The sequence below is a fragment of the Saccostrea echinata genome, unplaced genomic scaffold (assembly GCF_033153115.1).
Source record: "Saccostrea echinata isolate AGI-Se365-2 ecotype Australia unplaced genomic scaffold, CSIRO_AGI_Sech_v1 ptg000004l, whole genome shotgun sequence".
Classification (NCBI taxonomy): domain Eukaryota; kingdom Metazoa; phylum Mollusca; class Bivalvia; order Ostreida; family Ostreidae; genus Saccostrea; species Saccostrea echinata.
In genome coordinates, this window is record NW_026889753.1 from 7,956,901 (window position 1) to 8,079,747 (window position 122,847).

General features: G+C 33.7%; 8 protein-coding genes and 1 long non-coding RNA gene across 14 annotated transcripts; 6 read left to right on the forward strand and 3 right to left on the reverse strand.

Moving 5' to 3' along the window:
• Window positions 1-2,729: 2,729 nt before the first annotated feature.
• Window positions 2,730-4,770, reverse strand: LOC133179103 (large subunit GTPase 1 homolog). The gene has a single exon (XM_061313841.1). The coding sequence runs from the start codon at window positions 4,719-4,721 to the stop codon at window positions 2,838-2,840; it is 1,884 nt and encodes a 627-aa protein (XP_061169825.1). The 5' UTR covers window positions 4,722-4,770; the 3' UTR covers window positions 2,730-2,837.
• Window positions 4,771-5,014: 244 nt separating this feature from the next.
• On the forward strand, window positions 5,015-7,970 carry LOC133179107 (uncharacterized). Its single transcript, XR_009720089.1, has 3 exons — window positions 5,015-5,157; window positions 7,303-7,398; window positions 7,906-7,970. It is a non-coding gene; the product is annotated as an uncharacterized LOC133179107 (long non-coding RNA).
• Window positions 7,971-10,674: 2,704 nt separating this feature from the next.
• Window positions 10,675-25,703, forward strand: LOC133179100 (hyaluronan mediated motility receptor-like). The gene is made up of 15 exons (XM_061313839.1): window positions 10,675-10,853; window positions 11,256-11,457; window positions 11,703-11,824; window positions 14,886-15,064; window positions 16,212-16,298; window positions 16,458-16,574; window positions 16,894-16,964; window positions 17,193-17,341; window positions 19,073-21,057; window positions 21,267-21,380; window positions 21,791-21,925; window positions 22,948-23,039; window positions 23,678-23,811; window positions 23,953-24,115; window positions 25,454-25,703. Exons 1-15 carry the CDS (start codon window positions 10,812-10,814, stop codon window positions 25,465-25,467), a joined length of 3,606 nt encoding a protein of 1,201 aa, XP_061169823.1. The 5' UTR covers window positions 10,675-10,811; the 3' UTR covers window positions 25,468-25,703.
• Window positions 25,704-32,471: 6,768 nt separating this feature from the next.
• Window positions 32,472-36,762, reverse strand: LOC133179099 (centromere protein J-like). The gene has a single exon (XM_061313838.1). The coding sequence runs from the start codon at window positions 36,760-36,762 to the stop codon at window positions 32,671-32,673; it is 4,092 nt and encodes a 1,363-aa protein (XP_061169822.1). The 3' UTR covers window positions 32,472-32,670.
• A 4,623-nt stretch (window positions 36,763-41,385) lies between these two features.
• Window positions 41,386-58,181, forward strand: LOC133179296 (uncharacterized). Its single transcript, XM_061314082.1, has 11 exons — window positions 41,386-41,397; window positions 41,600-41,653; window positions 43,003-43,218; window positions 43,511-43,699; window positions 43,913-44,083; window positions 49,977-50,424; window positions 50,566-50,833; window positions 54,554-54,752; window positions 56,015-56,122; window positions 56,279-56,380; window positions 57,167-58,181. The coding sequence occupies exons 1-11, from the start codon at window positions 41,386-41,388 to the stop codon at window positions 57,452-57,454; spliced, it is 2,055 nt and encodes a 684-aa protein (XP_061170066.1). The 3' UTR covers window positions 57,455-58,181.
• Window positions 58,182-63,905: 5,724 nt separating this feature from the next.
• Window positions 63,906-65,377, forward strand: LOC133179454 (neuronal acetylcholine receptor subunit alpha-3-like). Its single transcript, XM_061314209.1, has one exon. The coding sequence runs from the start codon at window positions 63,951-63,953 to the stop codon at window positions 65,361-65,363; it is 1,413 nt and encodes a 470-aa protein (XP_061170193.1). The 5' UTR covers window positions 63,906-63,950; the 3' UTR covers window positions 65,364-65,377.
• A 410-nt stretch (window positions 65,378-65,787) lies between these two features.
• LOC133179108 (uncharacterized) lies at window positions 65,788-82,233 on the reverse strand. Of its 3 annotated transcripts, XM_061313846.1 has the most exons (15): window positions 82,189-82,233; window positions 81,759-81,963; window positions 81,240-81,384; window positions 80,821-81,027; window positions 80,248-80,353; window positions 79,479-79,502; window positions 78,537-78,643; window positions 78,058-78,123; window positions 77,206-77,558; window positions 76,911-77,030; window positions 76,407-76,555; window positions 74,532-74,558; window positions 71,699-71,981; window positions 67,204-68,115; window positions 65,788-66,872 (listed from the first exon to the last, which is right to left on the reverse strand). In XM_061313846.1, exons 2-15 carry the CDS (start codon window positions 81,934-81,936, stop codon window positions 66,355-66,357), a joined length of 3,195 nt encoding a protein of 1,064 aa, XP_061169830.1. In that variant the 5' UTR covers window positions 81,937-81,963; window positions 82,189-82,233; the 3' UTR covers window positions 65,788-66,354. The 3 variants fall into 3 exon arrangements, with proteins under 3 accessions (XP_061169830.1, XP_061169831.1, XP_061169832.1); XM_061313847.1 differs by lacking the exon at window positions 79,479-79,502; XM_061313848.1 differs by lacking the exon at window positions 74,532-74,558.
• Window positions 82,234-82,356: 123 nt separating this feature from the next.
• Window positions 82,357-103,473, forward strand: LOC133179110 (endophilin-B1-like). Of its 4 annotated transcripts, XM_061313849.1 has the most exons (12): window positions 82,357-82,491; window positions 87,954-88,095; window positions 88,441-88,569; window positions 90,433-90,566; window positions 92,559-92,648; window positions 93,524-93,565; window positions 94,223-94,249; window positions 96,579-96,596; window positions 97,522-97,611; window positions 98,795-98,895; window positions 99,695-99,908; window positions 101,304-103,473. In XM_061313849.1, exons 1-12 carry the CDS (start codon window positions 82,414-82,416, stop codon window positions 101,409-101,411), a joined length of 1,173 nt encoding a protein of 390 aa, XP_061169833.1. In that variant the 5' UTR covers window positions 82,357-82,413; the 3' UTR covers window positions 101,412-103,473. The 4 variants fall into 4 exon arrangements, with proteins under 4 accessions (XP_061169833.1, XP_061169834.1, XP_061169835.1 ...); XM_061313850.1 differs by lacking the exon at window positions 94,223-94,249; XM_061313851.1 differs by lacking the exons at window positions 93,524-93,565; window positions 94,223-94,249.
• A 4,128-nt stretch (window positions 103,474-107,601) lies between these two features.
• Window positions 107,602-120,368, forward strand: LOC133179297 (fibrinolytic enzyme, isozyme C-like). Its single transcript, XM_061314083.1, has 7 exons — window positions 107,602-107,620; window positions 107,808-107,849; window positions 108,138-108,330; window positions 114,723-114,810; window positions 118,156-118,324; window positions 119,504-119,652; window positions 120,125-120,368. The coding sequence occupies exons 1-7, from the start codon at window positions 107,602-107,604 to the stop codon at window positions 120,275-120,277; spliced, it is 813 nt and encodes a 270-aa protein (XP_061170067.1). The 3' UTR covers window positions 120,278-120,368.
• The last annotated feature ends 2,479 nt before the right edge of the window (window positions 120,369-122,847 follow it).

Below are 122,847 nucleotides of genomic sequence, written 5' to 3' on the forward strand. Positions count from 1 at the left end.
AGGTATAATCAACTGTATATAACTTTTTCGTGAATAAATTAAGTTCGTAGAAGTCGTAATCTGATTTCCTAGTGAGTCATGCGATTACTTTCCGAAGAAAACATCACAAATTGAAAAAAAAAATAAGTACGGAACGCATTGTCCATTTCTTCAGATAATTTTCTTTTAACTTCTACTTGATCAGGCTCTCACTTTCAAATTCTGGTGAAAATGAATTGAGTTTCTGTTCAAATAGTTTTACTAATTGACTTACACTTATAGGTTACCCAAGTGAACAGTAACAATAAAAGAATATGAGATTTGCATGTGCGCATCCTATAGGTAGAAACATATAAAAATCAAAAGCTACTTCATTTCGGACCATACCTCTTTCATATTTCGAAAATTATACAATTATCTATCAAGTTATATATATAAAAAAATACACTGTACATGCACGTGTCACTATGACAGGTGCTTGCATGGGGATGCCCCCCCCCCCCCCCCCGTGTTCCGTACATCAAGGTACGTTGACCTTTTTTTAAATGAAATATTTTTCTATTACATATTCTCAAAGTATTACAGCTGCACGGCCATAGGAACGGGGGGGGCACGGGGGGGCGTGCCCCCCAATAATTTTGCCGATATATAGATTACTATAGTAAACATAGATACATGTACTATATGCTTGTGCCCCCTCAGTAAAAACGTCTGATGACCTTTTTTTTTTTTTTTGCTTGTCAGAAAATTTTTGGTAGTTCCCCCTCAACTGTCAACTGATAAATGTTTGGTTGTGCCCCCCCCCCAAAAAAAACTGAAATTGCTTCCTACGGGCCTGAACTGAAAAATCTAAAATATAATATCAAACTAGCCTTTTTAGCATCAGAGAGTGTGAAATTTTATAAAAGGCTAGTTTTATGTCATATATTGGATTTTTCAGTTGAAATAATTTGTGAATGTATCAGAAAAATATTTTATCAAAAGTTAAAGAACCCTAGGGATACGGAACACCGGGGGGGGGGGGGGGGTCCGTCACCAAGCACCTGTGGTCACTATCAGTTTCACCTGGGTTAATCAGTTTACCCGCTGTGGTACCCCAGGGGAGTAGGCCTGTCTTACAATTTTATTCGTCCAAGTTTAATTCCTAAGTTCCTGTGAAATATTTTATACCTGTCTGTTACGTCTGGTCTTCGGGTGATAGGGGTAAAGTGTACTTTGATGTTGTTCCTGGTTATCAAGTTACGCATTAAACACTGTCTCAATTTCTTAGAAATATAAATATAGGCATAAATTGCAATTAACACCAGTATCTGGGGAAAAGGATGAAAGTAACAAAGATATGTTCGATAAAGTTTTTTTCTCAAAATTTTTACCAAATATTAATTTACACGCAGATGTTGGCAGATGCATGTATTTAAATTACTTATAGTAATACATGGACATTAATACATGCGCGGATCTAGAGGGGGGTCGAGGGTCCGCCCCCCGGAATTTGCAGAGTTATTAAAAGTGTATACAGAAGCAAATAAAAAATATGTAAACACTGTTGAGTTCAGTGTTACAGCTCTGCAGCAAGCTCAGTCCTTTCTGAATAATTCAGAGCTCAAAGATGCTTGTATACTAACAAAGTGTGTTCTATAGAAGAACCAACAGACCCACAGGAACCAGGGAGGTGTACGTGTGTGTGCTCCTACCCTCCCAAATACATACTTTTCTGTGGAAAACAAAGTTGATTTATAGTACGTACGTCCCCTCAAAATTATTGGCGGTGTAGTTATACAAGATAACAAATCTAATTAACACTCATGCCCCCTCAAAAATAACATCTGACAACCCAAAAACTGAAATTGCTTCCTACGGGCCTTGTCAATATTCCTAATCAAGCACAAGCAGTTTGGTTTTTATATATAAAAGACCTGCTTCAAACAACTACCATATTTTGTTCAACAAATTATTGTACATTTATGACAATGGTTGTTTGACAGTTTAGTCAAGTATTTACATTTCAATCCCAGTGATACTACTACCCAAATTTAAGGCAAGTACTTCCAGGCAAGTAGGAAGAAAGAGGAATGGGGTTAACCCCCCCCCCCCAATAAAAATATATATAGAACAAAATATAATACATAGACACACCAAAATAAAATACAGCAGAAAATAAAGATAATTTATGGTCCTGCTGAAGGTCCCTCAGTATTAAAGATATATATGGTTATCCTTTTCTTTTACCCTGCAAATTAAGGAATTTCTAATTTCTGTTAGGTTACAACCCCCTCCCCCCTCCCCTACTGAAATTTTCTACAGGCCTGACTTTACAAACTAGTGAAAATCTAAATGCTTCTTTTACAAGTTATAATAACTGATAATAGGGCCAGTGCACAAAAATTCTACTAGATTTGTTTTTGTAAACCTTTATCCAAAAAAAAAACCCCTCATACTTTTGTCTGAATAAAGTGGCTGTCAGGTAAATCAGTTGGACTCTGGTTCTGAGCAAAGATGTCTCTGTCTAAAAAATAATTCAATCTCAATATCTAAGTTGTATAACCATGATAACCAAGATACAATGCAAGAGAAATGAGCATGGAAAATAGAGTAGAAGCACTAGATGGAGACTCAAATTTAGAACCCAATGATCCAATGGAACAAAAAAGCCACACTTATAGAGTACCAAATTATCAATCAGAATATAAAGTGTTTGATATTTCACTTTGCCTGTATCAAGATATACTAATCATAAACAAATAGGAGTCTTATCTTTAAATATATTTATCTCATATTTTTAATATAATATGGAATAATATTTCATAAGTTTATGCATCAAATAATAATTTTTTTCGAACACAGTCTTCCCAAACATATCACTCCCCATCTTTGTAAAGTCTGCGTAATTTCTCCCGTTTCCCCTTGTTGTTGTGCTTCTTCCATGGTTTTCCAGCCACAGACATCATGCTGCTGCTCACACTGTTCCCCCCATATGTGGCCCCACCGGACTGTTGGGCACTGACCATTCCTTTGGAATGCATACCAACACTTAACTTCTGAAAAAAGTCCTTATCAAGCTTGCTTTGGCGTGCAGGGGCCTCTTTTGGTTTCTTTTTTGACAAAATAGATTGTTGTTTTTCTCTTATGTCTTTAGGAACAATTCCTCCCAACTGGAAATTTTTTTCATCCACATCAGGTGGTGGGTGACAGTAGAGGAGGCGCCCATTCACAAAGTCCTTGAGGATGTACCTGGCTGTCCGTGGGCAGTCTGGGATACCATTTACAGACATATATCCCCTCATACTGCCATAGGTTGTCAGAAGTTCTTCTGCGGTGGGCCAGCGATTTGGGTCCTCCCCTTCTGGGGGTGGTGGGAGGTTTATTCCATACAAAGCCTCCAGTGTTTCCCTTTGGATGTAACTGCACACAAGATTCACTGGGGGCCAATGGTCCCTCATCTGGTCAATTGGTAAAATTCCATTTACAATTAATTCTGCCTTTGTTGACACAAATGATGGGAACACAAGTCCAGGACAATCACACAGCATCAAGTCACTTTCCACATACAGGGTCTGGAAGTGTTTGGTTCTCCCTGGGGTTGAAGACACTGGTACTTTCTTGGTTTTTAGGATTGCATTAATTGTTGAACTTTTCCCAACATTAGGGTATCCAATCATGCCCACTGTTGTCTGTCCATCGGTCACTTTTTTCTCCCGGTGAACGCTTCTAAAATAATCAAGTAATTCTTCTGCATTTAGTACTTTAACACTATTATTCATTCTGGCACCTCCCGAAGCCACACTCCCACTGTTAGTTTCAATATGATCAAAAGGAGACTCACTTGTTGGACAGGAAGTTTCTTCTGCTAAAATGTCTTTATGATCATCAACTTCAACTTCATCTGAACCAGGTACATTTTCCTCAAGTTTGTCACTGTAACATTCAATGTCCTCTTCCTCACTAGTGTCCTCCTCCTCACTGTTTGATAACATCTCCTCCACCTCTTCCCCCCTCTCTGCTCTTTCATGTCTCTCAGATTCCTCTAGCGCTGACCAAAATGCCACCCGTGTTCCCACTTTATCGAAATACTCTTTCCACATCTGTCTTTGACTGTAACTAAGAAAATCGGCTTTATTGATGAGTAAAATGTTAACTTTGCTTGTATCAACTTCCTTGACATATTGTTCTAAGTCATTACACTGATACAACAAGGGATTCCGAGCATCCACTACTTGGACAATGATATCACTACGTTCTATTACTCTCCACAGTTGTCGCCAAAACTCAAGATTCTTTTCATACGGAGTCATGATAATCCCCTCAATCTCTTGTAAAGCAGACAGACCTCTTCTCCACTGCAGAAAGCTTTCCCTTTCCATTTGATCTAACTGTTCAGCAGTGGTTGTCTCATCCCAGAGAGGTCGTCTTGGAATTCTTAGCAATGTCTCATGTTCTTTGTGTAACTGTTTAATGTGGTCTAGTTCCTCAGGTTTTAATCCCGTATGTTTATGGGGATCAACAAATTGAATGTTTAATTTCTCAGCTGTAAATTCGGTCCCTGCAAGTTCTGCCGTGGCCAGAAAGTCGTCTAAGTTACTCTGCTCAGTAACAGACTGCAGGTTCAACCTACCCCAGTCATAACCGTCCTGTAGTTCACTAGTGTGAAGAAACGAATCATCCCTCTTGAGAATGTTTTTCTTGCCAAAACGATCCTTTATTAGGGATTTCCCTAGATTCCCACCAGTTTTCTTTCTCCCCATTTTCAGATGATTTCACAACTTGCACATGTCAACACTGAAGATGGCTACTGCAAAGAGGAATAACTCTCATGAGATTTTTTTTATTCTTAATTCTGTTTTCGTTTGATGGTATAACAAATCAGTTTGTCTGAGCATATTGTATAAAAAAAAAAGACACAATTATTCAACAATCTGAATAACATATGCTTATGATGGACGTTTGATAATTTTATGTTGCATTTTAATTTTCCGGGAATTGTAATTCTTGGACCTTGGCTTCAGGTTTTAGGTTTTTATTTCCTGGACGCACCTGATTGGTTGGATCCTTCAAAGAAAGATAAATAGCAGGCTGCATTTGAACATTGGCGGCGAAAGGGATCAGTGGATGACAAAGTAAAGATCACAACAACAATGTCTTTTCCGAAGGCAAACATCAAAAGATTCAATGAAGTGTCGGGTAAGTAGAAAGGCCAATCCGTATTACACATTTTTATTGTTAAGATTATGCAAGAAAAATTGAAACCAGTGCACGAAATTATTCTTATTTCGTGATGCAAAAGTGAAGTTGATTAAACTAATCTGAATGTTTGAAATTTAATGCTGGACAACAGAAAATCATAAAACACTGCACAAAGTACGCGGTACCTTTAGAGAAATATTTCCCCATTATCATGATTATGCATTTAAATCACAGGCTCAGGTTTCGTATGTACAGGGCAACCCCTCCTTTCTCTTTCCACAATGCACCTAACTCAATTTCAGACACCCCCAACCCTTCCCCACAAAAAGGGGGGATTAAGCTGCTTCTTAAATCAGTGTTTGAAACTTGTCGTCATACTTGCCAACCTCCAATCTATAAAAATCAGTTCATGAGTCATGACCCTCTTTGGAAAGTAAAAAATCTGGATATAAATAGGGTTCGACTGGCCTTACTAGTGATTCTATATCTTTTTAGTCCACATGCTATTTTATGAGTCCGTCAAAAAAGGAAAGATCAATGATTTGTTACATCTTTCTTTTATGTGTCATACTAAATATGATCACTAAAACATTGTAATACATTTTACTTCATATCAATCAGTCAAAAAATTAAATGCTGAATTGACTCGAAATTGTCTAACTACCCATCAGGAAGCTAAAAATAAATGCAGGGTTTTCCAGTAAAAGATGTTAAGTATTGGACATCCGTATTTTTTTCATATTGATTTCCAGAAATTTTTTTTTCTATTTTGATTTATTTCTGTGAATTCAATTTCAGAAAAAAACTATTTCAAAACATAAAAAATATCATAAATACTAATCAAAACTATAATTACAATGTACATTCATCATATTCATATGATACTAACTGGGCAAGTTATTTTTTTTATTAAGATTGAATTCATTAACTCATTCATATTATCTTCAAGAAATAAAAAAAAAAAGGGGGGGGGGGGGACTGCATGACGATATTTGTCAGATTTATCAACTTCAGTTAGATTGGACAAGTTAAATTTTCAAACTTTATTCCTTTAAATATATATTACGATGCATTGGTGAAATATAGGTAATTCCAGGTAAATCCCAGACTGAGATCAGACTATAATTGATATCAAAACATATTTCACACCTATTGTTCTATACCTAATTATCAAATGTGTGCAAAACGGTAACACACCCATTCGGGCTAATAACCACAGAATTTTTTAGTCCCATTGAAAATGTATTAATCTGACTGAGACCAATGGACCCACGTTAGTGTCAAACCCTGTCATAAAGCATAAGGACATTCACAACATATTTACCATGGTTACATTATATTTCATATTAAATATATTTATTTAAGAAATTTTTAAACCTGTTGCTATTTTTTAAAGAATATTTTAATAAAAATTATTTGATATGGCAAATATTTGTTTACAGTAAATTATTGCCTTTTTCAAAAATTATTTTTATTCAAATGTAAAACCATATAAGTTCTTACATGGTCTACCTTGCAAGTGGCTGGCAAGTTGCAATCCTAAAAATTCATTCAAAAGATGTCTCAATCTAATTAAAATTAGATCCTTTATGCTCCTGTATTTTGTTATGTCGCTGTACAGCAACATAACAAAATACAGGAGCGTAAAGGATTTAATTTTAATTAGATTGAAAGACGTCTCAGGTCTGTTGTGACTAGGACTCAATCCCTAATATATAGACTGATGAGCTCTGCCACTTGACCTATTATGCTTCGCTACCTGTTGAGCTGGTGGATTTTAGTTAGATTTATCAATGTAAATTTTAGTTAGTGAAAATTTGAATACATCAACATGGTCCAGCTGGGCATTGATACAAGTAAATTAAATCTCCCAAACCAAAATGTATGTTTCTCGGGTGGTCAGGCGCACAGATATTTCAACATTGCTTATAGGCAGCATTCTTAGGTCAAAGTTGTGAGTTTGAGAATAATCAGTGGTTGCAGGTATTGATATTTCACTTGAGATGGAGTTGGCAAAAGTTTAGTTTTCCAAATGGCACTGGTTTTCATGTTTTCCTGATACATTAAAAATTTGGGTGAATTAAAATGTTCAGTTTTTATATTGTGTATTTGTAAATTTGGATATTTCTATTCATCTTGCAGGATGTGCTCCCCCTGTAGGAGCATATGACCCCAAACTTTCTTCCAAACAGACAGGGGGCCTTATAGATAAATCAGAGAGGTTCAAGGCTCCACTAGGTAAACACATGGTAAAAGACACAAAGAATAGAAATATAATTGTTTTGAATGAAGATCAGTATCATAAGGTATAATTTTAAATTTTAATGACCTAGTGTAATGCAGTAAGGAAAATGGTACCAGGTGCTATTCAGTACATCAAGCAAATGTAGCCTTTTGGGTTGTAATATTTATTGATATGCTTTAAAACCATAACAATCAACATGGTTTGACTCTAACTGTACATCTTTAGTCCAGGGAAAGAATCAAAAACATGATGAAAATGAACTCCAAGATCAGCTAACTTTTAAGCTACATTGCAGTTTGGGAAGAGAATGTCAATGCCTAGAAATCACTAAATTGCTTATACCTTCAATTATCTCTTAGTATTCAATCTAGTCCTGGTAACCTCTAACCAAGACTACTGATTTAGATTTTTAACTAGTTTAGTGCATCTTTAGACTCATGGTTGAACTTTGGTACACTAAATTAAATATACTTGACAATTAATTTCTTTGCCTTGACTAGATTCAGGATCAGATGTTTTGGATACACCATCAAAGAAAAGGATTCCTAATGACTCAGTATGCGGCAATACCTCAGTTGTAAGTAAATTCTAATCAGGCCCCAAGACCATAAACTCAGAACAGACTTAAGTCAAAATTTTGATTTTGAATATCTTGAGTTGTATTTAACCTACATACTTAAAATTTTGCAGGTTTGTATAATATTCCAGTATAAATATATGATGAAAATTTTGTTCTGTTATCAACATTATTTCAAAAGTTATGTGGATTTGAAATTTTGACTTAAGTCTGTTCTCAGTTTATGGTCTTGGGGCCAGGATATTGAAGTTTCGTTAAATGACTTTTAACTCCTCACAGTGAAACTGTATCATGCATTATTCTCTCCCCTCTGCTCTAGTTTGACTGCAGTGTCTTAAAACCTAAGGCAAAGAAAGCTGAACAGACTCCATCAGCTGATGCTATCAAGATAAAGGAGCTAGAAAGAGAGGTAATTTCAGAAAATTAGGAATTGTTTTCAATGATGTATTAAAATTAATTTTTTACAATTATTTTATTTAGTAGGTGACATATATAGGAATCCACTATTTTTTCAATGCTGCTTTGATAATTTGAATGTATGTAACCATTTTAATATTTTTCTTTTTCAACATGTTCAGCTAAAGCCTTTGTCACATTTTAAGCTCGATTGTTCCATATGAAAGCAAGAAAAATATCACATCCCTTTTTTAGCTCACCTGAACTAAAAGCTCAAGTGATTTTTTTCTGATCACGTTTTCTCCATCGTCTAATTACCAGTCTATCTGTAAACTTTTCACATTTTTGAATTCTTCTCAAGAACCACTGGGACAGATAAGATGAAACTTATGCAGAAGTTTCATTACAAAGTTTAAATTCTAGTTTCTTCAATTCATGACCCCCGGGGATAGGGTGGGGCCACAAGGAGTGATCAAAATTTTACATAGGAATATAAAGTAAAAATCTTTAAAAATCCACCTCTCAAGTACAGCAAAGCCATGATTAGTCATGTTTATGGAAGCAACCTCGGGAAAAGTAGATTCAGATTTGTCCAAATCATGACCCCAGGGGTAGGATGGGGCAAAATGGGTGATCAAAGTTTTTCATAGAAATATATAGGAAAAATCTTGAAAAAAAATCTGTTGAAGAACAGCAGAGCCATGATTAGTCATATTTATATGGAAGCATCCTCAGGTAGTGTAGATTCAAGTTTGTTCAAATCATGACCCCCCCCTTCCCCCACCTTCAAGGCAGTAGGGTGGGGCCACAATGGGTGATCAAAGTTAAACATAGGAATATATATGGACAATCTGGAAAAAAAAATCTTCTTCTCCAGAACAGCAAAGCCATGATTAGTCATATTTATATGCAAGCATCCTGAGAAATGTAGATTCAAGTTTGTTCAAATCATGACTTCCGGCTATAGGGTGATCAAAGTTTCACATAGAATCTTATTGGAAAAAATCTTTAAAAAGCTTCTTCTCAAATGCAGCAATGTCATGATAGAAATATTATATGGAATCATCCTCAGGTAGATTCAAGTTTGTTTGAATCATGACCCCAGAATGTAGGGTAGGGTCATAATGGGCAAGCAAAGTTTTACATAGCAAAAAAATAAGGAAAAATCAAAAAAAGCAAAACCATTATTAGTCATATTTATATTGAGCCTATTTGAGGCATCCTCAGGTTTTGTAGAATCAAGTTTGTGCAAAACTTCACCGTAGGGGCACAATATGTGATAAAAGTTTTATATTGGAATAGATAGGAAAAAACCTTTGCTGATGATGAAGTGCAGGGCCGTTAGTTAATCAGGTGAGCATTATGGCTCATGGGCCTCTTCTTTTTTTTTTTTTTTTTTTTTTTTTTTTTTTTAAATCCTAAACATACATCATGTATTTTAAGTACAATCACATGACTATTTAACAATGCTTTATCTAGACATCAACAAGGGATGTTAATCAAGCATTGAAAGTACACCCTCTGCCAACAGAAATGTAAGGAACAAGAAGAATCACAATGTCTCTCATTATCATGATTATAGATGTCAGCTTTTTGGTTTGTTTAGGCTATAATTTTTTTCTAATGGAGAAACATTAGGAACATAAACTTTGCATAAAGGTTGCTTATGACCAGAAGCTGTGTCCTAATCCTAATCCATGGTCATTTAGACAAGATAAAGATTGAAAAGTTAAAGTTGAAAATTACTTGTACAGGCTGTAAATAGGTAATGAAGAAATTACCAATTTTCCTGACACCATGGTTGCTGTGTAAAAAAGTGTACAATATTCTTCAGGGGGCTTTCATACCGTATAACATAAGGAACCTTTTAAAATCAGTTTAATATACTTGTGTGCAATATTCCTATTATATTTGTTTTTAATGTGTCTGGTAGGGATCCACCATTATGTGTGATTTGAGTGAATAAACTGAACTTTAATTTGAAATAAATTTCACAGAGAAAGGTCTAGTTTTGAGTACTGTAAATGTACTAATTTCCAGAGGCTCATATTTTTGTGGAATGACTATTCCTATTCACTGGGTAGGTAGAAAATGATGCTGATTTCTTGGATTGCCTTTGTTTGTCTTAAATGCACTTGAAGTATGCTAGGACAAATTTCTGCAGAAAATTTGTGCCAGTGTACATAGTGTAAATAAATCCCAAGCAGAAAAAAGTAAGTCTACAGTACATGTATTCGACTCTTTAACATTATATTATAAATTTATAATATTTACTGATGCTTTCAGATTCGAATTCTTTTACAAGAGAGAACAAACAGAGACAGGGTTTTAAGTCATCGAGAGGAAGAAATAACAAAATTAGAGGGTCGTTTAGTAAATGCTCAGACTGACCGAAGCTCTCTGACTGCCAAAGTTGCCACACTGGAGAAATCCATGAAAGATGCCAACAAAAGCAATGACCTTTTGAAAAACAAGGTAAAACAGATGGGCAGTTTTAGGCTTTCTTTTTCTTTCTTTCTTTTTTTTCTTTCTGTAAATCACTTCTTATTTGTGAGATCTTTATCTTGCATAATTACACAAAATCTGCTCTAGAAAATTTATTCTTGTATATATTTGTTTTATTAAAGGTTATATTAAACAATAACCAAAATATATTCTTGCTTATAAATACCAAATAACTGTTTTGCAAAAATAGGATGTTGCCAAAAATTGATATTCTACAGTAGATTCCAAACTTAGGGAAACCCTGAAATTACCCAAACTTGTTTTGTGAAATTTACAATACATTCTGTATAATTTTACTTGGCACATCCTTATAACCTCAATTTGGTGGTATTGAGAGATGATGATGATATATGTATTTTGGAAATCTTTTAGATCTCAGCAACAGAAAATGCAGGGAAGAGAAACGAAGCTGCACTGGCGGAACTTTCCAATCTGAAATATCAACTTGAATTGAAAGACAAAGAAATCCACAGACTTTGCCAGGAGTTAGATACCTTGAGAAAATCTCAACTGTCTGATTTTGAATTATTTGAATCTATTATAGTCTCTCTGGAAAACAAAGTTGATAATTTTGGTAAGCATATGGATTAAAACCTCTGATTTTGCAATATTTGAATTTTTCATATTTATTTGAAAAACAAAGTTGTCAATATCGCTAAGCATATTGTTAAAAGAAAAATATTTCATAGAATATTTTGGATGTGTTAACTTTTGCTCATTGAAACAATTTTCTTGCTGCAAGTCAACCCTGAAAAAAATGGAGTTAAAGGTTACCCGTTTCAAAGATAGATTAATACAGTAATTTCATGTATGTTGTAGCAGAAGTTGGTAAACTTTGTGGATCTCCTCAGAAAATTGAATCAATAAAAACAGACTCAAACAAAACGGGGGAACCAGTTCCAGCTAGTGGGAAACCAGGCACATCAAAGAGAAATGTTGAGGTATATTGCACTGTTGTTAACCACAAATATCGCATTCTTTAATGAAACATGGTTATAATTTTTCCAGCATTAAAAAATATCGAAAAAAATAATATGGAGGGAAAAAAAGCTTACTTTTAAGAACCTGTTCCTGATAGTTATGCTTGTTTACATGCAGATGGTATGGGTTATAAAGAAGATAAAACAGGGATAGAAAAATAAGGGGAAAAAATCCTATTAACCTTTATCTATTGGTTATAGTAATTTACAAGCTGATGACACAGGCTGTGTCACACAGCTAGAAAGAAAGGAGATCTACAGTGAGGAAACACACATAAAAGTAAAAGCTCAGACTTGTCGAAATTTTGAAATCACTGTCAGACATTTGGTCTGACAAAGTCAAATGTTCTGTCGGACCGGACGAATGTTTGTCAGACCAGATACATGTACTTGTACCTTATTTTGACGCTGAGAAAGGAAAATAAATAACAGTACCAAAATGCCCTTTATTATTTTCAACAGCCTTCAATTATCTCACAAGTATCTTTTCTTAGGATAGAGAGTCTTTAATAGGAGACATAAATAACAAATTTTATGTCTTTGCTGTAACTATTTAAATTGACCATCGTCCCCACGCGGACATCTTTCTGTGTTTGTGACCTTCAATTGCGCATCCCGATCCCGACTTTTTGAAAAAATTGCGTCACGCTCGATTTTTTCAAACGGTTATTTGGACCGACATTTTAATAAAAGTTATCAGTCCAGACAAATTTTTACCGGCCCTGCCGACAGGACCGATGGATTTCGACAAGTCTGAAGCTTTGTTTTAATATGGATACACAATGTGATAGACATAGTTAAAATGTTTTTGTTATTAAGTATAAGAGCACTATGTAGTGGCCATATTATAAACTGTCAAATTTAGTAAACAGTTTAGTTTATGAGATTTATCAGGAATGTTTGAATTTAATGCTCTTGAGATTGAAGATCATGGGGTGTATTTCTTTTGATCATTATTTCTTTCTCTATGCACAACTACAACATTGATAAAAGCTTTTTAAGTAAACAGCATAATCTTCATATTTGGCACAAACAGGGGATAAAAGAATGTGCGTGGCACAAAGTAATTAACTAAATGTCAAGTCTCATATATTTAAATCTATAAAATTATTGTCTTGTCCATAAATTTCTGAGAAACATTAGATGCTGTTTTGGGGAAATAAGTATTTAAATTATTCTGAGAATAAGACCCTTGTCCATTTGAGTGTGAAGAGTTCTTGTCCAGTCCATGATATTGTACCATAGGACTGGCGGTAAATTTAGATTTTGCTTTCATGTTGCTGTGGTGTATTTGCCAGAAGAATCACAGTTTTTTTTTAAGTCACGCCCACCTTTTGGCATCAAGCCATACTGTGTCAAGACCTTGACTAATGAATGAATGATGTCAATTTCAATACCAAGGCAATGGCTGATGAATGAATTAAGTCAACATTTTAAATTTCAAAAATACTAACATTATTTAGCTTGTCGGTGTCCGCTTCATAAATGGTTCTGTATGCTTTCTCCGTGTATCCTTAATCAGTAAATGATACGTCCTATCTCGAATTCTCATCATTTTCTTTCCCGTCTCCAAATACATATAGCAATTTCACATCAGAAGTCCCCGCATTTTTTTTACTTCCAATACCATTTCAAACTTTCATTAAAATGTCACAAATCATTTCATTTTTTTCTGTACGCCGATTGCCGTAAAGAAAAAGTTCACTGCCGATGTTTCCCATATCCATCCCCCCTTTTTTCAAAAAAAAAATCTAGAAAGACAACTTTTCTTTCAGAGTTGACGGCTTGAACATAAAAGCCTACAATCGCTACCCCTATACCTGTACCTGACAAAAATCATGTTTTCTGCGTCTTCAACATTTCAAAGGTACAATATCTTCACACGTACCAATTCCGATTTTTTTATCAACAACTTATAGTAGCAGTGCCGCAGTAAAGTATGATCCTTGCAGATGGAGACAGCTATTTATACAGACTCCGGACCGTGTCTTGACACCTCGTAGTAGGCGGTGCTATTTATCAACTCCCTTTTCTCTCATTGGTCCTCTGGTACAAGTAACTTACACAATAGATATTAATTGGTTAGCTGTAAATACACTCACAGTTTTTATTCACTCAGGGCTCCGCCCCTCGTGAATGAAAAACTGTGAGTGTATTTACAGGTAACCAATTAATATCTATAGTGTAACTATGACTTGTCCATAACATTGTAATGGAGAGTGTTAACCATTCATACTTGTTGTAACAAAGATAAAAGCTGTGATCAAAGGATGCGTCCTAAGGCCAAAAAAAAAAAAAATCTTGTTTCCTGCTACCAGCCTGAAAAAAATAGGGTAGGTAGGTAGGACAATTATTTTATTTTATATTTTTATTTTATTTTTTCCGACAACATTTTTTGGATATGAACTAATACAAGATAAAATTAAACATGTCACAGGTCAACATTGTCTTTTAAAATTGAATTTCATGTCTTTTATGCACAACTCAAGTGGTATTTTATGAAAGTCCATATTTAAAACAAGAATTTCATGAAATGCTTGTTTTGTGTTAACACGGAAACCGATTACAGTGACAGAACGATGAAATTCCAGAAATTCCCGATTTTTTTTCTTCCAAAACTTGAAAAAAAACTTTAGGGTCGGGTGCAAAAAAATAGGGTAGGTCGGGTAGCAGGAAACAAGACTATTATTTTTTTTGGCCTAACCTAAACCAGGGTAATCTGGACAAGGTTATATAGTAAAACCTCTCCCTGTTAAAACTGGTCCAAGCTTGGGGGTCATTAATGTTTAAAACACACTTCTTGTTAACATGTAATTTGTTGGGGGAAATAGATGATCATTAAAATGTGCAGTATACAATTTCAAGTTGCATGTGTCTTTGCTCTCAAGATGCAGAAAATGTACACGTATACCGGTATATTCATTTCATATTGTAGTCTTTTGTGATTTCTCTTTATGACGAGACTGGAAAGCATTGATGCATGCAAAAAAAATTATTTATGGTATTCATTTGCATATTTCAGAAACTTAAAAATAGATTTGAGAAGGCCATTCTGGTGTACAGCAGTAAGGTGGACAGTTTGAGACACTCCATGCAGGAGAAGTATAACACAGCAAGACAAGAACAGGAAAGTTTAGAAGCCACACTTAGAAAAACAGAAGAAAACATGTTACAGCAGTCTAAGGAGATACAGACAGAGAGGTGAGAATCTGTAGGGACATATAGTCAGAGAGGTGAAGGGTCACTGTGTGCCTTAAGACATACAGTTCATACAGTCCAGGTGAGATGGTCCTAAGTAAGTTATTGCAGTTGTTTAATGCCCTGTTCACACGGAGAGTTTAATTCGAATTAAACGTAAGTTACTGCGAATTAAATTTGATCCGCGTTCACACGGAGAATTTAATGCGAATTAGTTTAATTCGAATTAGTTTACTGCGCATTAAATTACTTCGCATTAGCTCCGTGTGAACGCTAAGCGAAGCTAATTCGAATTAAATTTTGACGCATGCGTAAGGGCAGAATTAAGTCACATGCCACATGTCGCTGGTCAAATATAGGTATTTGCATTATTTTTGAGTGGAAAACAAAGGAAAACTATGTTAATCACTAAAAACTGTACAGACACTATGAAATTATGCCAAATGTACATCTGCTCTGCACAGTGTGACGTGACTTGCAAATGACGTCATAATAGCCTAACTGAATAGCCTTATAGTAGAAATAAAATTTTGATTCGCATTAGCTGTCATGTGAACGCAATTTAATTCGCATTAGTTTAATTCGCATCATTTTACTTCGCATTAATTTACTGCGAATTAAACTCTCCGTGTGAACAGGGCATAAGGGTAGTTTTTAAGAGGTTATGTGTCTGTAAACACTTAAAACATGCAGTGGGAGAAACAAAGATTCATTGTCAAATAAGATGCAACTGTTTAAAAAACATACCGTGTGGGAAGTTTGAGGTCATTAGTAAGATAAAAACGGTCTAAGGACTAGAAGTCATAGAAGTGAGTTGTCATTAATCAGTTACTGCACTCTCAGGACAATCAGCCATTAGGATAATGGGTCATGTTACAAGTCTTAATGTGCACAATCCAGTGGATAAAGGGTCACTATAAGTTACAAAAGTCTGGAACATACAGTCAGAGGGGCAAGAGGTCATAAATAAGTTATAATGCTGAGAAATTTTAATGAAAAACAAAACAAGCTTTGTCACATTTTTGCATTTAATGTATTGCCAATCCAAGATGCATGTATTTAGAGTCCATGTTTTTGTTAGTATGAATAAAAAGATCAAGAATTAGAAAAAAATGTGACAGTTTAATTTTTTAAATATACATGTATTTAGAGAAAAGACAAAAGACCAGAGGAAGTTGCTGTACAGTAAGATCAGGAGCCTTACAGACAGGAACTGGACCAAGGAGGATGAAGTCAGGTAAACATAGATTCCATCTCTGACACTCAGCTCAGCTGAAGGTCATAAAACAAGGATAATTCCTTTCCTTTGCAGGGGACTCAGCTTTAGATATTTATTATATACATGTGATTAAGGAAATACAAATGAATCAGAGGCTGTTATGTTTTTGTTTTTAAGATTTCTGAAGGGAGAGGTATCGGCAGTGTCCAATCTGGCCGGGGAGATGGACCAGGAAACTTTTGAGCTGGAGGCTGAGGTTGCTGTACTGACGGAGAAGATGGATCAGTTAGAAGAGTAAAACTGAAAACATATGTTCTTCTTTATTAATATACATGTATTTAGGGCTCCGGAAGGATTTGTGGGTGCCCTATAGTAATCACTCTGTCTGTCTGTCCATCTATCATTCTTCCGTCCACAAATTTTCTGATTTTTTCTAATAACTTTTTTTTATGGTTAACCATTTAAGTCCAAATTTGGTATGTTGGTTAAATAGGCAGTAAGACATATTTTGATGTTAAGTTTAAAACAAACCAGTAGAGCTACATTCTCTTTAGATACTTCTTGTCCTTTCATTGTTTGAAATGTGAATAGCAACTTTTTTTTTGCTTTCAAGGGAGAAAAATACTTTGAATGAAAACATAAGGATTCTAATGGAAAAATTTCAGATTCTGGAGAAAAATCATGGTATGTATATGTCTATGTACAGATATGGTCTTACATCTAAATAAGCAAGTTATATTATATTAATATTGGTAAAACAATGAACTATACACTAAGGATTTGGAAACATCATTACAGATTAAATAAACTGATGTACCAAAGATGCTAACATATATTAAGTACATGTATCTGATCTCCTCTGATGTATATTTACATGTAAACCAACCATAAATTGCATTCTTATAATTGTAGGACAAGAGAGAAAGTTCAGTGGAGAGATTATAGAGAATCTGAAGTACCAGCTAGGTATTGCTCAGACAAGTCTTGCTGACATCCAGAAAGAGAAATGTTGTCTGGAGGAAAAAAATAATGAGCTTATAAGGAAAATGCATGACCAGTTGGTAAGCATATAGAACACTAAGCATATACTGTAACCAACTTTTATTCATGTGCAAGAGATATCCGCAGGTTTTTCACCTTTTTTTCATGCAAATTTTTCATCAGGAACAGTTATTTTAATTGTATATACAGTGGCACCTCGTTTATCCGGACGCCTCTGTCCCCAACGAAATCGTCCGGATAAATGAATCGTCCGGATAATTGAATCACATATCAAAAAGCACTCTCTATATAAGCATGTATATATGCACATTCTTGTTTCAAATGTGACAGCAAAGAAAAACAAACTTTTAAATTATATTTTGGTTAATTGTTTTAAGAGCAGTAATTTATTAATGAAAAAATATAGAAAAATGTAATTTACACAATAAAAAAAATGGATGGCCAATTTTATGCCGAGACCTCCTTTTTTAATTCACCTTCTCTTTGACATGTGACTTCATGGGTTGAGCAAATTTTGATCTACTGTTGTTTTATTTTGCCATATATTATAATTATTGAAACTTATATGATATGACAGAACTGTTCAGCACCATCATTGAAAATGTTCAATTATAAACTAACCCGGTATATTCCCCGTATATTCATTACACAGGGTTACTGTAAAACTAATCAAACAAAGTATTAAAAACATTCGTAAACGCAAGCCATCTTCATGATTATCAATATTATTTTTTTCTACAGACGCTAAGTTTGAATTTCGATCCTTAAAAAATACCTTGAAAAACGTAATCAACTTCTGTATGTAACGCCAGTTTTATATGTAATGGACGTTTGTAAACAGTAGTACATTAGATAGAGATATTTCTTCTATTATGTACCTTTCTATACTGTCTTGTGGGAAAAAGGTGTTTCAAATACATTTACGTTTTTTAGAAATGGAACATCGTATTTTAAACTAACGTAATCGACATGATAAAGAGCATTACGAAATCGCTCGTTATTTATTGTTCATTTTATTTACAACTCTCCAAAATTCTCCTGAATTTGCCGATGTATATACGGTTAGCAAATGAATATGATTTGGAACGGATTATTATTTAATTAATGCACAGTGTCAGCTAAATTCTTTGAGCTTCATAATAAAGATAAACGTGTGATTGAATTGGGGTAAACACACGCTAATTATAGACGCTATTGTTTGTAGGTCACAGGTAACCGCCTTCAAATTGACTGCATGGCCAATGTTTTTACAACAATTAACTCGAATGCAAGATAAGTGTGAAAATGTCGTTTTTGAAAAATAACCGTCCGGATAAACGAGTCATTTTTCAATGAACTATTATGTTTTGTAGTAGAAATTGACCGTCCGGATACGGAACGCGAATTTCCGGATTAATGAGACAAAATAACGTGGAAAAAATCGGTTCCCAAAAAATATCGTCCGGATGGTGAAGCGTCCGGATAAATGGCGTCCGGATAAACGCGGCGCCACTGTACATGTATTTACTGTGTATTTATGATTAATATTTTCTTGCAAAAATCAGAAGTCGCAGATAGATTTTAAATTTGATGAATTGTGAATAAAAGTCATCACAAATAATAGTTGGTTTACAGTAATCATAACACATAATCACCGTACCATAAAAATAATGTAAAAGTTTGCAAACATACATTTATGGTTTGAAGGATTTCACTACTGTATGAAAATAAAAGATTTTATATTGGCTTAAATTTAAAATAAAAACATTTCATCTATAAATATGATAAAGACTTTATTTTTCTGCTTGCAGGAAGAAATAGAAAATCTTGCATTTCAGCTAGAGGATAAAGAAACAAAATCTGATGAAATGGCAGAGCTTATTAAGGAGAAAGAGAACATGATAACAGACTTAGATGTACAACTGGTCGGGGCAAAGATTGCGATGGAGCACCTGCGAGAGCAAGCAGAGGTTAAGGAGAAGGAAGTGGAAATGCTGAAGGCAGAAATCCAGGAAGAAGTGGAATCATTAAGAAGGCAGTTACAGGAAGAAGAAGAGCTTCACCAGAGAACAGCCAGAGGCCATGCTGATCAAATTATTGATTTGGAAAAAAGAGAGCTAAGTTTGGTTGAAGAAAACGAGAAACGTGGAAAGGAAGTTGAAAAATTCACAGAAAGATGCACAGAGTTGGAAAATATGATAGAAAATCTGAATGCTGAAATTTCAAATCTCACAAAGCAGTCAGAGAATGAATTAAAACGCTTGTCTGATACTAAAGAAAATGAGCTAAAGACACTAGAAGCAAATTTACAGAAAGTAAGAGAAGAAAATGAAAAACTTGAACGAACCATCACCGAGAAAGAGGACAGTTTGTTGAACTATCAAGCCACAATATCAAGTCTAGAAGAAAAAATGGCAATTCTTAGAGCTGATGCTGAATCTTTGGAGAGGGAATATGAGGAATTAAAACAGAGTCACGGAAACACCGTTGAATCTATCATGAAGAAGGCAGAAGACAGAAAGGAGGAAAATGTTAAACTGAAAGAAGATTTAGAGTGTATCATCAAAGAGAAACATGAATTATTCTGTAAAGTGGCTGAATTACAAGTGAGCTTCACAGAGGCAGACTCTTCTATAGCAGAGAAACAAAAACTGATAGAAACTTTGTCAGAAAAGAATGGCAATCTGGAAGAACAAGTGAGAACCATGTCTGAAGAGAAAGAGACATTAGACATCATTGTTACAGAGCTGAATGTGAAACTGAAAGAAGCAGCAGAGGATATTGTGAGAGAAAAGAGTTTACTATTAGTGACAGAATCCACATTGAAGGCTCAGCTTGAACAGCTACAGCAGGAAGTGGAGAAAAACAAAGATGAATGTGTTAAGAAAGAGAAAGATGTCACAAGTCTGTTAGTGGAAAACAGTCAGCTTATGAAGGAGATTGACTACCTAAACGCTGTAAAAGAACAAGACCTTGACCAGATGTCTGAACAACTGGTTGGTTTTGAGGAAAGAGTGAAACAATTAATTGAGGAAAAAGCTAGTCTGTACCAAAAAGCAGCAGACATTGCAACAGAAAAAGAAAAACTGGAAGTGGAGAACCTGAGGTTGAAGAACCAGGCAGAGGAAGCTGTTGATGATTTGGAGAAAGAGAAGTTAACGTTAACGGAGAAAGAGGAGTCCATGTCAGCACGTCTGAATAAGCTTCAGGAACAAAAGCTCTCTGATGAACAAGTGATCACAACATTGCGTAGAGAGTTGAAGGAGGCAGTGGAGAAAATGAAAGATCAAGAGACCATCTGTGAACAGTTAACTAAAGAGTCCATATCTGTACTTACTGCTAAAAAAAGTCAAATTCAGGCACTGGAGTTAAAACTAAATGCTGTTACTGAGGAGAATTCATGCTTGACTGATCAAATGGGTCAAGCAGAACAAGTTAAATGTAAACTGAAAGCAGAAGTGGAAGATCTGAAAGTAAAGATCACAAATATAACAAAATCCCATGATGCTGAAGTACAAAAACATTTAGACAATATTCAAGAACTTCAGAAATCACTTTACATATCCACAAATTCCAACCAGAAGGAACTTAATCAGCTACAGAGTGAGTTGTCCAATGTTGTAAAGAAGAAGATGGAGGACAATAAACTGTTCACAGAGAAGATCAGCAAAGCTAAGTCTGAGTTACAGAGTGAGAGGCAGATAAGACAGACATTAGAGGAGGATTTTAACCTTCTGAAGAGCAAGTGTAGGGACCAGGAGACTGCTAATCTGGCTCTTACCAAGAGTGTAGACAAGTAAGTTCTGATTGCTCTCATTGCATTGGCTCCAACATATAAATGTTAAGTAAAACTAAACAGTGCAAAGCTTTAGTTATTGAGAATTGAGTCTGTTAGACATACCTAAACTTTCAGGAAATTACAGATGAACTCAGTTTGATAATTGATTTGACTGTAAAGTACTGGCATGTACAAATGTACATGTATTCTCTACATTATCTGTGTAGACTGGAGGAAGAACGAGATCTTTTGAAGTCACAGAACCAGGATCTTGGTGAACAGATTTTCCAGAAAGAGGACAAAGAGCAAGAATTGTTGACTGAAATCCAAAAACTACAGAGGTAAGAGCAGTGTTTGTATGTTACATGTACCAGTACATATGATAAATCTATTAAGGGGCCAATTATTGCCTAAATGGTGAGTCATCCATTTTTTATGTGCCATTGATTGGTAACACTGGGCATACCATTGTTTCCAAGTCACTGTTGTATGGACTGTGTGATGTAATGTTTTCTATCCAGCATCAACAATGAAATACAAAGTAGGAAATATTTGCTGATAATAAAATTAACAATGACCAGATTGACCTTTAAAAAAAAGAAACATATATGGCTTATATATGTTATTAGAGTTTTGTAGCATAACTACTGTGGACACAACAGAGATTATTAACATACAGTTACATATAGCAAATTTATCACAGAATAAATACATGCCCCATCTTAGTCATGATAATTTGGTGTTTTTACAGTGCTTTGAAAGACATTGAAGTGGAGAGTTTGGAGGAGAAAGAGAAACACAGACATGAAATTGATGCCCTTAGAGAGTCCATTCATGCTCAGACTAACCAAGAAGAACTAGATAATATGACTGCTGAAGCTGAAAAGTAATTGATTGATAATTATTTCTTAAACAGATAAAATTAAAAGATTTCTGATAGTCAAGTTTAAATAAGTGTATGATATTTACATGTATAAACAGGGTATAGAAGATTAATGTATATGACACTTTCAGTGATTCATTTTGGTGTGCTTCCTGCGTAAATTACGCACAAATTTTGCTCAGGACGCATTATTTCAATAAATGTGCATCCCACTGGACGCAATAAATTTATAGAAGGACATGTACTATTTTAAATTATTTCGGTATAATCTGATTCAAAACTTGACCGATTGCATCATATCCACATGCTAAATGTTATGCATGAACGATTTTAACAGGTATAAGGTTGCCAACAACAGGTCAGATTTCACAACTGCAGTTAAAAGCAATTATCAGAAAATATTTGAAAGTTAGATGGCATAGTTTGATTATCACTGATTAAGTCTATACCGTGGAACGTTTCTGAAGCAAATACTATACCTTTGTATTTAAGCTGTAACCTGTATCATTGTTTTTTTTCTTTTCGTTTTTTCATTACATGATAAGAAGTATAAAATTTAATCAGACATTTTTATTTCTGACTATTTGTCATTTCTTCTTAAACTTTTTTTTACTTCATTCTGCTTCTGTGCATTTTATAACTGATACAATGTGCGAGATCGTATGTACGATCTAAAAATAGAACCAACGTGCACAGTGGACAATATATTATTTTTACGACACAAAATCATGTACTCTTACTTGGACAATTAATAGTAAAAGTATAAATCACTCACAGCTACAATAAAACATTTGCACTTTCGTGCAATACCCTTTTTTTCACCAGAATTTCCTCTGTAACATCTAATATACAGTACCCTTGGATTTGGACGCATTGATTTTGGCACGGGACTCATTGTTGTCATTAAGAGGGGTCCTTTGGACCCATGATAACCATTTTCAAAATGAATCACTGCACTTTGTTAAAGGGTTATTGGCGGCTATATTTTCCAGATATTACTATAACCTATCTATATTTCATTTAAGATGGCAGAAACTATTTGAGGATCTTCAGACTAAAGTGGAACCTTTTATGGAGCAGTTGGATGCTTTTGAATTAGAAAAGCAAGCTCTTTTGGGTAGGTACTGACCTGTCAAACAGTTGTCAAGATCTGTAAGATTAATCATTCTTTGTTTACTCTGATGTTGTAAAAATCCTTAATTTATACATGTATTAGGAAAAATATACATTATATACACAAGTATTTAAGTACACAGGCTATAAGTTATGTCATACATATACAAGTATTAAAGTTATATTGTACCATTATTCACTACGATTTTCTGGGTTAAACAAAATCTTGAAATCATCAAGCAATCAGCTAGCTTTTGTATGTTCAGTATTTAGCACAATAATGGTCTCTACCCACTTTTCCTATAGATCAGTATTTTGACCAGTATTTTAACATACATGTAATAGCAGAAGAAACTTTTCAGTATGAATCTGATTAAGTTCAAACTTTGAATTCTCCCTACAAGAAGTTAATTGTGTTTTATTTTTATGAACAAATTGAAAAGTAAATAAAGGATCTGAAATAAATTAGCCCCACCCCCTCCCCATGATATTTTTTTTTTTTTTGGTTTTGTTTTTTTTTTTTGGCAAAATGTGAAATTTGCCACATTTACAGAAGTAATTTGACATTTTAATATTTTTTATTTGTCATGCACAATGTTATAAATGTAGTGGTCAAAGGAAAAAAAACATCTCTTATTGCAGGCAGGAGTAATCATGCCCAGGCTGAAATGGACAAATTATCAAGTCAGTATGCCAAACTTCTAGGACATCAAAATCAGAAACAGAAAATCCACCATGTGACCAAAATCAAGGAGGAAAATAACAGCCTGAAAAGGGTAAGCTGACGTCTCATTAATAAAATGCTTCCCAAATATGTTTTTGAAAGAGTCTTTGTATTGTAATGATGAACTTCCCAACTGCAGAACGTAAATTAATAAAGATGCTCAATTTTGGCCATGTTGGTATTTTGCCCTTAGGAGATGACTATGCTTAAAGAGCAGATAACCAAGCAAAAGAGAACCATCCAGAAACTTGAAGAAAAGGCTGGCACAACTGATGGCAAGAAAAAGTTTGACCCCAGTACGGCCTTCAAACACAGTAAAGAAAATCTGGCACCTGCATCATCACCACTCAAAGATGGTAAGTTCTAGTTAAACTCTGTTTCAGGTTGTTGTGTTATGTGTAAATGTCACCTGATTTTGGTGTTATTTATTGTTGATTCTGCTATTATCTGTAGCATGATTCTATGCTAAAATTATAAAGTTGACTCACAGGATTTGATAAAAATTCTTTCTAATTCTTAAAGACACATCATGCTGTATGTTCATAAACTTCTCCATATCATATGCAGATTTTTTACTGACTTTGCTACTTGATTGATATTTTTATAGTGTGCCTTTGGAGTTATTTTTATAGTTAAACTTATGATAAGGAACTCAGATATAACGACATCTCGGTTATTAGGAAGTTATATCTTTTCCCCATTCCTCATTTCATAACACTTTCTTATATTGATATATAAAGAAATTTGCTAATATTAAGGATTCCGAACTAAAATTCCATGTCCACAGGACTTCCTTATCAGCAAGTTTTGCTGTATATTTGATTTAATGTTTTTGTCTTGACATGTTTTACAATTATTTCAGACAACTCATGCAGCATTCAACAGCATGTTGAATCTTCAGAGACTATTTCTGTGCCCTTCAGAAAACACAAATATTGTCACTCTTGTGGCAAACGTAAATTATCAAAGGGTAAAACTAAACTGTTCAACAGCATGGTTCTTTTTGAGTCTCCTGATATCTCTACTTCTCATTTGTCATATTTGAGACACCTTTTTCTGAATCTAAGATGCAGACCAAAACAAAGGAAGTCTGTAAAATACCTGCTTTTCTTGATTTGCTTGATGGATGATGCCACTAAGTAGTGAATCACAATTTGCCTTCAAGATGCATTTTATTTCTCCTTTTCAGAGAAATCTGTGTAATGACTATCATCTGGTTTTGAACTTTGTCTATACCCCAGTTATATTCCTTTTCAAAACTCTGTTTTGAGCATGGGACTTGTATTTCCTTACAGTTTTCTCTCGATTGCATGTCTTCCTTGGTTTTATTTGGGAATAAATGGATGAATTTGAAATATTAGAGATTATAAGAGTAGAAAGTATACCGGGTATTTGAAATGAATTTTTCTCAAAGCTACTTAATTTATGTTATAAAAACTGAGTTACTACATGTACAAGTTTAGAGAGCATATATTCTTGTATCATGAAAGACAGATATGTTGTCAGCATTATATTACAACAAAGTTATGTAGATGTAGCTAACAAATAAATTATTGTTTTAACTTTACTGTAAACATGCCAGAAACTTTCATTAATATGTCATTGTAGATTCAAGTCTTTTAATTCAGTTTCTTTTTGCATCACAGATATTTAATAGTAAAATTCATCTAAATGAGTTTCTTTTGCATTTTCAGGCAACAGGAAATAAGGATTCTGGCAGAGTTAGTACAAACAGACAGGATAGGCAGCTTATAACTCAGGATATATTTTTAAAAATCCCATTTTTCTCATTTTTAATCATTTTTGCTAGCGAGTTGTATTAGATTTTAGTTAATTTTATAATAGTCACTGCTAGGTTTACAGACAGTCACTCTGTAGTTTAGTGTTGCTGATTGTCAAATTTGAACACATATCAATTATGTATTCAATAAACTATAAAAAATTGTTTTTGAGTTATTATAATTCTATGTGTACAAAGAGGGCATTTCGCTCAAGGTTAATGTTTAAGAGGTCTTTTTTAAAAGTGTAAACAGGGACAGAGACTATTAAAATATTTGTATTCTATAGAGTCCAAAATACATGTACTTTTTCAAAAAAAAACTTCTCTATGTATGCTCTTCCAGGGGTGTGTATTAGACAAGACCATAGGCTTTATTGGGTTTTTTTTCAGAATTTTTTCTCTAATCCCAAGGCCTTGAGAATGCACTTTAAGACCACACTATTGAATAACAAGGTTTACAAAGCATAAGTATGCAGTATTATTTCATTTTCAACAGTGAAATACTGTAATTTATTTATTGAAGTGATATTTTGTCACAATGTAAAAGAATATCAGAAGTGTGGCAAAATTATCGATTTTTCCTCTTCACTAAGAGTGTTGTTAAAAATACTCTCTGGCGTGTTATAAGATAGAGAGAATAATAACCACACAAAGTTTCTCCAAAAATTTTGAAATCTATGTTTACAATATTTTCAATCTCGCAGTAGCTTAGCTATGACGTCACAGGCTATGACAAATGACAGAGGCAAAGGGAAAATCAAGGAAAATGTAGAAAATCAAGGAAAATGTAACAAACAGAAAATTAAGTGTCTTATAGTTGAAGATGGTATTTATTTCACTTACCAGATAGGATTTTTTTTCTGTGAAATAAATTCTTTATTCAACTACAAAACATTGAATATCTTCTATTTATTGATGACTGTTTGAATAATAGGATAATGACAGACTGCAGGCCCGTAGGAAGCAATTTCAGTGGGGGGGGGGGGGGGGGCACAGCCATACATTTTCAGTAGGGGCACTATCAACTACCAAAAATTCCTTGACAAACAAAAAAAAAAGGTCATCTGAAGTTTTTATTGAGGGGGCACAAGCATATAGTAGCTATGTTTTCTATAGTAATCTATATGTCGGCAAAATAATTCGGGGGGGGGGGGGGGGGGGGGGGGGGGCATGCCGCCCCCACCCCCCAGTTCCTAAGCCATCGACTGCATGAAATCTGAAAGTGTATTAAACTAGAGAAGTATGGTTTTGAAAAATTGTAAAGACTTTTAAATAAAAAAAAAATCCCTTTTTTCTTTTAATATATCCTTAATATTATCTTCCCTTTCTTATGGGGGACATCTTTATTTCTATATACAGTAAAGGCCGTTTAGTGGGTATAGTTGATTTACAGATATTATTGCAAAGTTTATGGGAGGATCCCTAGCAAAATTTTCAACAAATCATTGTAAAATTTTACAGTTATAACGAACTTTGATATATAACAAAATTATAGATATAGTAAGTCATACAGGAAATATATGTTAGTGCTTTATATACTTTACTGAATTCATTATATAGATATGACGAATTATGCATATGGCAAAGTCAATTCTCGGGTCCCAGGACTTTGCTATAACAAAGTTTTACTGTAAATGAAATCCTTTGGCTCAAGGAAACTGATAATTTTGATAAAAATTGACCAAGTAGAAATATGGCCCACATTCCAAAATGTTTGGCACACCACACACAGGGCTATATAGCATTAGCCCCAGTGTCAGGGGCCCTGGAGTTAAGGCTGGACTCTACTGACAATATAGTGAAAATGCATAAATTCTTTAAATATCATCTCCCTCCCTCCCTCCCCCCCCCCCCCTTGTATATTTAGAAAGAAGATGGGTGAACAAGGCATGCAGAATGTCTATAGCTTCAGATATTAAAAAAATCATATTCAATTTGTGAATTAAGTATTTAAAGTAAAGTTCTCATGATTGAAATTTGTGAAATTATTATCAACAAAATTTTTCTGAGGAAAAAAGATCTCAGAAAAAATTTTATTGTTTTATTAAAAAAATAAAATGGTATTCGAACCTCTAACAATAAAAATCCGGAGTATCATATTGCTTTGAGACAGACTAACACGCTAACCACTATGCTACACAGCTCCTGATGAATAGTGGCATTTAAATCATGTTTTTGATATGACCCTTCACTTAATGGACTTAAGTATTTCTCGGAAAGATGCAAACATTTTGTCATAAAAGTGTACTTTTAAGGTATATTGGGTTATTGTACACCAAAAACGTATATTTTTATGCAAAGTTTTAGGATTAACTTTCAAAAAAATGGAGCAAAGACCCACTCATATCGAAAAATTTTGTTTAAGTATGAGAAAATGATCCTTTTTGTCCTCTTTAGTGTGTGTACGTATGTATTTCGTAGACAAATAATTTCAGTCTTTGTGAGATTTTTGTAAATTGTAGAGATTTTACAGAAAGTAAACTTTAATGTTAGAGGAAATATCAAAGACAATTTTGTTATAATTGAGATTTTATTTTTCACTTCATGTTTGTCACACTATAGGCACTTTGCCCGCCTTGTTCACCCATCTTCTTAACTAGGTGCATGATTATGATCAGCAAGGTTGCCTCTTCCAAAATTGAGAAATTTGTGGCCCGGGGTTCTGGTGTTAGAGTGGGCTCTATAGATCTAGTGAAAATGCAAAAATTCTTTAAAAATCTTCTTTTCTCCCCCTGTATATTTATCAGATAAAAACTAGGTGCCTGGTTATGATGAGCAAGGGTGTCTCTTTCAAAATTGTGAAACTTGTGGCCCCATAGTCAGGGGTTCTTGAGTAAGAGTGGGGCTCTAATGATCATATAGTGAAAATGCATAAATTCTTTAGAAGTCTTCTCTCCCCCTGTATATTTAGAAGATGAACCAGATGCATGGTTATGATGAGCAAGGGTGCCTCTTCCAAATTGTGAAATTTGTGGCCTGAGGGTCAGGGGTTCTTGAGTTAGGACAGGGCTCTAATAATCATAATTTATTGAGAAACTGTATAAATTCTTTGAAAATCTTCTCTGCTTCTGGGTATTTCACAAACAATCAAACTAAGTGTATAGTTATGATAAGCAAATGTGCCTCTTCCAAAATTAAGGGAATAAGAGAGACCAGTGGAAAAGGGAATGTGATTGGTATTCTGATAATGCTGAAGCACTTTTATTTAGTCAGAATGTTGATAGGTGACAAATGGGGGCAAGTATAGACAAGTAAATAGATCCGCTTTAACATTTGTTACTAAGTAGTAGACTAATTATTTTGTTGATCCCTGATCTTCTGATTTCTCTTGCTTTTGTGCACCATAGCTTTGATCATCTATCAGTTAATTTTTGTTTTATTCTATACTTCTGTGAATCCTTTACAATGTTGTATTATACTCAGGTGACCGTTAAGGCCCCTGGGTATCTTGTTTTCAATACCATTTGAAATTTTGTAATAATTGTGAATTCCTATAACTTTGATTAATATCAATACAAACATTCTTAACATTATAGCTAACAAGAGGCCCATGGTCCACAATGCTCACCTGAGTTACTAAATAACCCTTCTGTTCTTTATCTGTAGGTTTTCTCCTTAATATATATTCCTATGTAAAATTAAGATAACATATTGTGGCCCCATTCTACTCCCAGGCATCATGATTTGAACAAACTTAAATCTACACTACCTGAGAATGCCTCCATATAAATATGACTAATCATAGCTTTGCTGTTCTTAAGAAGAAGTTTTTTAGAAAAAAATTCATATGTACTCCTTTGTTTAACTTTGATTGCCCATAGTGGCCCTGCCCTACCCAAAGGTCATGATTTGTACAAACTTGAATCTACACTAACTGAGGATGCTTCCATATAAATATGACTATAAATCATGACTTTGCTATTCCTGAAAAGAAGAATTTTAAAGGTTTTTCCTATGTATTCATATGTAAAACTTTGATTGCCCATAGTGGTCCCACCCTACCCCCAGGAGTAGTGATTTGAACAAATTTGAATCTACAATACCTCAGAAAGCTTTCGCATAGGTTCCATTTTTTTTCTAGACCAGTTGTTCCTGAGAAGATTTTTAAATGACCCCACCGAATTCTCAGTAATTTTTAAAATTATCTCCCCTTGGAAGAAGACGTCGCCCATCATTTGAACAAACTTGAATCCCTTGTACCCAAGCATACTCTGTGCCAAGTTTGGTTGAAATTGGCCCAATTATTCTGGAGATGATGATCAAAATTTGAAGTTTATGAGGACAGAAAAATTTTGCTCAGAAAATCTCATTTGAGCCTTCAGCTAAAAATGACTGATATCCTATATTGAATATGAAATATATTAACTCAATATTTTGACCTTTATACAATATAATTTTCTCAAAGTGCTAAAAAAAAATTTCATTATTGTATAGAGGGTCCATAATTTAAAACTTTTTAATGATAACACACAATATTTAAATGGAAATATTTAATCAACAGAATAATTAGCAACTAAAGCATACATTTTGAATTCTTATGTGCATGAAAAATAAAATGACCAGATCTACAAAAATATGTCAATTTGTCAAACAAAATTTGAATTTACTACTTAGGGGAAATTCATCATTTGTGTAGTAAAGTTTTGCTAACCTTGTGTACATGTTGTAAGATCTATACATTACCACTACAGAAATCTTGAATCAACAGAAAATTACAGCAACCATATTTAAGTACCGGTAATTGTATATTACAGTGGCTTCCATTTTATCGGATAGCGGTTTAACGAATATTTCGGCTATTTCAATATAATATCAGAGCACAAAACCATTTCTTATATATTTATTAATAATTTCACCTGATATTCTGATGAGAAAATATTGGAATTTCGATTTATCTGATACAAAAATTGGGACTATCAAAGTGTTTTTTGACAATCAGCACCATGTTCACACCTCCAACTTCGTATGTGAAGCCTTTGTTTACACAGTTTGACACCAATTACCTTGACTGGCTTCAGTACGACAATGAGGGGATTAGTTACGGCTGGACGCACACAGGCACCTTACCTGCATCAATAGTGGGCATAGTAGATAGATATGTTTTGATTACAGTTGTGATCAGCTTGGGTTCAATGATTTTTCATTCACAAATAACAAGGGTACATTTTGGTTTCTTGGGCTCACTGACTCGTTGATGCCACATTGTGCCCATCACAATCACTCAGACGCTTTATGTATAAGTACTTCTTATGGGTAATTATAAAGCACTTTAGTGATTACAAAATTTTTCAAGAGAAAAATACAAAACATTCGGACAAAATTCAAAAACAAATATTTTCTAATCGCCATGTGGGCAACTTGATTGTAATTTTAAGTCGCCCACTGGGAACATTAGTCGCAAATTGTGAGTGGGCAACTGTTAATTTCAAACCCTGAAGTAAACTAATCAAACGAAAACGAAAGTGCAAGTTTGAAATTTGCTATGATGTATTATCAATAATGTAGCTCTGTACATCTATCTTTGGACTCGGTATGGAGCAATCGGCTAATCTAATAATCGGCTATTCTGATAAAATTAGACTGACAACTTGACTATTGGATAAAACAGGAGCCACTGTATATCGAGAAAAAAAAATAACTTAAAAGTCACACAATAATCTACTGAAAAATTTCATTTTTTCTGTCATGAATTCCACTAACTGGGCAGAACAGTTCCAAGAAAAATTTCTGTATACAAGTTCTGCTGGGAAACTAATCATTGGCTATATATATAAGATCTCCCATGGTTTGTGGTTGGATATGATTTTTATCCAACAAGTTGTGTGTTTCTATCCCTGAACCTTGGCGAGGGGATCGAAAACACGAGTTGGATAAAAATCATATCCATAAACCAATAGGAGATTCTTTTAATCATGTTTTACACATAGCTATAACATGTTTTACACTGTTTTTATATGTGAATTTACTTCACTTGACTTCATCAATTTTACACAAAAACCATTTTTTACCACTTTTGATATGAAAAAGATATCATATGAGCTATATCCACTGTATAAAAGAGTAAACATGTGATAACAGACTAGTATATAGCTATATGATTAAAGGCAAAATAAATCTCATAATGTATAGTGACTATAAACAAATCCTATATAGAGACACCTGACAAGATAGATTCATATCAACAGTATGGAGACCCACCCTCCTATGTCTGAGTTAACTCTTAGAAACTGGAAAATTATTGAAGATAATGAAACTAAAGCATTCATTCAGAAATTGAAAAACTTAGAGCACAATAAAAAAAATTTCTAACAGATAGCAATACAGAGTAAAACTTTACTGCAGGCAGAATGAATCAAATATTGTGAACATGCTTAATATACTGGCACAAATAAATTTACAGCATTCTCGGACATGAACACAAGTGTGCAATAATTATATAATGAATTGGTGCACATGGAAAACTATAAAAATTAGAGTTTAGTAAGTTTACAGTACATCAATCTAGAAAACCGTTACATATCTTAAAGTAGCACATAAATTTGATAATGCCATCAGAAAATAAGAAATACATGCTAAAAGAACAGCAAAAATAACCTGCACCTAGTGCAGTTCAATAGCTTGATGTACATCAGGAGTGCAGCAGTAATTGTTACTAAATAGAGAAATAAATTTTACCAAGCACAGAAATTCATTGGAATGTCTAATACATGTATCTTGTTTTAAAAGTCAAGTTTATTCACAGTAATCACATTATTGCTGAAAAAGCCCATGATAATACATGTAAATTTACTGAAAGGCATTCATACTATGAAGTACATAATAAATAGTTCCTAGCATTTCAACATTTAGCACTGAAATGTTCAATGCACTAATTAACTATATCGTACAATAATTAAAATAAAGTTTAACTGAATATAAATAACAGTGGAGAATTTACAAACATTTCTACAGATATATACTGCACACATAATAATCTGTCATGACTAATATTTTCTTTCTTTAAAATAACTTATTTTTATAGGAGAGATATTTTAAATTGATTACAGAATATCAACTTGGTTGTGCATAATGCATAAATTATAAAACAAGAATATCTAGTCAATAAGAGTTAAAAAAAATACAGGAAGTAAGCTATGATCTCCTATCTATAATAACATTGCCATCACGATCTTTCACTCGGATCCTGCCATTGGAATACTTGGTTTCCTGTCGTCCATCCGGATACACTGTCTTAACAGTTCCATCTGGATATTCTCTTCTCTTGTATTCCTGAGTGTGAATCTCCTTCTGTCCATTTGGAAACTCCATAGTCTTGGTCCCATCTCTGTCCACCCGAATCACTGTTCCATCAGGAAAGATGCTCTCTTCGGATCCATTCAAGAACAGGTATTTAATTGTCTGATCTGGGAATATGATTTCTTTTGTGCCTTCTGGATAGTGTTTCTCAACTTGGTTGTTTGGAAACTGTATAATTTCAAGTCCATCTGGATATGTGCTGTGTGTTGTTTGAACTTCAGCATAATAATATATAACTCTCTGATCTGCAGTTATTTGTTTCACATCACCATTACAGAAAGACACAACCACAGATTTTCCATCTGCAGAAATTTCTTTCCTTGTACCATTTGGAAACAAAATTTCACGAACTCCTGTGCTGTAGGTTTTTTCAACTTTTCCATCAGGATGTTGAATTTCTCGGAATCTTTTATCCCCTTTATCAATGACTGAGCGATCGATGGAATATTTCTGAGCAGTCTTTCTAGGAACACATTCAAGGTAAGAACCATCCATGCCACTTTCTGTATACATACTTGTGTCCTGTGGAACTGCAGAGACAACAGGATCATCTCTTGGTACGTCCTCCTTCATGGTTTGGGAGTTTTCACTCAGCCTATTTTTGGGATTTAGTGTGTTTTCTGGCTGTGCTGTGTAGAAATTCCCTGAACCTGTGACAGATCTTTGCCTTAGAGCAGCTGATCTTTCATCAAACTGTGGCCTGCTTGAATCAGACTTGTGTGAGAATTGAGAAGACATAGAACTAGCTGGTCTGTTGATGGGAACATCTCTCACAGGATCTTTCTCTTCATCAGAGTCTGTCATCTGAAAGTCAGCTGATGTTGATATACCATGTTGCCTTGCAGCAGATTTAGACACAGCACCTTTTCCTTGGGTGTTCTTTTCTTGTAAATTCTTCTCTTTCTGCAGCCACTCTAGGCGTTTTCTTTCCATTGCTTTAATTTCCTCCTTCAGTTGTGAATTCTCCTGTTCAAGCTGTTTAAGTTTTTCTTTTGTTCTGGCATCATTAGACGCCCACCTTAATTCCTTTCTTTTCAGCTCTTCCTGGAGTTCTCTCAGCTGAGTTTTCAACATCTCTATTTCCTCTCTCTCTTTTTTATCTGGGTTATTTCTTTTAGCTTTTTGTAACTGTTCAAACACCTTCTTTTCGTGTCTCAGTTTCTTCATCTCTTCTGTTTTATATTCTTGGATTCTCTTCAACTCTTCTGATTTCTCTTTTTCAAAATCAGAAACTTCCTTCTTAAGCTTTGATAAACCTTCCTCTCTTTCTTTCCTTAATTTCTGAAGATTCACATTTTCATTCCTAAATTTCTCTATCTCTTTATCTAACTCTGCCAGTTTCTCTCGTAACAACTTTGACTGAACACCTTCAGACGGCAAAACATTGTTCACATGAAAATTGCCCTGGTTCTTTGTCTCTTTAGGTTCCTCCTTTTTCAATTTTGGGAAAAGTTTGGTCATCAGTTTTGAGGTTGGTGGTGTGTCACTCTCCTCAGGTTTGGTTTTCTGACTAGAGGCCTGGGGTGAGTGGGACGTCAATGTTGTTTCTCCCCACTCCTCTTCATCATCATATTCAAGAACATTTGTTTTTCTAGCTGTTGCTTTGTCTTTATTTTCATCTTTGTTTTTCTTAATGTTTAAGTCTGAATAAGAAACCAAGCTTCCCTCACTGTCACTTTCTTCAGTGCTTCTGGTAAGCAATTTACTATGCATTTGAAAGTCTTTTTCACTATCATCAGTTTCACTTAGGTCATTACTATCGTTAATGTGGTCAGTTTTAATTTCAATAGTTTTCTCAACACCCAAACTCTTAAACAAATGGAGAACATTTCTTTCTCTTGTGAGCTGAGGAACGGGACTTGATTTATCCTTCTGTGCAATCTTTCTCTTCATTAACTTTGATGGAGACATGACTCTTTCTTCTTCAGCATTTTGATTGTTGTCCTCTTTGGCAGTGTCCTTAACGTTTTCTTGATCAAGGTCACTTTCTGCATCCTGTTCACTTGTTTCAGTGTCAGAGTCACTTGACTCGGAATCATCAGACTCTGTCTCTTCATCACTGCCTACAGTTTCACTTTCAGGTTCTTCCATGGTTGACTTAGGTAGCTCTTTGTTAGCTAACATAGGGGATTCTGATCTTGTTACTGTTGTTAAAGCTGTTGGAATTGTAACTGGTTTTGGAGCTGTCTTGTCTGTTTGCTCATTCTTCTGTACATTTGGTTTTACAGTTTGTGAGAGAGGTTTTAATGACAATGTTGTTTGTCTTTTCTTTGTCTCCTTTATCCTGTCCTCCATTCTCTGAACCATTACAGATGTGTTACTACAGTATGACATATTGTCAGCCAAATTTTCCAGCAGTTCAAATTCTTCAAGGTCACCTTTCTCAAACTCTTCCTTGATCTCTCTTTCTCTGAGTTTACCAACAAAGGATGCATCATCTGGGATGGAATCCCTTCTCTGAACATTTTTCTTCTTGATAATATTTCCCTCTTGTTTCATGCTATTTTCCTGGCTGACCTTATTAGACATTTGACTCTGGGTGTTAGAAGCTTTAATGTTTTTAGAGACATCATTTGTGTTTTTAGATGCTGTTGGTTTGGTCATAATAGGTTGAGCACCTCTGAGTATCTTTTCACCTTTTTTCTGTTCATTATGTTTTTGTATGTTTGTCTTTGAAGTTTTTGCATTTGTTTGAAGTGATCCATTCTTTGTTGCAATCTTTTCTGGTTGTTTACTGGTATTTGATTTCAAAACCAGAGTCTGTTCAGGTTGGGGTCTTGGAGGAGGTCTTATATTGCCTTTCCTCTCTTTTGCAGAACCATATCTTGCAGTACCCTCTCCTTTCTTTAAGAACTGGTGCCTTGGACTGTCCACACTTTTCTGATTTTCAGAATTCCTCTTTTCACTTTCAGCTTTTAACTGTTCTTCCAACAGCTCCTCAAATGTTTTGGTGACTAGAATTGGTCTCTCATCAGGGTCAGTTATCTCCCTTTCAGTTTCATCCTCCTCCTCCTCAAAATCTCCCTCCTCTAAATCAGAATCAGACAGATTTTCTATCTGGTCTTCATCTAACTCCTCTTCATCATCATCTACCTCCTCTGCATCATCATCATCATCTTCATGTTCATCGTCAACTTCTGGTGACTTCACTTTCCTCTGAATCATTTCCTCTCTGTAAAGTCTTTCTTCAGTCATTTCACTTGTGCGAGAATTTGTGTCACTGAACAAATCAGGATTAGTATTTATTTCATCATTATCATCATTAAATGGAACATACATCACTGGGACTGGGAGCTGCCCACTACTATGCATTGGTTCCTGTTGTGGTAAATTTTTGGAACTGTACATTTCTGCTGCTCTAGAGTTGTGTTGTATCTCCCTGGGCCTTGTGAATCTTTGGGAATGTGGTGGAGTCCTGGTAAGTGCATCATCACTTAGTGCCATTCCCCCTTTCTTAGAGTCCTTGTTTTTACTAATCACAGACTTGACTACCATCTGCTCTTTGCGTAATAGTTCTAACTGCTGTTTCTGTTGATTCATCAAGGATTCCTGCTGCTGCATCTGCCATTGCCTGAGTTCCTTGAATCGCTGTAACAGGAGCGCTTGTTCCATCACCTGTTGTCTCTCCAAAGGATTGACCTCAGAATCTTCTTCATCATTATCTTGGTCATCATTCATGACTCCTGAAGCATTACCTCTCAGACCCAGTTGATGGAAAGCTGCATCAAAATTGATAGTTTGTAAGAACATGTTAGGGAGCATTCTAGAATATTCTCCCATTGTCTGGCTTTGTAGGGTGTTTTGGAGAGACACTGGTATAGAATGGGGTCCATTTGGATTCACTGATGAGTTTTTTCCTATTGGTTTTGCTTCAAAGTCCACCAGGACTCCAGATCTTTGTGCACTTTCCTTCTGTTTAGAATTCATTTTCCTGTTTTGAAGACAACTTTATATAAATAGAATTTGTAATGACTCTGGATTCCTTATCAATGATGTGATTTGGTGACATGTTGACTCATTTTATCTGTCCAATTTCTCCATCTTAATCCCTGCAAAAGAGAAAAAAACTATACTTGAATATACAGTAAAAATTGTCTAATCCAGACACTACTGGTTCCAAAGAAAATGACCGGATTACACAACATTTCGGATTAGACAACATTTTAAACAAATAAAGTTACTGAAATGGACATAAAATTAACATCGTATTAAGCAAGATTTTGGATTACACAACATCCGGATTAGACAAGTTTCACTGTAATTTTCATACATTCACCCTATGTAAAATTGACAAACTTGCAGGGTGAGAAAAAAAACTATGTAGCAATTGCAACCACCTGCTGGTGTGGAATATGAAATCATAACTATCTATCCTTATGGTGATTTTGATCATCCTATACAGTGTTTAATTGATTAGTTTGTTAACTAGGAATGAACTCTATTATATTTCAAACACACAGAACTACAGTTGATATAAAGAAAACTCATTGTGAAGAAGAGTATTGCCTATGCTTTATATTAATAAGAGCTGAAAGTAAAACCCCATTTGATTATGGGATTCTTGACATTCTTAATAAAATGCATGCCATACACCTTTTAAAACAGGTTAATCATGCTACTGGAAGTAGTAAAGTTTATATCAGAATATAAAGGCTAATTCTGCCTGCAGATCTGTATTCACAGTTCTCAAAAAAATGGGATGGACAACCAGAGAATTACAGATCCATCCATTTATAAAATGTCAATACATTGTATTAATTGCATACAAAAAATGTGCAAGTGTCATTTCACCATATATCTAAGATGTCACCTCAGAACGTTCCTTACATAAATTCCTTTACTACATTGTAGCCTTCCTGAGCCTGAAATTCAGATGATTGAAATATCTGTCTGTTTATACTGCCATTTTTGGTGGCAAAAAAAATCAACTCATTATTGTTTCGCAAGTTGATATTCAGTTAAACTTGGACCAAATTAACTTTTTTAAAAATACAAAACATATCATTTTAATGAGCTAAATTTGTATCTAAATGAAGTAAATAAATGGAAAAATAATTTACAGCACTTACATGTATATATAAATCAATAAAATGGTAACTAATACAGTAATGTCAGCTACTGTGTACATGGTTGTCAGATTGGTGTGAGAGCTCTGTCAATGTGATCCAAGATATTTTATGTTTAAACAGCTGGTAAAAAAATATTAACGTAAAGTCAGATACATGAATTCCCGAGATGGGATTAGGTGCCTAAGAGGACTAAGTGTCCCCTGTCAAATGGTAATACGCACTGTGAGCTCTATGTATTAATCAGATAGATGGAATAATTTGTAGTCAAATTTAATTTAAACAAGCAGATTCAAAGAATTGAGGTCTTTTGCTTTTGGTGCCTTAGTGTTTCAGATTCAATTATTGATCACATACTGTAACTGTCCTCTCTGTGTGTCATGTCTTGTCTGTGTGTGTTCTGTCTTGTCTGTGTGTTCTGTCTTGTCTGTCCATCATATAAAAAAAAAGATTTAATAGGTTTTTGAATTAATATAATTCATGACCAAAATTAAATTTTCTTAAAATTGCATCAAACTTCAAGGTCATAAAGTTAAATATCATAATAAATCTGAAAGATCTTGTCAAAAGTAATGCAAAAGGTCATCTCAAAGGTAATGTACATGTGAAATATGAAAGCCCTATCTTTTCTCATTGAAAAGTTATCACCATGATGACCAAGGTTAAAGTTTGGTATAAAATATGTCACTCAAAATATGATCCAAATATAATATAAAATAAAATGCAAGCAAGTTTCATTATAATGTACAGCAAGGTTCATTATAATGGCCATAAATGCTGACATCAAACAAGACTGTTAAAATCCCCTTTAACATCAACTTATTTGTCAGTAGCCTCCCTCAGTTTAAAAATTAATCTTACTCAGAGCATATTCTTGAGTCCTGAATAAGTTGGGAGACATAAAAACCATATGCAGGTGAACATGGAGTATTACTACATATACATTATAAGAAAATTTGATGTTGGAAAAGCTGAGGTCACCTAATTTTTATACAGCTTACTTGTTAGTCTATGGTCAGTAAAATTTCCAAATACAAAAGAGATGTGGCAGACTGTGGCACCTTTTTTATTTTGAGTTCACTGAGATAAATATATTGAGTTGTATATGAATGGAAGTTACTATCTATTGTTAATTGATAAACTTAATCAACATTTGGACTGAGTGAGTTGTCAAACCATCCAAATTAGCAGTATAAAACAGGCAAAATTTTCAATCATCTCAATTTCAGGCCCAGGAAGTCTACTTACATTGGTTGTGGGGAGTGTTTCTTTTTTTGTGGAGGTAGTAAAAAAAATCTCAGGAATATATGGGACCATCTTTGTTCTCTCCTGACTCACTGACTTAAAATGGCCCAACTTCACTTTTCTTACACCTCCAGCCAGGAAACAATGGTTTTCTCCCCACCTACTTAACCATTATTTTTTATTCTGAGTAAGGAAAGGGCAAAGCAAACACATTTTAAAAGATGGTTTGGTAAATAACATTCTGAGGTGACAGCTCAAATATATATGGAGATAGAGATAGAATGTTCTATCGTTAAAATGATAAATGTCCTACAGACCCAGTTTAGAATGCATTCCATGTATTGGCAATGTAGCAAAGCAAACATGAGTGACAAATCTAACTCAGTGCATTTGCTATGAAAAGTCAAGAGAGTTCCAAATGTCAATATGGCATGTAAATTTGAAACGAGTAAAAAAAAAAATGTTGAGAAAAAGTGTTGAATTCTGCTATTATTTGGATTAAATATTTGGTTGAAAGGTATCCACAATCTCAACAAGGTTTGTTTTACATGTACATAATTTGATAGTTATTTTCCATGCAACTTCATTTTTTTTCTCCAAAACTGTTTCAGAGCAATTCGGCAATTTTCTGCTACATTGCGGGTATATGGGAGGCATTCTAACTGTGGTGAGGGCTGTCACGACACAGTTTGATTATTCTAACTAATGGAGAAATAACTCTCAAACCATGCACACTTTTTTTGTGTGTGCAATAAATATACACTTTTTTGAATAGGGGATTTGTAGCTCTCTGTTTGTTCACCCCAATTAATATATGTTTTTTTTCAAGACCACTGTCACCAGTGAGCTACAGATCCAGCTAGTATTAATTCATGCCACAATATATCAAAATATTCTTCTTCTTCTTCTTCCATACAAGTCAAACTCTACGTAGAACATTATACTCGGGTACTGCCACGCTTCAGACAAAGCTAAAAACCCAATCAGGGCACTATGTACAATAAAAAAGGTAAAACTGGCATGCTTAGGAGATATTGGTAGACAGCTGGCACCTCGTGTACGTACTAAACCAATATATTACAAGAAATCAGACCTAGCTTTCACAAAAAATTGGTTACAAATAGAATTCGTGAATTCCAGGGCCAGGAGCCTTAATATTTATTACACGGGGCCCTCAGCCCTGTCAGGACTGAATTCTTGTCATCTCTAGCCGAACCTGGTCGGTTGTTTACATAACAACACTCATCTACCAGTGTTATAAATCTCCAATCGAACGACGTTTTCTTTTCTTACAATAAAATGTATTAAATACGTACCAATAATCAAACTGTTCTTGATCACAAGGTACTAAATAAACATGAAAGCACATGAGATCAAAACTTGTTCATATCGGTTTGTTGATACCGCCATTTTTTATTGTAAGGATGTTGATCCCGATCAAATTTAGATTAAAATCAATATATTCTTTTTTAATCAAACAAAAATACAATATTACAATATTCATGATATTTGAGAATAAAATTACAAAAATAGACGTAAATAAAACATTAATATTGACAGTAAAGATGAAAAAAAAATCGGAGGGTTGTGACTTGAATGCTTGAAAACGAAAGTAGGATACGTGTAGGAGGAACTCCACGCACGGAGCTTAGAAAATGGTTAGATTTTATTATTATTCATGTGTATTGATATCTTTTGTGTTTTTTAATTTGTACAGTTTTCATTTTTTGTTGCAATCAGTTTGGTTTTCCACTTTCTATTGTACACAAGTGTCGGACGGATATCAATGGTTGAATTCTTTGTTAGCTGTTTTGAGGTTAATCATGAATTTCACATAAATCATCTAACAAACCCGTCTCTATTACATGATGACAGTGTAACATATTTTTTTTACATTCTGATGTGAAACAATATTATGGCAGTTTTGCTTTTATCACCCAATTTCATCCATTTAATACACAAAATATATATCGTAATACAATAAAACTCGGTACTCTGTTTCTAGGAACTTCATAAATCATTCGTCATCTAACAGCAAGTACTTAGAAAAAATTATGTTTAAACCAAAAGTGCCAAATTTATATTTTTTAAAAAAGTGCAAATTTAGAGATCAAGGGAGTCAGGCCAAGATAAGTATAAACTTCATTGATAAGGTATTTCTTTGTAAGGTAATATTTTTCATGTGCATGACTTTCATAAAGCTGAAATAAAGCAAAATAACTTGACACTTACAAACCACATGGGAGGAAATGTTTGTCAATATGTTGAATGGTGGTTCCAATTTTATTGTAATTATGACACACCACAGATTCCATCTAACTTCAATTTGACGAAGAATACTGATAACGCTGACTGTGATGAACTTACAAACTATAAAGTCATGCGTGCCTGCATTTTGTGGGTTACGGCACATAGTACAACATACTATATTACATTGTGCCTTTTTTTGGCAGTGTGCACAAGTGGCACATGGCACGACCCTTTCCCCAGCCCTGCTGGCTGATCAAGTATACTATATATTCAAGTTCTTCGGAGCACAACTGCTAAATTCTGAATAAAAAATATAATTCTCTTTACATATTAAAATTTATATGATTTCCTCATGATCTGGCTTTGGGGCCATAAAACTTAGACAAGATCAGTTTTGATCTCAGTGTCACTTTTACAAAAGGAACATATAGGGAAAAGTGAGACCGAGATCAAAAGTTAGCTCATCTAAGTTTTTATGGCCCCAGAGCCTGATTCCCTCACCCTCACTTAAAACAGCTGTGCAGTGGCACTGTTCTCTTCTATCATATTTAAATACAGCAAATTCTTTCTAAAATAATTCATAAAAGTTAGGCCAAATATTTTATACCCCCGATCCTAAACTTTTTTTGGCAATTTTCATATTTTTTCCGGAATTTTCCCCGATTTCCATCAATGACTCCGGTTTAAGTTTTAGTTTCAGCAATGACGGCCTCCTTGCAAAACATAGTGCAAGTGTTAAATAGTATTAAGTCCAAAGCAAGCTTGCATGTAGGTGTCCCCTACCAATATTGACTAGTATATTATCACATCATGTCTAAATGCCATTTGCAAAGCAGTGATAGGTATTATTTCGAAAAATTAAGAAAATCATTTTGTTTGAAAAAAAAAAAAAAAAAAAAAATCCCTACCTACCTACCCTAATTTTTTTGGAAGTGTAACTGGAACCACACATATTTTTTTGTTTGGCCTTACTCATTGGCAACCTTTGCTTCTCAGGTTTTAGAGTATAGACATGCATGACTGTATTTCTCTTGCTGCTGTGCTGGCCCCTTGCTAACTTTCTTGATATCTTTAGTTAGTACATGTATATGCTTGACGCAACATTAAGAATGTGATATTGGATGATTTCTGTCTACAATTAATTCACCCCTCCAAGTTTCAGGACAATGGCAAAAGGAAGGGAATGTATGGACTATTGAAAATGAAATTTTTAATAAGGAAATATTTGTAGTTGTAAAAATGATGATTTAGTTTGACTTTGAGTCCAATCCACAAGCATCTGTAATTTTTTTTTATAAATTCAAATTTAATAAATATATTCTCTTATAACAATTTTTTGTATGTATGAGAAACAATTCTGTAAAAGAATGAAAGTCCCCCCCCCCCCAAGTTCATTTGAAGAAGATAAACAAGCTTAAAAACTATGAACACGATGAATTTAAAAATCATATATTTGAATATAATTTCTTCTGGACCAGGAAAAATCATACACAGTGTTTATACATAGTAGGAGTCCATCATTGATATACTTGTAAACATGTACTGGCAAGTACAGTGTAGTTATAAATGTTAAGATATGCTCTATTGAATTCATTGAAATTTTCAGGCTTTTGCTCGATCCTTTTCTACCAATTATGAAGCTCTTGGAAGAAATAAAGCAAAATACAATGAAAGACATTCCAGGGAAAAACTCGAAAATTTTCTCAAGGAATTCAAAATAAATTGTCCTGATAATCTTCAGAAAGAGCTTGGGAAAGCATGGGAGGAATATACATGGTTACTGAGGAGTGAAAAAACTTTAGCATACAAATATCCACAACAGGTATGTCAAAAAAATTAAGCTATCATAGATGCTGAAAAATAGTGAAATAGTGAGTGAATTGGAATCTTTCGTGTATTGGCTCAACATGGACTGAATAGTTTGAGAAGTGCAATAGGTAGAAGTTACTTCTTACTAATGATAATCCGTCCAAGTTCACAAACCAGGGAGTCAAATTAATATTATTTAAATTCAAAAATGAGTGAAAATTGGTGCAAAAGCATGAGTCTTGTAGATGATTAAAGATTGCAATTGACTTTAACAGAGTCCCTATAAAAGGATTGAAATATTTCAGTTTTTTACGAGTTTAAAAAATCCCAAAAGCCGTAAAAAGTACACCACCATGAGACTGGATCAGAGTCCTCTGTCTAAACTGATATCAAGCAACAGATCGTCACAGTGGAGGGAAGGAGCACAGATACAGTTAGAGTCACTACAGGCTTCAGATCAGCTGCTGGCACAGCTTCGAAAGTCTTATGATATGGTATTTTCAGTTTTGATATCCCAAGCTAAGATTGTTGAAGTGGATAAAATGATAATTATGTGAAGTAATTATTTATCAAAACTTCTTTGAGTTCATTGTTCATTGAAAATATTACAAACAAATATGAAAGTGCCTACCGGTAATTTTTGAAAGTACATTAATTGTTGCTCAAATGATGTACTGGTAACTTTATTAATCAATAATTGATTTCAGGAATCGCCAGAAGATTCAGATATTAATCTTTACCCAGAAGGATGTGATGGAAAGCAATCAATTTTAAACCTTTTTCTTGTAACTGAGAAAGACCTCCAGGCCTGTCACAAGAAGGAATACGTAAAATTAGTGTGTAAAGAGGCAGCTCTTAAGAGGGAATTTCCAGAGAAGGTACTAAACATTTCCATTATTGTTTCTGTGTCCGTAGTCTACTGACCAGGATCATATGGTTGATGTGTATTTAGAAATTGATTTATCTGTTCATCATTACTTTCAGTTCATTCTTACTTCTTAAGTTTTTAGCTCACCTGCACTGTAATCTCAAGTGAGCTTTTCTGATCACCCATTGTCTGGTGTTTGTCTCTCTGTAAACTTTGTACATTTTGACTTCTTCCTGATAACCACAGGGTCAATTTTATCTAAAGTTGGCACAAAGCATCCTTAGGTAAAGGGGATTCAAAATTGTTCAAATGAAGGGCAAAGCCCCCTTCTTGGCCCCTTCCAAGGGGAGATAGCCAACAAAAGGCAAACATAGGGAAGGGTCATTAAAAAATCTTCTCAAGAACTGGTTGGCCAGTAAAGATGAAACTTACATGTAAGCTTCCTAACATAGTATAAATTTTAGATTCTTCAAATCATAGGGAAAGGGTCGTGCAACAATAGGGGATCAAAGTATTACATGGGAATATATAGGGGAAAAACTGAGAAAATCTTCTTCTCAAGAATCATTGGACCAGAAAAGATGAAACTTAAAAGTATAACTCTTGCTGGCTGACCAAGCATCAAACCATAACTCTTAGTAATGTCCAATGAAAAACAATGCAAACAGTGTTTTCTAATATATGTATTCTGCACAAAGTTACAATATGTCACTGGATTTCAACTTCAGTGAGTTCCTGGTACTACACACTCCCTCAGGACCAAATTGAGTAAAAAAACAATACACAATATTAAGTTACAAGTTTCTACACAAATGGTTTACCATAAATTTAGCATAGGTTTTAGCAGTACTTGCATTTATACACACTGCACTTAACCACTCTTTACACTTTATTTATGCAACACCACACATACTCAAGCAAGATACGATTATGAAACGTTACACAACTGGAACACCATACTACAAAAGCCAGCAAAAGTTTACTACTAACACAACTATTTACAGGAACACAAACTATACAAACACTACAACAATATAAACATATACAGAATATAAAACAATAAAAAGTGTGCTAGTTGAACCCAGGACCTTGAAATTATCAAATTATGAGTTAAAGAATAAATACTGTGGTTTCATCAATATTCGTTGAGCACCATTTTTCGAGGATTTCGTTGTTGAGCAGATCCGCGAAATTAAATGTTCATTGAATTAAGGAATATGTTATTCATTTGTATAGGCAATGCTTTTGTCCACGAAATTACGCATCCTCGAAAACATCTGTTTTACAAAATACACGAAAATTGATGCCAACGAAAATTGATGAATCCACAGTAAAACTTGTTCTCAGCTACAAGTTGAGTACACTTCAGTCATAAACTTTTGATTATTTTCCTCTTCTCCCCAGGAATGCCTGGACCAGTTTTAACCATTTTGATATATAGCATCTACAGGTGAGGGGAACAAAAGTTGTGGATTTTATAGACTTTGCATCCTGGGGCGTGAGGGGTGGGACGAAAACTTAGTCTATCAAAATCAATGCAATCTTCAAAAATCTTCTTTCCCTCTTAACATCTAGCAAGGAAAATGTTAGCATGATTATATTAAGCAATAAGAGCACTCATACAATTAAAATTGTGAAATTCATGTCCCCTGGGATAAAAATCAGGCTCCAGGGTGGGGGCAGTTGGTCATGTATTGAAATCTTTTTCTTTTGAATTACTCAGGGACATATGGCTGGCTAACTGTTTTAAGGTTGTAATGAGTATTCATGAAATGAATTTATGAAAATTGTGAAATTCATGGCACCCAAGTCCTAGGTCCAGGCCATGTGATGGGGCTTAGTTGGACATATTGAAAATAAATTACATAATTGAAAATCTTCTCTACTCATGGACATGTAGTTGACAAACTTTTCAGTAATTCTATTGAACTTTTTGCCCTCTACCAAAATTTTAAATTTCTTAGCTCCTGGGCCGAAGCCCCAGGGTGGGTCTAAGTTGGTCATAGATTGAAAGTACTTCTTTGAAAATCTTAATTATTCATGGGAATCCAGTGGAAAAAGTCTTTGATCATTTAGTCTTCATTGGGAAGGTCATTGCCCTCTTACTCATGGTTTAGGCCTCAAAGTGGGGCTAACTTTGATTATACAGGAAAACTCGTTTAGTACGAACATGGATATAGCGAATTTATGGATATAGCAAAGTTTTTTGCAATCCCTGGCAGAATTCTTAACAATTCCTTGTAAAATTTAACAGATATAATGAACTCGGATATAGCGAATTTACAGTTAAAAGGGAACTGATTTTGTATCCCATAGACATTAAAAATTATGCAATTTACATCTTAGTTTTATAGCAAATTTTCATAGGTTTTAGAATTTAAAATATTGAACAGACATAATTTTGTAAGTTTTTATTTTTGAAACTCAAATTAACCAAAAAAAACTTTAGAACTCCAAGGTTATTTTTATATTTTTTACTTCACTAAATACATTTGGTAGTCAAACTTAAAGGAAAAAAAATCTATATTATGAATTCGCTATATATTCTTTAAGGAATATATTATACGGATATAACGAATTATGGATATAGTGAAGTAAATTCGAAGGTCCCTAGAACTTCGCTATAACCGAGTTTTACTGTACTAGTTTTAAAACACATTAAATCTTTGAAAATCCTTCTTCATTACTCCTAGACATCTAGTAGGAAAATTGTTTGCATGATTATAATGAGCAGCTAGTATACAAAATTATAAGATTCATGTTCCCCAGGTCAAGGGATCATAATATTATTTCACACATTTATTTTAATTGCCTTATTTATATAATAGTGTTGTACTTTGCATGCACTATGCTTAAATAGTAGTCAGGGTTTGACACATGGTGTCACTATGTGTCAAACCCTGACTACTATTTAGGCAGAGTGCATGCAAAGTACAACAATATTGTTATTATTATGCTGACTGTTGTATAAAAACAACAATATTTTCTCCATTTCCAATGTTTCATCACCTCTTACATTCATGTTAGTACACTCCTATTTTGATGTCACATTGTGCTACATAATCTTTTTTTTTTGATTTTCAATGTTTTGTGCATTAGGTATAATGTACTGTCAGATAGTTTCAGAGAATTTAAGTCTAGTGATGGGAAAAAAGTTGCAAGAAACTATTTCAGAAAAATAAGTGTAAAATATTTGAAACTTAGTTTATATATATAATATTTACATTTCCAATGTCTTTGTCCGAGATAAAATTACAAATTGTAAAAACACTTTATTTCTACATAAATCTACTGGTTCATCGATAGGCGCGGTTAAAAAAAAGATCACGTGCGGGGCGGGACAAATAGAGACAGAAGCGGGGCTATTAGTACGGGAATTTGCAGAATCAGGAGCATACATGTAAATATAAGGAATAACTGTCAGATTTTTTGGATTCATGACGATGATCAATCGAGTGGCTTGCGTGATAATTTTATGCATAAACGCCTTTGGCGTTTATGCAAATTATCACGCAAGCCACTCGATTGATCACATCATGAATCCAAAAAATTAGACAGTTATTCCTTAATTAAAATACAGTGGTGTAGATAATGGCATCTGTGGCTAAATCGGTAGCGTGTCGGACTGACAATCTTGGGGTCGTGAGTTCAATCCCCGGCATTGGGTGATGTCAGATTTTCCTTAGAAAATGAAGCCGTGCACTATTTTGGCATAGTGTGCTTACGCTATATAATTTCTTTGAACACTATGCAATAATACATGTAGTTAGGTATTGATTATATAGAGGCAAACTGACAGGAAGCATAGTAATAGGCAATAGATGAGCATACATTTCCTTAGATGCTGGGAACAGCTGATTCAAAGCCAATGGCTGAGGGCAATAGAACAAAACGATCTGTTCAAAGTACTAAGGGAAATATATTCTGATCTATTGCCTGATTAGTATTTGATAACTGTTTTACATGTAGGCCATTGGCCTTGGGAAATAGAAAACATTGAGCTTTCAAAAAACCTCAAGAAATATATTCTGATCTACTGGTTGATCAGGCGTTAAATAACTGTATAATAAATTATAAAGAATGTTTAAAAAAACAGCAAAAAACAGTTTCAGTTAAATAATGAAATTTATTAATATACATTCTACTACAGTTATTGCCAAGATCAAAGAAATGCTGCTGACATAATTCTCCAATAAATCATGTACATCATCAAAAAATTATCAGATCAGAAACACATATCAAACCTGTACAGTTGAAATGAATATTTGAGTTTAGAATGTAATACTTTTTTGGACCACATTGACATGTTGTCTTCTTTAGTGTAAATTGCCCGAAGTACATGTAGCTGATAAATGTCTGTTTTTAAAGCTAAATAGTTCTGTTCCACGGACCTCCCCACAACATTTACACTCTGGGATTTTACTGAGAAAGCAATAAAATATACAACTGATTTGATACTTTACATTCATAAAAATTAATCAATTTATGTTACAAACAAATTTATAAATTATTAAAGGATATTTTTTAATCCGACAAAAGCTCAAATCATCTGCATTCAATACACAAGTAAACACACAAATTGACCCTCTGGTGTTAAGTGGAACAGCTAATCGACACATGGTGACCTAATTAATTTCTTTTTATAGGAAACAATCAGCCGTACTTTAGAGTTGTTAGTAGAGTAAAGTTCATTTTATATTTCAAACAACATTATCCACCTTGGAGGTTATCCTGCAACATTCACGAAAATGCAAACTTTATTTCTTAAGTATACCTTATCTTCTTTACACCCGGAGTTTTAGGAGTCAAGCTGCCTGAATATGATAATGATTATAGAATCCTTGCCAAACTGTATCAATTTGGTCACATACAAGTTCCATTCCCAATGGTACTAATGTGGTCATAGCCTGAGAAACTCATGATACTTAGGTGACCTTCAAGGCCCATGGTCCTCTTGTTTTTCAGAAAATATTATCAGTAGTTTAACACTGCAATAAAAGAAACAAACTGACCTTTTATTAATTTTTTTAATTACTTTTGCAAAAGTATGGGGACATTAAATCTCCTTAATTATCCATCTGTCTTTCTGTCCCTCCATCTGTCTGTCATTCTGTGTATCACAAAAACTTTTAACATCATTAGTCATAACTTTTGAATGAAAGAAGATATGGCTTTCATATTTCTCAAGACATATTTATTACCTATGACAAAATTTTCCTGAATATATCATGACTTTTGACCTTTTGACCAAGTCCTCAAAGTTTGACCTACTTTTCATTTGTTTGTTTTTTTTTTTTTGTTTTTTTTTTTACATTCATTTGGTTTTACTTTTGCTATTAAACTTTGAATGAGAAAAAATCAAGGCTTTCATATTTACATGTGCATTACAAGTGAAAAGACCATTTGCATATCTTGATCTTGGAACTTTTACCTACTTTTCAAAATGTTAACATTTGTAATAACTTTTGAATGAGGGAAGATAGATATTTCACATATGCATTACTAATGATGAGACCTTTGTAAATGTACCGTACTGTGATTTTTGACCTTATGACCTTACCTTGAAGTTTGATGTAGTTTTCAAAAACTTTAATTTTGCATGGCCATAACTTCTGCACCAGAACATACTGCTTAAAAAATCTAACACTTTTTTGCATGATACACAGACAAAACAGGACAGAAAAGGCAGTTACAATATGTCATAAATCACTGCACCTCAAAGAATAAGACCCAAAAGTGGAGGACCACAGTTCACTGAATTTGTTTGTTTTTAATTGAAAATGTATGTACCATTGATTTGGTTATATTTAGTTTTGGTATTGAATTCAATCCTCGCAGTACTATAGATTATATACTTTAAATTGATTCTACATATAAAGTTGTATATCTATTCTGTATTTCAGTATGAAAAAGGGATGCCAAAGCTTAGCCAAAATGCAGAGGACATAAAGGTCGAGGATTTGGATAAAAGAATAAAAAACAAAGGACCTTTGTATGAATTTATTAAATATTTCACAAAAGGGAACAATGAAATCATTGCTAAGTTAAGTTTACAAGATTATTACATTTTGAGTACTGCAGAAGAACTGTTATGTGAGAGTGATCCAAATTCCGAGTGGACTTACCGATATCCAGAGGATATCAAAGACTCTGCAACAGATCAGCCAACAGTTGCCTCAAATCCTGTGACACAAAATGTCACTGGTGATAATATAAGGAACACTTTTCAGGGTAAACCAAGTACTCAGGAAACATTGAACAAAGCTGGGTCAACTGTAAAGAGAAATGACCAGGAGAACAAAGTTCAAGGACATATGAAAGTTAATCCAGATTCAGTCACTAGGCCTACAGGTAAATATCTGTAACATTCAGTGTTCATCATATCTGCTAATGAAATTACAGTGTAAAAATTCAAATACTACAAATAAACCAGGATCAGAAATCTTCAGTGGTAGACATTGTTTTTTTTTAGTCTTTGTTTTCCAAATACAGATTTTAAACCAGTCAGTAAGGTCTTGCACAGACAGAACAACATTCCAGGGGATGAGAAGCAGAGACATGTTCCCACGGAGAATCGGAATATAAATACTAAACCTGCCGGCAGAAGATTGGAAAGACAGAATAGTAACCCACAGAATGAGGCATTTGGAGCAATTCCAGAACCAGGGGACCGCAGGGTGACAGATTGGAGGACGCCCTACTCAGATCTACATAAAGCTTGGAGTTTCCAGACCTCACAGATAGAGGAACTCACCAACAGGCAAGTAACATGGCAATACACTTCAAGAGGTGAACACAGTACAATACTTTATTAGATGAAGAATGTCAGCTGTTGAAATCATTATATCTAGAAACAAAGAAATCTACAGTAAAACATGGCAACAGCAAACCTGCTTATAATGAATTCATGCTTACAGTGAACTGATTTTCATTCCCTGTAGTTTTATTGGACTAATTAGGGCCCCGCAAGGATTTGCGGGTGCCCTATAGTAATCACTCTGTCTGTCTGTCCGTCTAGCTGTCTGTCTGTCCGTCCATCATTCTTCCATCCACAAATTTTCTGTTTTTTCTAATTACATTTTTTAGGGTTGACCAATTAAGTTCAAATTTGATATGTTGGTTGAATAGGCAGTAAGACATATTTTGATGCTAAGTTTGGTTCTCTATGTCATTCGGTTTGGAGCTGGGGTGGTGGGGTAGATTCCTTATCTTTATATAAGAGTGAATGGGCAGAGAGAGATAACTGCTGAGAATGTTCCTATTGTAAACTATGAAAGGCTGCAATGAGTCTCTTGGGATTAATTAACTTTCCTCTTGAAGAAAATCCAAAGCATTTATCTTTATCTGTCACATTGAGATTAAATAGCACCTCTGTCTGCAAATGAAGTTTGTTTTGAAGTTAAGGTCAATTCTGAATGATGTTAACATTCTCTGAAATGTGGATTTAAATACTGTTCATACTTTATTTTGGTAAAATACACAATGAGTTATGATTTTATTGGATTCTAAAAGCAAGATATAGATAAAGATATCTTTTTTATTATTTTTTTTCTTTTTCTTCCTTTTTTTTCTGCCGTATGTAAATTCAAGAATACTATTTATTTTAACAGGTATTAAGATAATAATCTCATTCTATCATTGCTGAAAAAGTTCTTATTGTAAACTTAGAAGTAAAGGTTGAGAGAGCAGTATAATTAATCCCCTGGGATTGATTATCTTGCTGGCTGCAGAAAATTTTAGATGGTTATCTTTCTGTCACTTTAAGATTAATTAACACCTTTGTCTACAACTGATGTTTGTTTTGAAGCTAAGGTCAAGCCTGGGTGACATTTGCATTCACAGAAGGCTGGCCTTTTTAGAAAACACATGCTTCATTCCTCTTAAAATATACATTTAATTGAGTTATTATAGATATGGTGTTTTTTTACTGCCTTATGTAAATACAAGGATACTATTTACAGGTTGTTGGATATTTAGCAGTTGCTGTTGCTTATTCTTCATTATATTTAATTGAACAGTCAGGTAATCACTGCCCCGCAGGACCTGACATGCATTGTTACTTGATTCTTTTTACACATAGGGTCATCATGATCTTTCCTTGGTGCCAGCTTTACAATAGACAACAGCTGTATAATTTTCATTACATTTATTAAAGACTTGAACAAAAACATGTACAATCTTACATTACTCATAACTGTGATGGACATCAGGGAATTGGCATTAAATGGCCGCATTGCATAAATGTACAATCAAAAAATAGGGTCCAGGAGGGATAGCTGGCATACCGACTAATAAGCACCGGGCAAAACCAGTGGCCCTGTGTTGGTCACAGATGCCCGAGATCCCAAATTTAGGTACTAGACATTAGGGACCGAGAGATTTGCGAGCACATCTGTATACCCTGCTTCCGGTGATTGCTTCTGGTCAGCAGTACTTTTACACCCAAGTACTCCAGTACTAAGCCTCCCCTCCTGTTACAAGAGGTGGAGGGGGCCCCAGGCCTGCAGACTTGGCTACAACCCCAATCGAAAACTTTTTACTTGTCTTTTTACTTGACTTTTATTACACATTGCCATAGGTTGGATACTTTGTAGACAACCTGTCTACCCAACAATGTGCCCACCAACTTGTCTGATGGCTGGGCAGGGAAACAACGAGCCAGATGTGTTCACAACCCTCCCACTCATCCCTCCGGACCCTCCCCCCTTAAATACAATGCGACAAGGGTTTTGAAAAGGTCTTACAATATTGTGGCTAGTAGAAATAGACTATAAGATAGACATGTTAACCACTGTCACTATCAGTTAGTTTAATCACAAGTCTTGAATCACTGTTCCGGACTGGTTTTTGTGCACAAAATTGGATTGGCTGTCCTTTCTACGCATCAATCCCTATGAGCTGGATTTCCTGTTGGTACCTGTTTGTTGTTGAATATATGAAAAGCAAAAGATCTGGCAGCAGATTACTGCAATTTGGTGGTATTTTCATTGGCCAATGATTGCATTGGCTAATGATGGATAACTCTTTCATATTGATGATAGGTTTGGGATATTTTGGTAGAATTTTCTTGAAGTTTTATGGAATATATGAGATGGCATAAGGAATGTTTGAATCAAATAGTATGAAATTACATCTACAAAAAGGGGGTGGGTGGGTGGGTAATAATTTTGATGTGGATCTCCTGCCTCACTCTGTTGCTGGATGGCGGGAAAAGGAAGTGCTACCCAATTAATCAACTCGTACCAATATGAGTCTTTTTCCTTTTGGATTATAACCAATTCGTTCCACTATTAGTTTTAACGATATTGTAATGTGCTTCCGTCAATTAAATGAGATTAATTTGGTATAAGGGCAAATTAATCTGCCTTAATTGAACAGTCAGGTAATCACTGCCCCGCAGGACCTGACATGCATTGTTACTTGATTCTTTTTACACATAGGGTCATCATGACCTTTCCTTGGTGCCAGCTTTACAATAGACAACAGCTGTATAATTTTCATTACATTTATTAAAGACTTGAACAAAAACATGTACAATCTTGCATTACTCATAACTGTGATGGTCATCAGGGAATTGGCATTAAATGGCCGCATTGCATAAATGTACAATCAAAAAATAGGGTCCAGGAGGGATAGCTGGCATACCGACTAATAAGCACCGGGCAAAACCAGTGGCCCTGTGTTGGTCACAGATGCCCGAGATCCCAAATTTAGGTACTAGACATTAGGGACCGAGAGATTTGCGAGCACATCTGTATACCCTGCTTCCGGTGATTGCTTCTGGTCAGCAGTACTTTTACACCCAAGTACTCCAGTACTAAGCCTCCCCTCCTGTTACAAGAGGTGGAGGGGGCCCCAGGCCTGCAGACTTGGCTACAACCCCAATCGAAAACTTTTTACTTGTCTTTTTACTTGACTTTTATTACACATTGCCATAGGTTGGATACTTTGTAGACAACCTGTCTACCCAACAATGTGCCCACCAACTTGTCTGATGGCTGGGCAGGGAAACAACGAGCCAGATGTGTTCACAACCCTCCCACTCATCCCTCCGGACCCGCCACAGACATCGATATGATGTTCCTCCATTACTTTACATTAGGGGATACTTTTCCCTTCCCTTGAATGAGAGACCACAATCCACTTTTTACGTTATTTAAGAAAGTTCTGTTGCCAAGCTCGGAGAGGTGGGTACCATCATTTTTAAATTTTTGTAATCAAGTAAAATTCTCATCCCCTAATCTGCAACCATATATTTCTGCCCCTCGGTGGGGCCCTTGCTGGCTGGTCAGATTTCTAGTTATTTTATCATATTGTAACAGATAATGTTCATGAAGAATCAAAATTCAAAATTATTCATCCCTGGCACTTAGCATTAAGTGTGTTGTACTGTATGTCATGACAGGGTGCATGATAACTCATAAATAATTCCCTTATTTTTTTTCTGGAATTCACTTCAATATTTGATATTTTCTTGTAGACTAAGCAGTTTTGCAAGTAAACAGTTGACGGAGGGAAATGCTGCATTTACAGACCTAAGTGACAAAAACAGACCCACAAAGATCGGTGAAAAATTTGGACTGATCTATGATGATGAATGGTCAGAAGTGTTTGATGAACTCAAAGATAGCGGATTTAATGATGAGGATATAATCTCAAAACTACAAATAATGGTGGAGGTATGTCAAAAAATATTATAAATTAATCAAACTTTGAAATATGTTATTGTTTAAAACAAGGAAACATATTAGGTTTAAGCTACATAATGTATCATACTACAGTCAAACTAGTATCAAGAACTTTATGGGACCAAGAAACAAGAGGTCCATAGGCCATTACACTCACATGAGTCACCTTTGCCCAGCTGTCCTTCAGAAATAGATTGTTTTCTCTCTTTATTCCTATGAGAATTTTGACCCCATATTGTGAGCACACCCAAGCCACAAGGTCAATTACTACTAAACCAAGAATCCTTACAACATGGGGGTGCATCAGTATCAATACAGTAAAACTTGTACAAACACAAATATTAACTCACTGATTTTTTTTGGGGGGGGGGGATTGCTGGCAGAATTTTTAACAATTCCTAGTAAAGTTTTATTGTCATAACAAACTCCGTTATAACAAATTTACAGAGAAAGTATTTTAGTGTCACCCAGGGGCCATGATTTGAACAATCTGAATCTGCAATACCGGTACATTGGAACGCTTGCATATTAATGTGACTAAACATGGCAAAATGGTTCTGAAGTAGAAGATTTTTAAAGATATTTTTTATATATTCTCAGGTAAAATTTTGATCCCCAGTTGTGGCCCAACCTTAGCCCCATGATTCAAACTCACTTAAATCTGCACTACATGAATATGCTTGCAAAATAATATGACCAGTCATGATCCCACTGTTCTTAAGAAGAGTTTTAAAGATTTTTTTCATGCCAGGGTATAAATTCACATGTAAAACTTTGATACTCTATTATGCCCCCCCCCCCCCCCCCCACCTCAAGGGGCATTCTTTACCCAAGGATGCTTTTTGGTTAGTTGGACCAGTGGTTACAGAGAAGTAGTAATGAAAAGTTAACACACAGATGAACAGCTGGATGGATGAACAAGCAGATAGACACAGAAAAGCTCACTTGATTCATTTGTTCAGATGAGCTAAAACTTTATCCAAGGATTCATGATTTTAAGGTTAAAATACCTAGAGAAAAGGTGTTTGGGATGTGGGACTTCCAACTCGCTTTGGCATATCCATGGTGTTTAAGATAACAAAGTTCAAGATACCAAAGTTTGACTGTATATATGTTTTTTGTACTTTCCACTTAGGTCAATGTGATGTAGTGAAATGTGTACATTGTATCATGATTGTAATTTTGATACCCCTATAATAATTGCTGTACATGTACTGTGTTTATCTTATTTTTTTCCTTTCTCTTTTTTGCAGTATGGCTATGATTTTTGTTTTAAAAAAGCTCTGGAACAATTGCAGGATCTTGAACAAGCCATGAAGATTCCAATTCTCCAACCATTTCACACCAAACAAACCCTACATGTGAGTACATGTTCAAAATTACATAGGATGCACTTTTGTACAGTAAAACCTAATGTTGGTCATCTAATCTCCAGGTGATCATTAAAGTTGCATTGTTCCTTTATAGAGTTTTACATGTACTCAACTTGGATTTTTTTCATTTTATTCATGATCAAGGTTCCAAAGGATATGGCCAAAATACTGACAGCAGCCACAGTAAAACATGCAAAAGAGTACAGAAAGGTCACAGCCTCTATTTCATCTCCAGAAGTTTGCAAGGTTTGTGAATACTGATAATAATAACATCTGTACTACTTCATTGTATTATACCTCTGCCAAATAAGTAGTCTCATAAAACCATTGAAGTTGACCATTACTTAGATGATGATTTGATCAGATTATGGGCATAGCTAGGAGAAAATGACTTGGACAAAGACATAGAGGTGTGGGATCTAGGGATGAAACTTATTTTGCCAAGCATTTTGTAGACAATATTATTGTAGACATTAAAGAGCGATACATATATATGATTATCTGATCTTTTAAAACTCTTATACAATATGTTCTAATATGGTGGTGAAACTTTTTCTGTCATTTTGATCTACAGAATTTAACACAACCAGATATTGAATAATTATGCTAATAACCAAAATAGTTGGTTAACTTTCAATCTTTATCAATTCCAAAATCTTTCTCTCTCTCTTTCTGTGATTATAACAATTTTTAAATTAAACATTTTTTTAATAAAAAATAATGTGTGTTTTTGAATATAGGAAGCTATGCCCCTGCAGATGCAAAATATGTACTGAAATGTGAAATGTTTGCTTTGGGGGGGGGGGGGGGGGGGGGTTGCAATCAGATGATTTGCAAAGTTAACTCCCCCTGTGAAATATTCTTATATCCTTACTATAAGGCTTATACTGTACAATGTATAAAATTATTATGATAAATCATTTTTCCTCATTTTTGCAAAAATATCCCCAGGCAGAAAATTTGGCAAACAAAAATGGCAAAGCAGTGATAATAGTAATTTCATCAATTTCTGTTTATTTTTATTTTTTGAAGGTATTCTTCAGAGAAGAAGCAGACTTTATAGAGAGAACTTTCCAGAAAAGCTCTTCTGCATCCAAACTGAAGGCTTATATAGAGGCCTGTATTGAACAGATGTGGCTAATGTGTGTGCAGGACCCACAGATGGTCATAGAATTCGCTGTTCCAGGTACCCCCATAGACAAGGAACTGTTCAAATTCTATGACAAAAAAGGGATTATTGTACATCTAACGGTTTGGCCTGTTGTTTACCTTCATAAAGGAGGACCCATCGTCAGCAAAGGATATGTCCTACCTAAATAGTCCCAAAGTCTGTACCAAAGGAGTGTTTCTGTGTAAACTGGGCTTAATATACATGTATTACATCATGTTATGAACTTACAGTAAATACTGAAAAATTTAATATTGTAAAGTCTTTATGTTAAAGGCAGTGTACAGTTGAACTTGTAAAAAAAAAATCTGCACACAGCAAGGTAATATTCTCACACCAGGGAAAACTAGGTGAAATACATGTAACTTAAAAATATAAAAGCATACCTGGTAATTTTGGTTATCCTTGACTTTACTGACAATGTATGAAAGGAGAATTCGAAATTTTTATTTAGATGACCATTTTTTATACAGATCTACTACCCTGGTAATAAGGGACTGTTTGTAATGTAATTTCAGTATAGATCTACTGTTATATGTACTTGCATGGGCCATGGCTCGATCATTAATATAAGTTTTTGCAAGGAAATATAATGTTTTTTGGGGGGTAATGTATATTTTCATCAGGCATAAGTGTATTGGAGATTAAACAGGGGTTTGTTAAAAAAATCTAGTCAAGAAAGAGAAAACAGGACAGGCAGCTATAAGGTGTGCATTCTGTAGAAGATAATAAGATGATAATGATAATTTTGTATAATAATTTTATTTCACAGAAAACAAATATTTTCTGGGAATTTTATTTATTTTTTTTTTTTTTTTAGAAATGAAAGATGCATTTCCATGTATTTGTACTTTTTAAAATAAAATATATACATATATATATTTTGGGTTCTTTAACTTTCTAGAAATCTGCTATGGAATACAAGTGAAAGAATGAAGGCACATTTGATTTGGATTCAGCAAGAATCTGGGTGCACTTGAAAAGTGATAATTTCATTGATCCATCACATTATATTTTAGCAATCCATTGATATATTGGGTTACTGTGAAACAGGAAAGGGAATTTTTTTTTCCTGATATTGTTTTTTAATTTGCTGACTAGATGAAACATTTGGTACAAAATGTTGGGTTTGTCAGTTTGAAACCCAAAGAATGTGGGTGTACAAGCAGAGGACAGTTACCCGCTCTGAGATAATTTATTGCTCAATTTCCAAAGTTTATGGAAACGTTATATTTTTCAGAAACTTTGTTGTTAATAATGTCACCTTGGACACATTTGATTCATTTAATTTATTGAATAACTTATTGGATGATAATTTGTATTTTAAGTTGACTGTCAAAACATATTTCTTGGAAAATGGGTCTATAAGGGCCATTAGTAATGATTTTTGAATATGAAAGAGTCAAGTCTCCATTCTACATAAACTTTTAATAATGGAAAAATGACAGGAAAATGAATGCAAAATCTTTTTGTGTTTAAAAAAAAAAAGGAGTCTGAATGCATTCTTTGATTATGAAAATCTGAAAAATGTATGCTTCAACAAACTCGATTATTCTTTTGCATTTGTTTTTAAAATATTGTATTGAATACATAAAGTGGATATACTGACTGTGATATATAAACTGTATTATTTGTAAGATAGATCAATAAAAGATGCAAAAAAAAAAGTAAAAGAAGTTTAATATTATGCCTTGAAAAGAATTTTGGAGTGAATTTAGATCATGTATGAGGCTCTTTTTTTCTTTCTTATACCTTAAAACATAACTGGAAAAAGAAATATTTTATACCCCCAAAAAATTCAATAAAATGAGATGATATTGACATCACAATTTTTTGAAAAATATAGCTTTTTTGATGAATTTATAGAATTGCAAAATATTTTGTCTTTGGGGGTGGGGGGTGGGGGGCTTTGCCTTGTACACCTCCTTTCTTCTGGATTTTGTTATGATCGATATCACAGTGGTATATGAATTATGATGAATTATGATATCTGTCCATGACAGTGAGGAATCTATTATTGTGTTTTTAGGTGATCTATTGCCATCTGTTTTTGTCCATTGTGGTGCCTTGTTCAATGTGTTTGTTTATTGTTGTTTAACATCCCTCTCGAGAATTTTTCACTCATATGGAGACGCCACCACTTGCCGGTGGAGAGCTGCAAATTTTTTACTTATACTCGGCACTCAGGGCCATTGAGCAGTGAGGGATCTTTTTCGTGTCAGCACCTACTGCGACACAGGACCTCGGTTTATACGGTCTCATCCGAAGGACCGGTCTCCATGTCCCACAGTGGGATTCGAACCCGCGACGTAAGATCAACTCCTTACTCCGCGACTCTAGAGCGAATGCTCTAACCACTGCGCCACGCAGGCGACTTGTTCAATGTGTGTTGTCCATTAACATTTGAACATTTTCAGCTTTTTCTTTGAAACTACTGAACCAATTTCAATCTATTTTGGCATACAGCATATATGAGTGAAGGGAACAAAATTAATGAATTTCATGGTCCCTGCCTCCCCCCCCCCCCCCTCCCCCCCTCTGGGGACTGAGGGGTTGGGCTAAAACCATCAAAATTAGTACTATCTTTTGAATTCTTCTTCTTTACTCCTGGCCATCAAGTAGTTGAATTGTTGTCATGATTGTAATAAGCGTTCAACCCTCTACCAAAGTTGTGAAATTCATGACCCCAGGGTCAGGGGTTCTGGAGTTAGGTTGGGGCTATTAGATCATATATTGAAAATGCATAAATTCTTGAAAATTTTTTTCCTCTCCCCATCATATATTAAGCATATAAACTAAATGCATAGTTATGATGAGCAAGGGTGCATCTTCCCAAATTGTGAAATTTGTGGCCCCGGGGCAGGGGTTCTGTTCGTGGGGGAGGGGCTTTATTTGATTATATAAAGAAAATACATTAACTCTTTGAAAATGTTCTCTGCTTCTGATGTTTAGCAAAACAAATGTAGTGCATAGTAATGTTGAGCATGGGTGCCTCTTCCATAATTGTGAATTTCATGGCCCCAGGTGTTAGAACAGGGCTTTATTGATTATATTAGTGGAAATGCATTATTTCTTTGAAAATCTTCTCTTTGCTCGTGGGTATTTAGCAAAAAAAAAAAAACCTAGTGCATAGTCATAATGAGTGCATAGTCGTAATAAGCAAGGATGCCTCTTCCAAAAGTGTGAATTTCATGGCCTGGGTCAGGGGTTCTGATGTTAGGATGGATCTCTATTGATAATACATTGAAAATGCATTAATATAAAAGGTTAAGATAACAAACAGTAATCAATCTCAAAAAATCCACAACCAATACAAATATGTGAAGAGGGCACAAAACATGGACCCCTGGAAATTCCAGAGGTGGGATCAGGTGCCTAGGAGGAGTAAGCATCCCCTGTTGCCTGGTTACACCCGCCGTTAGCCCTATGTATTGATCAGGTAGACGGAACTATCCATAGTCAATTCAGTACAAAAACAAAGGCCTAACAATTGATATGAAACAAGTCAGTCAAAATACGACCCAAAGATAGGTTATACTAACAAGGTCATTATAACGACCATAAAATTGACAAAATGCTGACTTTAAACGAGGCTGTTGAAATCCCTGTAACATCAACTTATCAGTGAGTAGCCTGTCTTGCTTTAAAAACTGATAATACTCAGAGCAAGCTCTTTAGTAGCAAATAAGTTGGGAGACATAAACACCATAAGCAGGTGATAGTGGAATATTACTACATAAATAAGGAAAGTTGACAATGGAAAAGCTGAAGTCATCTCGTTTGTAATACAATTTAGTTGTTATTTAGCCTTTATCATCTATAGACAATAATAGTCAGTAAAATATTAAGAAACAGATATGGCAGACAGCTCTGTGGTGTTTATTATTTCAAGTGTTCAGGTGCTGGGCAGGGCTCTGTTAATTTGAATTCTACTGAGAGAAGTTGTTCCCCTTTGTTATTCACCTATGATAATTAATCACTGTAAATAGTGTAATTGAAAGGCCAATTTGATTAGAGGTTTATACAAGAATTTTCATAATATATAATACAAAAAGTACACCATAGTTTTTACTGGTCACGTTGACTTGTTAATTATAGATAAATAGAAATGAGACAAAAATACCTATCTTTGTACATTTACTGTTCTTCATAGACCAAGAGAGGCCAGTGTGAGAGGGATTGAGATGAATTTTACCAATAGTGCTTAAGTATTATTGTTTTGTTTATTTTCAAGATACTAGTTACAAATGGGGGGGGGGGCAGGCAAGTAAATAGATCTAGTCTAAGATTTATTGAGGAGTACTAGACTAATTATTTTGTTGATCCCTAATCATGTTATTTCTCTTGCTTTTGGGCAACATAGTCCAACTTTCAACTGTTTTATTTTATACTTCTAAGGATCCTTTACAGTGTTGTATTTATATTCAGGTAATTGTTAAGGCCCTTAAGCCACTTGTTTTTTGGTTCAATCCTCAACAGCATGGAGCTTTTCTTTATTATTTCTTTCTTTTTTTTTTTTACAGACCACCAAGTAGTCTGTCAGTTTGATTTTATATACCGATGTATTAACATTTTGAAATAAAGTTAAATTGTTACTCTCTTGCACCGAGAGTGAAAGCCCGATCCTTTCCACCTATTGCAAATTAAGGACAGATGATGCAAACAATTTTTTTCTTTGGAGGAGACTTAATATCATGTCAGTTTTAGAAAAGTGGATAATTCTTTGAATATTTCTCCTTAGACTCGGAGAATGAAATACCTTCCATATTTCCCCCAACAAGTACACAACTAGAGTAATCATGGTAACATTGTTTAAAAATCATTCATTTACCCTCTTTTTTTCTTCAAAAATGTTTCTAAAGGAGCACAGAGTGAACTGATATTACATTTACTCAATAACCTGTTGTATTTTCTTGCAAAAAAGAAAGACACTTGGGAAATTTTAGTTGATACTTCAATAAAATTAGAAATACTGGACAAATCACACCCAGTAAAGGTTTACAGATGAAAATAAATTTCATAATATGTTAGCTTGGTGCTAAAAGTGTAATATAAACTTTAGATAAATATACCAAGTCAGGTGAATTTTATGAGGAAAAGCAAAATGGTAAAAATTAGCCTATGTGCTGATTTTTACAATTGTTTGTATCATCTGTCCTTGATACATTTACATTTAACTATACCCTATTTGGCCTATTATTTGAACGTGTTTTTTTTTTATTAATAATCATGTGAAGTGTTACTACACTGCATGTTATCGTAACAAGCCAAATATAACCATCTTCTTTGTAAATTAGATGTGTGTATTATTTCTCTCTCTCTCTCTCTCTCTCTCTATATATATATATATAAATTCTTGTGTCTTTTTAATGGAGGGGGGGCACATTCAGGATAACAATGGAAAAGACCTGTATGACCAGGATTTATAAACAATGCAATTCGTCGCACCTCATCATTTGTAATTTTAAGAGTTATCAAAACTGAAAGGTTTACTGCAAAATAGATGAAGATATTCCACAGAATGGTAAAGAAAGTATGAACACGAAATGAATCGAGATACGTTTACGACAAGGCTCCGGGGCCTTAAAATTTGACAAACTCACTTTTTGATCTCAGTCTCACTTTTACGAAAGAAAATTGTGGAAAAGTAGGATTGAGATCAAAAGTGAGCTCACCAAAGTTTTATGGCCCTGGAGTCAGAAGAGCTCATGCGATGCGTCTGTCGTCCGTCTGTCAAATCGTCTGTTTGTCTCAAAATATAATTACTACTGTTTTCAAAAGTAGAGCTCACTATGATCGCGGTTTTTTATTTCGATGAGCGGTGTTGCCTTGGTTACTAAAGATAGAATTTTGTGTGAAATTCCTTCAAAACGCTACTCCTCCTACAGTTTTGGTCCGATTTCAGTAAACTTTCTACACAAGCAAACTGCACCAAGATACATAATTCTGTGTATAGGTTTCTGATTGTGACACCCGGTGTTGTTATCATTGCTGAAAATTAGGGATGTCAAAATATTTATTTTCCTTAGTCAATTATTCGATTTTTTTTTATTCGAATAAAAGTCGATTATTCGGAACATTTCAGATGAGAACGACGAAGGCCATCAAATTTCTGTTGTGAAAGACACATACATTGTTTTAATAACTATCAATGCCATAGTGATACCTGCATATTAGTGCGTACTTATCAAGCTTGTTTGTTTGACTACCAGGTGCTTAGAGGTTAAAGATTATTATTCGTCTTACTTTTCAAGCTTAATTAAGGATGAAAAAAATATTATAGTATAGTGACGTTAACAATCTTTAACAAGCTATTGTTTCTTTAGTTACATGTACCCCGGTAGCTCTCAATAAAATAGCCAAGGAATAATAGTTGAGAGTGTATTATGTAAAAAAGTCCTTGCAAAGTCATCACTTTTTAGAGTCAGGTGCTATTTGGGATTAATTAAATCCGTATTCCTTAAAGGTAAAATAACACCTCTCCGAAAAACGTTTAATGAATTCCAATAAATCGCACTGGTCAATAGACAACATCTATTGTGGCCAAGATAGCAAAATATTTTGTTCGGTGGACACAAACAATTGACTCAGACCTTTAAAATATAAAACAGACACATGTTGACCATTTGAATCGGACAGTCCAAAGAGATGGCAATTACAAAATTAAGGGTGCTTTTGGTAACGAGTTCATTTTTGTTGAATTTTACAGTCGCCAATAGAACAGCAACGGAGCAGCTATATACCGATTTATTGCAGAATTACAACCCGTATATCCGACCTAACACGAACCAGAACCAGCAGACGATTGTGGAGACGACCTTGCATCTACTATCTGTCAATGGCCTGGATGAACTCTCTGGTACCCTGTCGACCGTGGTCTATATAGACATGTCGTGGAAAGACAATCGAATGGTATGGAACAAAACAGACTATAGTAACACTTGGCAGATTTTATTTCCACAAGACTTGGTATGGAAGCCGGACTTAGTCGTCACTAATCCGGTAAGAAAAGTTAGGAAGATTGGATTTGAGGATATCATGATACGCTATAAAGATGACGGTTCAGCCGAGTGGTATACTGGTGATTACTTAGAAACGTCATGTGACATTGACGTCACACACTTTCCGTTCGATCGGCAGGTATGTACGATTGAGATGATTCCTTGGAACTACAGACAGCGCGAGCTGCAAGTACGCATTTCGCGAAATGAAGTGAATCTTGACAACTATACAGAAAACGGGGAATGGATACTCTACAACACAGCCGCCGAGAGATATGGAGATGGTCCCTTCGAATACATCTACTTCAAGCTATACATGGAGCGCCGGTCCTCCTTCTTCATCATCAATCTTTTCATTCCTGTTGTGATGTTGGGTTTTCTTAACTGCATGGTGTTCTTGCTTTCGGCAGATTCCGGGGAGAGAATTGGTTACGCCATCACATGTCTGTTGTCGATCACTGTCTATCTCACCTTAGTTTCCGACACAATTCCGAAAACATCAAAACCACTGTCAGTTTTGTCGTTTGTTTTGATGCTTTTACTTATTCTGTCTACAATAATTTGTTTTTTGACCATCATCGGTCTCAGATTCCATTTTCGAAAAGTAGAAAAACCATTGCCAGGGTGGCTTAGCAAAGTGACAAAAGCTTTAAGATTTAAAAAATGTAAAAAGGGGTGTCGGTCTCTGTTGAAAAAGTCGAACTGTCGAGGACGTAGAATAGGATCGGCAGAAAATCGACAAACCGACCCAAATACAGAATTAAATTCAAGACGGATGTCACAACAGGTGGACCACAAAAAACCTATGGTGTCGTTAGTTGGGAATTCTGTAGAGGGAGGGCCAAAGTCTGGGGTCTACAGACGGTCTTTTCGAGTGGATGATGAATCGGGAGTTATATATGAGGATTACGCAGAAGGGGAACTTCCGAAATATGAACTAGAAACGTGGAAAACCTTCGCCAAACTATTTGACAAAATTTGTCTCGCTGTGTGTCTCGGTACAATATTTGTGTTAGGAGCCATTTACGTCATGATTTCTAGCGGACGACTTGCAGTGTAAAAAATACACCGTTTGAAAACTACATAATTATGTATGCAGCAGCTCTGTTGTCATGGATTTATATTTCATACTGTGAGTCTAGTTTTACAAATATATCCCACTTTCCCGGATTTGTTTTTCACTAAGAACAGGATGGCATGGATTCTTGTTGATGGAATTTATTTACAACATGCATATCACAGCAAATACAGAAGTGAACAAGCAAGAATTAACAGAAATTGCACAACGTATATTGCATGATGTATCTAAATTAAATCCCTTTAAATTTCGTTCAAAACGCGTTTTTTTGTGTTCATCGATTGGTATATATATATATATATATATATATATATATATATATATATATATATATATATATATATATATATATATATATATTATAATAATAATAATAATAATAAATTTCTAAATGATTTTTGTTTATTCTTTGAAAAATGAGTTTTGTTTTTACATGTATCATCACGATCATGAAAGTGCAGCCAAACCACCAATTAATGTTTACTCGAACCACGCGTGAATACCTGATACATGGAAAATTCGTACACAAATAAATGCTCGACGTGCCGCCAACCTGAGAGAGAAATTTTCGGAAATGCTTTCTTGTATATTTTATAATACATTAATTTGTATTTAATGGATATATATATGTATGTATCACAGATAGAAATGGAAAATATTAAAAACAGGTGCTGATAAAAAGGCATATTCATTCAGCTTCGTACATGTATTTAATGCATAACAATGTAATTTGTGTAATTTGTCTTAAATACTGGCTTTTTCATGAATTTGTTACAAAATTCCATATAAATCCCGGATGTAATTTATAAAATTTCCTTTAAGTATATGAATATTTTACCAGGGAAGTCGGTTCTCTTCGAGATGTAAATGGAAAAAATATCACAATTATGCAATCAATGATATCACAGACCTTTTTACGCCGAGGTCAGGATATATCACAGATGTGTAATCACAGTATTTAATATAGACATTTTTACTCCTGTTGGTTAATACGAGCCAGTTCCTCTGCCAGCAGTGATTTAAAGGCATCATTATCACCCCCATTCTCGGTTATCTCCTGTTCGGTCCTCTGGGTAAGATTTCCATCCGTGCCACCCTCCTCTGTTTGTTCCCCTCCCGTCTCGTTCTCTTGTTTGGCATCATCTCCCGCGGTCATCTGCGTTGGCTCCGGTTTCTGCTCCTCGCCTTCCGGTAAGTATGAGTCCCGGGACTCCATCAATTCGGAAGAGTCCTTCCTGCGTTCACTAGATTTTGGTTCATTGTCCTCCTCAATTTTCGAAGTCTCTCCACCTTGTTGCTCGATAAAATTTTTCAGGTCTGTATTGACAATCTTGTCATTTCCTGTGATTGTTGAAGAAGGCGATACGTTACCACCAATAGAGGGATCAACGCCGGCGGATCCAAACTCTGTGTCCGTGTCCCCATCAGCTGTAATTCTGCCGGTCACGGAGCTTTGTACAGATAAATTCTGTTCTCGTGTGTTGATAGTTCCTAAAACGTAGAGAAAGACTGGATCAGAATTATAGACAACAAAAAGAAAATCAAACTTCACAAAATTTAAAATCCTAGACCTTTATATCAATTCTACTTTACGGTAAATAAAGACTTCATATCAACTTTAAAACTGATAGCCCAGTTCTTACGGATGCTATTAAATATATTTTCAAGACTTTGTTCCCTCAATTGTGACCCAAACCTAGTCCATGAGAACATGCTTTGAACAAACGTAATCTACCTACTGTGTATTAGGGGATGCTTGCATATTAATCTTTCTAATTGTGGTCTTGTCAAACAAGTCAGAATGATACCCTAGTAACCCTACCTCCTCCATCTGGAGTGGATTCTTCCTCCTTTTCCTCTAATGGTGGCTCCAACCGTCTCCCTCCTTTACTAATCAGTTGTCTCTTGCCACTTCCGTTAGTAAGTTCCTCATCCACCATGGCCTGTGCAGGAATGTCTATACTTACAAACGTGTCCGTTGTTCGTGTTTTACCCTTCGGTTTCTTTGTTTCCTTCTGTCCTAATGGTGGAACCTCAATGACAAGAGTCCTAACATGAACATCGGGCGATGCTGTGTCCTCATCGTTCTCTTCCAGAAGTGGCGTCATGGTAGTGGATTCGCGGGATTTCGTTTCTCTCCTTCGCGCTGACCTTTGTTCATCGTTTTTGCCATCTTTAGGCTCTGGGGACGGGGGAGGTGGTCCTGGTGATTCCTCTTTGTGTGTCATGTAACTTCTTGTGGAGTCCCTGCTAGTAATATCTGCACGAATTGTACTTCCAGTACCAGCAGACCTGTCCGAGTACGGATCCATTTGTGCCAGCCGCGAATCGTTCACTTTTGCTTCGCTATCGTGGAGAGTCATTTTCGTGTGTGCAGGCGTAACATCGTAATCAGCTTCGTTAACTTGAGGCCATGGTTCTGGTGTGGATATGACAGAATCTCGTTTTTTGGCAGACTTAATCAGGATTTCATCTTGTGACAATTCTTTTTCCATTGTATTAAATGTGGGTTGATTGGTGACGCCCGTTTGTCTCGAGACAGGACCACTAGGTTCCTGGGTCTGTGGTTCTATCTCTTGTGCTGACTCTTGGACATCTTCCGGAAGTTGGGGCGACGATGGTGGCGGAGGAACCTCCGGAACCTCTTCAGCAAAGCGCACACTTCGTCCACCACGTGACACTGGATGCAGTCCCTCACCTTCCTCATGACCCGTTTCCTGAATTGTTCCAAGACCTGTTATACAAAATAATTGTTAGTGTTTTGTTCAAATATTTAGTTACCGTATAAAGTTTTTTAACTCAGCTACTACTGCAGTAGGTGGCATAACTTGGTAATTGAAAAGAGCTTTCGTTCCTGACACGTGAATTTTTTGCATATTTTGGTTGTATAAAATCCTTGCTCCATTTCATTTCCGGAATTTTGCATCGACATTTTTTTATTTTCATTTCCGACATTTATTTTTTACATTTCCGGAATTTTTGGAACTTTCCGACAATTTGAACTAATATAGGTTGAAATAAAATTTTAACAGGAAATACACGTGAATATTACTTTTATTTTAAACCACATTTTCCGAATAAGAACATTACAATACACTGTATCTAGATGCAGCATCAAGTCGAGTTAAAAGTAAAGGAGATGAGCGAAAGTTTACAACACTTATATGTGCTCCATGGTAAAATCTTCATTAGTTTCTTTAAAAGGTAAGCAAAACATATTATTTGGATATCAATGGTTTATTCTGAAAGTACGGTATGATAAATGTCGGAGATGGGAGATGAAAACTTTAAAATGTCGAAAATGAAAACTACAAAATGTCGGAAATGAAAAGTTCAACATTTTTAAATATTCCGGAAATGAAATGCAGCCAAAATCCTTCGTTAAAATTTTCTTCAAAATATTCAGTGGTGTTTAACCCCCTAACCCCCCCCCCTTTAAAAACTGTACGGATCACGTTTATATTTGAAACGTTATTGACAGTGTAAAAGATTTATTCAACTGTCCATTTACATGCTATGGACAATTATTAAAGTTGATTAATCACACAAATTAACGAAATTATTTACACGTTAACATTTCTTCAAAATACTCATTGGTGTTAACCCCCTCCACCCACGGATCACGTCTATGCGCGTATTTTAACAGTACAATGTATTTGCCTGTCCACTTATACATAACAAAGAAGTATTTAAGTTGCCTTACCATACAAATTAACAGAATGAATCAATTACATATCAATTAAAAACATGCCTTCCTAATTATGTATCAAAAAGTTTTTTACATGGGTTGTCACAGTTTTTAAGTGGGGGAAGAAGGGGGGTTGCATCTGTCTTTTTAAAAAAAAATTGCCTGTAGGTGCATGATATTTTAAAGAAAATCATTTAAAATGCAGGAGTTGAAAAGAGATATCTTAATAATTCATCGCGCAATAAAATTACAGCTTGATCATTATTTCAAAAGTCAGGGTCACGTTCTAAAAACAGTAATCCCCTTCTCTGTCAAAACCAGGCACCTACATAGCATCGTTTTTGAAAGTGGGGAGGGGGTTGTTTCAGCCAGATAATAATTTACAAGCCAAGAAAAGGATTCCTGAAAAAAGATACCCATCCCCCCAAAAATACAAAAAACTCACCAAACTAACCCCCACCCATTTGCGTGTTGAGAGGGTGTTCCTATTCTCTCTGTCAAAAATATTTTTAGACTATGATAACATGGGAAGTTTGACCATACTGAAACAAACAGTGGTGGTGGTGTCATAGGGAGGGGGAGGGGGGATAAATTCACAGCAAGTCTTTCTTGAAAAAAAGTAGGGGAGAAGGAGACCAGACCCCTAATTTATTGTGCCTGCAAATCAAAGTAACCCAAATTCATTCAGCAGGTTTCAGATCATTAAAATACTCCAATGAATTCTACCAGTGTGTCATGCATTTCTGCAAAAAATCCTGAAATTGAGATGACACACCTTTGTAACAGACAGATAGTTCAGCTGTGCAGTCTTCAAATCTAATGTGACCTTCTAATATATTCCTAAGTTTTATATCTATCTAAATGGTCCATTTTTTCATTATCCCCAATGACTACAATAAACAGTAAAAACTAGCCAGCAACCAGAGAAAGAGAGAGAGAGAGAGAGAGAGAGAGAGAATGTCTAGCTGTCTACTAAACATATCAAACTTACCAGGTAGTTTTCTGTATTTCCCTATGAAGTTAATAATTGTTAGAACATGCTACTAACAAAATTAGTATAAATAAAAAAGAACAGGACAAACTAAAGATGCCTGAGGACTGTAATTAAACATGCATTCTAAACAGTTGTGTATCAAATTCCTTGTACTGAAGTTCTTTTTACTTTCATTTTTTTGCTGCCTAAAACTTTTACAGTACAAGTTAATTCATGGAATTTGTGTCTCCTGCTTAAGGTAAAAAGAAGAGCAAGGAAGACCTGAAAAAATGCAGATGGACAAAGAAAAAAAACATCAACCTTGACCTTTCAGCTTTTGGCCTTAAAGTCAAGAAGGGTCTTTCTTGAATTCAAGAAATTCATGACCTTAAGTTTCATAGCAAGAGCTTGCAGAAAATTAAAGTTATCATCTGAAAAATTGGTATGCAATATATGAATTTCTGACCTTGGTCTTTGACCTCAAAATCAAAAGGGGTCTTTTTTATCATATTGACTAAAGGTATAAAATTTTATTTCAAATCCTCAAAGAGAACTCAAGTTATCATCAGGAAACCTTTTTTTTTAACCAGATCCATTTTTTTTACCTTGACCCTTTGACCTCAAAATCAATTGGGATCTTCTTAGGGTCATTGACAGTAATGATATAAAACTTGATTGAAAAAGCTCAAAGAAATCTAAAGTTATTATCTTCAATTCATTTTGCAATCATTGAATTTCTGACCTTGACCTTTGATCTCAAAACCTCAAGTCACAAAAAGCTATGATATAAAATTTCATTTAAAAGGCTTAAGAGAGGTAAAGTTATCATCTGATTTTTTTTTTTCACAAATATGAATTTCTTACTTTGACCTTTGTCATCTTGACCTCAAAATCAATTATAGGGGCTGTCTTTATGTCACTTGAAGCTATGATATAAATTCTCATTGAAAAAGCTCAAAGAGATCCAAGTTATTATCTGGAAAACATTTCTTGCAATATATATATATGACTTATTGACCTTGACCTTTGGACCCCCTGGGATATAAAATTTCAAAGGCTTTTTGAGATATCATTCAGAAACAAAAAATGTTACACACAGACAGAATGGCAGACAGGCACTTCCAGATGGACCTAAATTCCTTTCAGTGAAAGTGGTGGGCAAAAACTTAGATCAAAGTGCCAGGGATGATCAATTTGGTTCATTTTAAACATAATTTTTTTTTATATCCAATAAGTTCATAATATGTTTCAAAACTGGCACAGGGAATAAACATCTTTTCACCATAAGTGTGAATTCATCATAAGCATGTTTGCTGTAGCAATGTTTGACTGTAATTTGGTTAGAAATGTTGGACAAATAAGACAAAAACCACAAAGTATGAGGATCTTCCATTGAATAAGTGAGACAAAAAGGAGATTCTATAAGAATATTTACTAAACAAACACATATTGATTAATAAAAACAGTGAATACTGAACAACACTGAATACTTGATACTTCAGCCTTTCAAAACACAAGAATTAGACTAAATGGAGACAGAACATTAAATCTACTTCAGGACTGCTGTTAGATCCTGCATGTTATAGGTATCAAATGCATCAGTTGTTTGTTAAATCAGGGTTAAACATAGTCTCCAGATCTACTATTACTACATACCTGTCTGCTCAGGTGTGAGAGCCCTGGGGGAGTTTGTAGGAGCCCTGATCTCTGCCGTAGGGGACTGGGCGTTTTCTCGTGAGACATTCTGGTTTGAAGGAGCTGATTTTGGTTTCCTGTTGGAGCCAGTGGACATGCCTGACTGATCACGATAAAGCTTCATGGGGGACATCTGACCATGAGTAGCAGGGGTAGTGGCTGGGGCCTGGGGCACTCTTGTGGATTGGGCAGGGCTGACAGCGTGGAGAGGGGTACGGGAAGCTGATCTCTCAGATTTGGAAGACTGAAAATATAGAATGTTAAAAATAATGCAAAACTTGTTTAATGGAGGAAGACAATAGATTACAGTCAACAACCTATTACATGAACAATAACAAATTGATAATTTCTCAATTCTTAAATGAAATAGAGATATTTTTCAGACTCATGATTATTACATTTGGATGATCGTTAATGAATCCTTCCATATCATTATAAAATTAAACTGCGTGAGAACCAGAAGTCTCTGATGAGACTGTAGCTCTACTGGTTGTATTTATAAAGGAAGATAAAAGTAGCACTTGGACTTGAAACTTTGCAACAGCAATAAATAGAATAATGATCCTTGGTTTAGTCTCTTTTTGGCAAGATTTATTATTATATCAGACTAAAACTGTAGGAGGAGTAGCCTTTTAAAAAAATTTTACTGAAATTTTGATTTAAGTAACCATGGCAACATCATTCAACAAAGTCAAAAAACAATAACACCAATTATGTATCTCTGTAGTCTACTTGTATGCTACATTATACTGAAATCAGACAAAAAGTGTAGGAGGAGTAGCGTTTTGAAAGTATTTCAAGAAAATTTCTATTTTTAGTAACCATGGCAACACTGTTCATCGAAATCAGAAACTGGTACAGAGAATTATGAATCTTAGTGTAGTTTACTGTATGCTAAGTAATACTAAAATCAGACCAAAACTGTAGGGGTAGCATTTTGAAGGTATTTCAAGGAAATTTCTATTTTTAGTAACCAAGGCAACAATGTTCATCGAAATCAAAAACCGATACACGGAATTTTGTATCTTAGTGTAGTCTACTTGTTTGCCAAGTTATATTGAAATCAGACCAAAACTGTAAGAGGAGTAGCATTTTGAAAGTATTTCAGAAATTTCTATTTTTAGTTACCATGGCAACACCGTTCATTGAAATCAAAAACCAATAAAGAGAATTATGTATCTTATTATAGTCTACTTGTGTGCCAAGTTATACTGAAATCAGATCAAAACTGTAGGAGGAGTAGCATTTTGAATGTTTTTCACAGAAATTTCTATTTTAAGTAACCATGGCAACACCGTTCATCGAAATCAAAAACCAATACACAGAATTATGCATCTTAGTATAGTCTACTTGTGTGCCAAGTTATATTGAAATCAGATCAAAACTGTAGGAGGAGTAGTATTTTGAATGTTTTTCACAGAAATTTCTATTTTTAGTAACCATGGCAACACCGTTCATTGAAATCAAAAACCGATACACAGAATTATGCATCTTAGTATAGTCTACTTGTGTGCCAAGTTATACTGAAATCAGATCAAAACTGTAGGAGGAGTAGCATTTTGAAGGTATTTCACAGAAATTTCTATTTTTAGTAACCATGGCAACACCGTTCATTGAAATCGAAAAACTGATACACAGAATTATGTATCTTAGTATAGTCTACTTGTGTGCCAAGTTATATTGAAATCAGATCAAAACTGTAAGAGGAGTAGCATTTTGAATGTTTTCACAGAAATTTCTATTTTAAGTAACCATGGCAACACCGTTCATCGAAATCAAAAACCGATACACAGAATTATGTATCTTAGTGTATTCTACTTGTGTGCCAAGTTATACTGAAATCAGACCAAAACTGTAGGAGGAGTAGCATTTTGAAAAATTGTTTACAGACAGACAGACAGACAGACGGACGGACGACGGACACATTACTATCGCATAAGCTCTTCTGGTCTCTGACCAGTAGAGCTAAAAACATAACTGTACATCATTTAAAATAAAAAGTTCTAAATCATCCAAACAGAAAATTAATCAATCTTTTTTTGGCATGGAATGACTCATAATTTTGATTTTTTATAATCAATGTTAGTTGATGGAAATGCATGCATGTTAGATTTCATGATGAATATGAATGGGCAGCTAAAAGAAAAAAAAATGTCCATACTGTATTAGATGTATAATCATGCACTGAACTATATCAGCATGGGTATTACCCAACAAATCTGACATGCTCCTAGCTAATACATATACCACAATATATATTAACCCTAAGTTGCTCCCAATCACCATAGTAACTGTTAACGTCCACATGATAAAAACCTGACAGGTGGTGTGTTTATAAAATTTAAGAAGCACAGAGAAAATTTATAAATACTGCAAGTAGTTTAGGGTAACACTAATTTTCACCCTGGAAAAATAATGAACTGTCAACTGAGGTCCAGTTTATGAGAGGTTAATTTTTCAATTTTATGTAGCCTTCAACTACATAAGTCATAACATAATATTCATAGTGATTGACCAAAGGCTGTGATACAGGCATACATTTCATGCATGTGATATATAATTTTTTATTGTATTACTTATTGTCAAAAAATATATGGCAGGCACCAGGCTTGTTCTCAAAGGGTAATATTATATTTTTTTCAAATATCTTTTGACCAATATGAAAGTAAAATAACACATATAAATTTATGCTTTTCTGGGGGCTATTTGCAGACCAACATGTCAGGTTTTTAAAGGTGTTGTATTAAATAACTGGTACCCTTTTCCTGTGTGTGGTGGAGATGTAATACTTTACCTCGAAATCAGTGTACAGGCCATAATACTAAAAATAAAATACTATATATTGTATTCATTGAATCATCTATATATGGTCTTACCGTCACCATATTAAAAACAGAATAGCTCCTGATAGCTCTAGGATACAGCACCAAGGACAAACACACATAAAAATGTACACATGAAAATAGTAGGGATATTTTTCTTAAGAAAATACTAAAAAAATAATTTAAAAAAAATCATTTCTAATCTCTAGTTTATATTAGGGATGGGAAATAAGATAAAATCATTTAAACAACTGAAACTATTCAAATGAATTTCTCTTAAAAGATTTGTAACTTGCATGTCAACAATTATCTTACATGTTGAAATATTTTCTTGCGTGTTGACATAATTTATCTTACATGTAGGGGGCAGAAATATGCCACCATAGAGATGTTATGCATTTGAAATGTTGTTGTATTTGGGGGGGGGGGGTGTTTTATCTATACACAAATAATTTCTTGTACCAATTGTTTTTGGATTAGATGCGAACAAACATATTTCTATACTTAAATCACACATGTTTTGTGATAATATTTTAACTTGAACAAGTATCCATGGGCAAATGAGGTCTGATGTAATAGAACATTAGAAAGTGATAGAAGTACATCATACACCATGATAATGCAGTCTAGCCAAATTAGTTTTCAAATTCTCTAAGAACAAAATATCCCAGCAGCAAACATCTTCCAGCACTATATAATAATGTACAGACATCACCAGAATCTACAGTGTGTGTGTGCTGTCACCAGGGTTCTACTAAGGACATAGTACCACCCCCATAAAAACTTACTGCACTGTGAAAACTCATCCACAGTCTATATTGCAGCCTTTTGCTAACCTGAAACTGTTGTACATCAAAAATAAAATACTAGGATTTACATGTAATTTTAGGACATTTTTCATTATTTGATTTAAAATATGATTGTTTTATTACAAATTAAAATATTACCCGGTACATTTGTATAATTAAAAAAAAAATGTGGAAATATCTTGTGAACAAAAAGTATGGTGACTTTTTTGGTTGTTGATTTTTTTGAAAAAAAAAGTAAAATAATTGTTATTTGTTTATGATGAACATTCTTGAACAGTTTAATAGAGATAATGACATCATTATATGAAGGTGAATAAAAAGAACATTTTTATAAAAACTTGATGTTAAAATGGCAGCTGACAAAAGTGAATCTTTACACAGAACAAGTATATCCTGTCCACACCAACACAAGGCATAACAAGCAGTTATCTGTCTTAGACTCACACAATCCATTCCTTCATCTTATAACCATGCCCAAACCCAATATATTAGGTATTTATTAGGTATTTATTTGTCCAGTTTGTAATTTGATAAAATATAACATGTAATGTCTGTTTTACTTTTTACATATTATGCTTTACATATATCTTTTAAAATTTATTTTTCAAATCTTTTACTTCACATCAGAGCTTTATTCTTTTCCAAATCTTTACCACGTTAAAGTATATTTGAATACATTACATGCATTTACTTAATTCATTTAATATATGAAGGAAAAAATTTCAAACATTTTGCCACAATGCCAATGTTCTACAGACTGGACTTGAGACCAATGAATACTTACAGCTAAAGCATCTATCAGATCTCGAGAATCAGTAGTTTGTCGTGAAATGGTCTAGAGAAGTGCATTCAAAATACATTATCATTCCTAACACTCTTTCTCAAATAACAGAAAAGTCAGGAAAGCCAAAACATGTTTAAAACATATGAGAAAATATGACATGAAAGAAAAATAATAAGGACATTATATTTAATTTTTAAGCAGAAAATGAAACCAAACAAGTTGTAAATATGTGAGATGGATGTGATGCTACGTACTGCCATTTCAGCCCTCTGAGCAGCTGACTGGGGTTGTACTCCCTCCCTTACAGAGTCAGCAGAGGGGATGTTTACATGGACGGTGGTACCATGATCTGAAGCAGTGGTGTCCTCAGTTCTGGTGCTGGTGGGTGGAGTTGGAACAGGACCTAAAAATAAAACAAACAATCAGAAACATTGTCAGAGTTGGTTAAACAAGGTAAAGACTAACTACAGATTAAGATCACAATTCATTTACTAAATAAGCTGAACTTTTCCCGATATCTGATAAATTAATATTAATATATGATTAGCTGTTCAACTACAGAAAAACATGGTTATAGCGAACATGCTTGTAATGAATTGACGCTTACAGCAAAGTGATTTTCATTCCTCATGACTTTATTATATATTGTGAACTTGATGGATATAACAAATTATGATTATAACGAAGCAAAATTGTCCATCCCTGGCTCTTCGTTATAAGCATGTCAGTGTTCATGTGTTAATTCTCAGTATCATTACCTATGGTAAGGTCAATGTTTCTGTAATTTTTCCTGGAGTAGTTGAAAGTCCTGGTTTGTTTAACCCCAGTTGGAAGTTCTGGCAGGCCAAGTGATATTGATGGAATTTTTATCTTTTCATCTACAAAACAATGAAAAATGTATTACGGTATAAAACATATAACAGGGTACAAAAAAATTATACAAATACATGTAAGACATTTCATGACAGATTTTAACATTTCTTTGAAAAATTATTTCATTTACAATGTAGCTTTAATTGACATAGTGTAAATTAAATATCAAGGCCTACTCACCCACAGTTCCACCAATAGGTGGCAGTGGTTTCTTTAGTTTGGGAAACTCTCTAGTTCCACTCATGTACAGATCTCGATATGACCCATAATCACTGTCGTTTAACCTTTGACCTCTCGACAGCCTGGGTTCTGGGAAGACTTCCTGTTCTACTCCGTCTTCATCGAGATAGTAAACAGGTTTGGTTTCCATTAGGTGGGACTCCTTATGTTTCTTCTCTTTACCCTCGTAGATGTTCATTTTCTTCTGTTGCAGCAAGTCTGTGCTGTTGGCGGTCATGTTGGTAGATTCTCGGTCCATGATTGGGACAAACTTACTTATCAATTCATGAAGTTTCTGACTAGATGCAAAATCACTGAAATATGAATCAGATATCATAGCAATGTGCTATGGCCTAGCTGCCTTTCTTCTTTAAAAGTGTTAAAGGCATTATAAGATACATGTATCAAGGTGTCTGTACATAACTTTTTGCTTTATTTATGAATAGTATTAAAAAAACATATATCTGAAGAAATTGAAGTTGTAAGAAAGAAATTCTCTTTGTTAAATTAATGAGTTGAAAAGTAAACAGCAACTTATATTAATTTTCTTTCCCTACAGTTACTTCATGAAAACTTTGATTACTAAACATTAATTACTGCCTGGTAGTTTTAACTTCAGACATACAGAGTGCCAGCTAGCTAGGTTAGGTCATCAGAATAGTTTGTGATTTTCTCCTTTCAATACTCAATTAAAAGTGTAGCAATTTATTTTTTTAGCTTTGGTTCATTTTTTTTTTTTGGTTGATGAATATAAGGAAGTTTTTTGTATGATAGAGAATTCATTACTACTGATGAAATAGCTAGTTCTCTTACCTCTGTCTGGCATGATCCAAAACTCTTACTAGAATATCTTGGGGAAGATCAAGTAATTCCTCAATGCTAAAAAAACACCACAGCAATCACATACAAGCACAAGTAACCCATTCCTTAATGTTATTAAGTAAGTATAACACACAATTAATATGCTTATCAAACCATGATTAAAGAAATTAATTTCTACAATCAAACTAATTTCCCTTCACCGAAAAAAAAAGTCTCATTGAAAAAAAAAATTCAAATCAATTAAATCAAAATAATTACCTATATAACATACCATATACCAATCAGAATCAAATGAAAAATAGCATTATCAAAATTATTCAAAATAAACATTTTGATAATATCTAAAAATTTAAATAATCTTTTTGAAGCCTATATGATTTTTCATATTTTAATAAATTTGGCGATATTTCTAAGTGATATATTTTTTCTTCATTTTTTCTCTAAGTGTGTTAAATAGATAATACACTCACCCGGTCCCCCCATAAAGTTGGGGCCCTGAACGCATCCCTGCTGCTGAGGATCTGGAATATGGTGTTCTATAGCGGGAGGAAGCAGGGGAGGTAATTCTTCTACGCATCTACAAAATTTACGTACAATTAGACTAAAAGTGCAGATGATGAATGGAAGAAGAAAACAAAACCAATTTCACACTTATATGGAAAATAAAAAAGAAAAAAGGCATATACATTTAAATATAATAGCTCCCTTCACTTAATGCTGAATTTTAAGGCTTACTCTTCCCCCCCCCCCCCCCCCAAAATATACCACTAAATGTATGATACACCAATTAAATATTCATTCAGCTGTTTATTCAATATACTATCAATATTCTACTTTATCTATCCCAACACAGGTTTACAAAGATGAGAGTTCCCCATTTGAATTTTTAAAATAATCAGAGAAAATCATTTGTTATGATTTAATCAGAAAAAGAAAAAAAATCACCCCTTTCTAAATATTTAAAAAATAAAGAAGAGGAAGAAGAAAATTGTAGATAGAGGAAAAAAGGGAGGAAGTGGGTATGTGGTTTGTAGGAAAAGGATTAATTAGAAGATCAGTTTTAAAAAAGTATGCAATTACAAGGGTGGAAAAGATGAGAAAAAATTATCAATACAACATACAGTTTTTTATTAATAAAAGTTAAACATGTAAATATAATTTTAGACACAAATTTTATATAAATAAGGTATATATTTTTGTTTTGGAGTATGTGAATTGTAATACAAAATTACAGCACCAAAAAAAAAATAATAATATTGATTACTTTTTATATACATGTATATATTGTACTAACTTTTCAGATAAAAGAGAAAACATTGCATGCATAATTTCAATTTGAAGCATAGGAGAAGAAGACATTTCAAAAGTCATTGTATGTAAATCTATATGATTCTAAATCTACATGTTGGTACCTTTATCACTGGCCCTTCATATGGCTAATGTACCAAAGAAAAATAGGAATTACAACATGCATGTTAACATCTCATTTTCAATTAATTGTAAACCACTATTTCACATGAATATAACTAATAAGTCTGTACACACATAACATTTTATTGAAGTAATTGCATTTGTATGTACAAATTTTTAATATGTCGATCAATGATCTAAATTGTTAGGACAAATTCTAAGTAAGCTTTGACATACAGTCCAAACTCATAGTCTCATAAAATGTATGACTGTCAAAAACTTTGAGGTAAATTATGCTTTAAGATAACAAAATCTGAGACTTAAATTCTTAATCATGTTGGACCAAAGTCAGACTCTGACATCACATGGCCTTGTATTTGGAATATTGGTGTGTAAAATATAAACAAGGATTTATTAGATTTATTTCTTACCAAACAAAAAAAAAAAAAAAATCTAAGTAACTGCTTAATGCCATGCAGTCACAATGTATTGTGGTGTTACAGAACAGTGATTCAAACTTGAATGGTAATTTACAGAAGGAGAAGGTCAAAACAAACAATAGGCATAAAATTTTACTGATATGAAAAATACTATCTGGTTAATTTTAGATACTGTTATGTTTGGTTCATAAAACAAGAAAAGTATCAACTTAAAGTTATATACACAAGTACATTTTGTACAATTATATACTATGAATGTATTGATGATGTCTTATTGAACTGTATTTAATGCTTGTAAATATTATCACAGTACATATAAAGTGCAACCTACCTTTGTGGTGTTCTCATATTCAATACTGCGGGGGATCATGTCTTCTGTAATATCTCTTACCAAAACTTTCTGGGGATTACTCCTAGCCAGCTCTCCAATGGATGCTCTGAAAAAATAAGTAAAAACAGTTTCTGATGAGACTGTAGCTCAACTGGTTTGAACTTAAAACACTTTGTGTATGTATGGAGAAAATAAAAAGCACATGTACAGACTATACATAAATCTGTATATAAGTAAAAGTTGGTCAAAATTCATTTACATCTTAACACGATATCACAGGGGTACAGTTGCTTGTTTTTCTTGATATTTTCTGATGTTAAAAGTATATATATCATATGTAAATAAGGCTAATAAGCGTATATATCATAGGAAAGCACTTTGTGATTTCATAAGCAAGAAAAACAATGTTTATTTCAGTAAAACAGAAGTATGGAACTGTCAAGTTCAATTGTGTGTGTGTGTGTTTTTTTTTTATAATAAGTAGCAAGATTCTATTTTACAAAAATCAGAGGATTATCCAAATATTAGTTAATAATGATGAAAAAAAAATTGTGATTATTTGCTGTTACATACGATTTTTCATGCTTTTGTTTCCTTTTTGGATTGGGGACCCAAACATAAAATTTCTTTGGGAGGAAAGTATCATCCCAGCTACATTTGAGATCCTCAGGTTCAAACACTTCCTGGACCTCCACCAGTTGAATTGGCTTCCCCTGGGGAGCACTCTTTATCTTCTTCTCACTTACTGGAGTATGAATTGGTGGGGAAGGGACTTTTAAACTACAGGAAGAGAATCAGTACCTATGTACTCTGTCATCAGATTATAAGCATTTGATCAATTACTTTTCTATTAATCTGAAAATAAAACATTTAATTTATTTCAGTAACAACGTTACTAGTTTATGGGTCGGTATACATGCATTTGTAAAAATTAAATTTTCTTAAAAAATGTTTGGATTTTGATTAAAGATCACTCTTTGTTGTTGAAATACCTTGATTTACTGGATTTAGGACCAGGTAACTTATTTAAATTAGAGCGCTCATGCTGAGGTTTTCCAGCAAACTTTACAGGAAAGAGATCCCGGGGATCATCTCCATATTCCTCCAACATGTTACATACTTTTAAGGTTGGCAAGTCTGAAACAACAATATTATATGTCTTATTGTAAGACATTTTAAAAAAGGGAGGTGTTTCACCTGTCTCTTTTTATATGCATGAAATTGGCATCATATTGCAATCATCTCATCTTTTTCTTATGACTCTTATAACTGATCAATTCAGACCAGTGTGACATCACCTTAGCCTGAATGAATGTGACATCACCTTTGCCTGAATGAATGTGACATTACCTTAGCATGAATGAATGTATCATCACCTTAGTCTTAAAGTGCATAATTTGCTGCTTATGTATGTAGTAGGCTTATGCAGAAAAGTTGAGACAAGAAAGATTATTCATCTAAAACTTTGTGTTTCAATCTCTGTTACATATTTCCATGATGATGATTTTAACCTGTTTCAATCTCTTCCTTTGGTGGGATTTCAGGTGGGAGGTCTTTGATTCCCTTCAACTTTCTCAGATTAGACTGCCAACATGGAGGATGCTGACAAAGTGGGGCACATGATGCATCCTTCTCGGGAATAGGAGGGCCCCAGTCCGCAAAGGACCAAGGAGATCGTAAGTCCCACATCTTTGGTTGCTCTTCTTATACAGGTACCTGCAACATCAAGATTTCTCGATTTGTCAGGCATGTTTTTATACACTGAAGGAAGTTATGAGTTACGTTATACCTTCTGCTTTCTTCCAGAAATTGTCCTTGATTAGTTTCAGATAAATAGAAAAAATAATGATGATACAAAATATTTAGATATATTTCAAGAAAAATACAAACGACACGGACAATAAATTAGTAAAAGTCTAATTTATTTACGTAGAGGTTTACCTTGGACGCCATATTGAAACTTGTTCTTGGCAACTTGCAGACTCGCACCAAATATTTCAAAAGAAACAACAAAGTTATCGTTATATTTGCTCCAAAAATTCGTAATTCACCAAAAATTAACGGAAGATAATTAATTAATTTTTGCTTTTTATTCTTTTAATGACCATAATTATTCACTGCGAAGAAACCGGAAGCATTTGTCTGTCAGCCCTAATCGATCATATTATGGATGCAAATACAGGACTATTCAAGATGAAGAAATTTGTGTCAGACGCTTCGACGGTTTTTAATCGTGCAGTTCAGGTAATCTTCGATATAAATATGTCTGATTTATATACTTTTGATTCCGGATTCTGGGAAAGGGTTTACGATTTTCCACGCCCCAAACTTACAACTTGTGACTTTCTTTTTCACAAGTGTCTTTTCCGATGTTTTAACCAAAGTTGTAGGTCTACTTGTAGTTGTTTTAGGTGTGGGCCAGAAATATATCTGGCGTCCTGCAGGCACTTATTAAAAAAAGAAAATAATATAATAGAATTAAATACTATGACATTGACATTTATAAGGGTCACAAAAGTGTAATGCAGTACCTAGCCATAAATGAGTCATAATTTTATTTTCCATTATAAATTTTATTGAAAAATGCATTTTTCTAAGATATTGATACAGAGTTATTTGTTGCTCATTTTTTATGACTAGACCACCATAAAATTTAGAATTCTTTGCAGTTTCTACGCATAATTTCAAAGTAATTTTATCGGTAGGCATTGAGGTGATATCACATGTCAAATGCGAAATAAAAATTTTATAACTCTAATTTGTGAAGAAATCATAGTAATTTGAGGTTAGAAATTTTAGTCTTGACAATTTCATAAATTATTCTCAATGATTAGTGTATCATTTCGATAAGGCCAAATAAAAAAATATGTGTGGTTCCGGTTACCCGACCTTCCCTATTTTATACCCCCGACCCTAAACTTTTTTTTGGCAATTTTCATATTTTTTCCGGAATTTTCCCCGATTTCCATCAATGACTCCAGTTTAAGTTTTAGTTTCAGCAATGACAGCCTCCTTGCAAAACATAGTTTAATAGTGTTAAATCCAAAGCAAACTAGCATGTAGGTGTCCCCTACCAATGTTGACTAGTATATTATCACACCACATCTAAATGCCATTTGCAAAGCAGTGATAGGTATTATTTCTAAAGAAAAAAATAAGAAAATCATTTTGCTAAAAAAACAAAAATAAATAAAATCCCTACCTACCTACCCCAAGGACCAACCTAGGGGGCGACTGAGGCGAAATAGTCGCTTTTGAGCTCCAAACTTCGCCGTAACTTATCACGAAAGAGAAGTTTAAGTCGCCTTAACATTTGTAACCCCTTTATTGAAAATCATAAAAATCTATTAAGAAACGTGGTAGTATCGTCACTATTTTATAAATCTGGTTTTATTACTGCTGAAATAAGTGAAACAGTAGGGTACTTGCACCTGTTTTGCTACTAATGGCCAATGCATCGAATATTCTGTTGGAACTCCTCTAGATTTTATGCTTCCGTGTATGTCTATTGTTACAAGTTATACAGAACAAGACGCAAAACAGCTGGACAGCTATCGATGTCATGCCAAAGATGATGGAGATGATTTTAGATCTTTTTATTGTCAAATAATTAATACATGCTGTGAATACAGACATATTTTTACTGTTAAATGGTGCAGTTATTAACTGTCTAAGAAAATACACATGTCTGATAAACATAATTAAGTAGTTCAATCGGCATGCAGTAGTGCATTCAAACTCTTTTTTAGAAAAAGAATTTAATATTGCAAACGAATTTTGAAGAGAAAATAAATAATTATGACTATGCCAAGAGCCTGAAACTCTAACCCTGAGAGGAGTGAAAAATGTGTGAATCATTTAAAAGTTAACTGTGCATTCTATGCAGGAAATGAAAAAAAGTTTGATAAACAACTTTATCAATTAGAAACTTTTACATTGTCATTGTTTTACATATTTTGCTAGATATTTATATACCTTGTAATTGGAAAAATATAAACTTAAGTTTTTTTTTTTTTAAAGAATTTTCTCTTTTTTAATTATTTTTACTAGGATGTTTAAATACAGAAAAACTTATTGAAATGTATTTAAGTAATAAACAATGAAATGTTTTTATTTTCAAAAAGTTTAATAATGATCAATATGCGCCACACGCGCCAAGAAGTCTCCCTAGAATTCAAAACTTCTCCCTACATTTCTCTGAGGGAGAAGTGAAGTCTCCCTAAATTTTGGGTCTAGGTTGGTCCCTGCCTACCCTAATTTTTTTGGAAGTGTAACCGGAACCACACATATTTTTTTGTTTAGCCTAAGCATTCAGGGTTCGACATTAATGTTAGTCTCAGACTAAAACATTTTTATTTGGACTAATAAAATCTGTGGCTAATAATTCCGAACAGACCAATAAAAAATTCTGGAAAACAAAATAAATGAATTGCCGATGTTCGATTCTCGACAACTTTTACTGGAAATCCCCGCATGTATTTTTAGCTTTAACGATTATGATTTAGTATGACACATAAAGATGGAAGTTTTGGATGCATTTTGATGAAATGAAAGAGATCCGGAAAATGATCATACTTCCTGTTCGCGAGATTTCAACAATTTGGTGGAATAAAACACTTCACGTAAATGCTTTGTTTATTTATAAAAAATACCAAACGTACATATTGTAATGCTTAGGCCAATTCAACTTAATTAGTAGATTATCATCCAGAGTCACCAAAAAATATGGGGCGGGTGGGAGGATTTTATTTTTAATTTTTTATTTATCAGTTTTTATGTGTCCGATATTAACAGTAATTCTCGCCATCTGAATGTCAGGTCAGGGTGGCCTGTTGTCAATATTTCCGCTCACGAAATCATTGTAGAAATCGATGATTGTTTTTCATCACTAAAATTTGTAGCATACCAACCCCTTCTTTCGTTCATGCCTGTCACAACACGAGAAATAATAAAAACCATTTCTCTTTCTTGACGTGCGGTCCTTGATGTTTCTAAACCGGAAATATTTTTTGAAATATAAATACCGGAATTGAACACGAAAAATTTCCGGAAGACATAATTCTTGCAAAAATAAATAAAATTGGGGCGGGCCAATTTCTGAACGGCGGACGGGGATGATAATCTATCATTTAAGTTAAATTGGCCTTATTTTTAATTTAATCAATGCAAAACATTGATTTTCCTTTTTTGACAGACTTATAAAATAGCATGTGGACTAGTAAAAGTAAAGAAACACTAGTCCGGCTGGACTAAAGCCTAAAAGTGTTAGTGTTGAACCCTGGCATTTTATGACAAGAAAATTATTTGAATAATTCAGCATGATTTAGTGAAAAAATCATGAAATTGGGCTAAAATTGACCTATCAATGAGTATTTTAAAAATTGGTTTTTTCAATCAATTATATATATTGTAAAAATGAAATTATGACTCACTTATGGCCATATAGTGTAGGTTCTCAATATATAGTAGTAGTAGTAAGTCTTCTTCAGCAGTATCACTGACTCTCAGTCATTGCCATTATGTAAAATACTTCCAGACATTCTGACTCAGTCATTTTCAGAGTCTTGTATTTTATTACGGTTAAATAATCATATAAGTGTGATCAGAATGTGATTTAGCAAAACTAAATCCTCGTTGGTTTGACATTTTAAAGTTATAAATAGTGAAGAAGATTTATACTATTTCTGGTCATTCAGATCTTGACTTTAGTGTGTCATTATGAATTATGTGTTTGATGGTGCAACCATTTGGGCAAGCAGTTATATATTTATTACTGGATACAATCAGAAACTTCATTATTATTAATACAAAAGTTGCATCCACCCAATGTAGACTGTGACATCACATCATTCATATGTTAGTTGCATTTCCATAACAGAGTCTAAAAAGTGCAAATTTTTAATGTGTAATCCATTATTTTATTTATTTATCTGCATTTTCCATGAAAGTAATTTTTTTATTCTTATTTGTGAACTTATGTTTCATTATTGTGGGAATGTAGTTTGGGCAGCCATTTGATATGGAATTTATGGAGGATTATAGATACTGGATTAACTGCAGAACAAATTTCAATTGAATTGTTGTGCACAGTTCAATCTTTCTCTTTGCTTTAAGGACTCAACTTTGCATCAGTTTACATAATAGATATTGCATAATACAAAATGTTAGGCAATATGTTTGCATTGTTAAATATACCTGTATATTTAGTATCATAATACATGGGCATTGTATTTTAGTGATGTAACAGACAATGACCACTCTTTTGCATAGACAAAAAATAACTCTCTAAAGTTCTACTGAAAAACATACTATTCATTTTATTCATGAGAATCCTGAAAAGGAAATAAAGTCAACATGGTCAATCCACAATGAAATCCTCTCTGTACCATCTTCACCAATTCTGTACATATTCCTCATTCAAACTTATGATTCACATTTTATATATATAAAATACCAATGAAAAAAAATTACTTAAAAAGTTTAAATTTTACTCTTTTATTACTGGATGTATTTGGAATTTAAAAAAAAGATACATGAATATTTGATACATGTATAAATTGTCAGCACATATGATTGATTCACTAACACCATCCCTTACCTTGGTGCATAATGCAGACATGACTCATGAAGAATGTCATTCATAGGAGTGTATTCCCCTGGGTTATTTTAGTGACTTCCAACAAGGTTCATTAAAATGTTGATTTTTTGAGATTGCAGCTTCATGTTATGGTTTGTCTTCCTTCAAGTTTCCAAATATAATTGAAATTTGAAAAGGATTCTAAGAACCCCAAATTTGCACATTATGAAGACAAAGATCTTCAAACATCTTGTGATTTTAATTTGTGATTGTTCAAAATTATGTAGTGGTATATCAACATTTACATTCTATATTTATTTTCCATATAAAGTGTGTGTAAAGCTTCAGAATTCAAAACACCATAACATGATGGGGTCAAAAGGTTATTCTCTTGTTCAAATTATGCACTCCATGAAACATAGGATCTTGCATACTTCTTGCATACATAACCCCCCCCCCCCCCCCCCCATCATATGATACAAGTATTTTTAGCTCACCTCAATGAAGTTGAGGAGCTTATATAATACCCTCAGTGTCAGCGTTGGCATCCCAGGTTAAAGATTTTGGAAACAGTTTTCTTTTCAAGTACTTCTTAAAGACAACATTCATGAGGTGAGCTCTGTGATCTCTGATTATCTTGTTTGTTTCTTTTCTAAAGGGTTTCAGTGAGGGATGACCTTTTACATATCATTTAGTTAAAACACTTACCGTATAATTTTGTCACAGTACAGTTACTTTCGATATGATACATTTTGTTACTAGTCATCAAAAATCATGTTATTAAAATTTAATTAATCATGCTGTGTAGCATGTTTTATCAATGCCAAACCTGACTGAATAAAGATCCTGACTGAAAATGAACTGAGACAAAAATGGAGAATTTGTACCATGTATCAAACTGATAATAATAAATACCACAGTGGATTGAGTGATACTATCTGTGAAAAGTTTCACTTCAATTTTTATTAATTTTGCAGTAATTTAGATAGATTATGACACTTTGATGGTTTCAGATGCAAGATCAAATTTTGTAAAGAAAAAAATTCCTTCCAAAATGTGACTGGTGAGAAATTCATTTATTTTTCAGATTAGTGAAAATATTTTTTTTTATTGATTCCTATTTATTTAGTTCACAGAGGAAAAGTTAGGATCTGCAGAGAAAACAGAGCTTGATGCACACTTTGAAAATCTTCTCCAGAGGGCTGATAAAACCAAATTATGGACAGAAAAAATCTTAAAACAGACAGAGTGTGTGTTACAACCCAACCCAAGTAAGCAAGGATCAATTGTTTTACTGGTCTACTCTTTTTGTACATCACTTGTATCAATGCACACTTCATAATCTCCAAAGGTATAAACATCTTTAAAGCCCAGTCAAATTATTTTGATGGTAGTTGTTGAAATGTCATTGTCATTTGAGACTCAGTTGTTCAATATGATAAGCTTGGGAAATGTTTAGATTTCTGTGAGCATGCTTAAATACAACATGTATTAGCAAATACACACTAATCATACTTAGACCTAAATGTATTTCATTATCATTGAGTATTTTCGAAATAAATGAAGCTTACAAAGATAGTTTGACTATAGTTTTCCCCTGAATTTTTTTCTACCAGATATACGATTGGAAGAATTTGTGTATGAAAAATTAGACAAAAAGAAGAGAGACCGAGTGAATCACCATGAAGTGTTAGGACATGTCTTGGTGGATGGGGGCAATGACTTTGGTCCAGGCACAACTTATGGTAAGTCTGACAAAAGGAAATCAGCGTGTAAATGTTGCTATTTGCCCTACTTTACTAAAAGTGAGGCAAAACTATCCACATTTAGGGTAAAAATGAAGTAAATTTAAGGAATACATGCAGTCATTATTGATGGATTCATGTAAGGCCTAAGGCATTGATTTTAACTTGATTGAAGTTGACATGAAAGCTGACTTGCGAGCGAGAGGAAGTGAGTACTTTTCCTACACAGTATTTATTGTACTCAGGACATGGTTACGTAAAACTGAGTAAGAGAGCATCTGAGTGACTGCTATTCTGTACATCATTTCAAAATATTAGCTCATAGCATACAAACTGACCTTATGTTGAATTATTGTCTCCACAGTTTACTGTCTGAGGCATATCTTGTATTGACCTGTCTCAATTTACCCTGCTTCAGTTACACCTATATGACTGGCCTTTATTTATATGTCCACCATTCCACTTTAAAAATTAAGGATTTTTTTTAATCATATATAGAATATAATATGCGGGTGATTGAGAATTTAACATTGGGAAGAGAAATATTAAAGTATTAAAATCATTTTAAAACTAAAATCATAAGATTCCAGTATCCAATATTTTTTTTTTTGTCCATTGCAAATGGGAAATAAGCACCATAAGCACATAATAGTAAGAAGATGGTATTGATGTAATCTGAGGTCACTTCATCAAAGGCAAAGGTCATTGGATGGAGGTACATGTAATAATGAAAAATTTTTATTACTAATGCTTGGTAACTTTATAATTATGTACTATGTAGTTGAGAATATTTATGGATTTTATAATCACATAGTGTAGGGTTAGGGTAAAGACCAGGATTTTTTAAATGACTATAGTGACACAATGCCAAGGTCAAGGTCAACCACAGAATGGTTTATTTTCCCATTACCTCACTACATAATTAAGTATATTTCAACATGTATATTTACTAAATTAGAAAAAAAAACAACATATAGTTTCTTTGATCAGTTACTTAGAGGTCAAAAGGTTGATATAATTCATTTAAAGACACTGAACCCTATATGTGTTTTTTTGTTTTATTCTTGTTGTTGGATGCTTTTCAGACAAAAGATAAAATTTCATCTGTAAAAAATAATGATGACTTGGCCACCATTGAATCATGTGAATTGGAAGCTAACAAAAGTTAGCAAAAGATAAAAAGAAATGTATATGTTAGAGTAAATGATGTGACTCCTTGCTATTCACTCAGATGCTGTTTGGTTTCTGTCTCTGACAAGACTGGTCTATAACCCTCTCTGGAATATGTATACAGACAGGACATTTATTGGATCCTGTCTGGTATCCTGCTTTTATCATCTCTTCTAAAATGAAGATGCATGGTGATAAGTAAATAGCAATGACTTAGTATCCAATGAATGTGTAAGATTTAGATTAATAATGAGGTTAAAAGATCAGTGCTATATTCATGAATTACAAATAGATTTAATAAAAATATTAGTTACAAACTGTGATTCATATATATTGCTATAATTTTATAGAGTGAATATGATAGTGCCTAATTAAATGTATAAGCATCTGTGTGAAGCAATCTCCATTTAAATATCAAAAGTCAAGGTCATATCAGAGCTTTTAACTTTAATAAGATTATAGATAAGTAAGAGGGAGATACATGAAAGGATTTATACTGTTCTTAAAATAACTCATCCTTTTAATCTTAACCTTAATGTTAGAAAATGGAGATCTTTCAAGAGATTGTTGATATAAATGTTGGAAAGGTCAAGGACACATGGAGAGAATAATTTGAAACATTACAGTTTGCGCAATAAAACATTTTACATAAACATTGCAGATATAATAACAGAGTTTTATATTTATTTGTAGGTAATGCCCTAGTAAAGACTGGTCAAGCCCAGCTTAGGATAGGGAATGCAGAGAGGGAATTTATACAAGCCACGGCTAACAATTTCTTACAACCTCTTCACAATTTTTTGGAAGGGGACATGAAAACTATTCAGGTGAATCATCAAGTGTAGTATTGTATATGGCTTGGTCTTTTATGTATAGCGATTAGTGATTTTATAAGGGGGAAAAAAGCATAAAATGATAGAAAATTCCTCACATGATTGAGATATACTGCATGCAGTATTCATTTAATACTTTTGAAATTCATCAAGCACTGAATGAAGCAGTCTCACAATGAAGTAATATAGAAATTCCTTTAGTGTACATAACTTCAGTGTCCAGGGTGTCATGGGAAGCTTACACAGAGTGATCATGCTTAGCCTAGTGATTCCACAGTATCTAATAATGCACCTCAATGTATGTTTCTCTCCCAATAACAGATAATTGTGATTTTACCACAAAGGTATTCCAAAGTGTTTGATAAATTTATTGATTAAAGACTCGTATTATTGATGCCAATGCAGTTGTTTTTATAGAAATGTAATGGAAAAAGTAACATGGATGTTAAATTTGACTGAATATCTCCTGCCTATAAAGCACCAATTGGGTCTTTTGTTAAGAGGACTATTTTGAAGAAGCCAAATCCAATATGGGCTCATTAGCTGGGAAATCTGTCACTCAAGGGTATTTTGTGCAGTATTGATTTACAGAGCCTAGGTTTTAATCTTCATTGAAAGATTACATGAGACAGAGAGACATCCATATCGACTACCAGCTGCATTAGTTGGTGATTGTCCGTCACAGAGATTTGTGGGAAAGTGAAGTTGAATGCTTCAACCCATTTTTCCTTGAACCCTTTTTAAATTATTCATAGCAAATTTCAATAATATATGCTATTGCTGTAAAAGAATTTTTTCATGAGAACTTAATTTAAGTGTATTTTTTTTTTTATGTCTTAATGAAGAAATAAAGACTTTGTCATTAATAATTATTATAGAAAGTAACTCTTAAAGTTCTGTATCTTACAGAGAATACCTGACTGTGAAACATTTATAGTATTCCTTCAAATGCATTTTCAGTATCAGGGGTCCATTTTACAAAAGAACTTACGACTAAAACCAAAAACTTTAGCTGATTGTAAAATTTTGCCAAATTAATGATTCTGTTTACAATTGCTAGCGTAAAAGTATTTTTCTACATACCTTTAAAAAAGATTAAAACCATTTTCTATTTAATGTAAATTAGAAAGTTATTAGCAGAAATAAATTTTGGTCTTAGTCGTGAGTTCTTTTGTAAAACAAGCCCCTGTTCTACACTAACTGGTATATTTATATGTACTTTGATATGTACCAAGATTTGATTGTGTTGTTGTAGGGTTGTCAGTCTGGTATGGATAACTTAAGTTTCTTACTCTATAGAGTTCTAAGTCAACAACCTTGTATTTCACTATTCATGTACAAGAGAGATGACTTGAGGACCAAATTGTTTTGGCCAAACCTCAATGAATGTGAGATTCCTAATCAATAAGAGGTTAACCATTCCTTTTGATGACACTGGTCTAGACAGACTTGTGCCATTATATTAGTAGTTTATACATGTATCTCACTAATTGATTTTTCTGAACTTATCACCAGCTGTCTTCTCCCTTTAGATACCTAAGGTCCTACATGTATTAAATTCTTAACTGATAAAAGAAAGATAATATTTTTTTCTTTCTTCATAAATATTTGAAGATCTATTAATGAAAGACAGACAATCAATTTAAAAAGCAAGTCTCATAGGTTTTTTGCCAAGCTTACAATATTGCATCCATCTTTTCCAATAAATCTTTACATTGAAAGTTCTGTAAGTTGGTGGACATACAGTTCAAATAGTTGATTCTAAATTTATGGTTTATGATGTTTCATGATTATAATGTATACCCTTGTAGGGATAGTTAACTCAAGTAAACAAATAAAACTTTACTAGTATAAGCCATTAGTCCATGAATAAATGAATCTTGTTGCTTTGTAGTTTTGAAGGAAAACAGATAATAAAATGAATTTGTAGTAACTCTAAAGAATAAAATCTGGTGGAGACTTTGAATACTTTCTTTTGTTTTACAGAAAGAGAAGAAAATTCTGGAGACAAAACGATTAGACTTGGATGCTTCCAAGAACAAACTCCGTAAAGCAAAATCCTCATCACAACCACAGGTAAAAAATTTTGAAAGCTTTATCAAAGGAAATGGGTTTATTCAGATTAACATATTCAAATCTTAACAACTGTTAGTGTTACACTACATTTTGAATAACAAACATATTTCATTTTATTGCAATTGAATTTTCATAACAGTATGTACATGTTCCTAGTACTTGTAAGTCATGGGTTAGATTATTTTGTTCATCATGTAATAAGTTGATAAGACTGAAAATGTTATGCTGCTATTTCAATTAAAGCAGGACACATGACATGGTCTGTGTTGAAGAATAATAAACATTTGTAAATGAGGATGGTGGGTGGGTTTGGAAGGGGGGGTGAGTTCTTCATCATGACAGAACAACCATGCTGTTTTGTAACTGGTGACCCTGCTATGGAGACGTAAAAATAAGAAGATAAAAAAAACATGTTTGTTGAATTAATAATTTGTTCATTCCTTAATTTTTTTTTAATGAAGCTTTTGATTTAGAGGTAATTAACTCCAGGGTAGACAGACTTTAACACAATGAAATAAGCTAGCTACAAAGCACAAACAGATTTAAAAAAAAAATGATGTACAATTTTAATTTTTTTTTTAACATTGACAACAGTGTAGGAAATTCAGTTCCCTGCATGTGAGTCACAGCTTCTGATAGTAAATCTTGTTACTAGCAGGTGAATTCTTTGTGTACCTAGAACAAAAGTACATGACATGTATTTTTCAGGTACACTTGTAATGATATTCTGAAATGTATTGTTTGATATACAAAGTGTAGTTTATAGAAATTATAAAGGAACTACAACAGATATATTCTATAAAGAGTTTTAAGAATGTCTGGATCACATGAGAATCATGTGACTTTATTATAACTGTGTGTTTATAATGTTCCAGTCCTCTCAGAATTCCTCCCAGAATGTGTTAATGATGGTTGAGGTCAGTCCAATGTGTTGTCTCTTGTCTGTATTGTTGGTGATTTATTTTGTTATTAAAGTCCAGTTCATGTGTACTTCTGTTGCTAAAGTTAGCCCAGAATTTTTTATTTCTTTTATTAGTTCTGGGGACTAAATGATGCCACTTTTGTTTTCTATTGAAATATGAATCATGCAAAATTATCCCAGTTATCTTTCTTTGACCAATTTTGGGATTATTTTTTTTTTTATTCTGCATGTCTTGGTAGTACATGTACTATAGCTATGCACCAAAAGTCAAGGACCAAGAGTCATTGTTTTTGTCTGTGTGTCTGTTTGTGTAACTATGTATTGATGCTATCCTATATGAGATAGGTCAGATCAAGGTCATGAAAAGAGGTGAAAGGTCACATGAGTTTACCAGGATAAGAATTTTTTTTTTACTTTGGTTGGCATTGGTTTCAGAAAGACAACTATGTTGTTTTCTTATCATTTTATTAATCAGTATTAAAGTACACATATGTAAGCATTAAATTTGTACATTTTACACTTATAATTTCTTTCTGAAGTTTTGAAAAAATCTGCAATATATTTAATATTGGACAGTGTAAGTACTTAATAGGGACTTTGTGAAGGGGGCAGATTATTTGTTAATATTGTATTTGTTTATTAATGCTTCCAGGAAGAGAATCCTGTCAGGTTTCACCTTGTAATTATCATTTGCTTCTTATTATATTTTTGTGAATAGTCAATTTATGTCAGTGCTGCACAGTAGCATTACAGTCCCCTTGTACAATTACAGTGTGAAATTATCTAACTTTATGAGGAGTTGATATGTGTTAGGTGTTTTTTTTTATTTCATAAACTAATAAGCATGAAAATTACATGAATATAATACATATAATATAATTTTTTTTAGTTTTTAGTCTTGTTATCAAAAGACCATTTTCAGTTGATTTCTTAATTACAAATAAAATTTGAAATGTATTCACATTTTTAATTTTAATATTTTCCTTTTTAGCTCTTCTGAGCCAAAGGCTCAAAGAGCTAATGCTATGCTCTTTTGTGTGATGAGTGTAAACTTTTTAGAATATGGGCCATATCTCAAGAACCCCTTGGCCAATTTTTGTCAAATTTGTCACAGAGTATCCTTGGCCCAAGGGCTCTGGTTTATACTAAAACTAGGGATGTGGCTTTAAACAAGGGAAGATGATTAGGAAAATAGAAACAAAAGTGCTGGTTGCTATAAAATCTTCTTCTCAAGAACCACTGGGCAGATTATCACCAAACTTACATACAAGTGTGAAGGCATGTTGTAGATTAAACATTGTTCAATGCATCACCCTGGGGCAATGACTTAAAATCATCAAACTTTGTCAGTGGAGTCATTTTAGGGTCTCAGAGTATGTTAACCAAAAAGTAGGTCACCATGACCTACTTTTGGAATCTCATTGCTATATCTGAATATTTAAGATAATAAGGGGCTTCAAATCATTAAACTTTGTCAGTTGATGCATCTTAGGTTCTCAGAATGTTTTAACCAAAATGTAGGTCATGATGACCTACTTTTGGCATTGTCTAAATAAACAGGATACTTAGAGGCTTCAGATAGAAGTGATGGGTAATACAATTTATCACAAGAGCGATTCAAGGCCCTTGATCCTCTTGATTTGAACAAGTTTGACTTTGACAATCTATCCAAAAAAGACCCCTCCCCCCCCCCCCCCCCAAGAAAACCCAACTAAAAACCATGAAAGGAATTTTTCCATTGCACTAGAGATGCACACATTAACTTAGTCTTTCTTTTCAATACATGGCTTCTCTATGAAATCCAAAACTTAATTCAAAGAAGAGAAATCGTATCAAGCATTTTGCAAAGTATTATTAACTGAGGTTGCCATCATGGATCTAGTGTTAATCTTTCATGTTAGCTTTCCCTGAGTGGGGAAGTCTATCATTCAGGAACATAGTTCTGTGTAGAGACTATGATCTTGAAATACTGTTTTTTTTTTTTTTGTTTTTTGTTTTTTTTTTTTTTGCTAAGGAGTTTCAACAAGGGAGGTTATTAAAAGATGGCTATTATGAACAAATTGATTATAAAATAAATTATGATATTTGACTTCCATGATTTGAGTTGGTTTCACAGTACTTGTAATACACTATTGTGACTGATTTATTTGACATTCTTAAGATTGTTTGAAATTGGTTAACACAGAAGTAATATTGATACATTTGTTGTAATTTTTTTCAAAATTATTAAGTGATGTTTTAGCTGCTAATTGTATGACCATATCAAATGTTACCTGTGTATATTATGCATGACTGCATGAAGTAGTGAAAAAATTTGAAATGATGATAATTAACCCCCCTAGCCCCCCCCCCCCCCCAAAAAAAAAAAATTGTACTTTATCCTTGCAGTCAAGTTGGGGAAGGGGGTGATGTTTCATACCGAAGTCAAAATGTTTGTTCGTATGTCTGCCTGTGTCATTTGATATCCAGTTATTGATAGTTACTTTGTAAAAAGTTAACTATGTATCAAATTTTAAGCCATTAAATGGACTATCATTAAAATTGGCTGTGGACAGTACAGATTTTTTTGACTAGACAAAAGTTGAAAATGTTAACTGCAGTTATATTTACTTCAGTTAACTTAATACTAAAATTTTCTTTCATTTGCTTTGAAATTTGTGGTGGAGAGACTGCATGTATCCAATTTTTAACATTTTGATTAAAAGATCTGCATGGTGTATACATATATAACAGTGCAAACAATTTCAGGAGAAAAAATGTTCATGGTCTGCCCCCCTTCCCCCTCCCAGTATATCACAGAGAAAGACTGTATGAAGGAAAAGCTAAAGAATCAATCTATTTGACAGCATAAATACTTTAAAATATTTGAAATGGTTGTTTATTACAATAAACATGATATGACAAAAATTTGCCATGAATTCCAGAAAAACTGCATTCCAGATATGTTAACTGTATTAAGAATGCTGCATTGATTAATCTGTTGTGTGTTTATTTACATGCTAATCCAGGATGATGCTGTGGCTAGAGTAAGAAAAATGCATGTTTTTTATTTGTTATTGAAAAAAAGTGCTTTACATTCATCAATTCCATTCCTCTGTCTTAATATATACAACACACATACCCATAAACACAGATTTGTATTTTTTTTTAAATTTATTAACTAAAGCTTTTGTATTGCAAACATATACATTGTACATGTCAATAAACATTTAATATGTAGATGATGTTTTTTATAAGGGGGATACATGCATGTCAGGTGGAGGATGGTTATCTTTGATGGATGCCTCTTTACATTAATCTAATTATAAATCTTGCCATCTCTTTTTTCCCCCCTTTCTTTCATTTATTTTAGAGGTGCAATTGTTTAAAAGCTATCATTAATATTATAGAATCTTTGATTATTCCTGTTTTATTTTTAAAGAACCATTTCCAATATATCTTACAATAAAAGCAAAGAGGTAATAATTGAGAGAGAACTATGAGGTTTTACATAAGAAAGTTAATGGCTAATGGTAATATATTAGTGAGCCAAAAGTACAGGAATACAATTAACAATCTGCCTACAGTTATGTAGTGACAATAAATTAATCGCGCTGCTATGGATGAATTATGCCTAATGAAGCCGAAAATTAAACCTTCTGTAGGTTTTCCTAAATTTCCAGGAAATGGACTTAAACACAAGGAACCCTATGATATAGGCCTTGGCACATAGCTCTGTAGGCAAATCAATATTCAGTGTTTATGAACTGCTGGTATTACCTTAGATAAGTTGAACAAGATTCCATTTCCTGTGGTGTAATTGCTGTAAGACTGTTGTTTCTGAAGATATGACTCTTTATTGTCATTGCACTGTTGATTTGGCTGATGAGAAGACAAGAAGTCTTATTGTTTCTTTTTAGTTTTGTATTAATTGCATTACTACAGAACTTTCTCACTGTCTAATTTTTGTAGGCGGAGGCGGAATTGCGTGTGGCCCAGGCAGAGTTTGACAGACAAGCAGAGATAACTCGATTACTACTGGAAGGAGTCAGCAGTGCTCATGTATGTCAATTTCGTGAAATTTCCCCGAAAAACATAGAACACAGATGTACAAACTGTATAAAATAAATTAAGTTCTGCCTAAGTAGTTCAAAAACTAAAGGAGACACCATTGTGACAATTGCTGAACCAGTGAAGTCAAATACATCATACATGTAAAGGTTTTCTTTTGCTGAGGTACTTATAGTCACTTAAATATACCCACAACATGGTCTGTATATTCACAAATCAAGTTTCTATCCATGCTTTATGGCACAGAAATTCATTATTGCCATTCCCAAATGTTTTTTGTGAAAATGTAAAAAGAAACATCCCTGGTGAATTTTCTGGTTTATAATTGATTAACAAAGATGTAATGTCTTTTAGACAGAAAAATTACATGAATCCAAGCACTTGCAAAAATTTTGATTTATATAATATTCACATCAACTGAACCTTTTCTCCTTTATTTCTTATAAAAACCGATCACATTAATCAAACAATTAACTCTGGACAAGTTTTGTTAAAGTCATCTGTATGAAAGATTTTAAAGACTTACGTGGGCTACTCAATCTATATAACATATGGATCAATAATACAGCTGTACAATATTTTACGTTCTTTCACCTACCTTGATATGAATAATTTATACAGATGTAAAAATAAATAATAAAATGTCTTTATTTGTTTTTAATACAAAGATTTAACGATTTTGCAACCATTGCAGAAAAAAATACTTAACTCGCTAATGTGGGTTCCTTGAGAAACTCTTATTTTCGTAAGTCAAAATGATCCTAGTATCATTGTGTAATTTTTACTATTAAAATTCATATTAATAAAGATAAGTTTGAAAAGAAAATGATTTCTTTTAACAGTTCTTTTTTCCTTTCATAAGGTGCAAATAATGTCTTTTTTATGATATTTTTACAGTGGGTTGAAAATATTATAAATCATAGTGAGGTGCATAAAAATAAAAAATGTTGCATAAAAAAATGTTTTACTCTGTAATATTTGAAGCAATATCAATATTTTATAAATGATAATTTGAAAAGTATTGTTTCTTGCTTAGGATCGATGGACATCATTATTAAATATTTTTTTTTATTCTGTTTTAATTTCTAAACTTTAGTATTTATTTATATTTATAGACAAGTATTTATATACTATTTGTAATTCAGTAATCGAGAAACATTTTAACGTTTTTTAGGCCCATCACCTGCGCTGCTTAAATGATTTCATCGAGGCCCAGTTAACGTACTATGCTCAGTGCCAACAGTATATATCTGACTTGCAGCACCAACTTGGAAGGTAACATTTATTACACACTGTACACAGCATGTTTTTCTGTAGTTTTTTAAAAATAATCTTCTATTTCCTTTACTTTAAAAGCTTCTGTCCTCATTCAATATGTTTTTGATTGAAGAATTACTTGTTAAAATTTTTTTTAACCTACAGTACTGTATGTTAATGATGTCATTTGCATTTACATGATTTTTGTACTGAAAGTACAGTTGGTTAGTTAGGGAGCAATTTTAAATTTTTTAAAGCTATTTTTTTTTAATTACAATGTTCTTTATGTTGGCTAATGCTTTTCACATGTATGCATGCGATTGTCTGAATTTCTTCGGTTCACTACACAGTCGTTCTTCTTGCAGTCAGACACAGAGTTTCCTCCCATTCCCTTGTCAATTTTTGTATCCCCCTCCCACATGTTTTGAAGTGTAACACAATTTTTTTTTTTTCATGCACTAACATAAATATCCTTTAACTATTGACGAATTAAAAACATTGTAAATAATTATGTAATTCATTATTATTTTCATTACTGAATATTTCATTTCTGAAAATTACTGTAATTGGTATCAAATCAGAACACTAAAATTACACAATTATTTATTTCCACCAGAAAAATTGTATACTTTAGTTTAGATTTAAGATTAAAAGTCATTGATTAGAATTCATTGCTATATTCATCAATCTCATATTACTGCTGGTACATTTGATGAATTGATTGATGAGTGTGAACTATTCCAAAGTAAACCCCAGCAGTGTAGGAGTTAGTGTAGGACTAAGTGGCCTTTGTCTGACTGCTATTATTTTGTTTCAGTTATTCTCAGACTGTTGGTGTTGGGAACAGTTCCTCCAACTCCTCGGGGGCAGGTATATCCACCAGTATCCCCTCTTCTGTCCCCCTGCAACCCTCTGCACCGCCCCAGATCAATGTCATAGCAGCCACACCCAATGTAGAGAAAAAACAGGCTCGCGTTTTGTATGACTATGATGCTGCAGATAGTTCTGAGCTTACCTTATTAGCTGACGAAGTAAGATATCACTCGTAGGAATTTTACACATTCTTTTTTTTTGTAATTTGAGTTGCATGCTTGAAGTGGTTTTTAGGGTTTTATATTGTTAGAGAAATATAGATTCTATAACTTTTGTGAGTTAGTTACCTTTTTTTCACCAACTTGAGTTCCTTAATCTCCTTATTTTTCAAATGACAGTAGGCTTGTTATGAGTCTTTTCACAATTTAAAATTTAAGTAACTCAAATTGAAGAAAAACTGGTATTAAACTAACTAGCACATAATATAGAACTTGTTTCTCTCTTTGCGCAGCTAAATTTCAGATCATCTGTACAAAATTACAGCACAGGTCACCCCAGTATTTTGTGGTACAGTGTCGTAGTCTATCAAATGCTTGGTATGGTTTCTCTAATGTTAGATAAAACAAAGAAAAAAATAGTGTGTAGGAGTGAAGAAACTTATAGTGGCATTGGGAGAAACAATTTTTTTTTTCAGAGAAAGTTGAATATATGTTAATAATCTTTCATTTTGATCTGAATCTTGTTTGAAATCTCATGCATTATACATTTTCTGAATCTCTAGATCATTCTTCAGTAATTTCCCTTTAAATTTAACATGTTTATTTCATCTGTTTTCTTTTCTTTTGTTATGAATTACATAAATTCAATAGATCATAAAGAAATTTTTAAATTCAAATTATTTTCACACTCACTGTATACAGCTGAAGTTCACTGCAGTATTATATATACTACTTTTCCTGCAGATTGAAATTGAATTAAATTATGTTGCAGTGAAATTCCCTTAAATGTTGGGTGAATAATCTAATGAAAAGAAAAAAAGAATTAATGAAAAATTGAAAATAACCTGAAGCAAAATCCATTACTGTATAGAGTATATGTATACATAGAGTTTCCATAATTTGTGCGAGTTAGTTACAATGTGCCTGTTTTTCTCCAACTTGAGTACCATAATCTTTTTAATCATCAATTAAAGACATGAGGCTTACCTATTGACAATTAAAAAGTTAAGGAACGTGAGTTGGAGAAAACTGGTAAATACATTATGGAATCTTTTTTTTTCCCTTAAAATTTTTCAAAACCATTGGAACATTATCACTGACTTGAAATACAAACAAATACTAGTAATACATAGCACTAGCACAATGTGACATCATGACAGGTGTTCTCCAACATGTTAGAGAACCAAAAAAAGAATCACTGCACGGGAGTGATGAAATATATATAGCTCTAATGGGAGAAAGGTATTTCCGAAGTCCATATTCTTCCTAAATAAATAAATTTCCATGTTGAAAAATTCCATGCAATTTTTCCCAACACATAAAATAGAAAAATTGTTCTGTAGAGTTTCAGTGAATTTCCTTTATATTCTATATGCATTTTCTCTATAATTTTAGCTCATAACAGTTTACAGAACCCCAGGAATGGACCCTGATTGGTTGATGGCCGAAAGAGGTCCCCAAAAGGGAAAAGTTCCTACGACATATCTGGAAGTATTAGAATGATAATGAACCCACAAAATATTAGCATGACCATAAGATCTTCTTTTTATGTGAGATTTTAATTGACTTTGAATGTTGCAATATGTCGTTGTTGAATTTTTGATATGTAGGCTCTACCTGTTTATTTTATGGATATCTGTTATACCACATAAATAATCTGCAGAATATTGTTATATAACTTAATATACACAAAACATTCTATTCCAATCATATGGCAAAACATTAAGTGACCACATTGTATATTTCTAGTATTTCTCACGCTGTATGAAATTTGAAGAAAAAAAAGTGAGTGAATGGGTTTCGGTAAACATTTCATTACTCTACATGTATGTGTTATACCCTGTTTTTATCCATTCAATATTCACAAATCGATTTTACGTATTCATTTATGTGTACTGTCATTATAAAAATGTATGTTTTTATTGAACATTGGCATGTAGTGTACAATTTTTTGTTTGAATTATGTTCTTGAAATTGCAAGTCTTGATTGAATTGAAAAGGAATAGATAAAGCTAGGTTTGTTCTCAGCAAACTTTCTTGTGAACGAAACTTCATGCAAGAATGAGTTTCGCATAAAATTGAACTTAATTTTAGGTTAAATTCATATGATTTAATATTCATATAAGTTTGCATTAATTTCATGTGAAAAGGTTTCATATGTTTGTTTGTATTTATTATTTCAACATTTATTAAAAACATTGAGAGGTTTTAATGATTTAGGCATACATGTAAGAATAGTGTATTTCTGTAATAGAAATTGTTCATGAAGTACATGTATGTGTACCTGTAATTTTTCTTTCAGAATATAATTTAAGGTTTAAGATATACTTTACGGTTTGAGAATTTTGAAGAGTTTTGTATGCACATGCTAAATTATCCTTCTCTTGCAATAGGTAATTTTTATCCTCAAGAAAATATTTTCTTGGTAGTCGGTAGTGAAATAAGGAATTTTTCTCTATAGTTAAACCATTGGAGACAACATGCAATCCTTGGGACAGTTGTAAACTGCTATTTTTGTGTTAACTCAAGGTCACTGTTAGAATTAAATAGCTTTTTTTTTTATTTAGGTTAAAAGTGAATAGCAGTATTATATGTGTTGCTCTGTAAATTGTTGAGTATTAATTTTGGTGGATTTAAATGAAGTGGAGCCATTCTTGTGACATGTTGGTAATACTCTAGGGATTTTTTTGAGTTGAATAGACTTCAGTGTTGTAAATGCTATACTGTATATTTATTTCAGAATTCATGTACTAGTATTATTAGAAGAGAAATATTCCTTTATGCTTTAACGTCAGACGACATGTTCTTCAGTAATATATAATTTTTTCTAAGAATTTGTCCTTGAAGTATTGCAACTTTATAACAAGTTTCCTCACAAAAAATTGAGGTACCTTTCCAGGCATTTTGCAAAATACCAGATGATGGTGATTCTATATAATCTTATTGGGAATCTCTTGAATTGTCAGTATCACAATTTTTGCTGTATTTATTTTTAAAGGCGTTTTGAAAATAGTTTAAAAATCACACGAGAATGATAATTATGAATATTTTTCTATATATTATGAAGAGATAAAAAACATATATTCGAAGAATGTGTCGTCTGACCTTAAACCCCAAAAGAAAGTAAAGATTCTGACTGATGATTTTATTAAATATATTCCTCCTAAACACAAATTGATCTGGTATATGGGGCATTTATCACAGATTCCATGAAATTCATCCTTTGTCAAAGTTACATGAACCATTTTGTTGTTGTGAGAAAATACCCAATCTTGCACCAAATTTGATTAAAATTGTTTTATAATTATAGTCATTAAACCATGTACCAATATTCTAAATACAAAATCTGTAATTTCTGGTTTCTCATTTTTCAAGGAAGCTTTTCAGAAGAATGATAATATTTCACTACACAGTGGGTAATCCTGCTAGGGTTTAGATTCTCTTTGATGGATCTGTATGTAGCTTTGGGTGAAAAGAAAATCAGTACAACATTGTTTTAAACCTGCATATGTTTGTTTCATTTGATGAAAACATTCATTTTAAATAAAAAGTCATTGATATAAAACTATTTTGTTCTTTAATTTAATTTAAAATATTAGTTACGTTTTATGGAATAACGTTGCATATGTTTCAAAAACTTCAGTATTTTCAATACTTTTAAGAAAATGACTGGCATACTGGAACAGACTTCTTAGCTCTCCTGGTCGATAAATCCTGGGATAGAACCGGACTTTACTACGATACATGGTTTTATATGCTTGTTTTTTGGGTTTTTTTTTTAAATATTTCCATCAGTGGTGTAGCCTGTTATCCAAAATATTAATTTCCGTGAAATTCCTTGAAAACTACATTTTTTTTAATCAAAGTTTTTAGAACGTGGGACACAAGCAGATTTAGTTTGTTTCCAGGTGATTGAAGTTAGCATGGTACTTAAAAATAACTGGAGTGTTCCAAGGAACGCAAGTGTCGTCTGCTTTGTAGCTGCATTAAAGATGTAAATACATGTAAATCTTAAGAGTGGTCAGCTATTTATTTGCTACTAGCATGATTACTTCATGAATTTGCCTGTATTTAAAGAAAAGAAAAAAGAAGTTTAAAACTGCGATAAAATCTGACAATCAAAGAGAAATATGATTCCCCAACCCTCAAATGAATTATAAAATTGAAATTATTAGAAATAATTATTTATCCCATGTTTACCCCTTTATCCCGTGGATATGACTCATTGGATAAATTTTTCATAATCCACAGTTGTGACGTCACAATGGTTTTTGCGTTAGCGCGATGAAGTAAAATAAAGTGGAGTCCTATATAAAACAGTGTAAAACATTGGTTGTGAAGTAGTAAACATGGGATAAAAAGAATCTCCCATGATTTGTAGTTGGATATGACTTTTATCCAACTCATTGTGTGTTTTTATCCCCTCGCCAAGGCTCGGGGATAAAAAACACACAACTCGTTGGATAAAAATCATATCCAACTACAAATCATGGGAGATCCTATATTTATCATTTTATTAATCTGCTTCTAACAATCCTCCAAAAGAGATTTCAGTCTGTCTTTACTGCAATTGTCAGTCTACACGATCCAATTTTGTATTACCGATATCGATGCCGATGTATTTTTATAGTACTTTAAAATATCAGTTTGTGTGCTATGTTGCAACATATATTGAACTCTCAGGCACTTGGCATGCACCCCCCCCCCCGGAAAAAAGGGGGGCTAATTGTCGAGATACGTGAAAAAATCTGATTGGAAGAAAAACTGTCCAAACTCGAAAAACCTTTTTCGTTGAAAAAAAAGGGGGGGGGTAGGTTCCAACCTTTTTTGCAAAGAAAATTTTTAGACCTTATTACATCAATGTGGGAGGATTTAACCGATATGCTTTAAAAAGGGTAACGATCCGGTCAATTAAAATTTTCATTATAAATTAACAACAATAGATAGCTATTAGAAAATCAGACACTAAAAAGACAAAATAAGAAAGGGTAATTATATTATTACTGTGCATACTAAACAAGAATAGTCTGGTAAACTTTAAAAATAACATAATTTCATAGATCTAAAACTTTCAAGTCAACCTTTCTCCTCTATAATTACAGACCAGTAGATCAAGGTCAATTAATTCACTCAAACCAGAATATTAGTACATGGGGCACATTAATAACACATTTACATTTTATACAAACTGGTCAGAGATACATATACAACAAGATGTGTTTGTGAAAAATTGATGCCCCCGTATGGCATGCAGCTTATGGCGAAGGTTAAAGTTTCTCAAATGCAAGTCAAACTCCAGGTCAAGAGATCAAAAATGTTGGTACCCAAAGAAAGGTCTTGTCTCAAGGAATATACTTGTTGAAATATGAAAGCCCTAGCACCAACTGTTGAAAAGTTATGGCGAAGGTTAAAGCTTTTTAAAAGTAAGTAAAACGTCAAAGTCAAGGTCAGAAGGGTAGGTCTTGTCACAAATGATACACATGTTCATGAAATATGAAAGCTCTAGAACCAAACGTTCAAATATTATGGCCAAGGTTAAAGTCTTTCCAAAGTAGGTCTAACTCCAAGGTTAAGGTCAAAGGGTCAAAGTTGTTGGTCTTGTCACAAGGAAAGCACATGTGAAGTATGAAAGCCTTAGCACCAACTGTTTAAAAGTTATGGTCAAGGTTAAAGTTTTTCAAAAGTAGGTTAAACTCAAGGGTCAAGGTCAAAGGGTCAAAGATGTTGGTATCCAAGAAAGGTCTTGGCACAAGGAATACATATGTGAAGTATGAAAACCCTAGCACTGACTGTTAAGAAGTTATGGCCAAGGTTAAAGTTTTTCAAATTAAAGTAGGTCAAACTCTAGTTCAAAAGGTCAAAATTGTTGGTATTCAAGGAAAGGTATTTTTAAAAGTCATACACATGTGAAGTATGAAAAGCCTAGCTCTAACTGTTCAAAAGTTATGGCCAAGGTTAAAGTTTTTTAAAAGGTATGTCAAACTCCAAGGTCAAGGTTAAAGGGTCAAAGTTGTTGGTATCCAAAGAAAGGTCTTATCACAATAAATACACATGTAAAGTTTGAAAGCCCACGCACTTATTGTTCAAAAGTTATGGCTAAGGTTAAAGTCTCATAAAATTTTGCAAAAGTGGCTCAAACTCTAAGGTTAAGGTCAAAGGGTCAAATATAATGTTGATAGTTAAGAAAAGTCTTGTCACAAGGAATACGGAATATTCATGTGAAATATGAAAGCCATAGCTCCAACCAATCAAAAGTTACGACCAAGGTTAAAATATTTCAAAATTAAAGTAGGTGAAACTCCAAGGTCAAGGTCAAAAGTCAAAGTTGTTGGTATCCAAAGAAAGGTCTTGTCACAAGGAATACACATGTGAAGTATGAATGCCATAGCTCCAACTGGTCAAAAGTTATGGCCAAGGTTAAAGTAAGTTTTTTTTCAAAAGAGGGTCAAACTCCAAGGTCAAGGTCAATGGGTCAAAGGTGTTGGTATCCAAAGAAAGATCTTGTCACAAAGATTACACACACGAAGTTTGAAAGCCCAAGCACCAACTGTTCAAAAGTTATGGCCAAGGTTAAAGTCTCATGAATATTTTGCAAAAGTGGGTCAAACTCCAAGGACAAGGTCAAAAGGTCAAATATGATGGTACCCAAAGAAAGGTCTTGTCACGAGGAATACACATGTGAAATATGAAAGCCATAGCTCCAACCAATCAAAAGTTATGGGCAAGGTTAAAGTTTCTGCGGACAAACAGGCAGACAGACGGACGGACAGGGCAAAAACTATATGCCCCCGAATCTTCAATTACGGGGGCATAAAAACATAACAACAAATGAATAAAAAATGAAGATTAAAAAGAGAGGGGGAAATATATCAAGGAGGACAGATAGCATTTTAAATGTTTAGGTTTTTAAACATACATAGTTTTTTTTCTTTTTGAGCTGACATAAGATCCATTTTAAAAACAATAAGTCTGTAAGAATAACAATTGCCCAGGTACTTTTTTCTTACATTAACTAAAGCTTTACATTCTAGGGTATAATGAAATTCATCAGCAATTTGAGGATTATCATCCACAAGAGCTATAGTTTTATCAAAGACTGGAGCTGAATTAAGGTGTATGGATTTACAAAGCGATATAGAATGAATTTTACGTAAATTAATCTTTCATAAGGAATGGTTACGTGATACCTATATAAAAATGTTCTTAAAAATTAAACACTTGAAATCTTGATTGCACTTAGCTGAGTTTGCTTTTAATCTTCTTCAAAACGAAATTACGCCATTAAATTTGGAATGTTAATTCTGAAATAAAAATTTTCTTTAATGTCTCTTCTGAAAAAAAAGACACATGCTTCATACCACATACAATACGCAGATCTTTATAGATCTTAATGTGTCCTAAAACACTTATAGAAGGTTAAAAATTGTTAGCTGTTGAATATTCTAAAGACAAAAGATTGAAACCCTGTTCATCACTTATTTTTGCATATGATTAACATTGCAATTAATAAAACTTTTTTTCACATTCAATTGTAAAGTATTTTTGTAAGGTTGTGTCTCCTCAATTTTAAATTACTTCCTTTGCTGTGCTTTTATCGTAAATTGTCATCGGGGGGCGGGGGGGGGGGGGGTAGTAGTTTTGTAGCGCGTGACAGCAATTGTTTGATTTTTCGTATTACGATTTCTTTTAAAGTATGATTCAGCTAGATATGTGTATGAAACAATAAAACCATATAATTTGAGAACCATCCTACTCCTTGCAGCAGTGCTTCCTAAAACTTCAAAAGGTCGGGGGTATGGGAATCTGGCCACTTGTGGTCACTCTTTTATGGTCTGGACACGATCTAATCACCATATATACCGGGTACAACCCCAGTCGTACATAAAATTTACACATCAGACATGATCGCCATCACCCTCCTATCTGTGATCGCTGTGGCAAGTAAGTATATTTTTAATTAAAATCATTTTTATATTAACACTTTTAAGCATTGCATGCAAAAGCTGAAGCATCTAACGCTATTTTTGTCCCTTCCAATTATATTGAATTGAAATGAATTATATCATTTTTAGTACAACTTCTTTGAATTGAGTACAAAATTCTAATTTCGAAAAATTTCTGCCTTAAAATATATTTCGCGCTAGTTATATTTAAAACAAAACAAAAGAAAAATAATTGTCATAAAAAATAAATGATCAAAATTTGCAAGATATTTTTTTTTCGCATCAGGTGCTACTAGGTACTTGGACCCAATGAATGCGCGGATTGTGGGTGGAGCCCAGGCTGATGAAAATGAATGGCCTTGGCAGGTGTCCCTCCAGTCTCAAGCCTTCTCTTTCTTCCCCTGGTCACACTTCTGTGGAGGGTCTCTGATTGCCCCCAACTATGTCCTTACAGCCGCACACTGTGTTGATGGACAGAGGTAAGTGAATGGATGAATATGGTATATGAATGTATAACCACTACAAATATTTTTAAATCACTCTTCTTGAAGGTACTAATATGGAAAAAAAAATCTTCCTTATTATTTTTACTCTGAAGTTATTAAAAAAAATATAGCAATAAAAATATGGCCATTCTTTTTTTTTCACAAATCCAAAAGAGTTAGAAAAAAAGTTATAGCCCATGCAAAAAGATTGGTTTTAGAAATACCAAAAATGTTGACAATGAATCAGGCACGTGGAATTGTTTTTGATAGAGAATAGAAGAGTAATTGACAACTTACCTGAAAAATTTTTAAACAAGCAAAGAAAGAAAGAAAGGAGAATTGTCCAAACCCGAAAATCCTATTTCGTGTGTGTGTGTTTGGGGGGGGGTCCAACTTTTATGACAAGAATTTTTTTTGGAATACATTACATTAACATGGCAGGATTTGACTATAGTACAAAAAAGAAGCGGCCTTTCAATAAACATTTACGTACTGAATTGATAGTAAAACATTATTTTGGGGAAAAGTATGGGGAATGGGGGCGGAGACGGGGAGGGGGAGGGGAGAGAGAGAGAAGCGGCTAGGTGTCGATACAAATGCTCCAATATTTGGTACGTTATTGATCATATTAACACATCGAATGTATCCATTTTTACTTTAGCTTAGATTTTTTTTTTATTTATAGCGTTTACATAAAAAGGTCTTAAAAGCTCTTAGATTTATACTTTTTGTTCAAGAAATCACAAAAATTGATCATTAATTAAACTTTTTTTTAAAAAAATCAATTTATATATTTGATTACACTGTATATGATGCTTACACTGTTTTGATTCAGAAAATAATTGATACGCGATTTAAAGCCGAATTTGATACATTATCAGCGAGGACCTCGATCGAAGCAAAAGCACATATTGTCATGCAGTAACGATGACTCCAAATGAGGTTAATCAATCAAATTTCATCACGAAATATCTCGCTCTATAGCCATTGCTTTGCAGACAACACATGCAAAAGAAAAAAAACCCAAAAACCTGTATTTTCAAATTTAATTGTGCTTTTTCTCTATTTGTTTTTGCACGGGAATTTCTAATTTTCATTAATCCAATTTCATTACATTGCACTTTGGCTGTTTATAAAACAAATTATTATAAAGTTAAGATATATAAATAACTTTCGGTAATCGTCAGAGACATCACGTTCATTATGATGGTTTTAATAGTGTCGTGTATTGATTAAAACACACAAAAGAAATTAATAATATCTATTGTACTCGGAATGTATTAAAAATCAACAGTAATTATGAGTTAGTCAATTTTACATTATAATAATCATAGTCGTCCTCGCTGTTGTTATCGTAATTTTTCATCCTTTGTTATTCATTTAATTTAATCAATATGAACCATATTATATTTCATCAACAGTACCCTTAAAATCTTTGTATTTAAGCGATAGTTTGATCAAACAAACATTTGTTCTCGCCACACGTTAGTTGTCAATCCGAATAAAAGGTATTGAGCTGATATTTCCGATAAATAGATTCCATAAAGCACTGTAAAAGACGTAATCATGACACATAAAAAACCTAGAATAAAAGATTTACTTAATATCTAACTCTGAAATTACCATTAATAATACATTGCATCTCGATGGTTTTATTTTGTACTACAATACAACCTTGAACCTTACACAGACTAGGATAAAATTCAGAAAGTTCCTCTGTCCAATTCATTACCTGTTGAAATATGAGACGCGTTCACTGAATAATGTAAAAGGTAATCAATTAATAAAAAAGGCACGAAAAATAGTTTCTTTTACTTTTTTTAATCCCTCAAAGATTCCATGTTAACCTTTACACATGTACGAAGTCTCTGCACCCATGGCTTGAACGTTAGCATGCTCTTCTTTAGGAATGCTCAAAAGATAATGATGGATATCCCCCCCCCCCCCGGAGAGGGGATAAAAAAGATCTAAAATTGTAGCGTCTTCCTTTAAATTGACGATTTTCTTGAGTTTTTGGAATAAAAATTTGCCACAATGAGCTCTGTAAGCGTTCCTTTCTTCAAAATTTCCTTTACTGCTGATTTGCAGTATAGGATTGTCAGGTACAAGAAAATCACCCTAGGGAACCCGCTAAAACTTTCCTCAGTATACAGTTTTAAAAATAGAAGCTACCATTGATGATCCTTCCTTTGGGGTAGGTACTACTGTATTACTGGACCTTCGAGTAAAAAGAAAACCACTGTAAGACCTGTTTGGAAGCTCTGGCTTCTCTTTGCAATAAAAGGACGACAGCTTCCTCTTTGTATTCTATATTTCATTATTGTTCTTTCCCTTGGGCTTTGAAAAATGCACCCATGTTTTTTTAACCCATTACCCAAGCCTATCATACCTTCTTTTGTTTTATGTTTAATATTTAAAAGAGCCTTGGGGCAATTAACGACTGTTTTCTTTTAGGCATGTGTAAGAAAATAAGGCAGCCATCTAACAAAATACCCTTTTTTAGATTCATTCCCTTTGTCAGAATTCTATAAAATGATGTGGTGATAAAATGTTTAGTGTCTTAGCAATGTTTTTCACTGTAAATCTGGAATTTTCAGATATGTTGTTTACAACATCGATATTTTTTGGTGTCCCTACAGATTTCGATCGACCAGTTCGACTGCGATCGTTAACACCCCTTTTCACTTTTGATTTTTTTTTTTTTAAATCTATCTATACACCAAACTTTTGGAAACACTAGTCTTTCCAGATACTTCACATAGGTTCTTCAGCGATTTTTGTAATGAAGCGTAATGTATACGCCCTCATTTTCATCTTCTTGGCAGATTCCATTTTTAATGTTTTTAGCTCAGTGAAGTAGCCATGCTTACTTTAAAAGTGATTTTTTTTTTTTTTGCGAAGGCAGTAGGAAAAAGCGTCGGGTTTCGATGATAGGAGTTCTTACATAGAACTTTTTCGACTGTGAAAAAATAAAATCAGCTACTTCTACATTTATTATGATGAACCGTATGTTGCATTACTTATTGAAAGACCGTCGTACATGTAAATATTTCTTAAGTCGAATAGTGATAAAAAAAAGATGATGTAAGTTTTTTAGTCCCTCTATCTTTCTGTAGTCTGTTCTTCATATCTTTGTCTCCATATCCTTCAAGGAAAAAGATAGTAAATGTAGACCATTTAAAAAAAGTTTATAACAGAGAAAATTTATTTACAACTGACTTTTGCAAAAATTAGAATTAAAAAGTTGAATGAATGTGATTACTTGCAGATACATATGCCAATAAAATCATCAATCAAAGTATTCAGCAAATTACATGTAACTACTAACGTAAAAAAAAGTAATTAGCAGAACAGGGCACGGAGATCTTGCAGAAATAATGAGATATTACAGACTGTACCGTTTTATAGATTTCACATCTATCGCGAACGCTTTTGCTATAAAATTTCCGATAAATACACACAAGTAAGGGAATAATTTCGAATACAGTCTTTCTAACTGACTGGTAAAATTGATAGTGGTTACTACAACAAGAAACATCGTATTTTTTAAATTTTTTTTTTTTCAAGAGCGAATAATGCTTCAAAAAGTTTCTCTCCAAAATACGATATGTTTTGTTTGGTTTGTAAGACATATATAAATAAAGAAATCTAAAAGCTTACCAAAATTTGAAACTCGATTGATTGATTTTGGTTTTTTATTTTAGGAAAATAAATTAAAAGATCATTAAAATTATTCGATAACAAGATTTTGATACCCTATTTAAACTAAATTTTCATTTGCAAGGAAGAATAGACTATAATAGTATTTTTACGCCAAGAAAAACTGGGTTAAGATGAATCAGTGAAATGATATTGAACGTATACAGACCCGAGACAACAGGTGATGGAACAGAAGATAATCCTACTTGTACCTTTGATCTTGCCCCATTTGTATCTGCAGAATCATTCTGCACCTCGTCAGTGCTCACAATTTGTCAATTACCCCGAGTGGCTTTTAATGACCACTTCCTGTGAGTTAATTGATAAAATTTCATAATGGTATACGAAACATTAGCAATGGTTCAGCTATTTTTTCCGAATCAAAACAATGTATGATAAGAATCAAATTAGAATAATTAAGAAAAAAGTACAGATGCACCTGAAAATTTATTACACAAAAATAAAGGGAAAATAAAACCCAACTTATTTGCTTTGATCATTTATACTGATGCTTTGTAATGAGAAAATTCAATTAAAACTTCTTTTTTAACCATTACTGTATCGTCAACGAGACTTGATTTTCAGAAATTGAGATTGTTAATGGAAATACTAACACTATATTGTGTCTATAAAATTAATTGAAACTGATAAGTATTCATGTACAACATAACAAAAGAGAATGCCAGGCGAGAGGAAAATAGTTTATCCCTGATTGAACACGACAAAATTTCCAAACTAAAAACTGTTCCTTTCCTAGTAAAGGTGAAAGATTATTTTTATGCTCTCGTAATCGAAGATTGGTTTGGTTTGAACATATTTTATTGTTTAGATATTACAACAAAAGGATCGGACATAAGTTCTTAAAACTTAGAACGTCCTCTCCTTTATAACAATTCATCACACAAAATAATGTTAAAAATTAAACTACACTGGAACCAAAGGTCAATACGATTATCTTACATAGGTTGTGCATGTACAAAATTGACTTGATGTAGTATGTACAAATGAATTAAATATATAAATTCAAAAACGACCAGATCTCTTAATAAACAATTGCACATTTAAAAATAAACTTTCATTTTCAGAAATGCTAATCGAATCATCTCCCCATAACAGTACGTGAGTGTCTACAATACGTAAATTAATCACTCTAAAAATAGCATTAAACAAATCGTAGATTCTGGGGCATATAGGTTTTGGTCTGTTCGTTTTCTGTGGGTACCAACATATGTGACCTCTTGACCCTGAAGTTTGACCTACTTTTTCAATATTTAACCAAACTTTAACCTTGGCTACAACTTTTAAATAACTGGTGCTAGGGCTTCTATATTTCAAATGTGTATTCCATGTGACCAGAGCTTTCTTGGGGTGTCAACATTTTTTACCTTTTGACCTTGACCTTAGAGTTTGACCTACATTTGAAAAAGTTTAACCTTGGTTATAACCTTTGCAAAGTTGGTGCTAGGGCTTACATATATCACATGTGCATTTCTTATGACAAGACCTTCTTTTGGGTACCAATTTTTTTTACCTCCTGACCCCGACCTTTGAGTTTGACCTACATTTTTTGTAAAAACTTTAACTTTGCCTATAACTTTTAAAAGGTTTGTGCTAGGGCTTTCATATTTGAGTTATGTATTCCTTGTGATAAGACATTTCCTTTGGTGCCAATATTTTTGACCTCATGAACTTGACCTTGGAGTATCATTTACTTTTGAAAACTTTAACTCACCATATTTTCTGAATGGTTGGTGCAAGGGCTTTCATATTTCACATGAATAATCCTTGTAAGACCTTTCTTTGGGTATCAACAGTTTTGAACTCTTGACCTTAGAGTTTGACCTACATTTGAAAAACTTTAACTTCGGCCTTGAGTTGTCATACGGGGGCATTAGTTTTCACAAACACATCTTGTTCTTTCCATCATTTGTTAGACTGATTGCAATTGAAGACACTCAAAAGTAAGAAACAGGGAGGGAAAGACAGTCATTAGACAATTTTTTGCATTAAAAAAAAAATGCATTTCCAAAACCTCAGTGCAATTTTAATACAAAATACCAGTGCACTTGCCTAAACAAAATGTTTAGTATAATAAGATTAGAACAGTCACCTCAGCTTATTTTAGACAAGGATGATAGTAATATTATAAAGAATAATTCAATACAAGAGATTGAAAAACAAACCGAAAACTCCCACAAGTCACGATCTATCACCTTAAGAGTGCCTATAGTCATTATTTTTTTTAGACCGCCTCTAATGTTGATAATAGTTATTTATTTTTCCATATCTGTTCTGGATCTAGTTAAATCACAACAGAAGAGTGAAATGGAAACATGAACTTATCAATATAAAGTACTTTTAGCGCTAATGTGATAGGTCCTGTTTGATTGATAGGTACAGTGTTTTAGGGAGCGATAGAGACAAAGCAGAAAAAATTGCTCACTTTGCATTAAAGTTTAATACAGTGGGTCTTATATAATCAGTTTATAAAGGACATATAACATACAAAAAAAGCAATTTTCTCTGCTTTTTCAGCTTTCAGAATTTCAAAAATGACAAGATTACTAGAATTTCTAATACACAAATATTTGTATTGATTTGGTCACAATAACAAAAATATAGTTGAGATATTTTTCTCATATTGATGGAACAAAAACAAAGCGTTTATTTTTTTTTTTGGTTATCAGGGCTAGAAACATCCGAGTTGTAGCCGGCTTACATCGCCAGTCCTCCACCTCCACAGCCCAGGCAATGAGTGTGTCTAGGATCATCATGGTAAGCGTCTTTTTAATTTATGTCTAGGATCATCCTGGTAAGTGTCTAGATTTGATTTATAGATAGGATCATCCTGAAAAGTGTCTATTTGATTTATATATAGGATCATTATGGTAAGTGTCTATTTGATTTATGCATAGAATCATCATGGAAAGTGTCTATTCACTTTATATCTATGATCATCATAAGTGTCTTTTTGATTTATACAAAGGATCATCATGGCAATTGTTTATTTAATTTAAACATAATATCTTATCATAGTAAGTGTCTATTTCATTTATGTCTATATGATGATCGTGGTAAGTGTCTCTTCAAGTTATGCCTTAGATCATCATGATATGTGTCTAATTAAAATATATCTAGTATAATTAAGATTATTGACTATTTCGTTAGTGTCTAGGATCATAATGGTTAGTGTCTAATGTTCGGTATTGTTTAAGATCATCGTGATTAGTGCCTAACTAATCTATGTCTAGGATATTCATAGTAAGTGTTTGATTTAGTAAAGAATCATCATGGTTAGTGCATTTTAGGTCATCTGAATCATTCAAGTGACCTATTGCTATCTGTTTTCGTCCGTCGCCGTTTGTTGTTCTTTGCTAGCCGTGCGTTAATATTTAAATATTTTCAGCTTCTTCTCTGGAACCGCTGAACCAATTTCGGCCAATTTTAGCATTTAGTATCTATGGTTGAAGGGGAACAAAATTGTGAATTTCATGGTCCTCCCCCCCCCCCCCCCTGCGAGGAGTGGGGCTAAAAACCATCAAAGTTAATGCAATCTTTAAAAATATTTTTTCTTTACCCCTAGACAAAGCTGTTTAATGTGGGCATGATTGTAATAAACATTGAGCCCTCTACCAAAATTGTGAAGTGAAATTAATGGCCACTGGATCTAGGTTGGGGCTCTGTTGATCATATAATGAAAATGCATGCATTCTTTTAAAAGCTCTTCTCTCCTATAGATTAAGCAGATAAACTATGTGCATGGTTAATGCATTATCCCTGAGTATTTAGCAAACACACTAAGTGCATGATTATGATAAGAAAAGATGCCTCTTCCAAAAATTGTGAAATCCATAGCCCTTGGGTCTGGGGTTTTGGTGTTAAGGTGGGGTTTTATTAATTATATAATGAAAATGCATTAATTCTTTGAAATTCTTCTTCTCCTTGGCATCTAGGAAGCTAGCAGAGTACAAAATTGTAATTAGGATGGGTGTTTTTCCATAGATTTTAGAAATTCTGGACTAATGGGTCAAGTGTTCTGGTCCTTGGCACAGCTCTACTGATAATGTAGGGAATTTTGTACTCTACTGCCAAAAGTTATTCCCCTTTCATAAATGATGATTAATTACTGTAAGTATTGTAATTGATAGGTCAAATCTAACAACCAAGCTTTATGCTAAACGTGATGACTTTAACTTTTCAATCGTCAACTTCCCTTACTTATGCAGCAATATACCTTCATCACCTGCATACGGGGTATATATCTCTCAGTTGATTCGATACACAAGAGCATGTTCTACGTATGTACAATTTCTAAAACGAGGTAAATTATTGACAAACAAGTTGATGAAACAAGAATATCAGCTGTCTCGTTTAAAGTCATCATTTCGTAAGTTCTATGGTCGATACAATGACCTTGTCAGCAAATACAATTTATCATTGAGTCAAATGCTGACTGACGTTTTTCATACTAATTGTTAGGCCATTATTTACACACTGAATTGTCGACGTATTTTCTGTTCTTTCCCGATCATGTCAAGGAGCACACGGCGGATGTGACCGGTCGGCAGGGGATGCTCACTCCTCCATGGCACCTGATCCCACCTCAGATGTTTGGAGGTCCGTGTTTGCTCTGCTCCTATTTTGTAGTGTTTGATGGATTTTTGAGCTTGAATACTATTCTTTATCTCCATATATTTCAAATTGAATAAAAGAATTAAGCAAGATAGAATTTTTGTAATAATAATAATAATAGTTTTAAATAGTCAGACAGACTTGTAAATAATAGATAAATAAAAATGAGACAAACGTATATATGCGAGGAGCAAGCCTTTCAATAAACCTTTTATACTAAATTAAAAGTAAAGACTTTCGTTAATAAAAAAAAATGTGGGTAGAGGGGCAGACCACGGCACCCCTCACTCCACCCTCGATCACCCAGATTCTACATGCCTGGATTTTATGGTCACCTGAGTAGAAGTTGGATGCAAGTGAAATATCATTTCATAGCTATTTGTATTAATATGGAATTTTCAAATATGTGTTTAGACCAATGTAGAAAAAATAAATCCTTATATTCACCTGGAAGGTCACGTGCAGGTGAATATAACGTAGTATTTTTTCTACAATGTTGGATCTCAGCCAATCAGAGATATAGGATTAATTCAATCATATGATAAAAGTTAATATAAACTCCAAATTGATGAAATTTACACGCATCCGGAGATGCCTATTAATAGACATGCTTCGAATTTTCATTTGGCTTACACTTTCCGGATGAGTAATCAGGTTGAAAATTTTAAAAGAGATATAATAAGCCAGACAATATCAAAAATTGGATTGAAACCGTTAATGTTTCAAACGCTAAGAATTCTAATTTAAATATGCAAATAAAAAAATGCCTTAGAGGGTATGAAGACAGGAAATTGTTTTGAATGATTTCTCCATTGTTGTGGTCTACAACTATCTTTTTTTTACATGTAGCTTCTACCGTCTTCTAAAAGCATCTTTGCATTGGGTGTGTTAGATTATAGAAAGTTTAGTGCAGAATTTAATGACTATTTATATACATGTTTTCATGATTGCCCTCAGTCTGGTTGTTAGTATGGATAATTACAATATAGAATAAATTGTGTATAGTATACGCCTATCTGTTTTGGACATGCCTACTGCTGTGCTTTGTCTTTATGTAAATGCGATCAAGATATTAATATGCAATAGTATTTAGTGTTATACCGGCGTTGTTTGTATACACCTAGATAATATCGTCTCATAATGTACAGAAGTTAATTTCACTGTTGAATACTTTACTAAGTAAGTAAACAATATTTATTACAGTGACGTGACAGTGACATATCCAGATAACTAATTCGTTATAACGAGATACTAACTCGTTATAACGAAATAATAACTCGGTATAATGAGATATTGACTCGTTATAACGAGATAATTATCTCGTTATAACGAGTTAAATATTTTTTTATCTTGTCAAAAATGAGCCTATCCGGCTTTCGTACATTTCAAATCATGGCAACTAATTAAATGTACATTTAATAGTTATTTTGCATCTGACTATATAATAATTTGGCAGTATTGACCAATACTTGTAGTATTTCTTTCTAGCACCCTAATTATAACGGTAATGGAGCGGGTTTTCCCAATGACATTGCCTTACTGGAATTGAGCGGAGAGGTGACCTCCAACAGGGCAACAACTATTGCTCTGGCCCGGGGGACCAGCAGCTTTATCGGAAACCCCGACTGTTGGATCACTGGCTGGGGAAAGACGTCGGGTGAGTAGAGTACTGCCGACAATCATTACTTCATCTAACTCTGGTGTTATTGAAAAATGTTCTTGAATGAGAATGTGACTTTTACCACTATTCATTTTTTTAAAACAGATTTTCATTGTCCTCAGTAAATGGGAGCAAATTCCAATCAATTCAGAAACAAGGCCATCTCATTTTAGCTCATCTGTGACAAAGAATCAATTGAGCTTTGCTGATTGAAATCATATTTAAAATATGCAAAGATGTGACGTCAACTTTTTTCTTTTCTTTTTCAAATGGACCATGGAGTTAAGTTGTGGGAGTGGGGTTAAAACCGGGAATTAAATTTTACATATGAATGCATATGTTAAGAATAAAATCTTCAGAAAAATTCAGCTTTAGTCATATTGATATTCAGGAATCTCTAAGTAGTGTGGGTTTGTTTGATTAATCTATAGTTATTTAAGTGTAGGGTTGTTCCCCAATATGAGGTCAGAATTTTTTATAGGAATATAAATATTATCTGAAGAAAAAGTCTAGTATGACTCAGGTGAGAGTTTTGGCCCGTGGGCTTCTTGTACCGTATCAGATTTGCACATTGACCTTGTAAGCGAAGGCTGAATGCTATTTGAAACCATTTCCTCTTTAGTCAGTATAGTAGTAAGGATAGAAGATTATTATGAATTTTTTTTATATTATTGATGAAGGTTTTTGTTTTCGCCACCGTTTTGTTGTCGCCTCTGTATAGGGCCTTGACTGAATTATTTTTATTGAAAATATTATGAGATATGTTTGCATTCTGATGAATAATATTGTCTAACATCTTTTACAGGACTTTAAAGCAATTGTTTCTTTATAAAGGGAATTTTAGTTTGCACATTTAGGATCTGACGTTCATTTGTTTTGATACATATTTAGTTGAAAAATTACTTTTATTGCCAAAAAACGTTATAATCTTTCGTAGAACTTATACATTGTTTTTGATATAATTTTTACAAAACACAGACAAAAGCTCAAGTATATGAGGTCTATTTTTAAGTATTTATATACTAAACATTTTGCAGTACATTTATTGTATCCATTTCGTTGTAAATTAAAATAGCAAAAATAACGTTATATTGTTATTTATTGTATATTGTATACAAAAATACAGAATAAGAACTATACAATTATCTATTTTGTACTTCTTCCTTCCATAATTAGCAAACAGTGGGACATCTGAGGTTCTGATGGAGGCACGGATGGATGTCATTGGCAACGGAGACTGCGCAAACCAATGGAGGGACATTTCCGGTGCATCCATCTTTGACACGCACATTTGCTTACAGGCTGAAGGAAAATCAGCATGCAACGTTAGTTACTTCAGTGGAACTTGAAGTCCATATTTTTTGATAATGTAATTTTATCTCTCTGAGTCAGTGATATCTAACCATGTTGAAACTTGAGTTGGATTCAATTAGATTCATTTTATATCGTGCAGTCTATTACCACTTCGTATTTTGATGACATTTGCTATGATAAAGGTTAACCCAAAACGGCAACTTCTATTTCATCAATAATAAAAATAAAGCATTAGAAAATATTACAAAATAGTTTTTTTTATGAATTCACAGAATATATTTAATGGATACAAAAAGTACTCTATCTCCAAACGATTGTTAATGTTGAAAATTTGATGAAATCCTGTTTTATTCCTATTGGAATGGAGAAGACATAGCTTAAAGTGTTCAGATGAAGAATATTTATGTGATCTAGAGCTTGCAAAGTTTTATGAAATTCTCGCAACAGAAATTTTTTTTGATGGTGTAAGCTTTGTTCTTTTAGGGCGATTCTGGAGGACCACTTGTATGCCGGGATAATGGAGCGTACGTCTTGGCTGGTGCCACGTCATGGGGAATCACCACATGTGAGGGATACCCAAGTGTCTATGTCCGAGTCAGCAAATACCTGGACTGGATAAACTCTAACATGAACTGAGGCATATCAAAACCTGGTCACTAATTAATTCTTGAATAAAAAAAAAAGTATTGCTTGTTTTAACGTAATAAAGTGTGTTTTCAAATTTTGATGATGGATACATATATTACTTTCATATATTATACAAAAAAGTAAGCTGTAAATATTTGGGTATGTTGTTCCAGAATTGCTAATGCGAATTAACGGTAAAGTTTACACTATATAGAGAGAATGAACTTGTTTGTTACAGTCCGGGATTGGGTCTAGTTCACGTTCATCCTGGTGAAGTCATTTAGTTTGTTAATACCACTAGGGCGGAATGACTTCAGCCTGTGCATCCAGAGCTTTTCCTTGACTTTTCTCTGAGCGTCTGTCCATCTTGGATTATGGTCAATAACCACTACTGTCATGTCCTCCCATTTGTGACCTTCAAGGTTGAAATGTTCCCCAACGGGTTCATTGAGTTTTTTGGTCCTAATGGTAGAACGGTGATTATTGACTCTCCTGCGGAGATCTCCTGTTTCACCAACATACTGTTTGGAGCAAACTTTGCAACTGATGAGATGAATGCAGTTGTCTGTGCCCTTCCATATTATCTTTCTTTAATTTCTTTTTATCATGTATTGTTACGCTATTTTGAGAGATTAAGACAGTGTACGATTTACTGCTTGGTCGTAATTAATTAGCGATAATTAATTCGTTCAATTATGTAAATCGCACTTCATCAGAGTACACCCGATAGACCGGACGCAATTCATAGTGCTCCGGATTTCTTTGTTCACAACTGTTTATAAACTTCAAATTAAACATGTAACACTGTAAATATTTAGTGTTTGGTAGTTTAGTAGTAGTGCTAGTTGTTTTTGTTTCTCTATTCCTTTATTTTTGTTTTTATGACTTTTTTCTTTGTCCTGAGGAAGGGACAGGTCGTCCCGAAAATTTGACAATTATTATTGTTCGTGTCGTTGGTCATTTTTAGTGCTTTATATATATATATATATATATATATATATATATATATATATATATATATATATATATATATATATATATATCTTTTTCTTATTTTTCTTACAGCAATCTGTTGAAATTCCAATGGGCACTAATTGTAGCCCTTTATTATCCGACCTGTTTTTATATTTCTATAAAGCAGAATTTGTACAAAACCTTCTACATGAGAAGAAGAACACTCCTGCTGTGACCTTCAACTCGACATTTAGATATATCAAGACGTTTTTTCAATTAACAATAGTTACTTTCATTCATATGTCGACTCGATATATCACAGTGAACTTGAAATTAAAGACACTACAGAGTCTTTCACAAGTGTTTCATGTTTGGGATGTTTTACTGACTATAGAAGATAATGGCCAACTTATGACTAAACTGTATGACCAGCTTTTCCACCGTCAACTTCCCTTATCAATGTAGTAATTTTCCAACATCACCTGCATATGGTGTTTATGTCTCCCAACTGATTCGATACAAAAGAGCATTCTCTGAGTACGATTAAACCTACTTTAGATTAAAGCTACTGACAAATAAGTTGAGAGTAACAAGGATTTCAACAATCCTGTTAAACGTCAACTTTTCTCAAATTTTACTGTTGTTATTATCACCTTGTTTGCAAATACAACCATAGCGTTGGATCGTGTTTTGTCTGACATAACTGAAAGCATTTTTTAGGCCACTGCTTTTATACTAAATTCGACCACGGAGTATTCCGTATACCTGATCAAAACATAGGGCTCACGGCTGGTGTGAACGGTCAACAGGGATGCTTACTCCTCCTAGGCACCTGATCCCACCTCTGGTGTTTCCGTGGGTCCGTGTTTTTGCCCTGTCCACGTTTGTTTTGTTTACTGGATTAATGAGATTGATTACTGTTCGTTATGTTCACTTTTTACTTTTAAAACACTTGCCTCATGAAGTATGACTGAGGCCTGATTAGTCTGAAATTTCAGCAAAGGTGCAACAGTATGTTTTAAGAATATGTATCCTCTAAAGTATTGAAAAGGAATGTTTAAACAAAACAAAGAATATTTACTACATTGTGAGCATAGTGAATATATTGTTAAAACAGACTTGCAAGGTCAATTTCTATCATATCTAGTGAAAATTGAGTTCAATGTTTCATTTACAAAAGAAAACAACTTACCCTAACATTATTAACCACATAGGGAAATGGTACATAAATGAAAATAAAATGAAAGTTAAGATTATGCCAAGACGTTTTTTTTGTCAAAATAACCAATCAAACATAAAAATGAACTAACAGAATGCGTTTAAAGATGCATTGAAATACCAATGTTCTATATGAACAATTTAATAAAAAATTCGACAATTTTGATATTTTAGTGATAACTACATATACAAATGCATACATAAGAGTTTTCTATATTAATTCTATTATAAATTCTAAATGATGTTTCACATGAAAGTTAAAAAAAACCCACCAGCACAGGTGTATTTTTTTTTTAAGTGAAAAAAGCATTCAGTTCCGATCTGATTGAAGAAGAGGGAATCAAAGCGTTAACAAAAGCATAAATGTCTTGATAACAGTTACTTATTTTGAACATAAGCAAACCATA

Bases quoted from the DNA above. Each gene is read 5' to 3' on its own strand.
- LOC133179099 (XM_061313838.1), bottom strand. From the start codon at position 36,762: ATGAATTCTAAACAGAAGGAAAGTGCACAAAGATCTGGAGTCCTGGTG.
- LOC133179297 (XM_061314083.1), top strand. The intron at 107,850-108,137 runs GTAAGTATATTT...TTTTCGCATCAG, and splicing joins ATCTGTGATCGCTGTGGCAA to GTGCTACTAGGTACTTGGAC. The intron at 118,325-119,503 runs GTGAGTAGAGTA...TTCCATAATTAG, and splicing joins TGGCTGGGGAAAGACGTCGG to CAAACAGTGGGACATCTGAG.
- LOC133179454 (XM_061314209.1), top strand. From the start codon at position 63,951: ATGGCAATTACAAAATTAAGGGTGCTTTTGGTAACGAGTTCATTTTTG.
- LOC133179108 (XM_061313846.1), bottom strand. From the start codon at position 81,936: ATGTGGGACTTACGATCTCCTTGGTCCTTTGCGGACTGGGGCCCTCCT. The intron at 81,385-81,758 runs GTTAAAATCATC...TTGTTGTTTCAG, and splicing joins AAAGGAAGAGATTGAAACAG to ACTTGCCAACCTTAAAAGTA. The intron at 71,982-74,531 runs GTAAAGTATTAC...CTATATTTTCAG, and splicing joins GCCTGTACACTGATTTCGAG to TCTTCCAAATCTGAGAGATC.
- LOC133179103 (XM_061313841.1), bottom strand. From the start codon at position 4,721: ATGGGGAGAAAGAAAACTGGTGGGAATCTAGGGAAATCCCTAATAAAG.
- LOC133179110 (XM_061313849.1), top strand. From the start codon at position 82,414: ATGGATGCAAATACAGGACTATTCAAGATGAAGAAATTTGTGTCAGAC. The intron at 88,096-88,440 runs GTAAGCAAGGAT...TTTTTCTACCAG, and splicing joins TGTGTTACAACCCAACCCAA to ATATACGATTGGAAGAATTT. The intron at 98,896-99,694 runs GTAACATTTATT...ATTTTGTTTCAG, and splicing joins TTGCAGCACCAACTTGGAAG to TTATTCTCAGACTGTTGGTG.
- LOC133179100 (XM_061313839.1), top strand. From the start codon at position 10,812: ATGAAAGATGCCAACAAAAGCAATGACCTTTTGAAAAACAAG. The intron at 10,854-11,255 runs GTAAAACAGATG...GAAATCTTTTAG, and splicing joins ATGACCTTTTGAAAAACAAG to ATCTCAGCAACAGAAAATGC. The intron at 21,058-21,266 runs GTAAGTTCTGAT...TTATCTGTGTAG, and splicing joins CTTACCAAGAGTGTAGACAA to ACTGGAGGAAGAACGAGATC.
- LOC133179296 (XM_061314082.1), top strand. The intron at 50,834-54,553 runs GCAAGTAACATG...ATTTTCTTGTAG, and splicing joins ATAGAGGAACTCACCAACAG to ACTAAGCAGTTTTGCAAGTA. The intron at 56,381-57,166 runs GTTTGTGAATAC...TATTTTTTGAAG, and splicing joins CATCTCCAGAAGTTTGCAAG to GTATTCTTCAGAGAAGAAGC.